This window comes from Homo sapiens, chromosome 7 (genome assembly GCF_000001405.40).
Source record: "Homo sapiens chromosome 7, GRCh38.p14 Primary Assembly".
Lineage (NCBI taxonomy): Eukaryota > Metazoa > Chordata > Mammalia > Primates > Hominidae > Homo > Homo sapiens.
Genome location: NC_000007.14, coordinates 3,093,738 through 3,233,061, shown reverse-complemented (window position 1 = coordinate 3,233,061; position 139,324 = coordinate 3,093,738). Strand labels below are relative to the sequence as shown.

At 45.8% G+C, this 139,324-nt stretch overlaps 4 long non-coding RNA genes across 4 annotated transcripts, besides 3 other annotated features; all 4 read left to right on the top strand.

Moving 5' to 3' along the window:
* The first annotated feature begins 29,088 nt into the window (after window positions 1-29,088).
* On the top strand, window positions 29,089-30,193 carry LOC124901575 (uncharacterized). The gene is made up of 2 exons (XR_007060193.1): window positions 29,089-29,119; window positions 29,907-30,193. It is a non-coding gene; the product is annotated as an uncharacterized LOC124901575 (long non-coding RNA).
* Window positions 30,194-34,757: 4,564 nt separating this feature from the next.
* Window positions 34,758-38,968, top strand: LOC124901574 (uncharacterized). The gene is made up of 2 exons (XR_007060192.1): window positions 34,758-35,147; window positions 36,132-38,968. It is a non-coding gene; the product is annotated as an uncharacterized LOC124901574 (long non-coding RNA).
* Window positions 37,580-38,260: an enhancer, noted in NCBI's record as "OCT4-NANOG-H3K27ac hESC enhancer chr7:3234434-3235114 (GRCh37/hg19 assembly coordinates)". NCBI's record gives its function as "activates a minimal SCP1, AML or CMV promoter by ChIP-STARR-seq in naive H9 embryonic stem cells {active_cell/tissue: H9 hESC(naive)}" and the evidence as "EXISTENCE:reporter gene assay evidence [ECO:0000049][PMID:30033119]".
* Window positions 56,881-57,380: an enhancer, noted in NCBI's record as "H3K27ac hESC enhancer chr7:3215315-3215814 (GRCh37/hg19 assembly coordinates)". NCBI's record gives its function as "activates a minimal SCP1, AML or CMV promoter by ChIP-STARR-seq in primed H9 embryonic stem cells {active_cell/tissue: H9 hESC(primed)}" and the evidence as "EXISTENCE:reporter gene assay evidence [ECO:0000049][PMID:30033119]".
* Window positions 64,107-64,902: an enhancer, noted in NCBI's record as "H3K4me1 hESC enhancer chr7:3207793-3208588 (GRCh37/hg19 assembly coordinates)". NCBI's record gives its function as "activates a minimal SCP1, AML or CMV promoter by ChIP-STARR-seq in primed H9 embryonic stem cells {active_cell/tissue: H9 hESC(primed)}" and the evidence as "EXISTENCE:reporter gene assay evidence [ECO:0000049][PMID:30033119]".
* On the top strand, window positions 74,489-92,145 carry LOC100129603 (uncharacterized). Its single transcript, NR_126024.1, has 4 exons — window positions 74,489-74,571; window positions 74,807-74,924; window positions 83,994-84,081; window positions 91,862-92,145. It is a non-coding gene; the product is annotated as an uncharacterized LOC100129603 (long non-coding RNA).
* A 22,882-nt stretch (window positions 92,146-115,027) lies between these two features.
* LOC105375130 (uncharacterized) lies at window positions 115,028-138,936 on the top strand. The gene is made up of 2 exons (XR_007060191.1): window positions 115,028-115,087; window positions 137,477-138,936. It is a non-coding gene; the product is annotated as an uncharacterized LOC105375130 (long non-coding RNA).
* Window positions 138,937-139,324: the final 388 nt, after the last annotated feature.

Below are 139,324 nucleotides of genomic sequence, written 5' to 3'. Positions count from 1 at the left end.
TTTGTGATTTTACAAAAATACTATAATTCTGCCTCAGAGCAGGAAGTTCAATGTTGTTCAAAGATTCTTTGTTGCCTCTTTACTTTTGTTACCTAATACATGCCCAAAATATGTAATTTTGCAATTTAAGGTTTTTGATTGAAAAATCTAAAGTTATCAGTAAATTACCTTCCAAATGGATTGCTATCATTATCCAGACTTAATATAGTTATTGAGCAAATGCCTGCATACAAGCTAATTAAGATAGTCACCAAAACACCAAAGCCATCCAGGCTCCCTGAAACTGAGCTTCACGTTCAAAGCGGTGGGTGGGAAGAGAAGGTTACTTCCCATAAAAATGGCATCATGAGTTCACACAAAACTTTCCTCATTCCATCTCCAAAATCATAGAAATAATGAATAAAATATAAAAACATATTATAAGACTTAACTGTTCTTTAAAAATATGCAGATTCTTTGAGAGTTAAATCCTGCAAGGTAGTGGGGGACAGAATTGTCTCCATATAATCCAGGATTGAGTCCAGTCTGGGGAAACTGTTTCCACCCATAAATAGAACATTGCAGCAGTGGCCCAGGGCAGTTTCCTAAGGCAGCAGGAATGAGCTGAGCTGGGGCCAAATCATACCCTACCCCTGTCCCTTGGGACAAAAAGCCTAAGCCTCCAATATAAGGCCTAGTTACTCAGGAATCCAGTGAGCTAGATGGAGACAACTGAAAAACTGCTGGTCAGAGAGGAGTGATCCTAGGAAGGGGACGCACATGCATGTACATGCACACACACACACACACACATGCACACACACACGTACACCCACACACATATGCATATAAACACACACGTACACACACACATGTACACATACACATATGCATATACAGACATATGTACACACACACATATGCATATACACACATACACACACACACACAACTTCTATTCAAGATAAGCTCTCAAACTAAAATCCAAAGCACACCTTGTAGAAGATGATCAACAAACTCATGGCTACCAAGGACATGCAAATGTTAGAGCAGCCATAAAAGGACTTTAAATAGGGCCAGGTGCAGTGGCTCACACCTGTAATCCCAACACTTTGGGAGGCTGAGGTGGGCGGATCACCTGAGGTCAGGAGTTCGAGACCAGCCTGGCTAACATGGCGAAAGCTCATCTCTACTACAAATACAAAAGTTAGCTAGGTGTAGTGGCGCATGCCTGTAATCTCAGCTACCCGGGTGGCTGAGGCAGGAGAATTGTTGGAACCCAGGAGGCGGAGGCTGCTGTGAGCTGAGATTGCGCCACTGCACTCCAGCGCGAGCAACAGAGCGAGACTCTGTCTCAAACACACACACACACACACACACACACACACACCAAAAAAAACGAAAGAAGGACTTTAAGTAGGTGTAAGTATAATCCTCAGAGATAAAGGAGAAAATAACACCCATAGAATGAGACCAAGATAATGAACAAAAGCTTGGCAGGTAAGAGTGAATTAAAAAGAAAGATTTTTTTTTTAAATTTAAAATCCTAGAAATAGGAACTTCCACGTATGGGAAGATGACATAGATGTACTTTCCCTAAAAGCCCTGGACGTTCTGTATAAAACAAACAGAAAGACACTGAGAGATGGAGAGAAGAAGGCAGACGTTCTAGGGACCTCAGAACCAAGAAATGACAAAGTAGTGAGTTCTTTAAGTTTTCCTTTTGTGTCTCATATCCCGGATTGGGTGTGGGAAAACATGGCAAGCTGGAAACACCAACAGGCAAAGACAAAGGTAAACCAAAGCGCCAAGGAAAATCCGCTTTTTCTTGCCGGAGGATCGGGAAAGAGGCAGCCTGGCAAGATGAAAGAATTTTAGACAGTAACCACTCCACACCAGAAAAGCACCACAGAAACAAGCATGGCCCCACTCACGCTCCCACCAGCAAAGGCTGAGTGCGAAGCCAGAACTTGCACTCCAGCCTAGTGGTAATAAAGCCCAACTCAGCAGTGTCATTGGAGACCATGTGGGGAGCTTGGACTTCCACTCATGCCTGGTAGGATGACGTGCCCGTCCACCCCACTGCTGCGCTGGTATCAGAAGAGACAAGTGGAAAAATCGAAATATTCACCACCATCCAGTGGTTCAAAGCCACCTTCATGCCATGAAAGTGGACATCGCATGAAAGGGAGTAAGGAAGTCCCCATGTGCCTGTCAGCCAGTTTGTTGTCAACAGAGGCCTGGTGGAGAAGCTGAGGCCACACCCTCAGCCAGCAGCAATGAAGAGCACCTGTCCCTCTGGTGTCCTTGGAGGCCACTTGGGAAAACCCCACCTGGAAGTAACAAGGGAGCATCCCCTTTGTTAGCTAAATAAGTGTCAGCAAAGGTCTACTTAAAACAGAAGACTTAAATAAAATCCAGAGTCTCATAATATCCCAAATGTCCATTTTCAATCAAATATAACTCATCGTTTCAAGAACCAGAAAAATAGCCACTTGAATGAGAAAAGAGCATTGACAGACACTAGAGTGGGTTAAATAGCATCCTCCCAAAATTCACGTCCGCTGGAACCTCAGCATGTTATTTTACTTGGAAACAAGGTATTGGCAGATATAATTAGTTAAGGATCTCAAGGTGAAATCACCCTGGATTTAGGGTGGATCCTAAATTCAATCAATAGTGTCTCTATAAGAAGAAGAGACAGAGAAGAAGGCCACGTGAAGATGGAAGCTGAGACTGGAGTGATGCATTTACAAGCCACAGATGCCAGCAGCCACCAGAAGTTAGGAAAGCTGGAAGGGACGGTTTCTTCCTCAGGGCCTCCAGAAGGAACCAACTCTGCCGACACCCTGATCATAGGCTCCTGGCCTCTAGAACACTGAGACAATAAATTTCTGTTGTTTTATGTCTACCAGTTTGTGGTAATTGTTACAGCAGCCCTAGCAAACGAAGACAGATGTCAGCATTGAGATGACACAGATGTTAGAATTATCTGACAACGATTTTAACACACACGTTATAAAATGCTTCAACAAGCAGTGATGAACACACTTGAAATGCAGGCAAATGCAGAAAGTCTCAGCACTGAAATAGAAGGCATAAGCAAAGAATCAAACGGAAATTTTAAAGCTGGAAAATTCAACCACTGATATGGTTTGGCTGTGTCCCCACCCAAATCTCATCTTGAATTGTAGTTCCCGTAATCCCCACACATTGTGGGAGGCACCCGGTGAGAGGTAATTTAATCATGGGGCAGATACCCTTATGCTGTTCTCGTAATAGTGAGTAAGCTCTCATGAGATCTGATAGTTTTATAAGTGGCTTCTCCCCCTTCCACTCTGCACTTCTTGCTGCTGCCATGTGAAGAAGGACATGATTGCTTCCCCTTCTGCCATGATTGTAAGTTTCCTGAGGCTTCCCCAGCCATGCTGAACTGTGAGTCAATTAAATCTCTTTCCTTTATAAATTACCTAGAGTATGTCTTTATTAGCAGTGTGAGAACAAACTAATACAACCACCAAAATTAAACCTGAATGGATGGGCTTAACAGCAGAATGGAGAAGACAGAGGAAAGAATTAGTAAATGTGAAGATACAACAATAGAAATTACCCAATCTGAGCAACAGAGAAAATACGCTGAAGAAAAGAGAAGAAAAAAAGGACAGAGCTTTAAAACTCTGTAGAACTACTACAAAAGATCTAACATTTATGTCATTGGAGTCCAAGAAGGAGAGGAGACAGTGGGTGGGGCTAAAAAATGTTCACAGGAATAATGGCTGAAAAATCCTCAAATTTGACAAAAGACATAAATTTGCAGATTTCAGAAGCTAAGTAAACCCCAAATAGGATAAACTGAAAGCAATCCATACCATAGTCAAGTTGATAAAAACTCTTTGGTTTAAAAAGAAAATAGTAAATATCTTGACAGCAGTAAGAGAGAAATTAGACCTTACCTACAAAAGAGAAACAATTCATCTAACAATGGATTTCTCATCAGAGGCCGGAAGGAAGTGGCACATTTTAAAGCACTGAAATAAAAAACAAACCTATCCATCTACAATTCTGTATCCAGCAAAAATATCTTTCAGAAATGAAGGGGAAATCAAGACATTTTTGAATGAAGAGAAGCTAAGAGAATTTGTCAGCAGTAGACCTATGCTAAAAAAATGGCCAGTGGAATTTCCCTAAATGATAAAATAAGAAATCTTGGAACATCAGGAAAGAAGAAAGAACACAATAGACTTCTTCTCTTCTTGAGTTTTCTAAATTATATTTGATGGTTGAAACAAAAATTATAACTCTGATGTGATTCTCAATGTATGTAGACACAATTATATCATAAAAGGAGGAGGATAAAGGGACAAAAAGAGAAGTAAGATTTCTTCTTCTTCTTCTTCTTTTTTTTTTTTTTTTTTTTTGAGACAGGGCCTTGCTCTGTCACCCAGGCTGGAGTGTAGTGGGGTGATCTTGGCTCGCTGCAACCTCCACCTCTCAGGTTCAAGTGATTCTTGTGCTTCAGCTTCCCAAGTAGCTGGGATTACAGGTGTGTGCCACCATGCCTGGCTAATTTTTGTATTTTTTAGTAGAAACAGGGTTTTGCCATGTTGGCCGGGCTGGTCTCAAAACACTGGCCTCAAGTGATCTGCCTGTCTTGTCCTCCCAAAGTGCTGGGATTACAGGCATGAACCACCATGCCCAGCTGAGAAGTAAGCTTTCTACATTTCACTTGATCTTCTAAAATATCGACACCAGTAGACTGAAATGTTATGTATGTACAATATAATACCTAGAACAATAACTAATAAATCTATAAAGATACATTGAAAAGCACTATAAATAAATCAAAATGAAATTTTTTAAATGACCAAGTAACCACAAGAAGGCAGGAATAAGAAAACAGAAATGAAAAACAGGAAACAGACTTTCAGTTTTAGCTCTGACACATAAAGAGCCTGGAAGTTTTCACCTCCATCCTTACAACAAGAAAAAAAGCTGAAAAAACTGAAAATCAACAACTCTTCTTAGATCTGTAATAGAATTAAGGTCACGCCTCAGAATGCTGCTTTGGCATTTGGAAACACAGGTGAATATGATAAATCACAGCCTATGGGGAGCAGAAGCTTCTGGAGCCAGTAACTGGTAGGAACGCTTAAAATGTAATTGAGTAATTGATGCACACTGAACATGGTATAACTGGGGAGTTACAAACTCCTGGGGTCCCAGTCTTAGGAACCCCTATACTTTTATGGGTTTTACATCCAGGAGACTCCCCAGGTTCTCCCAGCGAAGACAGGAGAAACATCTCTTTCTTCAGGCAGGAGGAAGCAAAAAGTAATTATTTAAAAATATACCCAGGCTAGGCATGGTGGCTCATGTCTGTAATCCCAGCACTTTATATATATACATACCCAGAGTATTCTATTCTCAGCAACAAAGTCCTACTCTCAAGGAAAACTTCCAGAATCTGTTCTGGAATCTAGGCAGGGGCAATTAGATACCTGCAGCCAACTCTAGCTCCCTGCCTACATAAGCAGAGAAAAAAAAAAAAAAAAGCCTGAGAGGCTCTTCTGAAGGTCACAGCACAGGGCCTCAGGCTCACTAAAAAAAAAAAAAAAAAAAAAAAAAAACAACTCTGATTTTTTTAATTATTATTTTTTTATTTCAATGTTTTTAGTTTTTGGGATACAGGTGGTTTTTTATTACATGGATGAGTTCTATAGTGGCAGCTTCTGATATTTTAGTGCACCTGTCACTCAAGCAGTGTACGCTGTACCCAATATGTAGTCTTTCATCATTCACCTCTCCTCCCAACCTCTCCCCCGACCAAGGTCTATTATGTGACTCTGTATGTCTTTGCATCCTCATAACTTAGCTCCCATTTATAAGTGAGAATATGAAATACGGTTTTCCATTTCTGGGTTGCTTCATTTAGAATAATGGCCTCTAGCTCTACCCAAATTGCTGCAAAAGACATTATTTCATTCCTCTTTATGGCTAATATTCCATGGTGTATATGTACCACATTTTCTTTATCCACTCATTGATCAGTGGGCACTTAGATTGGTTTCATATCTTTGCAATTGTGAATGTGCTGCTATAAACATGTGTGTGCTTGTGTCTTTTTCTTATAGTGACTTCTTCTCCTTTGAGTAGATACCCAGTGGGATTGCTGGATTGAATGGTAGATCTACATTTAGTTCTTTAAGGAATCTCCATACTGTTTTCCACAGTGGTTGTACTAATTTACATGACCACCTGCAGTGTAAAATTGTTCCCTTTTCACCACATTCATGACAACATCTATTGGTTTTTGACTTTTTAATTATGGCCATTCTTGTAAGAGTAAGGTGGTATCTCACTGTGGTTTTAATTTTCATTTTCCTGATGATTAGTGATGCTGAGCATTTTCTCATATGTTTGTTGGCTGTTTGCATATCTTCTTTTGAGAAATGTCTATTCATGACATTTACCCACTTTTTGATGGGATTATTTGTTTTTTCTTGCTGAATTGTTCAAGTACTTTGTAGATTCTAAATACTAGTCCTTTGTTAAATTCATGTTTGTGAATATTCTCTCTTACTCTGTGGGTTATCTGTTGTGCTGACTATAGCTTTTGCTGTGCAGAAGATTTTTTAGCTTCATTATGTTCCATTTATTTGTTTTTGTTTGTTTGTTTTAGTTGCATTTGCTTTTGGGGCTCAGTCATGAATTCTTTGCCTAGACCAATGTCCAAAAGACTTTTTCCAGTGTTATCTTCTAGAGTTGTTATGGTTTCAGGCCTTATATTTCAGTCTTTCATCCATTCTGAGTTGATTTTTGTGTAAGGTAATAGATGGGGATCCATTTTCATTCTTCTACATGTGGCTTGCCAATTTTCCCAGCAGCATTTATTGAATAGGTAGTGTCCTTTCCCCAATTTATGTTTTTGTATGCTTTGTTGAAGATCAGTTCCCTGTAAGCATTTGGCTTTATTTATGAATTCTCTAACCTGTTCCTTTTGTCTGAGTGCCTATTTTTATACCACTACCATGCTGTTTTGGTAACTATAGCCTTGTAGTATAATTTGAATCCTGGTAATGTGATGCCTCCGGATTTGTTCTTTTTGCTTAGAATTTATTTGGCTATGTGGTCTTGTTTTTTGTTCCATATGAATTTTGGGATTGTTTTTTCCAGTTCTGTGAAAAATGATGATGGTATTTTGATGGGAACCGCATTGATTCTGTAGATTGCTTTGGGTAGTATGGTCATTTTCACAATATTGATTCTTCCCATCCATGAGCATGGGATGTGTTTCCATTTGTTTGTGTTATCTATTATTTCTTTCAGCAGTGTTTTGCTTTAAAAAAAAAAAAACTCTAAGATTTAATCATAAGATTATAGACTGTCTTCCCTCCTCAGTATCTTACCACAACATCAACAGGGTTCCAGGATAATAATAATGGATTACAACTGATACAGCTTCAAGACACAGACTCTATTTAAAAATAATCTTTCTAGGGAAACACAAAGACAACAGGAGAGAAAAAAACAAGGAAGCCTCTGACACCTATAGCTACAGCTATAGCAAACATTAAACACAGCCTAACTCCCATCCAGATAAGCATAAAACCTCAAATTAAAGGCCTATTTACCTCAGTTCCTATTACCTAATACATCTTATTTGACTTTCAACAAAAAATTGCAGGCATGCTAAAAAGCACAATAAAACACAGTCTGAAGAGACAAAGCAAGCATCAGAACCAGACTCATAGACATTGAAATCGTCAAGCTGGGCATTTAATATAACTACAATTAGTATGCTAAAGGATTTAATGGAAAAAAGCGAACGACAGGCAACAACACATGGTAATTGGAAACAGAGATAGGAACATGCTAATATAGAATCTAAAAGAAATGCTAGAAATTAAAAACATTGTGTCAGAAAGAAATAATTTTTTAATGGGTTCATCAGTAAACTGGATTTGGCTATGAAAATAATCAGCAAGCTTGAAAAAATGTCAAGAGAAATTTCCCAAACTGGAATGTGAAGAGAAAACAGGAGAATGAAAAAAAAAAAGAGCAGAATGTTCAAGAATGATGGGTCAATTACAAAAGGTGTAAATACATGTAATGGGATTACCAGAAGGAGAGTAAACATAGAAAGGAATAGACAAAACATTTGAAATATGAATGCATGAGAGTTCTCCAAAATTAACGAGAGACACTAAACCACAGTTTCAGTAACTTCAGAGAATATCAGGGAGGACAAATAACTACAACAACAAAATAAACAAATAAAAAACCTTTAAGCATGTCATATTTAAACTAGAAAACAAAGAGAACAGCTTGAAAGAAGTCAGAGGAAGAAAACACCTTACCTGAAGGGAAACAAGGATAAGAATTATGTCAGACTTCCCTTTAGAAACTATACAAGCAAAATGAGAGTGGAGTAAAATAAGAAAAAACAATACACCAATCAGTAATTCTCTATCCAGCAAAATTAACCTTTAAAAGTGAAGAAGACCTTCTTTCTCAGAAAAACAAAAACTGATGGAATTTGTCATCAGTAGACCTACTTTATAAGAAATCTAAAAATAAGTTCTTCAGAGAGAAGGAAAGTAATACAGGTCAGAAATTCAGATCTACGTGAAGAAAGAATGAGCATTAGAAAACAAACAAATAAAGATAAAATAAAAAATCATTTATTTGTCTTATTCTTAATTGATCTAATATATAACTTTGTTAAAAACAACAGCAATATTGTATTGGATGATTATAACTTATGGATATAAATGAAATGTATGACAACAATATTACAAAGGTTGTGAACAAGAAATTGGGAGTACTCCGTTTTAAGGTACCTGCACTACCTATGAAACAGTATAATATTATTTGAAAGTGGTCTTGAATTAGTTGTAAATGTATGCTGCAAACACTAAAATAGTTCTTAAAAGAAATATAATTGAAATGCTGTAAGAGAAAATTGAATCATATAAAATGCTCACTTAAAACCAGAGAAGATATAAAAAGAAGGGAATGCCAAAAAGAAAAGAAAAGAAAAAGATAGAAAGAAATTAAGAAAAAAGAGCAGGGCTGTGAATAGAAAACAGTTATAAATATGGTAGATATTAACCCAACTATAAAAATTGTACTCAGAGGAGTCTCATTTCTATTCCTATCACTTCCACTCCAGTCCCTTAAACCTCATGGATAATTGTCTTCATTAATTTCTGCTTTATCTTTCCTGTGTTCCATTTCAGAAGAAAAATCAAATAAATATACACATACACACACACACACACACAGAGTCTAGCATATTATAATACTCTTTTACATTTTGCTTTCTTCACTTAACAATGGATCCTGGAAATCATTTCAGCAGAGTTCTTAGAGATTCCTCATTGTTTTTGCATAGTATTCTATTGTGTGTATTCATCATAATTTATTCAATCTTTCGCCTATGAATAGGCGTTTAGGTTGTTTCCAGTATTTTGCTATTAGAAATAAGGGTGTGACAGCTGGCTTATTCATATTTTGCTTCGTATTGTGGAGGTGTATCTTCAGGGTGAATTCCTAAAAGTGGGATTGATGAATCAAAGAGAAAAGGTTTTATAGTTGGTTGGCTATTGCCAGATTCCCTGCTATAGGGTTTATACATTTTGCACCCCCACCAGCAACGTGCACAAGGGCTTAAACAGCATTCCCCCCAACAAAATATCAAGGTTTTGAATTTTTGCCAAAATGAAAGGTAAGAAATTGTACTACAGTGTAAACTAGTTTTAATTTCTATTTCCCTTAAGAGTAAAGTTGACATCTTTTTAATGTCTAAAAGGATAATTGTATATTGATTTTTATAAACTAGATGTTTATGTCTTTTGCTCATTTTTTAATTGTCTGTGGCCTTTTATCCCTCCATTTTAAAAAGCTTTTTATGGCCAGGGCATAGTGGCTCACACATATAATCCTAGCAGTTTGGGAGGCTGAGGTGGGCAGATTGCTTGAGCCCAGGAGTTTGATACTAGCCTAGGCAAGATGGCTGTATTAGTCCATTCTCGCACTGCTATAAAGAAATACCTGAGACTGAGTAATTTATAAAGAAAATAGGTTTAATTGGTTCGTGGTTGACACTGTAACAGGAAGCATAGCTGGGGAGGCCTCAGGAAACTTACAATCGTGGCAGAAGGTTAGGTAGAAGTAGGCATTTCATACATGGCTGGAGCAGGAGGAAGAGAGAGATCGGGGAGGTACCACGCACTTTTAAACAACCAGATCTTGCAATAACTCACTCACTATTGCAAGAACAGCACCGAAGGGGAAATTTGCAACCACGATTTAATCACCTCCCCCCAGGCCCCATCTCCAACACCGGGAATTCCAATTTGACATGACATTTGGGCGGGGACACAGATCCAAACCATATCAATGCCAAAAGTCTGTCTACAAAAAATACAAAAAAATTAGCTGGGGATAGTGGTACACACCTGTAGTCCCAGCTACTTTGGAGGCTGAGGTGGGAGAATCACCTGAGCACAGGGAGGTCGAGGCTGCAGTGAGCCATGATTGCACCACTGCGCTTCAGCCTGGGTGAGAGAGTGAGATCCTGTCTTGATAAATAAATAAGTAAATAAATAAGTAATAAATAAATAAATGTTTTTTACGTATTAAGGTTTTCAGCTCCTTATCTGTAGTATAGGTTGTAATTATGTTCCACAGTTTCTCATTTCTTATTCCTTTGATTTTACTTTGCTCACATTAATGTTTTAAACCATGAACATGGTGTATTTTTCACGCAATAGAATTTATCAAGGTTTTAAATTATTGCATCTGGATTTTTCATCATAGTTAAAACAGATTTCTGCATATCCAGATTACAAATGAATTCATCCATAATTTAAAAAGCAGCCGTGTAGTTTTATTATTTACATTTAAACTTTTAATCTACTTTGAATTTACTCTAGTTTACAGTTGGAGCAATGAATTTGATTTTATCTTTTTTTCAAATCTGTATTACAAAATCATTTATTTAAAAAATCTATCTTTTCCCCAGTGATTTGAGATGTCACTTTTATCACATACTAAATTCTCATATGTCCTTGTGCCTATTTCTGGATTTTCTATTTTGTTCCATTGGTCTTTCTATTTATGTACTAGGACTACACTCTTAGTATAGAGGCTATGTAATATATTTTACTATCTGGAAGGCTAGTCAATCTTTATTGCCCTTTTTAAATGGTTTTCTATTTTTGCATGTTTATTTTTCCATTTGAACATTCAAACCAACTTGTCTAACTCCAGTAAAAAAAACTTGGTATTTTTATGGATTTTTTTTTTTTTTTTTTTGAGACAGAGTCTCGCTCTTGTTGCCCAGGCTGGAGGGCAATGGTGTGATCTCAGCTCACTGCAACCTCTGCCTCCTGGATTCAAGCAATTTTCCTGCCTCAGCCTCCTAAGTACCTGGAATTGTAGGCACCCACGACCATGCCTGGCTAATTTTTGTACTTTTAGTAGAGACGGGGTTTCACCATGTTGGCTAGGCCGGTCTCAAACTCCTGACCTCAAGTGATCCGCCTACCTCGGCCTCCCAAAGTGTTGGGATTACAGGCGTGAGCCACTGTGCCTGGCCTTTATGGATTATATTAAATGTACATAGTAACTTGAGGAGAATTGACATCTATATGGTATTGAGTCATCTTGTCCAAGAACAAGGGTTGTCTTTTTATCTGCTCAAGTTTATTTTTGTGAAAACATATGAAGTCCTTAGTTAGAAATTTTGCATCTTGTGCCAAGCAACATAAATACAAATAAACTCACACATAGACAATGTTAGTGAAACTACAGATTACTAGGGATAGACAGGAAGAGGTTCAGAGCTGCCAGGGAGAATATATTGATTACTTACAAAGCAAAGACAATTAGGCAGACAGCTCATCATTAGTTGCCAGAAAACACAAAACTGTGGAGAAATAACAACTGTCAATCTAGAATCCTATACCCAGATAAGTTATTGCTCCAGTGTGAGCACAAAATAAAAATATGAAGGAACTTCAAAAACTTTATGGGAAAAAGAAATTAAAAGATAAAAATAAGAAATGTAAACGTTATTTCTCAACACAAGCTCCATCCAGTTAAAGACGTGTTTGTAGGTGATGATATGTAGTCCATTCCTAAAGAACTGAGGATCCTGGGAATTTACCCATGTCAATGCAGTATATTTAATATTATTAACTGAAAAAAAAAATGGGTACCCTTTCAAGATTTTTAGATTAGGAAACAAAAAGAAGTCAGAATGAGCCAAATCAGGACTGTAAGGTGGATGCCTAGTAATTTTCCATCAAAACTCTCACAAGATTGCTCTTGTTTGATGAGAGGAATGAGCAGAAGCAATGTCGTGGTGGAGACGGACTTTCTGATAAAGCTTTCCTGAGAGCTTTTTTGCTAAAGTTTGGCTAACTTTGTCAAAACACCCTCACAATAAGCAGACGCTGTTGTAATCTAGCCCTGCAGAAAGTCAACAAGCAAAATGCCTTCAGCATCCCAAAAAGCTGGTGCCATGACCTTTGCTTATGAGTGGTTCACTCTTCCTTTTGCTTGGACAGGACCACTTCCCCCTCTTGGTAGCCATTGCTTTGACTGTGCTTTGTCTTCAGGATTTTACCGGTGAAGCCATGTTTCATCTTCTTTGAAGACATGCTTCAGGATCTTGATCCCACTTGCTCAAAATTTCCACTGAAACTCTGTCCTTGTCCGTAGCTTATCTGGGTGCAACAGTTTGGTATCCATGAAGTGGAAAGTTTGATCAACTTTGATTCCTCAGTCAGAATTGTGTAAGCGGAACCAAGTGAGATATCTAAGGTGTGGGCTATTGTTTCTGCTGTTACTCTTTGGTCCTTTTCAATGAGGGCATCAACAAGATTAATTTTTTTCTGGTAAACTGATGTAGGTGGTCTGCTGGTACAAGCTTTATCTTCAACATCATCTTATCCCTTCTTAAAACAACTTATTCATTTGTAAACTTCTGATTTCCTTGTGGCATTGTTGCCATAAACTTTTTATAAAGTATCAATGATTTCACCATTCTTTCACCCAAAGTTCATCATAAACTTGATGTTTGTTCCTGCTTCAATTTTAGCAGAATTCATGCTACTCTGATAGGGTCTCTTTTCAAACTGATGTCTTATCCTTCTTAGGGCCACAAACTACCCATTTTAAAAAAATGTACAGGTACTGATGAAAGAACAGAAAGATAAGCTGTCATTTCCAAAACAGTAGAAGAAAAAAATGAGAATAAAAAAATTTCATCAATTCATAGAAAAAAAAAGAGAGGGAGACAAACATAGCAATAGAAAAATACAAAATAAGATGATAGAATTAAATCCCAATATAACAGCAATTACAATAAATGCGATTCGGTCAAACTCACCTGTTAAATATCAAATTGGATTTAAAATATAATTCCATACTGCTTATAAGAGCAATTAACACCAAATGTCTTAGAAAGGGTAAGATTGTAAGGTAGCTTTCAAGTTAACTCTTCATATGCTGTAGGTTTCGGTTTTGGGCTTTTTTGTTTGTTTTGGCAAGAATTTATTAGGTTGGTACAAAAGTAATTGCAGTTTTTGCCATTGAAAGTAACGGAAAACAGCTATTTTCTAAAACATTTATTTTGGAAAACAGCTGGTTCAATAGGCCCATCATACTAGTCTTTGGAGTGGGTTGATCTAATTCTGTCACCCAGCAGTTACTGTTCCTTCAGCTTCCTGGCATTTCCCCCTTTGGTCAGCCTCAAATAGTTTCAGAAGGCTAAGGAAAGAGCCCTAAGGCATTCCGCTAGAGACCCTCAACTCCGTAATAGTCCGTATTTGAACAGTTTCATTCAACAAGCTGCAAATTCACCTGGCCAGTCTCTCTTTCATCCTGCTATGTTTCTTTCTTGTTCAAAAATGTTAACATGCCAGGACTTTGACCTCCATGACACAAAGAAAACTCTTGCTAATAACAGACTTACCCGATCACAAGTGGCTTTTCTGTAAAACCCCAAACAACCTAAACCCCTTTTCTGAGTGGGAGAATGAAAACATCAGCTGTTGCAGAATAGACGGCATTCCTGTTGCTTAATTGGCACATCACGTACCTCCTGTACTTCAGAATGCCTTTGATGTCTGTTCTTTTGTTTTCATTTTTTTTTCAGTTTGCAGTAATTGAGAAATAAAGGTTCCAAGTCAAGAAACAATATCAGAACAAAAGCCAAAGCTGCACTCCAGTTGTTTGGTGTGTTTGAAATGCAGACTTCTTAAGTTCACCCAGAAGTTCTGCCAAAGTACACCAATAATGCACCTGTCTCTTTCAGCTGCGACAAGAATAATTAATTACATGAAAATGACTTCCATCGGAGGTTAACTTATTTTGGCTGACAGTCACAAACGTACACAGACATGTCTTACGCTGCAGTTAGGCAGAGCTTTATTTAGAACATTTTATTTATATCTTGGGTGATTTCGTTCCTAAGAAATTGAGGAAGAGAAAGAGGAGATGGTGCAGGAATGCAAGAAAGGAACATTTCTCATCATTTTTTCTTTTAACAAAAGCGGGGAAAAAAGACCAACGTCATAGCTAAGAACTTGACTTTCTCCCCAGAGTACTGTAGAATTCAGCCACTTTAGAGAGGGGTCAAGTGTACTTTGGGGGATGGGAAAGGGTGCAGGGCAAAAGGAAGGTTGCGGGAATTGACAGGTTTTCTCTGGTGTAACTTTAGGGTCTTCATTTACTCACTTTCTTCTGAGAGGTTAGGAGTGGGACTTGATGTTTCTACCATACAGACAAGACAACACGAATGTAGTACCCCTGAATCAGCCCACCCACCCTTGACAAGTGTTACCTCAGCCTCCCTGGGAGCCAAGAGGGACTCACTTTTGCAAATAGCTAAATTTTATTGTGGGCTTTGTTAGGGGCCAGGCATTTGCAAGCATCTCATTTCCTCCTCACCCCAACTCTCTGACATAGGAACTACTATCATCCCCGTTTTATGGATGGGGGAACTGAGGCTTGGGAAGGTTAAGAAACTTGCCCAAAGTTGGCCGGGTGCAGTGGCTCATGGCTATAATCCCAGCACTTTGGGAGGCTGAGGCGGGTGGATCACCTGGGTCAGGAGTTTGAGACCAGCCTGGCCAACATGGTGAAACCCTGTCTCTACTAAAAATACAAAAATTAGCCAGGTGTGGTGGTGGGCGCCTATAATCCCAGCTTCTCTGGAGGCTGAGGCAGAAGAATCGCTTGAATCTGGGAGGCCGAGGTTGCACTAAGCCAAGATCACGCCACTGTACTCCAGCCTGGGCAACAGAGCAAGACTCCATCTCAATTAAAAAAAAAAAAAGAAAATTAAAAAAAAAAAAAAGAAACTTGCCCGAAGTTGCACAGCCAGTCAGTGGCAGAGCTGGATTCCCAGCCCAACCACTACGCCACACGGTCTCTCTGTCACTGTTATTTTTATCAATCAAGGGGTCTCACATCATCCCTGGAAGATCTTTTAAATTCCTGATGTGTTTCCCTGAGTATGTGTGCTGGGTTTTTTTTAAATTTCAGGCTGGGGTAGCAGCGCTGTCTGTAAATGGAGAAGAATTCTGAGGCTTCAGGTAAGGTTTAGCTTACCCTCTGCTTCACCTGCATATAAAGAGGGCAAAGCCAAGGTGAGGGGCCACTGCTTCTGATAATCACCTTGCAAGCCCTTCCTCCTCAGCAATCCCTTATCACAGTCAGCCTGACTCTTGCAGTTGCAGTAGGCTGTTAGTCACGATGGGGGTCAGCTCAGGTTCCTGGGCCTGCAGCCATTAGCCTATAATAATAGTCACTGTTACCATTGTTACTATCTCCTACTTATTTTTTTAAGATGCGGTCTCACTCTGTTGCCCAGGCTGGAATAACACAATCATAGCTCACTGCAGCCTGGAACTTCTGGGTTCAAGCAATCCTCTAGCCCCAGCCTCCTCAGTAGAGGGACTACAGGTGGACACCACCACACCTGGCTAACTTATTAAGTTTTTTGTAGAGATGGGGGTCTCGCTATATTGCCCAGGCTGGTCTCAAATTCCTGGGCTCAAGCGATCCTCCTGCCTTGGCCTCCCAAAGCGCTGGGATTACAGGTATGAGCCACTGTGCCTGGCCACTCCCACTGCTTAATTGTTTCCTCCATGCTAGAATTTAAATCTGGATCTGCAAATTCCATTTCCACCAGCTACTAGCCTTGCAGTTTGGAGGCAGGTCATTTCACCTCTCTGAACCTCGGTTTCCTCTTGTGCACAATGAGGATAAGGATGACTATTTTTAGAATAACATTTATGTAGTCATTGCTTTATAGGCATGCTTTATTTACGTGCATGATTTCATTTATTCTCACAACAGCCCTGTTAAGCTGATGCCGTTAGGATACCCACTTTTATATGAGGAAACTGAAGTCTACAGAGGGGACTGCAACCTACTATAGGTCACACAGCTATTAAGTGTAAACTGGGGATTTAGCCCAATTCTGGGCCACTCCAATGCACAAGTTTTTAATCATGATACACTCTGGGATTATCGTAAGAGTTAGCGACGAGGTATGTGAGGGGCTTAACCCAGTGCCCAGCACACAGTAGGACTCAATTATCGGCAGGCAGACCTCACTGTTGGGATAACTGACCCCACACTGACACTGTTTTATCTCCAGGGTGAACCCCCAAGTCACAACGCCTGCAGGCAGCAGCCACAGTAATGCCTCCGCCTAGCACATGTAGGAGCCTCTGAGACTGGTGATTTCTTTGCAGAGAGAGGGTAACCAAATTGATACTAATCTTATTTTAAAACAGGTAGTTCTTTAAAAACCCCAAAACACAAAACCTGTCCAGCCAGACAGGCCAGTTTTCTTACACAATAGCTATCTTAATGAAATCTCAAGTTCATTTACTCTGAAAACCTCTTATAAGGAAAAGCACCTATGTTCCCAATACTGGTCTAGACACAGTGCGTTGGAGGTAATCTGATGCTTCTTTCTGCAGCATTTTAGAGAACAGACATGCCCACTCACCTCCACGGCAAAAGCCATCACTAACGTCATGATGGAGATCCTGATTCCACACCACCTGCCGAGAAGTGGGAAATAATTATTTAGGGGAAGCAAGGTGGTGCTACGCTATGGCCTTGAGAATGGGGAGTGTGGGGTAAAGAATATCCCAGCCAAGGGGCAAGACTGCCTGGGTTGAAATCCCAGCTCTGTCACCTTGGGCCCATAACAACTTTTCTGGGCCTCAGTTCTCATATCTGTAAAATGGGTATAAGCCCTTCTACCTTCACGGGCTGTTGTTTAGATCCCATAAATCCATTCATATGGATAATGTGCTTTGAGCAGTGTCCGGCACACAGTCGAGCCTATGGAACTTTCAGTAGTTACAATGGGTACAAAAAGATGGATAATACATATTACTTTATTGTCACTTGGAAATAGGTTTGAGTTTTCTGCAACTGTGGCAACACAGTTCCCGGCACCAGGTCTACAGGCTGACTTGCACAATGGAAGCGATTTGGGGTTTTTCAAAAGAACCTGGTGTCTAGGGTCAGAGTCTGTTGTTGGTTGGTTGGGAGAGGTCAAGAAAAGGGGAGAGGCCATGGGTCCAGGGTATCACTGTGTTAAATTGAACTAAATATGGCCTGAGAAGGACTCCATAGACTTCAGCCAAATTCATTTTTTTTTTTTTTAAACAAAGTCTCTATCACCCAGGCTGGAGTACAGTGGCGTGATCTTGGCTCACTGCAACCTCTGCCTCCTGGGTTCAAGTGATTCTCCTGCCTCAGCCCCCTGAGTAGCTGGGATTATAGGTGCGCACCACCACACAGCTAATTTTTGTATTTTTAGTAGAGACGGGGTTTCACTATGTTGGCCAGGCTGGTCTCAAACTCCTGACCTCGAGTGATCCACCCACCTCGGTCTCCCAAAATGCGGGGATTACAGGCATGAGTCACCATGCCTGGCCCAGCTGAATTAAATTTAAAGGAGTTTAATTGAACAATGAGCGATTCGCGAATGGGCAGCCCCCAGAATCACAGCAGATTCACAGAGACTCCAGCACAGCCACGTGGTAGAAGAAGATTTATAGACGATAAAGGGAAATGATGTACAGAAATCAGAAGTGAGGTACAAAACAGCTAGATTGGTTACAGGTTGGCATTTGCCTTATTTGAACACAGTTTGAACACTCAGCAGTGTATGAGTGGTTGAACTATGGCTGCTGGGATTGGCCAAGACTCAGCTATTGTTGCAGGTGCAGACTCCTAAGTTAGGTTTTCAGTCTTGTCTGCCTATTAAGCTAGGTTGCAGTTTGTCCACAAGGACTCAGATATAGAAGTACAGAGTCATTCTTAGGCCATATTTAGTTCACTTTAACAATTGGAAGGCCTCTTTTTGTAGAGACAGAGTCTTGCTCTGTTGCCCAGGCTGAAGTGCAGTGGTGCGATCATAACTCACCACAGCCTTGACCTCCTGAGCTCAAGCAATCCTCCTGCCTCAGCCCCCTAAGTACCAGGACTGCAGGTGTGTACCACCATGCCTAGCTACTTTTTAAAATGTTGAGATCGGGTCTTACTATGTTGCCCAGGCTGGACTGCAGTAGTGCCATCATAGCTCACTGCAGCCTGAAACTCCTGGCCTCAAGCTATGTTCCCACCTCAGCCTCCCAAGTAGCTGGGACCACAGGCCTAAAGAATTCAACAGATGGCTTCTGGCAAATGTGCTAATTTTGTTTTTGTATAATATCCACAAGGCATGGAATATTTTAGCGACTCCTGGAGGTGACAGTCTTTTTTGCTTTTTTTTTTGAGACAGGGTCTTGCTCTGTAACCCAGGCTGGAGTGCAGTTGCGCGACCACAGCTCTTTACAGCTTTGACCTCCTGATCTCAAGTGATCCTTCTGCCTCAGCCTCTCAAGTAAGCTAGGACCGCAGGTGCTTGCCACCATGCCTGAGTAATTTTTAAATTTTTTATAGAGATGGGGGTCTCGCTTTGTTACCCAGGCTGGTCTTGAACTCTGGGCTCCAAGTGATCCTCCCCCATCAGCCTCCTAAAGTGCAGAGATTACAAGTGGGTCACCATGCCCATAGACAATGTTGAATTTTACCTGAGCCCCAGGCTCCTGGGAGGCAGCGTGGACAAGAACTCCCCGCCACCCATCCTTTTGTGTTCTGGAAAACGGCTCATGGCAAGGAACTCCCTTGTCTGCAGTGTTACTGGTGTGACATAGCTGAGTTACCGGTGGCGAATCCGTACAGATCTCAGCAACCTCAATTCTCACCTCCTTAGAAGAAAGAGCTCAAGGCCGGGCGAGGTAGCTCACTCCTGTAATCCCAGCACTTTGGGAGGCCGAGGCAGGTGGATCAGGAGGTCAGGAGTTTCAGACCAGCCTGGCCAAGATGGTGAAACCCTATCTCTACTAAAAATACAAATATTAACCAGGCATGATGGAAGGTGCCTGTAATCTCAGTTACTCAGGAGGCTGAGGCAGACGATTGCTTGAACCTGGCAGGCGGAGGTTGCAGTAAGCTGAGATCATGCCACTGCACTCCAGCCTGGGTGTCAGAGCAAGACTCTGTCTCAAAAAAAAAAAAAAAAAAAAAAAAAGAAGAAGAAGAAAGAATTCGACTGAGGGGCATAAGGTAGAAGGAGAGACCGAGGCAAGTTTCAGAGCAGGAGTGAAAATGTATTACAAAGCTTTAGAAGAGAAAGGAAAGGAAGGCAAGAAAAGAAGGAAAGTAAGACTCGGAAGAGGGTCCAGCAGGTGCCCTGAGAAACCAAGTATGCAGCTCGGCCTCTTAACTGGGGAATTTTTTTCTTTTTCTCTTTTTTTTTTTTTTTTTTTTTTTGAGATGGAGTCTTGCTCTGTCACCAGGCTGGAGTGCAATGGCACGATCTCGGCTCACTGCCACCTCCGCCTCCCGGGTTCAAGCGATTCCCCTGCCTCAGCCTCCTGAGTAGCTGGGACTAAGGCATGTGCTACTACGCCCGGCTATTTTTTTTTGTATTTTTAGTAGAGATGGGTTTTCACCATGTTGGCCAGGATGGTCTCAATCTCCTGACCTCATGATCCGCCCGCCTCGGCCTCCCAAAGTGCTGGGATTACAGGCGTGAGCCAGAGTGCCTGGCCTTGACTGGGGATTTTACATATTGGAACACTTCCAGAACCTTACGTTACTTCTCCCTGCTCCTGGGATCTTACTGGGAAGCTGCTGATCAGTTTCAGGTGTTTTCTATTAGGACCTTGCCTTCCCCGGCACCAGCTGTGACCAATTATTACTTTACAGCAACAGTTAACAACTACCTGGCCGGGCGTGGTGGCTCAGGCCTGTAATCCTAGCACTTTGGGAGGCCGAGGTGGGGGCGGATCATTTGAGGCCAGGTGTTTGAGACCAGCCTGGCCAACATAGTGAAACCCTGTTTCTACTAAAAATACAAGAATTAGCCTGATGCGGTGGTGGGTGCTTGTAATCCCAGCTACTGGGGAGGCTGAGGCAGGAGAATCCCTGGACTCAGGAGGCAGAGGTTGCAGTGAGCCGAGATCACAGCACTGCACTCCAGCCTGGGCGACAGAGTGAGACCCTGTCTCAAAAAAAAAAAAAAAAAATTAGCTGGGTGTGGTGGCACATGCCTGTAATCTCAGCTACTCTGGAGGCTGAGGCAGGAGAATTGCTTGAACCCAGGAAGTGGACATTGCAGTGAGCCGAGATCATGCCACTGCACTCCAGCCTGGGCGACAGAGCAAGGCTCCGTCTTGAAAGAACAAAACAAAAAAACTGCCTGATCATCACCTGATGGTCGCCCAACACTCCGTGTGTGTGTGTGTGTGTGTGTGTGTGTGTGTGTGTGTGTGTGCGCACCCTGGGGTGTGGGGAGCCCTCTAATCGCGCCGCTCATATCTAACTAGCCACCCACTATAACAGCAGGACTTAGATGCTTAAATGAGGCTCACAGGTGCCCCTTGTGTGCTTACAACCAGGCCAGACACAGACCCTCCAAATTCCCACTCCTTGCCTCACTAATGATCAGCTGAACTGCTTGTCTCCACTGATCACTGGGAACAACATGCTTGAGAACCAAACTTTGGTGAAACTTCCTCCTTCCTCAGGCCCGCCCTTGGGGTAAGCCCGCAGACCCTTAAGAATCGGCTGCCCTAGGATAAAACCGACCCTGACCTACCATGTGGACACATTCATGTCACTTCCTCACACTGGGTCTTTCTGGTCTTATTACTCCCCACAAAAGAAAAACCAAGCACAGTGGCTCATGCCGATAATCCCAGCACTTTGGGAGGCCAAGGTGGGAGGATCACTTGAGACCAGGAGTTCAAGACCAGCCTGGGAAACACAGTGAGACAACCCCTTATCTCTACAAAACATTTAAAAATTAGCCAGGCGTGGTGGTGTGTACCTGTAGTCCCAGCTACTTGGGAGGTTGAGGCTGCAGTGAGCTGTGAACACATCAATGCATTCCAGCCTGGGCAACAAAGCGAGACCCAGTCTCTAAAGAAAAAACAGGAAAAGTATTTTTGCAGATTTTATGTTCAGAACAGTCCCCCTATTGAAATAATCCCCCTCCCTCCATTGCAAGAGCCATCCCCCTCCCCCTTGTAATAACCCTTTCAGATAGTCTCTCCTTATGACATCCAAGTGTCTTTTTCACTTGACAAGGTTGGGGGACGACCTTGTGCAAGATCTCCCGAGATCTCCCAAGAACTGTGGTTCTCTGGAACGCCTGGGGTATGCCTGTTCCTGATGGCTTTCTCGATTCATAAGAAACAGAGGCCCTCCTGCACCACCCAGCCAGGCTCAAGGAAAGGGACTCCATGGAGGAGCATGTTAGAAATGGGCCTTTAGGGCCGGGCACGGTGGCTCACGCCTGTAATCCCAGCACTTTGGGAGGTCGAGGTGGGCAGATAACCTGAGGTCAGGAGGTTGAGATCAGCCTGACCAATATGATGAAACCCCATCTCTACTAAAAATATAAAAATTAGCCAGGCGTGGTAGCGGGCGCCTGTAATCCCAGCTACTCGGGAGGCTGAGACAGGAGACTCGCTTGAACCTGGGAGGCAGAGGATGCAGTGAGCCGAGATCACACTATTGCGCTTCAGCCTGGGCAACAAGAGCAAAACTCCGTCTCAAAAAAAAAAAAAAAAAAAAAAAGGGCCTTTAGGAGATCAGTGACTCTTTCCTTCCATCCTGGAGCTTCTCCCTGACTCTGTCTCCTCCTACTTTTTGCTGATCCATAACCTTGCCTTGAACTTGGCCCCCAGATGGCCCACACTCAGTGGCCTGGCAGACCTGGAGCCCACCTCCAACCAACTTCTTTCAGTTTTTCCCATTAGAGGGACTCTGCCTGGCCCCTCTCATCCAGTGACACTGCACTGCGGCCTGCTGGTCACCCCTGGATAGGCTGCCCACTGTCACGCCCTCACCTCTGGGGCTGGGCCTGGTGAGGCTGCACTGAAATCACCTTTGCAAAAATTCTAACAGTGAGAAAATTATAACAGTGAAAGAGATCTAATCTAACAAATCCCCAACTTGCCCTTAATCTCAAACTGCCCTTGGTCCTTCGTGGGCCTAGGGCCAAGCTAACTTTGGGGGAAATTTAGTTTATAGTTTAAATAATAGCCCTTCCCCAAAACTAAACTGCCTTTATAAAATGAATGAAAGGGCCAGACACGGTGGCTCACGCCTGTAATCCCAGCACTTTGGGAGGCCGAGGCGGGTGGATCACCTGAGGTCGGGAGTTCAAGACCAGCCTGACCAACATGGAGAAACCCCATATCTACTAAAAATACAAAACTAGCCAGGCATGGTGGTGCATGCCTGTAATCCCAGCTACCTGGGAGGCTGAGGCAGGAGAATCTCTTGAACCCGGGACGTGGAGGTTGCGGTGAGCCAAGACTGTGCCATTGCACTCTAGCCTGGACAACAAGAGCAAAACTCCATCTCAAAAAAAAAAAAAGAATGAAAGTCTACCAGGTTAGGAGGATGAGAGGAGCCTGAATTCTGCTAGAGTATAGGCTTAGTTATGCAAGCCACTATCCTTAGCAAGCTAATGCAGGAACAGAAAACCAAATACCACGTTTTCGCTTATAAATGGGAGCTAAATGATAAGAACTCATGAACACAAGGAAAGGAACAACAGACACTGGTGTCACCTTGAGGGTGGAGAGTGGGAGGAGGGAGAGGAGCAGAAAAAATAACTATTTTTCATCACCCAGCATTAATACCTGAGCAATGAAATAATCTGTACCACAAACCCCCATGACACGAGTTTATCTATGTAACAAACCTGCACAGGTACCCCCAAAACCTAAAATAAGAGTTAAAAGAAAACAAAACAATTGCCAGCCATGGTTCCAGAGGTCCCAAGATTTGCAACTTCCTCAATTCTCTATTGTAGAACCTAAGATTGGCTTTTTTTTGTTTTGTTTTGTTTTTTGTTTTTTTGAGACAGAGTTTTGCTCTTGTTGCCCCGGCTGGAGTGCAATGGCACGATCTTGGCTCACCACAACCTCCGCCTCCTGGGTTCAAGTGATTCTTCCACCTCAGCCTCCCGAGTAGCTGAGATTACAGGCATGTGCCACCACACCCAGCTAATTTTGTATTTTTAGTAGAGATGGGGTTTCTCCGTGTTGGACAGGCTGGTCTCGAACTCCCAACCTCAGGTGATCCGCCTGCCTCGGCCTCCCAAAGTGCGGGGATTACAGGCATGAGCCACCACGCCCGGCCCAAGATTGGCCTTTTGAGATGTCTTTTCAGGCTTTTGCGTTTCTGATGACCAGATGGTCCCACCTGGACCCTCGAGTCTTGGCTCAACCGGTCCTGTGGCCCCATCCAGAATTGGACTCAGTGCACGAGGACCATTTTCCACACCCCAGTGATTGCATCCCCAACTAATCTGTGGCACCTATTCTTCTAGCTCCCTGCCTGTCAAGCTATCTTTGAAAAACTCTAGCCTCTGAATTTTGGGGAAGATAGATTTGAGTAATAACTCTGTCTCCCATGTGGCATGGCTGACCCCATGTCGATTAAACTGTTTCTTATTGCAATGTCAAGGTCTCAGTGAATTGGTCGTCTGTACAGTGGGCAGGAAGAACTCATTGGGCAATTACAGCATGATAGAAACCATGGCTGCTTAGACAACAGGGGCAGCAGTGGGTTGTTTCTCTCCCAAGGGGGTAGAGCTGGAACGAAAAATGGCTATGACCGAGAAAATCCCTCTAGCAGGCTCAGGAAGGTGACAAGTCCATATCAACTAAACATGGGCTATTCGGAAGAAGTATGAAACCACCTCCGATGGTTTATTGTTGTTCATTTACTCCTTTTCCTTTTTTTTTTTTTTTGTTTTAAAGAGACAGGGTCTTACTCTGTTGCCCAAGCTGGGGTGCAGTGGCATGATCATGGCTCACTGCAGCCTCCATTTCCTGGGCTCAAGGGATCCTCCTTCCTCAGCCTTGCCAGTAGCTAGGACTACAGGCATGTGCCACCATGGCCAGCTAATTTTTTTTTTTTTTTTTTTGAGATGGAGTTTCACTCTTGTCACCCAGGCTAGAGTGCAATGGTGCAGTCTTGGCTCACTGCAGCCTCCGCTTCCCGGGTTCAAGCGATTCTCCTGCCTCAGCCTCTTGAGTAGCTTGAATTACAGGCATACACCACCACGCCCAGCTAATTTTGTATTTTTAGCAGAGACGGCGTTTCTCCATGTAGATCAGGCTGGTCTCGAACTCCCGACCTCAGGTGATCTGCCCACCTCAGCCTCCCAAAGTACTGGGATTACTGGAATGAGCCACCTCACCCGGCGCCCAGCTAATTTTTAAAATTATTTTTAGTAGAGCCAGGGTCCCACTATGTTGCCAGGCTGGTCTGAACTCCTGGGCTCAAGCGATCCTCCTAACACAGCCTCCAAAAATGTTGGGATTACAGGCATGAACCATCACACCCAGCCAGTATCATCTTTATCTGTGGTTTCACGGTGCATTGAGAGTAACTGAAAGTGTCTTTACACAGTACAGTCCCCATACAGGGTTATGAAACTTCACCAAGACCCCAAATAAGAGGAGATGTTTCATCTACCACCTTGCTGAGTCTGGCATCGTTCGTCGTTTTGTGCACAAAAACTTTTTTTTTCTGTTTTTTTTTTTTTGTTGTCGTTGTTGTTTCTTTTGTTTGTTTGTTTTTTGTTTTTTGTTTTTGCTGGTGCTGCAGCCTACAGAAGCCCATTTTTTCCTTTTTTAGTGTCAGCAACTCAGGAGGCTACACGGCGAGCACATTTTGAGGTGGTCGCTGTCGCTCTGATGGTGTTGGCTCTGTGCTGAATAATCTAGGGGTGGCTGCCACAGTAAAGTAATGAGGATATGTTCACGTGAATGAGGTGGCCCTGAGGAAACCAAATCAGGGATTCCCAATTAGGGGCTCACAAACAATGCGAAATGGCAGGTTCAGGATTGATGGCTGATAAGAATGTTCCAGCTAATTAAAATGTCAGGGTTTCCCGGTTTGCCAAGATTGATCATCAGTCTGGGAGGTAACACTTGTCTGCCGATCGGTTCCTGATGATAAGAAGTTCTACTTGACAGTTACTGAGGTCTTTGATAAATAAAATATGGGAAACAGATGAATTATTACTTAATAAATACAGCGTTGTCTGGGGGGTTTTCGGAGTGCAGAGGTTGTAAACTGCTGGTCTGAGGGCCAGAGGCGATGCTTGGATGTCTTCTACTTGGTTTGCACAGGATTTCTGGTTTTGTTTTATTGATTTGAGCCAACATAGAAAGAAAGGTGGTATTTCATACACATGCATGCACACACACACACACACACACACACACACACACACACACTCCCAAATCCAGGCTTGTGGCTTCTTTTAAAAACTGGCCACATTGGCTGTGTGTCTGGCAGCAGCAGGCAGCTGAAGTTGGGTGTGGCTACTGTTTGTTGTTGGAACACCTGGGGACCACCCTCACCTCCTGCCACCTGCTGACACGTCACTGTGCCAGTAGCCAGGCATCATGCACTTGCACGGTGTCTTGCCTCCATCAAAACTGGGAAGAAGAGAAGCCAGAACAAGGAAGCGCCTCGGTATTCTTTGCTCCTGGCCTGTTTTACCCATTGATTTTCCCTACTGGCCTCTCTAGGCGAGAGGTCAGCAAACTATGGCCCATGGGCCCAATCTGGCCCCACACTTGTGTTTGTTAATAAAGTTTTATTAGAACACAGTTACACTCATTTGTTTGTAGATGGTCCAAGGCTGCTTTTGTGCTTCATGAGCAGAGCTGAATAGCTGCACAGACACTGTCTGGCCTGCAAAGCACAACTGCTCTAGGCAGTTGTGTTTGCGACCCCTGCAGTACTGACTAACCCCAACTGTTGTTTTACCTCAGGCCAATGACCTAACCTCTCTTAGCTTCAAGTGCCTCCTCTCGAAAATGGGATAACATGAGATTGGGTTCCCTAGAACTGTTGAGAGGATTGAATGAGATGAAACGTAGGCCTGGCATACAACAGGGCCATTCAGCATGTGGTATCTGCTGATATTAGTTAAAGCATTGGCTCCATAAACAGAAAAATAACAAAAGACACTTCCAGTATTGATTTAATGTTAAGAGAAATCACACAGAAACTTCAAAACCCACCAGAGATACTTCCTCCCCGAAAACAAGGGCTCCAGGCACTTCTTGGCAGAGTCAGACGTGGAAGGCAGCACCAGCCATGGCTCAACTTAGTTCTGGAAATAAAACACGATGGAGAAACCTGCCCTGGGCACAAGGCCCAGCCAGAATGCACCCCTGGGTGCTGCCTGTCTGTGGCCCCATTCGTCTTGTTTGTGCAAAACTCTAGAGAAACCATTATGAGAACTGGCACCCTGCAGCCCTTACTCAGAGCCTTGGTCGGGGTCCTTTACTCTTTCTTCTGCACACAACATGGAAGTGAATGGGGACAGTGGAGGGGTGGGACTTGCACTTTTTTTTTTTGAGATGGAGTCTTGCTCTGTCGCCCAGCTGGAGTGCAGTGGCTCAATCTTGGCTCACTGCAAGCTCTGCCTCCCGGGTTCACGCCATTTTCCTGCCTCAGCCTCCCGAGTAGCTGGGACTACAGGCGCCCACCACCATGCCCGGCTAATTTTTTGTATTTTTACTAGAGATGGGTTTTCACCATGTTAGCCAGGATGGTCTCGATCTCCTGACCTCGTGATCCGCCCACCTCGGCCTCCCAAAGTGCTGGGATTACAGGCATGAGCCACCACGCCTGGCCTGGCCTGGGGCTGGCACTCTTGGTAGTGGGTCGTGACTGTGGAGGAACAAAAGTGATTGAGTAAAGGGTTCTTGTGTCTATTATTTAAGAAAAACTTAGGCCAGGGGTGGTGGCTCACACCTGTAATCCCAGCACTTTGGGAGGCCAAGGCAGGAGGATCACTTGAGGCCAGGAGTTCAAGACCAGCCTGGGTGACATAGTGAGACCCCATCTCTGAAAACAAAAAGAGAAACTTAGCCAAGCATGGTGGTTTACACCTGTAGTCCTAGCTACTCAGGAGACTGAGTGGGGAGGGTTGCTTGAGCTCAGGAGTCAGAGACTGCAGTGAACCATGATCGTGCCATTGTGATCCAGCCTGGGCAACAGAATAAGGTCTTGTCTCTAAAAAAGAAAACAAAAAAAGAGAAAAGAAGACAAATAGGGAAAGAAAAGAAAAGAAAGGAAAACAAAAGAAAAGAAAATTACATGCATTTGAGCTATAACCATCCCCCTTCCATCACTGCCTCCATCCCCAGTATCATGCCAGCTCTCTCCACCCTTAGCCTTGTGACATCACCACCACGATCATTCAACACTTGTTTTTTGGGCATGTGCTGTTGTAAAGTCACCAGAGTGGGAATGGGGGGCTCCCGTGGAGCCTGCATTCTAGGGAGGAAAGCTGACGACACATCAACTAGAAACTATCAGTAACATTATGCAGAGAACTGAGATGGGGAGCTACGTTTGCATGAGTAGTCAGGAAAAGATCTTTGTTTTTGAAGGGTGATGTCTGAACAGAGACCCCAATGTTGCATGGAAGCAGGTCATGTGAAGACCAGGGAGAACAGCGCCCCAGGTAAAGGTTGTGGCAAGTTCGAAGGTCACGTGGAGACCCTGATCTTGGCACATGGGAAGGAGGGCAGGGTGGCTAGAACCTGGCTGCTCAATGTGTGCTCCGTGACAAGCACCAGCGTCACCTGGGATCTTGTTAGAAATGCAGAATCTTTGTCCCCGCCATAGACCTGTTGGGCCAGAACCTGCATTGTCTCAAGACACCCAGGTGTTTCATATGAATAGTACAGCTTAGAAGCCCTGGGCCAGAGCACAAGTGAACACGGGCAAAGGCGCCTGGAGCAAGAATGGGGAGGCAGACAGCACCCAAAATGTGCAAGGCCAATGCTGCTAAAGCAAAAGGGGTGGGGTGGCCCCACATGTCCGTTGTAGCTTGTTTTCACTGGTTTCAGTCATTCAGAAGGTACTTATTGGTAACAGGGTTTGCATTTGTGGCCCTGCCCAAAGTTCATGTCAAATCGTAATCCCCAGTGTTGGAAGAGGAGCCTGGTTGGAGGCGATTGGATCATGGGGGTGGATTTCTTCCTTGCTGTTCTCATGATGTTCAGTGAGTTCTCACGAGATCTGGTTGTTTTTTTATTTTATTTTATTTTTTATTTTATGTTAGAGATGGAGTTCTGCTCGTCGCCCAGGCTGGAGTGCAGGGGCGCAGTCTTGGCTCACCACAACCTCTGCCTCCTGGTTCAAGCAATTCTCCCGCCTCAGCCTCCCGAGTAGCTGGGATTACAGGTGTGTACCACCATGGCCGGCTAATTTTGTATTTTTAGTAGAGACAGGGTTTCACCATGTTGGTCAGGCTGGTCTCGGACTCCCGAGCTCAGGTGATCCACCCGCCTCGGCCTCCCAAAGTGCTGGGATTACAGGCATGAGCTTCCGCGCCTGGCCCTCTGGTTGTCTGTAAGTGTGTAGCACCTCCTCCTCTCTCCTCCTCCTGCTCCAGCCACCCAAGACATGCCTGCTTCCCGTTCACCTTCCACTGTGATTGTGAGTTTCCTGAGGCCTCCCCAGCCGTACTTCCTGGACAGCCTGCAGAACCGTGAGCCAATTAAACCTCTTTTCTTTATAAATTATCCAGCCTCAGGTATTTCTTTATAGCAGTGAGAGAACAGACTCATACAACTGGGCATGTCTTCTAAGCAAGGTACTATTCTAATCACCAGACAATAGTGTGCTAGTAACTATTTAACAACCGGCTCTACGAGAGTAATCCTGCCATGATTACTCACCATGATTACGGTGGCTAATATTTTCATTTATGTTAACAAGTAAGATAAAGGTAAAACAACAAAAGTGCACGCTGGAACTTGACTCCTTTGTCGATGACATGAGAGACTTCCTTGCTGAATATGATAATAGACTTCCTTGCTGAATCTGATCTGATAATCCTTTTTTTTTTTTTTTTTAATTTTCTGAGACAGAGTCTGGCTCTGTCGCCCAGGCTGGAGAGCAGTGGCGTGATCTCTGCTCACTGCAACCTCCACCTCCTGGGTTCACACCATTCTCCTGCCTCAGCCTCTCGAGTAGCTGGGACTACAGGCACCCACCACAACGCCCGGCTAATTTTTTGTATTTTTTAGTAGAGACGGGGTTTCACCATGTTAGCCAGGATGGTCTAGATCTTCTGACCTTGTGATCCACCCGCCTCGGACTTCCAAAGTGCTTGGATTACAGGTGTGAGCCACCGTGCCAGGCCCTGATAATAGTTATGAAATACTGGAAAAACAGTTTTAAAATTCTCTGTGCTGTTTACACTTTAACAATGACATGCTTTTATGTTTAATCTACATCATTAATACTTTTCTCCATCCCTTCCTTAAATCTAGACAACAAACCAAACAATAGGGCAAGCTCTGGTTTGTAGTGTCTGCTGATTCCTGTGGTGTGAATACTCCCACCATGGCCAATATCAAGCTGCCAACATGGTGTCACTATATGCAGACTTGGGAAGAGATGCCTGCTAGCACATCATGGTACAGAATCTCCACTCTGCGGATATAATAGGTGCAAACCCCAAGAGCAGAGCAGAGCAAACAGCAAAATAATTAAGGAGTGATATGTTTTGAATATTCATTATCTTTGTTTTCAATAAAATTTATTTAATTGTAGGCTTTTACAGTCTAATTTGTATTTTCATTTATTTATGTGTATTTATTTATTTTTATTTTAAAAAGTAAAGATGAGGTCGCCCTATGTTGCCCAGGCTGGTTTTGAACTCCTGGACTCAGGCAACCCTCCTGCTTTGGCCTCCCAAAGTGCCGGGATTACAATCATGAGCCACTGCACCCAGCCAGTCTAATTTCTAATAATGGCTATGTTTAACAAGCAATTTGCAAAATTCCTGAAAATGTAAGAATTGACTCTTCTGAGCTGGCAGGAGCTGACTCCAGCACAGCACTCCAGTATGGGGGAAGGGGTGTGGGGTGGGACACCCTTGAACAGGACAGACACAGACCCTGTCTTCTGAGCTGGCAGTTTAGCGGGGCGTGTTGGGCTTTATTTAAAGTCAACTTCCTCAAGACAAGGAGAGTGGGGTGGGAGATGGAACTTCCTCTGTGGTTCACCCCAGGACCTCACTCTGGCCTAGGAATGCCCCTTCCTCAGGATCAGCCCCCAGGACCAGGCCTCCAGAGTCCCCACCCCCTACAGTGAGTTCAATGGAGACCCCTGGGACAAAGAAGAGAAAGAAGAACCAGAAGACTGCAATGAAGACGATTTAGAAAGGGAAATTAGGGCATGGTCACCTTGGCATGCCCCTCCCAACTATGGGCCAGAAAACACAGGAAATGACGGCAGAGCACGTAAGCTCTTAGAGAGGAACCTCCCACAGTCAGCGTCCAGCCTAGACAGAGGCCAAAATTTCTGGGGCTGTGATCAGGCAGGGAACTACTATATATATTGATTGCCAACCATGAACAGGTTGGGTGATCCACATTTGACCCTCAAACAACCAAGCAGAGTTGGCACCTTTACCAGTTTCATCTTGTAGAAGGAAAACCTGAGGCTCACAGGGGTTAAGGGGTCCCCCAAATCTTAATCCAGAGCCCTTTGCCTGCCTGGAATGAGGGCTGATATGGTTTGGTTCTGTGTCCCCACCCAAATCTCACCTTGAATTGTAATCACTAGTTGTCAAGGAAGGGACTTGTAATCCCCACGTGTTGAGGGAGGGAGGTGATTGGATCATGGGGGCAGTTTCCTCCATGCTGTTCTCATGATAGTGAGTTCTCATGAGATCTGATGGTTTTTATAAGTCACTTTTCCCTGCTCTTGCACGCTCTCTCTTGCCTGCTGCTATGTAAGACATGTCTGCTTCCCCTTCTGCCATGATTGTAAGTGTCCTGAGGCCTCCCCAGCCATGTGGAAATATGAGTCAATTAAACCTCTTTCCTTTATAAATTACCCAGTCTCAGGTATTTCTTCATAGCAGTGCAAAAGCGGACTAATACAGGGGCCAAAAGTGCACAAGATCTATGTCATCCTGATTGGTAATACTGAGGTCACTCCAATTGGTAGCCCTGTCCCATAACCTCTAAGTAAGGCAGAGTCATTGCTGACTATTCTGAGAGGCTGTTCCTTTCTCCTCTGGGTTCCCTTTCCAACTAGTTCCTTCCCTCCCAGCTCCAGTGTTATTTTTCTTTTGTGATTGTTTTTCTGAAAATGATGTTGTAGACACCTCCTTGTCCCAGCCACAATCCTTACTATATTCAATTATCCTGGTTTCTTAGGCTCTTTAAAGCTACTTTATTGCTCTCTCCTTGCTGTGACCCTAATCTTTGTTTTTCCTCTAGCTTTCTCCAGGGTTATTGCTTGTCAAGACAAAGGTCACCACAGACTCAAAAGAAACAGGGAAATAAACAATAGAAGGCTGGCTTCTGGCTGTCAAGTTTGTTTTCACCAACATTAAATTGATAGATGAATATGGAGGTGCCCCGCCACTTATCCTATCTCTTCTCAAGCTACATCTTGCCAGACCCTAGTCTCAGAAATAACAGTCTACTAACATAACATGATATAACATTTTCCCAGTGTACTTTCATACACATGAACTTCTTAATTAATTCTGAAAATTGTTCTGTAGTGTAGGTAGAGTAGGTAGTATTGTTCCCATTTTACAGGTAAAGAAACAGAGGAGATAGAAAGCTGAACTTCTAACTCTAGACAAGATAGAGTAGCCCCATTTCTCCTGAGTCCACCATCTTACAACTAAAAAAAAAAAAATCTCTGGACATGACACAACAAAGAAGCATAAGAGTTCCCTTCTCTCTTACCCTGTTACCAGCAGGGGCCAGTGGAGAGCTGAGCTTCTGCCCCACTCTGCCACAACAAAACAGTGGGAGCCAGTTCTCTGGTTCTCCCATCTCTGGGTCAGCAGAGCCTAGCAGGGTAGCTTGGATACAATAAGACAGTGCAAGCCGATGATGCATTTTCAATGGGAAGGTATCATCAAGGCAGAGATGGGAGTTCACTGCCAACCACCCATTTGCAATGAAGCAGGGTAAATCAGTGCTACACTTTTGTCACGATAGCACTGGTGGGGCCCAGTGGGAGGTTGAATATACAACTCATCCAACCTGATATGGTTTGGATTTGTGTCCCCACCCAAATCTCACGTTGAATTGTAATCTCCAGTGTTGGAGGTGGGGCCTGGTGAGAGGTGCTGGGATCATGGGGGTGGTTTGCCATGAATGGTTAACACCATCCCCCTTGGAGTTCTCGTTGCAATAGTGAGTTCTCGTGAAATTGGGTTGTTTGAAAATATGTGGCACCTCCACCCCTCTCATTGCCTCCTGCTCTGGCCATGTGAGACATCTCACTCCCTGTTTGCCTTCCACCATTACTGGAAGCTTCCTGAGTCCTCCCCATAAGCAGAAGCTGCTATGCTTCCTGTACAGCCTATAGAACTGTGAACCAATTAAACATCTTTTCTTTATAGATTACCCAGTCTCAGGTATTTTTTTTATAGCAGTGCAAGAACAGACTAATACACAACCGTTACGCTACATCTTAACAGGAAGACAGTCTGCCAAAAAAGAAAAGTTGAATAGGATCCAGACTCTCATAATATAATACCTAAAATGTCCAGGATAGAGCAGACAATCATTTATCATGTCAAGGAAAAGGAAAATTACAACTTGAATGAAAAAACAAACAGGCACCAAAATGCAAATGAATCAGAGGGATTATCACAAATTTAAAAGCAGTCATTACAAAAATGCTTCAAATGTAGTTATGAATTCTCTTGAAACAAACGAAAAATAGAAAATTTCAATAAAAATCAAGGTTATAAAAAAGAACCAAATGGAATTAAGGAACTGAAAAACACAATAACCAGGAAAAAGATAAATAAAACACGTCACTAGATGGGCTTGATAGTAGAGTAGAGATGACAGAGATTGAACCTGTGAAGTCAAGAACAGACCAATAGCATTCACTCAGTCAGAATAATAGAGAGAAAATAGGCCGGGCGCGGTGGCTCACGCCTGTAATCCCAGCACTTTCGGAGGCCGAGGCAGGCAGATCACGAGGTCAGGAGATTGAGACGATCCTGGCTAACACAGTGAAATCCCACCTCTACTAAAAATACAAAAAATTTAGCCGGGCGTGGTGGCGGGCGCCTGTAGTCCCAGCTACTCGGGAGGCTGAGGCAGGAGAATGGCATGAACCCGGAAGACGGAGCTTGCAGTGAGCCGAGATCACGCCGCTGCAGTCCAACCTGGGCGACAGAGCGAGACTCCGTCTCAAAAAAAAAAAAAAATAGACGGAAGAAATAACAGTCCCAGGGACCTGTGAGACAATAAGAAAAGAGCTAACAGCCATACCTTCTGAGTCCCAAAGGAGAAGAGAGTGAGACTAAAAGTATTCAAAGAAGTAGTGGTTAAAAACTTCTCAAATTTGGAGAAAGACATAAACCTACAGATTCAAGAAGTTTAGTGGATTCCAAGCAGGCTAGATGTAAAGAAATCCACATCATAATTAAATAGTTAAACTAAAGACAAAAACATATTGAAAGCAGTCAGAAAGAAATAACACATTTATGACATGGGAAAAATTAATTGCAATGATAGTGGATTTCCCATCTGAAATGATGGAGGCCAGAGGAAGTGGCTCAGCATCTTTCAAGTACTGAGAAAAAGAACTGTCAACTGTGAATACTGTATCTGGTGAAAACATCCTTCAGAAATGAAGGAGAAAGCAAAACATTCTTGGATGAAGAAAAACTAAGAGCATTTATTGTTGGCAAATGTATCTTTAAAGATTGGGTAAAGAATGTTATCTGAACAGAAGCTTTTATTTAAAAATTATACCTTCTATTTCTGGACTGAGATTTTTCCACTTTTCTCATTGGTTTCAAGAATGCTTGGAGCTCCAGAAAAGAAAAACAAACTATGGGAAGTACATAAATAGAAATAAATACAACAGACTATACTTCTCATGAGTATCTGAAATCATATTTGATGATTGAAGCAAAAATTGTAACAGCATCTTATGTGATGTTCAATATATGTAAAGAACACACTCAAGACACATATATTTTTAAGTGGGGAAGCTAAAGAGAACTAAATGGAAGTAAGGTTTCTACACTTACTCAAAGTGGCAGTGTCAACACCAGTAGCTTGTGGTAAGTTGTGTATGTATGTCATAATCTCTATAGTGACCAATAATTTTACATAATCTCTCCCAGAAAATAGGAGGGGAAGGAACACTTACCACCACATTTTATGAAGCTAATATTACCCTGATACTAAAACCAGAAAAAGACAGTGAAAAAAAAAAAAAAGAAAGAAAAGTAGATATCAATATCTTTTCAGCGACTTTTGACCCAAGATGCGTAGCCCTGGGGCTTTCTGTGCTCCTCGGCCCCTTGGTCTCCACGCAGAGGCTCCTGGGCTCACTCTCTCCTCCCATCTCCTCTTCTAGGAAGCATTGATGCGGCTGTCCAGCCTGTTGGATCAGCTGCAACCCACCCTGGTCTGTGAGTTAATGTTTCAGTGACCCAGCTTCTCATCTTGCGTCGTTGCAAACACTCCAGGTCCCCAGCCAGCTTTCAGTAGGGCAGGGGAAAAAGAGTGAGTCGAGATCACATGCTGGTGTGGGTTCCTGAAGGTTCAGGGGGGAGGGGAGAAGCGGGAGCGGAGGGGGGGAAAAGGGGAAGGTAAGGGAAGAAAAGGAAGGAAAAAGAAAAGAGAAGGAAGGAAAAAAGGGAAGGAAGGAAGGAAGGAAAAAGGATAGGAAATGAAAGGAGGAAGGAAGCAGAGAGAAGAAAAGTTTAAAAGAACAAATGAACTTACTGTCCTGGGTCCTATTGACTGCTCCTTTTATCGACAAACCTCTTGAAGGAACCATCTAGGCTGCTTGCCTTTCCCCCCACCTTCTGCAGTGCTGGCTGGCTCTCACTCCTGCCCCTTAGCTGAAACTGTCTTTCAGCAGCCACCAAGTTGCTGTCTCCCAGGCTCCTCTTGGGTTGCTCCATGGCTTCTGTTGAAGGTGCCAGCTCCGGATTTTTTCGAAGGCTCGCTGTCCTCTCCCAATTCCCCTCCTGCCCTCTGCCTGAGCCTCCTCTGACTCTTCCCCCACCTGGCTTCCTCTTTCCACCCCAATAATCCAATTCTACATCCCTTCTTTCTCTCTTGTTTCACTTTCCCTGGTCGTCTCACCTCTTTAGCGTTCCACTTTCCTTCCTCGGACACCAGGGTGATTTCTGTCCCTGCCCCCAGCCTCATGCCAGGTCTTTATTTGCCATCTCCCCTCATTCCTGAGCTCCCCAGGCAGGTTCCAGCAGCACGTCACAGTCCCTGAGCCCAGGACTGAGTGCTTCCTGCCTTACCTCCCTCCAAACTGCTCTCCTACTGCCCTTTCTGCAAATGCCCCCAGCATGCCCCCACCCCCGTCCCCAGGCACTCTGCAACCTCGGGCAGGGGACTCAAACCCCTCCCAGCATGTGCGCCTCCCACACGTCTATGCCATCCTGGATCAGGAAGTTGGGAAGAAGGATAGGAATGATGAATTATTCATCTCGCTGTGCTTAGTAAGTGTCACTCATTCATTCACAGGTATGGACTGAGGGGTCTCCCTGGGCTGGGCCGAGCAGGAGGAGGCTGAGCAGTGAAAACGGTGACCCCTGCCCTCACGGAGCTAACGAGAAGAGCAAATGGCTGGCAACGGTGCATGACACAGAATGAGCAACGGGCTGCACACATCGCGATTTACGTGGCTTTGGAAAAAACGCGTCTCACAAGTTGGGGCTGTCATACATTGGCTTCTTGGTAATCAATGCGTTTCAGCAATATATGGGGGTGAGTTTAGTTTCCAGTTGGCTTCCCTGAGGGTGTTGGATAAAATTGCAATTTAGATTCAATCAATACACATTTAGTGAGCACCTATTCTTTGCCTGAACGATTGTGGGCATTGTGGGGGATACAAAGGGAGACATCGTGGGTGGAGCTTACCATGGAAACAACTGTCTCTTGCTCCATGGTGTTTACCTTGCCTTGGAAAATAAACAACGTAAACATTTTTTTGTGACAACGGAGACAGGATTGAGAGACTTGCACAGACTTCCTTTCCCAAAACTTCTGCAGACTAAAATTCTACCATTAGCTATTAATTTCTTTGACTAAATTTTGTCCTCACTCTGCAGTTTCTTTTTTCTAAAGTAAAAATACTTCTAGAAAGAGAACACGACGTCCTTAACCTCTTAAAACAGAAATGACATATAAATCGACTTGCACACCAATTTGGGCCCTTGGATATTTGTTGCCTGAAGAGCTGTGTTGAAAAGGCCTCTGAGGCTCAATCTGGCCTCTGATGCAAAGAATGTCGATCGATTGCTGATGTCTGCCCTGAGTGCTGGAAGGGAGGATGGCATTTACTATCCCTGCCTTAAATTAGAGGAGCTTATGGGGTTCTTCCCCAACTATAACAAGAGGGGTTAAATGAACACTAATCATCTGATAGGACAGCCACTGAAGGAGGTGAGGGGAATTTAAGAAGGAAAGGCTGTGACTGCCAATCTCCTAATGTCACCTGCATGGCCGTCAGTCACCTGCAGCCCTTGTCAGTGCACCCAAAGCCTTTGCAGATGTCAACCCAGCTGGCTTTCCAGCCATGTCTCACCATACCCCAGTGCTCCTCTGCTCCAGCCCCACTGAACTCTGCCAGACCTGGACGTGCCCTTATACATGTGCTTCCTAGACATCCCAGAACATCTGTGCCCATTGTCTCTGCACAGGGAATTCTTATGTAACTCCATGAACACCTACCCTAAGTGTCACTTCCTGTGAGAAGTCCTCCCTGATTCACTCCCTCCTCTGTTTACCCACCCACTGGAGACCCAGCTCTGCATGGCAGTCTTCACACTCTATCATCTTTGTCCTTCCTTCTTTTTTTTTTGAGTCAAGCTTTCACTCTGTCGCTCAGGCTGGAGTGTAGATCACAGCTCGCTGCAGCCTCCAACTCAGCTAAAGCGATCCTTCCTCCTCAGCCTCCAGAGCAGCTGGGACTACAGGTGCATGCCACCATGCCCAGGTAATTTTTTTCTTTTTTGTAGAGACAGGGTCTTGCAATGTTGCCCAGGCTGGCCTCGAACTCCTGGCCTCAAGCACCTCCCACTTCGGCCTCCCAAAGTGCTGGGATTATAGGCATGAGCCACTGTGTCCAGCCCATCCTTGTCCTTTCACATGTGTCACCTTTCTCGTGAGACTAAGAGGTCTGTGGGAGCAGGGTTAGTGCCTGGTCTCTGTGATCCAGTCCCCAGCCCCAGGCCTGACACACAGCTGGTGCTCAACAACCACTGGCTGAATATTGGAATGAATAAATGAACGAACTTTGTCAGTGTGGCAGATGCTATGCCTATGCTGAGACTGCTGTTTTTTCACATGCCCCTGCTTCTCCTGTGTTCCTGCAGTAGCACACTGCCGGTGGTAAATGAATCCCCAAGTATGAATGCTTCACAGAACAAAGTTTAATTTCCCCTCCCACAAAGTCCAGTGCAGATTGTGCAGCCCTCCGGAACACTTGTCTTGGTATTAACCACATCTTTTATTTCCTGCATTCCAATGCTCTGACATCTGGGGCCTCGCTGACCCCCTAGAGTTAGCCAATTTCTAGAGATACAAGTTGCCATGACAGCACTTTTCAGATGCAAACAACCCACCCAAACCAAACAAAGCCTTCTTTTCCCTCCACCTCCTAACTGACCTTGGTGCTTCCCCGTGTGGCTCTGTGTGGCGTGGCAGGCGGTGTCCCCTCCTCCTGGGAACTGTGAGTAACAAACTACTTTTTCAATAGCAATCATCTCCTGATCTGTTGGCTTCACTATACCTCAAAATTTCTACTGATACACTGTGTTTTGAAACAGGCTTCCACTGAGTGACTCAGCGATCCAGTCTGCTTTCATAGGTGGCTCTAATGAGGCAGAAATTTAAAAATAAATATGCATTCATTCACTCCAAGAAAAGTAACAGGCAAGGGTTCACAAGAAAAAAAGAAGTTTTCCTCTGCCTAGCAAGCACACTTCAAGGACAGTTATAAGATAATGCTGTACGAGCAGCCAAGGCCAAAGGAATGGGCTTCAGACACCCCTCTCCCCCAGAGCAATGTTGAAGGAAAAAAAAAGAGAAAAAGATAAATTACTTTACTGTTACTCCTTTCCCAGGCTTCTTAAACGTGATTATGTTTTACAAATGTCTGTATTTAGCCAGTTCTTGTTTTTCTTTTGACGCAGCTACAAGGCCACAAATTATACACTATATGATTAACTGCTTTTGTTTTACTTTTGTAAGTCTGCTTATAAAAACCCCACTCAGTCGTTGTTCAATGCTCAGCTTTTTGGATGCGAATCCACTGAGCCAGTGCGTACCTAAAATAAACAATCCTCCCGTTCTCCGTATCGGTCTCTCTGGTTCTCAGTTTCTCGCAATGCTAACACCTCAACCTGTGGCCCCCACAATTGTCGTGGCAGGGAACACAGACCAGGGACATCTTGCACCAGCTCTAAAATACTTCCACCCAGAGGTGGCACCTACCACGTCTGCTACCTACTCAGTGGCCATGTCAGAGGCTTTCCAACCAGAGTGACTCCATCTTGAATAAATGAGACAAGAATAGGCAGGACTGGTTTTGCAAGGTACAACTCACAAAGACCCCCCTGATAAAACAGAATGTGGTCAAGAAGCCAGCCAAAACCCACCAAAACGAAGATGGTGAGGAAAGCGACCTCTGGTCATCCTCACTGCTCATTATACACTAATTATAATGCATTAGCTTGGGAAAAAACACTCCCACCAGCACCATGTCAGCTTATAAACACCATGGCAACATTCAGAAATTATGTTATACGGTCTAGAAAGGGGAGGAACCTTCAGTTTGGGAAACTTCCCACCCCTTTCCCAAAAAACTCATGAATAATCCACCCCTTGTTTAGCATATGAGCAACAAAGAACTGACAGTATACTCAGTCAAGCAGCCCATGCCACTGCTTTGCCTATGGAGCAACCACCCTTTTATTCCTTTGCTTTCTTAATAAATTTGCTTTCACTTTACTCTGTCAGCTCACTCTTAAATTCCTTCCTGCATGAAGCCAAGAACCCATGTGGCATCTCAGGGTGAACCCAAGTTTTGGGGTTCACCACGTGATAGCCAGAAGTGGTCACATGATGCCACTTGGGGGTACCTAAGCGGTGCGGCTGGGAAATTGGGGGTAGGGGATTGAACTATCTCCACTTCGGGTCTTGTTCTTCCCATCTGAATTAAGAACAGATAACCAACCCGAGATCAGTATATCTTTAGCTTAATATCAATACAGCACGATATGATTTCAGAGGATGCTTTGCCATACATATGACCTCGTGTGTCACCAGGAAATATGAGAGCTGAATGTTAACAAAGTAGAGATTCAAAGGAAAAAAGGCCCAAGGACTGATTGGCTCACAAATGTGCTCCAGCATTAGGGTCCTGAGTGAGATGAATGGGCCCAGGCCTAGCGAGCTAACCTCCTCTCACCTCAGTGGGCCAGACGCAGATGGGAACCGTGTGGCCATGGCTGCCCTAAGCCAGGATGAGGCTGAAGAGGCAACCTGTGTCTGTTACCATCTGCTCTTGCAAATATCTTCCTTGGGTGTGGTGTTTCTGGAGCCTGTAAGATATTTTCCCCAATGTTTTCTTGTAGTGGTTGCATTAGGCCATTTGAGCATGGCCAGAGTTTTAATTATTCATGACCAGGGAGGAGTCAGTAGACAAAGAAGCATCGGGAATATTGGGAAGCACAGACCTGGATGTGCTGATAATCTCAGCTTTCTTCCTCCCCAAATATCAACTGTGGCTGCTCCAAGGTTGTAAAGTTAAAGAAAGTTTCACCACTTCCTTCTCCTGCCCTGTTGCAAATAGAAATAGCAGTGATATTGACCAGAGGGTGGGTGCAGTGGGAAGGAAGAAAAAATCCCAAAGATACAGAAACAATGCACAGGCTGGAGGATCAGACCGAAAAGAGGAGAGAGGTTTTGCTGGAGACAGCAGAGGAAGCAGGCAGGTGGAGAGATGGAGCCCCGGGCAGGGGCCTCTAAGCACATAACTTCATTTACTCCCCACCCCTGCTCTGGAAGGAGGTATTGTGTTTGTTTACATTTTTATAAATGAGAATGCTCAGAGAGGGTAGTAAACTAGCCCAAAGTCACACAGGATGTCGATGGGTGGTTTTGACCTTTCTCCTGCTGTTACCCAACACAGGCGCAGCCTGGAATCCTGTGATCTCTAGATTAAGAGTCTCGTTTCTTGCCCATTTTGGAAACTATCATTAACCTAGAACAATGCTTCTTAGCCTCTCAGAGGATGCCTTTGAAAGGCTGATGAAAGCCGTGGATTATTTTTGCAGAAAAAATGCACATACCTGCATGTGTTCACTCACACCTCGGTTCTGCCTACAACTTCAAGATATTTGCAGATGCCCCAAATGGAGGAAAAGCTGTCAGGGACAGGTGAAGCACTTTCTTCCCAGCCTGGTACCTTGTGAACAAATTTTAAGGTAATATGTTGACACATCCATGGCTAAAGTGCTGGTAGACAGATGTGTATTAGTGCATTCTCACACTGCTATGGAGAAATACCCAAGACTGGATAACTTATAAAGGAAAGAGGTTTAATTGACTCACAGTTCTGCATAGCTGGGGAGGCCTCAGGAAACTTAAAATTGTGGCGGAAGAGAAAGGAGAAGCAGGCACCTTCTTCGTGGAGTGAGTGCCAGCAGGGGAAATGCCAGATGCTTATAAAACCATCAGATCTCATGACAGTGAGACTCACTCACTATCACAAGAAGACCATGGGGGAACCACCCCTATAATCCGGTTACCTTCACCTGGTCCCGCCCTTGACACATGGGGATTATAGGGATTGTAATTCAAGATGAGATTTTGAGTGGGCACACAGCAAAACCATATCAAGATGTGAGAGGAAGTAGCGAGACCCCTGGGCAAGAAATCAAAGGGTCATATCTTTGTTTAATATGCCTGTCGTTCTCCAACCAAAGACACGACCCCAGCTCTAGTCTGGCCTCCCCACCCCCACGTTAGAACCTGTCTGCATCCCTGCCTCGTACCATCTCAGTTCATTCATGATGCTATAGCAAAATATCCTAGACTGCATAATTGATAAATTAGAGAAATTTCTTTCTCACAGTTCTACAGGCTGGGAAGCCCAAGATGAAGGTGCTGGCAGATGTGGTGTCTGGGAAAGGTCTTCTCTCTGTTTCCAAGACAGTGCCTTGTTGTTGTGTCCTTGAGAGGGGACAAATGTTGTGTCCTCATGCGGTGGAAGGAATGGAAAGGCTGGGTTGCTCTCTGAAGCATCTTTTATTACAAGGGCATTAATCCATTCATGAGGGTGGGGTCCTCACGACTGAACTACTTCCCAAAAGGACCATCTCTTTTTTTTTTTTTAATTTTAAGACAGGGCCTCACTCTGTCACTCAGGCTGTAGAGTGCAGTGGTGCAATCACAGCTCACTGCAGCCTCGACCTCCTGGACTCCAGCGATCCTCCCACCTCAGCCTCCCGAGTAACTGGGACTATAGGAGCATAGCACCATGCTCAGCTAACTTTTTAATTTCTTACTGGGATGAGGTCTCCCTGTGTTGCCCAGGCTGGTCTTGGATTCTTGGGCTCAAGCGATCCTCCCAACTCAGCTTCCCAAAGTGTTGGGATTACAGGCATGAGCCACGGCACCCGGCCAGGTCCACTTCTTAATACCTTCACATTGGGTATTAGGTTCCAATGTATGCATTTTGGAGGGACATTTATAGTTAAACCATAGCAACATCCATGGAGGGGGTCCCGTGTGTCACCTGCAGCCTCTGGAGTGGACCCTCCTCCTCCGCAGTGTACCACCCCTTTCTTCTCTTTCTGCAGACGCTTTTTCGTGATCTTCTCCTTCTAAGATTTGGCCGATACAGTCCTCACTTCAGAAAACTGGTACTCCAGACTGAAATCAGAAAAGTATTCCCCAGCTGCAGAGAAACCGGGACTCTGGAGACCATCCTTGCGTTTTGGCAAAAAGACTCTGCTGGCCGGGTGCAGTGGCTGATGTCTGTAATCCCAGTACTTTTGGAGGCCAAGGTGGGTGGATCACTTGAGGTCAGGAGGTCGAGACCAGCCTGGGCAACATGATGAAACCCCATCTCTACTAAAAATACAAAAACAATTAGCCGGGCATGGTGGCACATGCCTGTTACCCCAGCTACTGGGGAGGCTGAGGCAGGAGAATCACTTGAACCCAGGAGGCAGAGGTTGCAGTGAGCCGAGATTGTGCCATGGCACTCCAGCCTGGGCAACAGAGTGAGACATCATCTCAAAAAAATTTAAAAAGGCTTCCACAAATAGGAGGAGAGACCAGGGATTAGAGAGAAAGCAGCAGCATTGCTTGGTGATTTTTTGGCCTCCTCCTACCTCAGTTTTCCCAACTACAAAATGGGGGCAATGGTGTTTCTAGCCTCATAGAGTTGTTACACCTGCACAGCACGGTACCTGGAGCAGCAAGACCAGCACATACATGGGAGCTGTGGTTATTGACTCCAGGCCAGCTGCCAGAAGGGAGACCTCTGTATCCAGAGACATCAAGGCATTGGCAAGGGGGATTTGGGGTTACAGATGAAACCCCATTAAATAAATAATGCCCCTCTTGGGCTGGGCATGATGGCTCACACCTGTAATCCCAACATTTGGGGAGGATCGCTTATCAGAAGGCTTAGGAGGGAGGATCACTTGAGCCCAGGAGTTCACGACCTACCTGGGCAACACAGCAAGACCTCATCTCCACTAAATAAATAAATAAATAATAATGTCCCTCCTGCTCGCCTGAGCTCTGTACCAGTTGAATGAGACCAATGAGGGATCCAAGCATCCCCTCCGTTCCACTACGCAACTGTCAGCTAAGTCCCTCTACCTCCCAGAGCCATACAAAGAGGGCAGGAGCCTAAGGAAGGTGATGGGCTGTTTCCTCAGCCCCCGCCAGGGAGGGCATCCTCTGCAAAGGCAGATCTTGTGCCCATCATGCCAATCTCAGCCTGTGTGGCTCCCGGAAGCCCCTGTGGCTTGAGATGTGTCTTCGTGTTTGCGATCACCACCTGGGAGTCAGCCTTGTCATCTAACGAACCCGTCTCTGGAGCCTTCTTCGTGAACCCAGGTGGAAACCATCTCAGCGGGACTTTAAGTTCTAACAACACCGTTTCTTTTCCTGCGTGGGCCCCTCCTCATGGGGCTGCAGTGGCTTGGACCCTTTAATAGTCTCCCTGCTGCAGGTTCCAGCAGCACTGCGCTCCCTGCAGCCTCCCTGGATGATCTTCTCCGCAGCTGCCTCTACCTACAGATGCTCTCTGCCTCAAAGCCTGCAAACCGATAACGATGACCTCACCCACCCTCTGCCACCTCCAGTTTTGTTTTTCAGTGAGAGAAGCAGCTGTTATTATTCATGAAGTCAAGATTTGGGGAGGAAAAAAAGTATCCTTCCAGTTAAGGCTTGGCCTTAAATAAATACAATTCACTCAAAGCAAAGCAATAGGCCAGGAAAAATATTGTTAGCACTTACCAAAGAAAAATGTATATGATTCAACATATGTATTTTGAAAGGAATATATATTTCCTTTCAAATATATATAAACAGCTCCTACAAATCAAAAAGAAAAAGACAAACAATGCCACAGAAAAATGCCACAGCCGTGGTAGCGAGCAGGTTTGTTACTGATGGCAGTGGCCGTTCCTCCCTCCCCACCCCAGGGGAGCCCCGGTTTCTCAGGTCCTCAGTGCGCTACAGATGCTTGCTTCAAGGGAGTGCCCAGATGCTATGCTGGGGAGTCTGGGTTCACCGTGGCCACCACAGTGCGATAGGTTGGGTCATAGACAGTGATGTTGTCTTGTCCATCTGCTGGGGGTATAGGGGGTGGCAAGGAAAGCCTGTCCTCATTCTTAAAAAGAGACACTGATGCTGGGTGCAGTGGCTCACACCTATAATCCCAGTACTTTGGGAGGCCGAGGCAGGAGGATCACTTGAGGTCCAGAGTTCAAGACCAGCCTGGTCAACATGATGAAACCCTGTCTCTATCTAAAGATACAAAAATTAGCCGGGCATGGTGGCGCACGCTTGTACTCCCAGCTACTCAGGAGACTGAGGCAGGAGAATCGCTCAAACCCAGGAGGCAGAAGCTGCAGTGAGCCGAGATCACACCACTGCACTCCAACCTGGGCAACAGAGCGAGACCCCATCTCCAAAAAAATGAAGACACTGAGGCTGGGCGTGGTGACTTACACCTGTAATCCCAGCACTTTGGGAAGCCGAGGTGTAGGGATTGCTTGAACCCTGGACTTCCAGACCAGCCTGGGTAACATAGTGAGACCCCATCTCTACAAAAACTAATAAAATTAGCCAGGCTTGGTGGTGCACACCTGTAGTCTCAGGTACTTGGGAGGCTGAGGCAGGAGAATCACTTGAGCCCAGGGGGTCAAGGCTGCAGTGAGCTATGATCGTGGCACTGCACTGCAGCCCGAGTAACAGAGTGAGACCTCGTGTCTAACAAAAAAAAAAAAAAAAGGAGACACATTTCTTATTGTCCAAGCCAGCTGAGTCATGGTTTTTTTGTTCCCTGCTCTCCAAAGCACTTTAATTAATACAGGCACGAAGAGGTGCTGTCATCGATGAGATATGAGTGGTCAATAAACACAAGAAATTATGCTCAGCCTAAGCAGTTAAATAGGGAACTGCAAACAGCAATAACAGGGACGTAACTGGGGCCCGTTAGACTCGGAAAGAGTGAAGACGTTGAGAACATGTGAGGCTGGGCAGTGTGGAGTGCGAGGCGCTCTCCTACGGAACGGGAGGAGGTGTTCATCAGCACGGCATCTGGAGAGGACAACTTATGGTTATATAAAAATGTAAATGCACACACCCTTAGCCTCGCGACGCCAATTCGGCCTCTTTTGTAGAAACATTTGCATGATGTAGCTATAAAAAAAGAATGAGTTCATGTCCTTTGCAGGGACATGGATGAAGCTAGAAGCCATCATTCTCAGCAAACTAACACAGGAACAGAAAACCAAACACCGCACGTTCTCACTCATTAGTAGCAGTTGAGCGATGAGAGCACATGGACACAGGGAGGGGAGCATCACACACTGGGGCCTGTCGGTGGGTGGGGCGCAAGGGAAGGGAGAGCATTAGGACAAATACCTAATGCATGCGGGGCTTAAAATCTAGATGACGGGTTGATAGGTGCAACAAACCACCATGGCATGTGTATACCTATGTAACAAACCTGCATGTTCTGCACAAGTATCCCAGAACATAAAGTAAAATTAAAAAAAAAAGAAAAGAAACATTTGCATGAATATGCAAAGGAGTAAGTAGAAACATGTCGATTTGGAGCAATGGTAATAGCAAAACACTAAAAACCATCCAATCCGTTTCCAAGGAAGATTTGGTTAAATCAATCACAATGCAATCATGTTATGGAAAACTACACAGCTATAAAGAGAATGAGCTTTTTTTTTTTTTTTTTTTTTTTTGAGATGGAGTCTTGCTCTGTTGCCCAGGCTGGAGTGCAGTGGCGCGATCTCGGCTCACTGCAAGCTCCGCCTCCTGGGTTCACGCCATTCTCCTGCCTCAGCCTCCCGAGTAGCTGGGACTACAGGCGCCCGCCACCACGCCCAGCTATTTTTTTGTATTTTTAGTAGAGACGGAGTTTCACTGTTATCCAGGATGGTCTCGATCTCCTGAACTCGTGATCCGCCCGCCTCGGCCTCCCAAAGTGCTGGGATTACAGGCGTGAGCCACCGCGCCCGGCTGAGAATGAGATTTGTAGCTGTCCGTGAAAACAAAGAAAAGCCTCCAAGACAACAAATAAAAGTTCAGTGAAAAAAAAAGTTATGAGAATGCAAATAGTATAATTGGACTTACATAAAACCCTTTATCTGAATGTACACATATGTGTGCATATACCTATGCAAAATCGTAGAAAAAAGACTATACGGTGCAGATTAAAGTATTACCAGTGATTGTCTCTATAAAGTGAAAGTGGGAATACGGGAGGAATTTAAGCCTTTTTGTTTTGTTTTGTTTTGTTTGTTTTGTTTTGTTTTTGAGATAGAGTCTCACTCCGTCACCCAGGCTGGAGCGCAGTGGTGTGATCTCAGCTCACTGCAAGCTCCGCCTTCCGGGTTCACGCCATTCTCCTGCCTCAGCCTCCCAAGTAGCTGGGACTACAGGCGCCCGCCACCATGCCCGGCTAATTTTTTGTATTTTTTAGTAGCGGGGTTTCACTGTGTTAGCCAGGATGGTCTCGATCTCCTGACTTCGTGATCCGCCCGCCTCGGCCTCCCAAAGTGCTGGGATTACAGGCGTGAGCCACCATGCCTGGCCGGAATTTAAGCTTTTTATTCTTTTTGTTGTTGTTATTAGAAGACAGGGTCTTGCTCTGTCACCAAGGCTGGATTGCAGTGGTGTAATTATAGCTCACTGCAGCCTCCACCTCCTGGGCTCAAGCAATCCTCCTGCCTCAGCCTCCCGAGTAACTGGGACTACAGGCGTGTGCTGCCATGCCTGGTTAATTTTCTATTTTTTTGTAGAGATGGGGTCTTGTTTGGTTGCCTAGGCTGGCCTTGAACTCCTGGCTTCAAGCAGTCCTCCCACCTCTGCCTCCCAAAGTGTTGAAATTACAGGTGTGAGCCAATGGGCCTGGCCTTAACTTTTTATTTTGTACTCTGTTTGCAATTTTTTCTTACAGTGTATTGCTGTATTGTGTGACTTTATAAAAAACATGCAAGCCACTTAAGACATTGAAAGTCAATATACACAAGAGATACGTTAGGCCGGGCATGGTGGCTCACGCCTGTCATCCCAGCACTTTGAGAGGCCGAGGTGGGTGGATCACATGAGGTCAGGAGTTCAAGACCAGCCTGGGCAACATGGTGAAACCCCGTCTCTACTAAAAATACAAAAACTAGCCAGGCGTGGTGGCAGGCACCTGTATTCCCAGCTACTCGGGAGGCTGAGGCACAAGAATTGCTTGAACCCGGGAGGTGAAGGTTGCAGTGAGCAGAGACAGCACCATCGCACTCCAGTATGGGTGACAGAGCAAGACTCCATCTCAAAACGAAACAGAACAAACAAACAAAACAAAAGGGATGTGTTAAGGAAAAAAAGGGTTTCATTGTCCAAGGGACCGTTCTGCCTGAGGCTCCACCTTACGGCTCCCAAGCCTAGTCCACAGATACATGCATTTCCCAGCCAGGAAGGATCCTGTAGTAGCTCAGAGACTGAAGTTGCCAGCCAAGGCCAGGGTTCTAATTTCTCAGCCTGACACCCAGAGGAGCCTGAAAATGGGGCAGTGTCTCTCAGGGACCCGCAAGGCCTTGACAGCCCAGCAGCCCCAGGCTTTGCACCTGACCAAAGTCACCACGTTCCCCTCCCCAATTTGTTCCTAACTCTGTAACAAACCTGCATGTTCTGAACATGTATCCCAGAACTTAAAGTAAAATTTAAAAAAAAAGAAAAGAAACATTTGCATGAATATGCAAAGGAGTAAGTAGAAAGATGTTGATTTGGAGCAATGGTAATAGCAAAACACTAGAAACCATCCAATCCGTTTCCAAGGACGATTTGGTTAAATCAGTCACAATGCAATCACGTTATGGAAAACTATAGAGCTATAAAGAGAATGAGCTTTGTAGCTGTCCGTGAAAACAAAGAAAAGCCTCCAAGACAATAAGGGTTTCATTTCATACTCTCATGGTACCCTGGCCTTGCCTGGAGCCAGCTGTCCCGAGAGACCAGAAGGTCCCAGCCCTTCAGCCACGTGTGGGAGCCACGTCCCCGGCTTGCTGCTGTGTGGCTGGAAACCCACCTTCTGGCTGTGTTGATCGTTTGTGGAGGGCTTTGACGCGGCACATGCATTTCTCCTTCTCCTCACTGGCATGGGGCGGCTCTGGAGCAGGAGGAGATCTAACCTCATGGGAGGGGTGCTACATTCAGGAGGGGCTGTAGGCTTCATGCTTTTCTGTCAGGAGTCTTCACCAGGAGCTCTACAGGTACCAGTGGGAAGGGCCAGGACTCGGGCACTGGAGGATTTCACGCATCTCACTTTCTGCATCACAGCAGCTGTGAGACCAGCCCTGCCCCTCAGCCCCTGTGGACCTTGGGAACGCCCCCAGCCTGAGCTTCCATTCCCTTGTCTGTAAAGTGGGATAGTAACAGCCACTCACAGAGTGACGTGGGGACTCAGTGAGACAGTGCACAGTGAAAAGGGCTCTGAGCTGGTCACCTGGTTGAGGGGATTAGGGAGGCTACAGAAAAGGGGTATTTTGGCTGGGCATGGTGGCTCACACCTATAATCCCAGCACTTTGGGAGGCCAAGGCAAGAGGATTGCTCGAGGCCAAGAGTTCAAGACCAGCCTGGGCAACACAGAGAGTCCTCATATCTACAAAAAATTTAAAAATTAGCCAAGTGTGGTGGTGTGTGTCTGTAGTTCCAGCTCCTCGGGAGGCTAAGGCAGGAGGATTGCTTGGGCTCAGGAGTTGGAGGCTGCAGTGAGCTATGATTGTATCACTGCACTCCAGCCTGGGTGACAGCAAGATCGTATCTCAAAAAATAAAAATTAAAAAAAAAGTTAATTAAGAAAATGAAAAAAGGAATATTTTGACATAGTCTAGGCATCAGGAAGGACTTCTTGAAGGAGGGAGCAGTGAGTTTTGAAGGCTGTCCTGTTCACTGTTGCTGCGTCATTTTTAAAACTCTGAACTTAGTGTCACAAAAGAACCATGTTATTGTGTTTATGGACCCATGAGCCAGGAATTTGCACAAAGCACAGCAGACTGGCTTGTCTCTGCCCTACAATATTTAGGGCCTCAGTTGGGTAGACTTGAAGGGTGAGTCCAACTCCATGGCTGGGGCAGGAAGGAGCCAGAAGCCTCTTTACCTGCCTGTCTGGCAGTTGGTGCTATCTGTCAGCTGGGACACCACGGGTGGCCTCTCCCTATGGTCTCTCCACACAGGCTAGTTGGGCTTCCTTGAAACATGGCAGCTGGGTTCCAAGAGTGAGCCCCCCAGAGAACCAAGGGCAAGCTTTACACTGTTTATAACCCAGCCTCAGGAGTCACAACACATCACTTCTGCCGTAGTCACGTACCCTTTCCAGATTCAAGGGCATGGAATGTAGACCCTATCTCCACAGGAAAGGAGTGTCCTTGTAAAGTCGTACGAAATGGGAGATGCTGTTGCTGTCATTTCTTGGAGAAAATAATTTGCTGCAAAGGTCTGTAGCAAGTAGGAAATGTCTCTTCTAAACTCAGAGGAAGTTAATATGTTCCCTGGCGTGCCTTGGACTGTTGTCCAAGTTGTGCACTGCACAAAGGCATCCAGCTAAGAAGGCGAGTAGGAGCTGAAATCCGGCCTGTCCTCCATTCACTGAGCTCTTTGTTCCTGCATGAAGCTGCATCTTCCAAGAGGAAGGAGAGACTTTTCCTTTGCAGAAAGCATTGACCACTTGCTGGGCTAAGCATCCACAGAGCTGTGTCCAACCAGAAGAGTGCCTTTTTCTAATTCCCACAACATATCCACATGGACAAACTGTGGTCCTGGCTGATCCCATCCTGGGGAAGATGAGTGGTGAATTAGAGGCTGGAACAGGAGGTGGGGAGAGGGGAGGAGGGGGGCTAAGCCTTGAGACTCAGGCTGAGCCCTAAGGGTCCTGCCCCTCTGTCAGTCCCGCACTCCTCTAAACACACACACACACACACACACACACACACACACACAGAGTCATTTTCCATCTCATTTTGGCACCCTCAGGCCAGGACTCTAGTTTGTTCTGGTCCTAAAGCTGGTGTCTTCCAGGTTTATAGAGGAGGCCCCAATGTGATTCATGGGGCCAGTATAAATATGGAGCAGACTTACAGCAGCAGAAGAAGAGGTAGGACTCATCTGAGAAGCCCAGACTCCAGGTTTCAGTGGGGACAGAGCCTCTCCCAGACAACAGAATGAAAGAACCACAATGAAATTTTGCTCCTTAGATCTGGCCATTTGGGAGGCCAGGGTGGGAGGACTGCTTGAGCCCAGGAGTTAGAAACCAGCCTGGGCAACATAGTGGGACCCCCATCTCTACAAAAATTCAAAAATGTAGCCAGGCATGGTGGCATGCACCTGTGGTCCCAGTTACTTGGAAGGCTGAGGCAGGAGGATTGCTTGACCCCAGGAGGTTGAGGCCACAGTCGAGGCCACAGTCAGCTGTGATTGCACCACCGCACTCCAGCCTGGGCAACAAAGCAAGACCCTGTCTCAAAAAAAAAAAAAAAAGATTCCAAAGAGCATCCTTCAGGGTTCAGGGACCGAGATGCCCACTATTGAAACAAGAGGAGAGAACACCCAGTTAGACTTAGCAAATGTCCCTCGGCTTAGCATATCATCATTTCCCCCAGTTTCCCTTTATGGAGATGGGCTGTTTTGAAGAATGTTCAATACTATAAAATAAAGCTGAAATCAGGTTATCTAGGCTTCCGTGGAGCCTGCTGTAGGAAAGTGCAGCACAGACGCTATTTATACAGGGAGGGAGCATCTCGGCAAGAAACTTACAACGGACGTTTAGAATTAATTTAGCACCCTGTCTGCTCCGAGGACATATGCTCTGTGTCTAGAATTACAGCACCTTCAACACCATATGTGAGTGCTGGGTGTGGCCGGGAAAGATCTCGGAGCCTCCTGGCACACAGACACGGAAGCTCCAGTGTCAGCGACGATCACACCTCCCTATGCGTGCGAATGCCAGCAATGTGTGTAGAATCCCTGAGTCTTCACAAGTAAGCGAGCATATGGCACATATCTCGTTTTCTGGCACAGGGCACAGAAAATAAACGGTGACGTGCAATCTGGAGTCAGGCAGGATGTGTGACCTGCGCTGTCTTTGCAATCTCGACTTTGCACGTCGTGGCGGGTTCCCGGCTCAGAGCCAGCAGGGCCTCTCCTCCAGGAACTGCGTCTGAACATACCAGAGCCTGCAGTGGAGACCTTGGAATCGGACCCGGGAAGGGGCACTCACCAGGACGATAACTGGCAGCCCTCGGAAGTTTTAACCTTTGAACCGCTTCAAAGGGAACTTGTTACAGGCCAGGCGCAGCGGCTCATGCCTGCAATACCAGCACTTTGGGAGGCCGAGGTAGGTGGATCACTTCAGATCAGGAGTTCGAGACCAGCCTGGCCAACATGGCAAAACCCCATCTCTACTAAAAATACAAAAATTAGCCAGTCATGGTGGCACGTGCATGTAGTCCCAGCTACTTGGGAGGCTGAGGCAGGAGAATCGTTTGAACCAGGGAGGTGGAGGTTGCAGTGAGCCGAGATCGTACCATTGTACTGCAGCCCGGGCCACAAGAGAGAGACTCTGTCTCAAAAAATAAAAGCAAAAAACAAAAAACAAAAAAAAGGTAACTAGTTACATCTGGTAACACAGCTACAAACTCGCAGCTGGTCTCAGAAACTCAGAGACTGATATTTTCTCTTCTGTCCAAGGGTGGAAGCAGGGGGACAAATCGCCACATCAAATGTGGGGTCACAGGCCAGACCCACTAACGTTGTTCAGGGAAGGAAGAGGGGAAAGGAGCAACTGTCACCAACCTGCTATTGACTCTGTCCCCATGGTGCTCAGGCACACTCAGAAACTGCAAGATGCTTCTGCGCGTGTCCCAGGAGAGCCAGACCCAAATTGACAAATACGTGTTGAGCACTCTTGTCTGAGTTACTTATACAAAAGCGAACAAAAGTCATACAAACGCCTGTGTCCATGGAGCTGACACTCTGATCCCACTGATGGAAGAGAAAGACAAATGAAATAATAAGTCTGTGGTATTGAATTCTAGAAGGACACTGCCAGGAAGCAGATGAGGAGTGCAGGGTGGTTTTGCAGAGGTAATGAGCCTGATTGGGAGGGCCTTGCTGACAGGTAACATTTGTTTTTTGAAATTTTCATTTTTTAAATTATTTATTTATGGATTACTCAGTTGATTGATTGACATGGCCTCACTCTGTTGCTCAGGCTGGTCTCGAACTCCTGACCTCAAGAGATCCTCCTGACTCAGCCTCCCAGGTTGCTAGGATTATAGGCATGAGCAAGCATGCCTGGCTTAAGAAAATTAGTTTTCTTAGGCTGTCCTCTCTTCTAAAAAATTACTTCCAAAGGCTTGCGGCTACCAATTCAGTATACTATTTGTTTTTGTTTGTTTGTTTGTTGTTTGTTTTTGTGTTTTGCTTTTTGACTTAGCTGGACTAAATGCACTGAGATTTGTGTATGGAGTTTGCATTCTGGAAACTTAGTACAAATGTCTTTTTTTTATTAAAAATTTTTTTATAGAGACAGGGTCTTGTTATGTTTCCCAAGCTGATCTCAAACTCCTGGGTTCAAGTCAGCCTCCCTGCTCAGCCTCCTAAAGAGCTGGGATTACAGGTGTGGCCCACTGCACTTAAATATTAACATGCAGAACACACAGAAAACAATTGCTCAGTTCACTGAAACATTGTAAAGAGAATGACCTTATAATGACAACCCGGCGAAGACTTGGAAGAAGCCTTCACAGAGAGGTGACATTTGGAGAGAGAGCCCCGCAGCCCTGCAGCCATGCAGACTGCAGCCCACAGCCACGCAGCCATGCAGGGATCTGGGGACGGAGCTCCAGTGACCAGGAACTGAAAGTGCAGACTGAGGCCTGTTAAGGAGCAGCAAGAAGACCAGGTTTCTGGGGAGTGATGGGGCAGTAAAGTTAAGAGAGGACAGACGAGGTCAGACCACATAGCAGGGACAGGCTATGGGGACACTAAAGCACGCGGCAAGGACTTTGGCCTTGACTCTGGGTGAGACAGGAACCGTGGAGGGGTTCAGAGCAGAGCAGTGCACGATCCAATTTACATTTTACAAGGCCCACTCTGCTGCTTGCCGGATGATATTCTGCAGCAGAGGAAAGCTTAAGACAACCTTAAAAAGAATTCCAACTCAATGAGTTCTTGCCTTAATCTCTGGTTTGCCAGTGCCATTTAGGACCCTGTAGAGACAGTACGAAGTCATAGCCAGGAGACCCGGGTGGAAGACCTCACACTGACACCAATAGCCTGTCCAAACCCCACTGCCTCGGTTTCCCTGTCAAATGGGGACAGTCACGGCAGTCCTCTCTCCCTCCCTCACTTGTGTTGAGCATGAGATAAGATGACGGAAATGCAAGACTTTGAAAGTAAAGATGCTTTTAGGCTCTTAGGTCCCGGGGATGAAGTCAACACTTCTCATCCAGGATCCCCTAGTGCAAGCTGGGGAAGGGTATGGTCCACAGGCCTGCAGCCAGCAGGAGACAGCTAACAATTCCAGATGAGACAGCACCCAGGGTCACCCAACACAAGACACCATCTGGAACGTGTGTGGAGCTACAAGTTATCAGGCTGAACAGGGACAGTGTCACGAGACGGATGACTTGAGTACTATTCTCACCAAGGAATGTCCCCCCGATCCACCCGGAACTCCCCACCCCCTGCAGCTAGCGACTTGCAAGAAATCAGTTTTTTTCTTTTTCATTTAACAATCACCAGAGTCATCTTCAAACTGTGCAAGCTGAAAATCAGCTCATAAAGTGAGAATATGACCAACTGTAAAATGCAAGAACTTTTTTAAAAAATTTAGGTTTTGTTTGTTTTGTTTTGTTTTGAGATGAAGTTTCACTCTTACCACCCAGGCTGGAGCGCAATGGCACGATCTTGGCTCACTGCAACTTCCACTTCCCGGCTTCAAGCGATTCTCCTGCCTCAGCCTCCTGAGTAGCTGGAATTACAGGCACCCGCCACCACACTCAGCTAATTTTTGTATTTTTAGTAGAGACGGTTTTACCATGGTGTCCAGGCCGGTCTTGAACTCCTGGCCTCAGGTGATCCTCCTGCCTTGGCCAAAGTGCTGGTATTGCAGGCATGAGCCACCTCGCCCAGCCTAAAACATTTAGGTTTTAAAAAGTTAGGTATTGCTTTCACAGAGTAAAAATTTCAAGCAGTACAAAAGGGGCAATAGAGTAAGAGGTAAGTCACCCTCCTTCTCCCGTTCCCTTTTCCTTCTGCCCAAGGAAACAGAGACTGTTACCAATGTGTGTGTCCTTTCAGAAGAGCTATCTATACCTGTAGCTATGCCTTCATGTCCTGCTTATACACATGGGCACATACAGTCTGTCTTTCATATTTGTGGATTTTGTACTTGGGAATTCACCTACTCGCTAACACTTATTTGTAACCCCGAAATTAATGCTCTTAGGGTTTTCCAGGTCAATTGCAAACATGCACAAAGAAACGAAAGATTTGAGTCTTCCTCCATACACAGTCCCATCTGAGGCTGAGCAAGGTGACACCCTGCCTTCTTGTTCAATGTCCTTTTCGAGGACTGTTTAATGCCACATTTTTCTTATTTTCATGCTTTCTGTCAGCGATTTTGCTGTGTAAATGCCCCTCGAACATAGCACTGAAGTGCTGTCTAGGGTCCTACGCACAGAAGGCTGTGATGTGTCCCACGGAGAAATTATTTTTGTTAGAGAAGCTTTGTGCAGGCGTGAGTTATAGTGTTGCTGGCCATGAGTTCAGTGTGAATGAACCAACAATATCTATGAAATAAGGTGTCATTAAAGAGAAACACACATAAAGCGGGGCTAGGTATTGTTGGGTTGATAAAAATGTGACCAGAGGCTTGAAAGAACATAATCCTGTATTTCCCCAAAGAGCAATGGTTCAGGATTTGCTAATTCAGTGTTCCTAGTGACTTTATAGAACATAGCTACTAGAAACAACACAAATCTATTGTGTATAATTATTTTAGTTTCAAAATAATGGTTAACATACTGTTCTCTGGTACCTTGTTTTTTGTTTTATGTGGGGTTTTTTTTTTATTACTTAACAATATGTCTTGGATATTGTTCCATATTGGCACAGAAATAACTTTCTTATTCTTTTTCATGACTGCATAATATTCCACAGAGTGAACATATTATCGTTATTTAGGCACATTCCTATGGACTTGGGGTCGTTTTGCTAATTTCTACACTGCTGGAAAGATGATGCTGTGAAATGCTTCTGAGTATCTCTGTGAATCCATCTGTAGGATAAATTCCTGGTAGAGGAACCACAGGGTCAGAAGGTAGGAGAACATGACATCTGGACAGGTACCCCCAGATCACCTTCCAAATATTCTCTGAGTCTATTTGCCCCCAATGCTTGGGGGCCGGAATTCCTCAGAGGAAGGTTGTATCAGTTTCTGGGGCTGCTGAAACAATTTACCAGGGGCTGTGGCTTAACAGAAACTTCTTCTGTCATAGTTCTGGAGGCCAGAAGCCCAAAATCAAGGTGCTGGCAGGGTCGGTTCCTCCTGCAAGCTCTGAGGGAGGAGCTGTTTCATGGCTCTCTCCTGGCTTCCAGTAATTGCTGTCACGTGAGTTCCTTGGCTTGTACACACATCACTCCAATCTCTGCCTCCTTCTCTACCTGGAATTCTCCCTGTGTCCAAATTTTCTTCTTCTCATAAGAACACCAGTCATTGGATTTAGGGCCTGCCTCATTGTGGTGTGAACTCATCTTATCCCGATGACATCTGCAAGACCCTGTTTCCAAATAAAATCACATGCACACGTACTGGAGGTTAGGACTTCAACTTCCCCTTTGAGGGGACACCATTTAACCCACGACACAGGTGTTATCGAACGTTTTGAAGGCTTTTGCATAGCAGAGTTGTCAGGCTGATGGTGGAAATCCCAGTAAGTTGGCAGCTCCCACCAGACCCCCCACCTGCCTCATCCCCTGTTGCTGACACCTGGAGTTTGTCAGCCCTGATCAGAGGCCTCCAAAGCACACTCGCTGGTGGGGGTGGGGGATTAGGGAGTAGGGGATAGGTTGGGGATATCATAAGCTATTCTCCCACATTTCCCAAACCAGGGCACTGCTTGAGGCGACTTTGCTGCTAACTAATAATCAGTACAGTAAAGTCACACTTTTCTGTCTCTATTTTTTTTTTTTTTTTTTTTGAGACAGGGTCTTGCTCTGTCACCCAGGCTGGAGTGCAGTGGTGCAATCATAGCTCACTGCAGCCTCAAACTCCTGGGCTTCAGCATTCCTCTCATTTCAGCCACCCAGGTAGCTGGAATTACAAGCATGTGCCTCCACACCTGGCTAATTTATCTGTGTGTGGGTTTTGCTTTTGTTTTTGCTTTTTTGTAGAGATCGCATTTCGCTATGTTACTCAGGCTGTTCTCCAACTCCTGGGCTCAAGCAATCCTCCTGCTTCGGCCTTCCAAAGTGCTAGGATTATAGGTGTGAACCACCACACCCAGCCAAAATTTCACTGGAGTTCAGATTCTAAAAACTAAAGTTCTGCACAGTAAAAATCACGTACAGTCAATATGATGCTTGGAAAGGACCTTAAGAAGTTCAAAAGCCAATGATCAATTCCTTTTGTTTGTCTTTGCATTTGGGCGAGCTTTCTCAGGGGCGGCGGAGGTCAAGGTCTAGCTTGGGGTCTCTGTGTCAGCCCCTGTGTTGTGTGGCCGGGCTTTGGGATACATTTCCCCTGCACTTGGGGAAGGACCCTCTCGTCCAAGAGAAGCCCTGAGAACCTGAACTCTACCTCACAAGAGGCAGCACAATCTCTCTAGCCCCATTTCTGTAGCCCCAGCCTTCCCTCTTCCCTGCAGCAGAGCCTGCAAGCGAACAGATCTGAAATTGTACAATTCCCTGGGCGTGTGGGCTCAGCCTACATAGACACCCTAGCTGGGGTCTGTCAGCAAGATGAATGGTGCAGAGGCGACCAGTGACCCCCAGGGACACAGTGGATGCCTCCAATTATCTGGGCAGCCTCTAAAGCCCCCTTTTTATTTTCTATCAGTGGGGGCAAAGAATTTTTCTGTGGGCCAGTAGCTCCTGTAATGAGGCCTGTGTCCTCAGCCTTCGGGAGGAGGAAAATGAGGAACAGGGCTGTCAGCCTGCTTGCTAATCCAGAAAGATGATGACCGTGACTTGGGGAAGTCTAAAAGCAGGAAAAAGGAGCCCCTCCCAGGGTTCTGGCAGAGAGGCAGAGAACCCCTGGGTCCGATCGATAAAATATGTAATGGACTGAGGAGGTTTGCTTTGGGAAATTTCCCCATCTGCTCCGTCCAATTATCCTTTCTCATGATGAGGATCCTAAGTGTTTCGCCCCATGTGAGTGACATTTAAAGACCCACCCTTGTGTGAGAGGAGGCAGGGGCCCCGGGAGGTGGACTCCCCAGTAAATATCGGTTTAAGTGGAGTAAACACAAATGTTGTGCACCATCCCTGATTTATTGACTCGCTTCTCCCAGTCAATTTCCCGCCAGGGAGCCACATGGGGCTGCAAAGCGAGAGGTGGACAGATTGGAAGCCATGTGAAAATGTTTCCGAATGATGCTCAGAAAACAGGGTGTCATCCCTGGAATACATTACCTGCTCCTTGCAACACTCAGATACAAATCCCGGAGCTGAATTTACTGCGGGGTGTTTACGGTGAATCCAAAACACCAAACACACTCAGGGCTCCCAACCAGCCCTTGATCAATGTACCAAGGCGAGGAATTTTATTAGCCAGAAGTTTCCCTGGAGGATTTCAAGGGGGCAGGGTGGGGAGGGTGGAGTGGGTCAGAGTGATGGGAGAACAACCCTTCCCAGGAGGACTCTCGGGGATGAGGGAGGAGAGGAGCAGGGAGCATCGAGTGAGTCCTCCAGCCTTCCTAGAGCTACCCAGCAGGCCAGAGGGAAGGTGGGGAAGCAGCCACCATTGCTGATGGGCGGAAGAACTCCTGATGGCTGAGAGCCCAGGCAAGTCTGGGAAAGGAAGGTGAGCGGACAGGTAGGAAAATAGGAGACTTCTTTTCACACAGGGAAGCAAAAATGAAGGTTTTTGTTATTGATTTTTTTTTAAAGTCCTCTTATTAGTTACAATTTTTTCTCCTTTAATATTTTAAGATAAAATAATCCAACGTTGGCATTATTTTTCACTGTCATGTAATGGATGGTTTCTGATAACGTGATTCTACACTGATTGGACCCCTGTGGGGAATGGGGAGTTACTTGGATTGCATTTGGGGGGCTGCAGCCGGGTTGGGGGGCTGCAGCCGGGTCCTGGTGCAAATGTGTTGTACCCAGCGTGGACCTGGGCAGAGAGCGTTTTTATACCGTGACCTCCTGGCTCTGGGCTTGTGAAGTCCAGGGTTTGAGCCTTATCTGACTTGAGCTATTCTGGGTCTCAGAATACAAATGCAAGTCAGAGAGATATCGTAGAGAAAGCACAAAAACTGGAACTATGTTTTCTGGGAATATGCACAGTAGGGGGACAGGATATTTTAGATGGAAGGTCTCAGAGCAATTGGTAAATCGAGGAAGCCATATTAACCTCCCCTGGAAAAGTCTGAAGGTTTAAATTTGAAAGTAGATTGATTTCCCCACCTCCCAATTTCCACAAACACCAAGTTTTTGGGTTGTATTTGTTTTTGTTTTTAGAAATTAGAGGCCGTTGCCTTCTATGTCACAGGGTATGAAAAAAAGAAAGAGATAAGTAAATAAATAAATTAGAGGCGTTTCAGATACTGAGAGTTTGGGGGTTCTTTTGTTTTGTTTTGTTTTGTTTTGTTTTTGAGACAGAGTCTCGTTCTTTCACCAAAGCTGGAGTGCAGTGACGCGATCTCCACTCACTGCAACCTCCGTCTCCAAGGTTCAAGCGATTCTCCTGCCCAGCCTCCCAAGTATCTGGGATTACAGGCTCGCACCACCACCCCCGGCTAATTTTTGTAGTTTTAGTGGAGATGGGGCTTCACCATCTTGGCCAGGCTGATCACCAACTCCTGAACTCAAGTCATTCACCTGCCTTGGCCTCCCAAAGGGCCGGGATTATAGGCAAGAGCCACCGATCCCGGCCCTGAGAGTGTTTAAAAGAATTTAAAACTTAGGACCCCATCTTTCCTTCCTTTGGTCATCCACACACTTAGGGAATACTAAATAATTGAACCAATAAAGGAATGAGGAATTGTCCTCCTGTTCCACAGAACCTAGCACCAAGAAGGTCCACAGTAAATATCTGTGGACTGCCTGAACAGCTGCCCATTGGGGTGCCAAGACTGGCCATAAGGAGGATGTCATCAAGTCCTGCTCTGCGAATTTATAGCCCAGTAACCAGAAAAAGAAAGAGCCAGAAAGAAGGGAGCAGAGAACCAGAGCTAACCAGGCAAATCCACGCTTGCAAATGAGCCCCCAGCTGTCATCTTCCTGCCTGCCTCTCTCCCCTTGGCCCACCGTTACAGACTGCATCTCTGCCCTCCCCGTATCCATGCCCTTTGCTGTTGACTTTGCAGTTCTTCCATGAAAGGAATGGGATCTGTTTCTCCATACCCTGGCTTTGTGTTTACCCATGGGACTTACTTTGCCCAGTGGAATGAAGTGGGTGTGATGGTGCACCTAGGCTTCAAGAGCACCCACGCCTTTGTACTTGTTCTCTGATCCTTCTGCCATCATCATGAGCAGAGCATGCCTGGCCAGCCCACGGTCTCAGGAGGAAGACAAGAGATGCGTGGATCAGAGCCTCTCTGGCCAAGCCCAGGTTCGCACATCCAAGCCTCTGCTGGCCCTCTGACCAATGAGAGTAAATAACTACTGGTGTTTTTTTTTTTTTTTTTGAGACAGAGTCTCGCTCTGTCACCCAGGCTGCAGTGCAGTGGTGCGATCTCAGCTCACTGCAAGCTCTGTCTCCCGGGTTCACACCATTCTCCTGCCTCAGCCTCCATCCAGAGTAGCTGGGACTACAGGTGCCCACAACCATGCCCGGCTAATTCTTTGTATTTTTAGTAGTGACAGGGTTTCACCATGTTAGCCAGGATGGTCTTGATCTCCTGACCTCGTGATCCGCCCGCCTCGGCCTCCCAAAGTGCTGGGATTACAGGCGTGAGCCACCACACCCGGCCTATATAACTATTGTTTTAAGCCACTGAGTTTTGGGGTCGTTTGTTACGCAGCAGTTTTATAGAGGTGGCTAACCAATACACCCTATTCCTGTGGATGGTTCAGTCTTCCCTGGTCGACATGTCTGGCTCATCTGCACCTCCCACAACACCTCCACCCATTGTTTCTCTGCATGTGATTCTAATATTGATTCTTAAGACCCTTGAGCACCACCATTGATTTTTCAATACCTATTTCCTTTGTATGACGTTTTCATCTCCTTTGAATTTTTCTTCAGTACACGTTATCTCTTGCATCTGGATCTGGCTTGTCCTGCCCTCATCCCCTCTCCCCTGTGCTTGGCGTTCATATCCACTCTTGCTCCCTCCTCTCCCCACTTCTCCCTGCCTCCGGGCATGGGCTAGTGCCTACCTCCCACTGCGCTGCTCCTGTAATCTCTGCTGCCACCCTTGAAGGAAGGAATTTAGAAATGCTCCGTGAAGGCATTATTCATACATGAGACATTGTCACTGTTGACAGGGTAGGTAGGTCCCACTGTGGGCCCTGGTGACCTCCAATGCCAAGATCTCCTGGTGGAGGGAGCCGGGCTTGTGTGGAATAGACACAGCCTTGTGTGGCAGCGCGCAGCCTCTGCCAACAGCAAATTCGGTCGACCGCGACTGTTACTTGACAGCATTTGTTAACATATTAATGACAGAAAAAGGGTTTTTGGCAGAAATATCTTATCCTTGAGTCCTCCTCTCTGGAAAAAAGGAATGGGGTTCTTTGAGGAGTTAAAGCAGACATAAAAGAGCCAAGACCCCCTGGAGAGGATCCCCCGTTCTCATGCTGTCTTGGAATGTGGGCTCTCTGGGGATGACACTCATCTGTTGAGCCCCAAAGCCATGCCTTTGATTGCAAGAAACAGAGACCCACACAGGCTTGCCCAAGCAAAAGGTCCCCACCAGGATCTATCAGGAAAGATGGTAAATTTGGATTAAGATAGTCCAAGAAGGGCTGAAGAAAGAGATTAGAGTCCTTTCTCGGTACCCATGGCAGATTGGTTTCAGCATCCCCCACAGATACCAAAATCTGCAGATGCTCAAATTCCTGATATGAAAGGGCATATTATATACTTGTAACCCACAAACATCTTCCTGTATACTTTAAAGCATCTCTAGGTTACTTATAATACCGGATACAATGTGAATGCTTTGTAAATAGTTGTTTTACTGCATTGTTTTAGCAATTTGTATTATTTTTATTGTTGTATTTTCTTCTTTTAAATATTTTTGATCTAGGGTTGGCAGGCCCCATGGTTGGTGAGCCCGTGGTTGGTGGAGCCCGTGGTTGGTGGAGCCCGTGGTTGGTGGGGCCCATGGTTGGTGGGGCCCATGGTTGGTAGGCCCAAGGCGACCCCATGAGGAAAGAGCTGGACATCAACACCCTGGCCTTGCTCCTTCTGTCCCTCTGAATTGCTTCTGGGCATCCCCATTGGGTGAGCCCAGTGGGAAGCCAAAACCAGGGTAGGCCATTGATACTGTCCGTGCAGATCAGCCTCGTGGGCTGAGAGTCAAAAGGAGCAGATGGATCACAGGGTTGGATATCTGTAGCTCTTAAGCACACCCAACACAGCTCTCAGGGCCGGCCTCCACACAGTCTGATCTGAGAAGGGGTCTTGGTAACAGCACCACCACGGACATGACTCAGCCTCTCTCCATGGTTTTGGTCTCACCACCAAGTGTCAAATCAAGTCCTTGTTTCTTTGTTTGAATTCCAAAGAAAGAGAGAATCTGATTGACCGAATTTCAGATTTGGGAACCAAAATACATGATACAAGAGGACGCTGGAGAGCCTCTGGGCTGCTCCGGCCAGGCAGGTGGCACGCTTCCTTCCATGGGGGATGAGGAGATACGTGTCTGGGAATGATGTATTCTCATTCTTTCATTCTGCCTGATTTTGAAATTTCCCAGGAGCAGATCCTGCGATGTTGATGCCAATGCAGGTGGTTTATTTGGGAGGTGGCCCAGGGAAGCATAGATAGGAGAGTAGAGAAGTGAGGCGGGAGGGGAGGAGCCTCTAATAGAGAGTGTGTTACCGAGCCGACCGCCACCATGGCACCTGGGCTTCATCCTGCTGGGTTCGGAATTAGTGACTCAGTGTAGACCATGTCCTCAGAGTGATTCCAACTCTGGCGTGGTGTGTGGAATATGTGGATATGTATAGTTATATTTATATTGGTATTTTTTTGTTTTGTTTTATTGTGAGACAGAGTCTTGCTCTGTCGCCCAGGCTGGAGTGCAGTGGCGCAATCTCAGCTCACTGCCACCTCCACCTCCCATGTTCAAGCGATTCTCCTGCCTCAGCTTCCAGAGTAGCTGGGATTACGGCGCCTGACACCATGCCTAGCTTATTTTTGTATTTTTAGTAGAGACAAGGTTTCACCATGTTGGCCAAGCTGATCTCAAACTCAGGTAATCCACCTCAGATAATCCACCCTCAGGTAATCCTGACCTCAGGTAATCCACCCACCTTGGCCTCCCAAAGTGCTGGGATTATTGCTTGCCCAGCCTTACATTGTATTTTGATACATGTTATATTTATATTATATATATATATATGTATATATCAGTTATATTGCACATACATATATTTATATATGTCAGTCATTGGCTCAGTGTTACTGAATGCAGAAGGCCATCCATTCTCAGGCTCTTTTGGACCCTAGGGGCCAGAGAGGGCCCCCAGGCAGCTGGAAGTCAGGGCAGTGCACTACGATGATGGTTTTTTGTTGTTTTGTTTTGACAAAAGGTCTTACTCTGTCACCCAGGCTGGAGTGCAGTGGTGTGCAATCTCGGCTCACTGCAGCTTCCACCTCCTGGGCTCAGGCAATCCTCCCACCTCAGCCTCCTGAGTACCTAGAACAGGAGCGTGCCACCATGCCCAGCTAATTTTTAAACGTTTTATAGAAACAGGGTCTCACTATGTTGCCTAGGCTGGTCTTGAACTCCTGGCCTCAAGCAGTCCGCCCCACCTTGGCCTCCCAAAGCACTGGGACTACAGGTGTGAGCCACCATGCCTGGCCGGTGTTTTAAGGCTTCTTAGGATTTGTCTTAATTCAGGTATGGTAAGACACACAGACACAGAAATGATGGTCATGATAAAAGGCTTTTTATACTCACAGATTCCAGGACGTGTCACACGGGGCCACACAAAGCAGCCCCGGGGTCAGTCCGGAGACAGAGGGGCGGGAGGAAGCGTGTGAGAGCCTTTGTGGTGGTTTCCGAGGGAAAGCACAGGTGAGGCAGGGCGAGCAGGCTTCAGGTTGGCTGTTTGGATCATTTCAGCGGGCTCCGGGGCACAGGAGCTGCCCCTTGTTATCCAGTACCTGGCCCTGGGGTGGTCAGGGCAGGTTGGATGGGTGACCAGAGTGTAAGAGCCCTACAGAGGAAGTGGTCAGAGATGGGTTGGTTGGTTTGCAGATGAAAGCTATACTCACAAGTGAGTCATTTACTATCTCTGGGGATCCGCTAGCCCTGGGAGGCGCAGTCCCTCCAGGGTCAGCAAGACCCAAGACATCAAAGCGTCAGAACACAGCAAAGGAAAGTCGTGGTGAGTACAAATAGTCAGGACAGAGGGGACAAAGAGGTAGCTCGAGGGGCGAGCACTGATGGCATCTGCTGCACATTTATTCAACTACTTATTAGCAACCTGTTTAGAAAGTCCTGTCCCACATGCAGGGGAAATAGGGTAAACACTCGTTGCTGCCTGCATGGTGTGTGGCACATGGACATGGGGTCTCACCTCAGGGCAGGTGGAGCAGGAGCCCCAGTGCGTGCCAGCGTCATCCGCGCCCCAGAGGACGAAAAGTACGTGTTTCTGGTCCCGCATTCCAGTCTGGGCACCAGGGGCTCTGCTTCCAGAGCCAGTTCTCCAAGCAGCTTGGCACACACATTGCAGCTCCCTGTGCCAGAGCTTGGCCAGGGTGATGCCGTCCACTGGCTTCTCGGGACATGATATTTTCTGCTGAACCAACATGGCACACCCTGCGTCTTCCAAGGCCATTTAGGGAACTTGTGGATCTGCACAGGAGGCCACTTGGCAGTGAACAGAACAGGGTGCATAGAGGATCCCGATGGTGGAAGTCAAGGTGCTCAGGGAAGGCTAGCGCCTCTCGGAGAAGGATCGTTCCACATGGGGTCACTCAATGTCAACCACTTTGCATTAAAAACAAAAACAAACAAACAAACAAACAAAAAACCACTTTGAATGGTGGGAGCCTCCCGAGGCTCCAAACACCAAAAGTCTTCAAACAAGGCAATTAATTTTTCCATTTAAATCCCATCCTCCCTGAAGCCATGAGAGTTTTCTCTTAGTAAACTCTGAACATTCACGTGGCTGGAAGTAAATCAGTTACCCATGTTGAAACGAAGAGAGCCACACACTAAAAGGAAAATGAAAAAAAGTCATGAGGACGTGTGAAAAATGGACCAATTTCGAGAGTCTACTTTGGAAAACAGCATCCGTTTTCAAGCATTTCCACTTCATTTCTGAGTTAATGGGTCCCTCGTTTCCAGGGTGCCATTTCCCCCTCAAAAGATGAGAGCCAGTCTGGCTAGAGACACCCTCCCTCTCTGGGGAGCAAGTTGGGGGTGTCTCTGTTTCCAGGCAGTGTGGCAAAGCACACTGCAGGCCCAGCCTCCTCCAACTCCAGTGCAGCATTACGCAGAAATGTGTAAAGCCTAGGACAGTTGCAAACGCCTTTCTTCATTATGAATTTTTTTTCCTAGAGCTTGCTAATTAAATCATTAAAATTTTATCTTCACTTAACCATGGATAAGAAGCATTTGAAACATTTAATTAGTATTGCTGCAAGAGGCGCATAGAAGCCAGGAATCTTTGCAAGTTGGATCTGTTAGGAAGGGGAGGTGGATGAGGTCGGGGAGGGAAGAGATACCAGAAAGGAGACAGCAAAAGACGACAGGGTGGCTTATTTGCAAAGGAATCTGTAACTGCTTTGCTGCCTGTGATCAGAGCCACCTACCTGGTCCTGTTCCGCGCCTCTCTCATGAGCTTTGGCTGGCAGCCACAGCCAGGTTCCTACCCAGAATGGCAACCCCTGTGTGTGGGGATGGGGATGGGGATGGGTGTGGGGCGGAGTGCTTTTCGCGTTTCGGGGCTCTCGGCTCCACATGCTAAATTGCGTTTCAAATTTTACATACATTTACTTGCAGGGTCTCTGAGTTCCCTGCCCTTCTCTCACTCCCAGTCAGCAAAATAAAATATCATGAAATAAAATGGAAGTAGTGCAGCTCCAAGGTCAAGCTAATATTCAGCAGGTTGCGAAAAGGGCCCCTGGTCCCTGGGGAATAGACGCTGTCAGTTCCAGAGCCTGTCTCTAGTGCCCAGCAGCATGCTAAGTGCGTCCTGTGATCTCACATCATTCCACAACCACCCTGGGGTTTGTATTATCATCTCCTTAGCACTACCCACCTGTGTCTGTATTCATTTCCTAGGGATCCCATCACCATGTACTATAAACGTGGTGGCTTAGAAGAACAGACACTAGCCGGCTGCAGTGGCTCACACCCGTAATCCCAGCACTTTGGGAGGCCAAGGCAGGTGGATCACTTGAGGTCAGGATTTTGAGACCAGCCTGGACAACAGGGTGAAACACTGTCTCTACTAAAAATACAAAAGTTAGCCAGGCATGGTGGCGTGCATTTGTAATCCCAGCTACTCGGGAGGCTGAGGCAGGAGAATTGCTTGAACCCAGGAGACGGAGGTTGCAGTGAGATTGCGCCACTGCACTCCAGCCTGGGTGACAGAGCAAGACTCTGTCTCAAGAAACAACAACAACAAAAAAAAAAACCACAAAGAAACAAAAAAATACAAAAATTAGCTGGGCATGGTGGCAGGTGCCTGTAATCCCTGTTACTCAGGAGGCTGAGGCAGGAGAATCGCTTGAACTCGGGAGGCGGAGATTGCAGTGAGCAGAGATCATGCCACTGCACTGCAGCCTGGGTGACAGAGCAAAGACTCTGTCTCAAAAAAAAAAAAAAAAAAAAAACCCAGATGCTTATTTTCTCATGGTTCTGCAGGCCAGAAGTCCAAAGTCAAGTGCCATGCTCCCTCTGAAGCCTGCGGGGAAAGACTCTCCCTTGCTTGTTCCAGCTGCTGGGAGCCGCAGACCTTCCTTAGTTTGCAGCCACATCACTGTGATCTCCACGTGGCGCTCTTCCTGTGTCTCCACGCCCTCTTCTTCCCTAAGCCTGCCCGTCTCTGTCCAAATTTCTCCTTTGCGTGAGAGTACGGTTATGTTGGATTAATGTCCATCCGTCCTGATGACCTCATCTTTTTGTTGTTGCTGTTGTTTTGAGACAGGTTCTCGCTCTGTGAGCCAGGCTGGAGTGCAGTGGCATGATCACAGCTCACTACAGCCCAAACTCCTGGGTTCAAGCAAACCTCCTGCCTCAGCCTCCCAAGTAAGTGGAACTGTAGGTGCGTGCCATGTGTGCCACCGTGCCCAGGTAATTTTTTTAAAAAATTGTGTAGAGATGAGGTCTCGCTATGTTGCTAAGGCTGATCTCAAACTCCTGGGCTCAGTCGATCCTCCCTCCTCGGCTTCCCAGAGTGCTGGGATTCTAGGCACGAGGCACCACGCCTGGCCAAATGACCTCATCTGAATTACCTCTGTAAAGACCCTATCTCCGAGTAAGGTCTTAGAGTTAAGACTCCAACTTATCTTGTTGGGCAAAGCAATGCCACCCATAAGAAGAGCAAGGAGAGATTTGGAAGGTAGTTCAAGGTCACACAGCTGGTAAAAATGGGAGCTGCATTTCCCACCCAGGTCTGACCTCAGCACAGGCTCCTGCTGCCTTGCTGTCAGAGGTGTGCCCTCTAGGCCTCAGGCTCAGGGGCTTCTGCCACCCCCAGGAGGGTCCCAGTCCTGGAGCCAGCCAAGACCAGTCAGCAGGAGGACATCAGGCAGGCCCAGAGCCACCCAGACCAAGCATGACAGGCACTGGCCAGACCTGGTTGACACCCAGGAGCCTGACGCTCCAGCCTTCTCTCATGGACAGAGGTGCTACCATCTTTGTCATCGCTGTTTTGTGGGATTTCAGGGCAAGTGCAAATAAATCTCCACGTGCAAGAATTTCATGGGGTTCTGTCGAGGGGGCTGCCTAGCCCCTGCCTCCAGGTCTACTGGCTGCCTTGCTCACACCTGTCCTCACAACCACGTTGTCCTATCCAAGAACAAAGTGGTCCTGAGATGGACAGCCAAAATTCACACAGAATTCACAAAATTCACACAGAATTCACAAAATTCACACAGGACACAGGTCCTTGTGTCCTAAGCCCTGGCAGCACCTGCCCAGGGGCCCTGGCATCACTCAGGGGTTGATGGGAAGGGAGGGGCCTGACAAGCCTTGTGGGTCCCCCACAGTCAGTCCCTGCCTTCTGGGGCTGTCTCTGTCACCCCCACCCCCATCCTGCTTGGAAGGAAGCTCCAGGGTGCAAGCAGGAGAGAGGAGGCTGGAGGAGCCATGGGAAGGGGTGGTCCAGGACAGCTGGGCATCCAACCTTGCTCCTTGCCAGCTCAGGACAAGCAGACAGTCTTTTGGGACGCTCCACTTTCGTTCCTGCTATAAATAAATGCCCCCCGGGCACACTGGCACACTGGCCAGCTTTTCTACTGGAGGGGATTAGAGAGGGGAAGGAGTTCCCATTAAACACAGCAATTATTTAAAAATCCTTCGAGGCAACGTGCAGGAGACAGTATGCAAAACACTTTAGGAGACTCCAGCACCCAACCACGATGACACTGTCAAGTTGCAGATATGGTGGGAGAAAGAACGCCCCATGTCAGCACTCACAAAACACAACACACGTGGTTTAGAGCGGCAGCGACAGCTATTAACCTGGTATGTTTGTTATGAGATAATGAGAGCATGCAGTTCTTTGATTTCCACTAACTACCTTGGGAGCTTAACCCTTCCTCTGGAAAGGTCTCCGGGCTGGAATGTGTTATCTGATTATAGGCCTTCCTGGCAGGCTCCCCGGTGTGCTACAATTTCGGATGTTTGTGTGATAGACTCTGATCTCAGTGAATTACTGAGATTTCTTCAAAGAGTTGGGGGAGCAGGTGAGCTGAAGGGAAAGGAAGTGTCACCACTGGTAGATGGAGTATGGGAACAAACCCTCTGTCCGTTGTAATCACCTGCCACAGTGAACCTGCAGTTTTGTCTTGGTCAGAGAAGGAGGTTGGGCAGGGAAAGGCAGGTCTGTAGGGCCCCACGCAGTCCTTGGTGTAAAAACACAGGCTCTGGTGCCCCTCCTCTATCCCACAGCAGATAAGAATTCATCTCACTCCTCCCAGGAGCAAGGCGTATGTGAACCCAAGGAAGTCCTGATTAGGCCAATCATAGCTCGCCACAGCCCCAACTCAGGGTTACAGGCTCACACCTGTAATCCCAGCACTTTGGGAGTCCGAGGCAGGAGAATCACTTGAGCCCAGGAGTTCAAGACCAGCCTGGGCAACATAGTGAGACCCCTATCTCTACCAAAAAAATAAATAAATAAAATACAAAAGTTGGCCAGGTGAGGTAGCACACATCTGTAGTCCCAGCTACTTGGGAGGCTGAGGCAGGAGAATCACTCGAACCTGGGAGGTAGAGGCTGCAGTGAGCTGTGCTTATGCCACTGTACTCCAGCCTGGGCGACAGAGCAAGACCCTATCTCAAAAAAGAAAGAAAGAAAGAAAAAGTTCTGGTTAGACTTGGGCTGAGCAGAGAGAGAAGGCAAAAGTCACTTCTGTTTCCTTGTTAGAAGGGAACATTTCAAAGAACAGAAAGCAGACAGGCCTTTGTGAGGTGTCCTGAACTTTCTATTGCCCGGAGTGCTCCCTGGGGCCTTACTGATGCCCTAGGCAGTTCACGTTGCATGGGATCTGAGGAGTGCCCGTAATTGGTCCTGCATGCTTCTGAGCCAGTCCACTCCATCATCCCTGGTTACCGGCTCCTCTCTCACCATAAAACTAGAGCATATGGCTCTCGTAGCCAGAGGGGTTTCTCCGCTGACTGGGAGCTGTGACAAGCCTGCCAATGTTCCCCATCAGACCCGGTGGGTAGCGTCTGGGGTCAGAACCCACTCTTGTGTCTTCCCCACACACGAGGTTCTGTGGGGTCTTGGCCAGTGATACTCTGAAGGTCTTAGACTTGCAGCTGGAGGAGTGGTTGTCCATGCACCAGCAAGCATTCCCTGGAACTTAGTTTAAAACCTGCACCTCCAGAGTCAGAATCCGCATATGCCCTTGGGACTTTCAGCTGATGTGCATGCTGCTCATGACTTGAGAAGAGCTTCTCTGGGTGTGCTGTTCCATTGTCACACTGCTATTAAAGACATGCATGAGACTGGGTAATTTATACAGGAAAGAGGTTTAATGGACTCACAGTTCCACGTGGCTGGAGGCCTCACAAACATGGTGGAAGGCAAGGAGGAGCAAGTCACATCTTACATGGATGGCAGCAGGCAAAGAGAGGGCTTCTGCAGGCAAACTCCCCCTTATAAAACCATCAGATCTTATGAGACTTATTCACTATCATGAGAACAGCATGGGAAGGACCCGCCCCCATGATTCAATTACCTCCCACTGGGACCCTCCCATAACGCGTGGGATTTCAAGATGAGATTTGGGTGGGGACACAGCCAAACCATATCACTGGGGTTCATGTACCCAAGCTAAACAGCACTCCCTCCTAAGGAGGGCAGAAGGGGAGGAATGTCCAGGTCTGCCCAATCTAAAGGAAAATTCCCGAAAGGGGAGGCCCCTTGCTCATGGGAAAGAAATGGCTGCCTTTTGAGCTGGGCTACTTACAGGGTAAAGTGAGGCATGTACTCCACAGCGTGGGTAAGAGAGGATACCCTCCAGGAGAGAAAGCAAGTGTGTTGAGAACACAAGACAAAAAAAAGAGAAGCTCCTTAATCCTGCATCATCCTCCCACCCATGCAGGATGTGCTCAAGCTGCTACCCTCTACCCTCTACTGGGCTCCATGGGAAATACAACTGGTTGGGTGGGTGGGTGGAGAAGAAAAGAAATCATCACTAGGTCTGATGTGACCACACGGAATTTCTTTTCTTTTCTTTTTTCTTTTCTTTTTTTTTTTGAGTTAGAGTCTCATTGTGTCACCCAGGCTGGAGTACAATGGTGCAATCTCTGCTCACTGCAACCTCCGGCTCCTGGGTTCAAGCAATTCTCCTGCCTCCGCCTCCCAAGCAGCAGGGATTACAGGCGCCTGCCACCACACCCAGCTAATTTTTGTATTTTTAGCAGAGACATGGTTTCACCATGTTGGCCAGGCTGGTCTCGAACTCCTGACCTCAGGTGATCCGTCTGCCTCGGCCTCCCAAATTGCTGGGATTACAGGTGTGAGCCACTGCACCTGGCCAGCATGTCTTTTCTTTTCTTTTAGATTTAACTTGTTTTTTTTGTTGTTTTTTTTTCGAGAGATGGGGTCTCCCAATCTTGCCCAGGCTGGTCTCAAACTCCTGGGCTCAAGCAATCCTCCCGCCTCAGCTTCACCAAAGTGCTGGGATTACAGGTGTGAGCCACCATGCCCAGTCACAGTGATAATTTCAATAATAATACAGACTATGATTAACCATCATAGCCAACATTTACTGAGGACACTTATGTTCCAGGCACTCTATTCTGGAGTCTTTATTTTTTTGGATTTTAAAAAACTTTTAATTTTTTTATAGAGACAAGATCTCACTATGTTGCCCAGGCTGGTCTCAAATTCCTGGCCTCAAGCCATCCTCTCACCTCCCAAAGTTCTGGGTTTACAAGTGTGAGTCAACAAGGCAGGCGGCAAAGAACGTTTTGACTCCATTTTGTGGCCGCTGCCAGGAGGAGAAAAGGGATTGAGCAAAACTGTTTCAAGGAGAGTGGTCCAGTGGCCAGGTGCAGTGGCACACACCTGTAATCCCAGCACTTTGGGAGGCCGAGGCACCTGGATCACCTGAGGTCAGGAGTTCAAGCCCACATGGTGAAACCTCACCTCTACTAAAAATACAAAAATTAGCCGCATGTGGTGGCAGGTGCCTGTAATCCCAGCTACTCAGGAGGCTGAGGCGGGAGAATCGCTTGAACCCAGCAGGTGGAGGTTACAGTGAGCTGAGATCATGGCACTGTACTCCAGCCTGGGCAACAGAGCAAGACTCCATTTCAAAAAAATAAAGGAGAGTGGTCCAAAGAGCCCCTGTGTGAATTTTGGCTGTCCAGCTCATGAGCCATGAAAAATTTCCTTTTAAAAAATACAGTGTTAAAAAAGATAATTTCTCCCTCAGACTTAAAGAATATATTAATAGGCATGGAAAGACTGATTTTTCAATGAAGAGCTCACCAAGTCAGCCAGGGAAAATAAAACACAGCAACAACAAACACACAAGGGCACACACACACGCACACACACACACTAGCCTCACAAAAGCTTAAACACACAGCATCTTAATAAGGCACCAAAATGCCTGTTAGTTATGTTTCTTCTCTTAATTGTGCTAAAATATACAGAACATAAAATTTACCATTTTAATAATTTCTTTGTTATTATTATTATTTTCATTTTCTAAAAGACAGGGTCCAGCTCTGTCACCCAGGCTGGAGTGCAGTGATGCTCACTGCAGCCTCCAACTCCTGGGTTCCAGCAATCCTCCTGCCTCGGCCTCCTGAGTAGCTGGGACTACAGGCATAAGCCGCTGTGCCTGGCCCATTGTAACCATTTCTAAGTGCACATTTGAGTGGCATTAAGTGCATTCACAGTGTTGGGCAACCGTCACCACCATCCACCTCCAGAATGTTTTCATCTTTCCAAACTGAAACTCTGTCCCCATTCAACAACTTCTCATCTCCCCCTCTGTATTAGTCAGGGTTCTCTAGAGGGACAGAGCTAATGGAATATATATATATATAAAGGGGAGTTTATTAAGTGTTAACTCACACAATTACAAGGTCCCACAATAGGCTGTCTGCAGGCTGAGGAGCAAGAAGAGTCAGTCCGAGTTCCAAAACTGAAGAACTTGGCGGGTAGGAAGCATCCAGCCCAGGAGAAAGATGGAGGCTGGGAGGCTAGGCCAGTCTCTCTTTTCGCATTTTTCTGCCTGCCTTTATTCTAGCCATGCTGGCAGCTGATTAGATGGTGACCACGCAGATTAAGGGTGGGTCTGCCTTTCCCAGCCCACTGACTCAAATGTTAATCTCTTTTGGCAGCACCCTCACAGACACACCCAGGATTGATACTTTGTATCCTTCAATCCAATCAAGTTGACACTCAGTATTAACCATCGCACCCTCCTCCCAGCTCCTGGTAACCTATTTTCTACTCTATTTAGGTAATAGGTAACCTATTCACACTCTGTGAATGTGGTAACTCTATATGCCTCAGATATCTGAGTTACGTGTCTTTTAATTAGCCAAATTAAACTCAACTTAGTTTTACTAAGAAGAAAAAGGCATGGTGAGGCACACGTTGCAATCTCTAATAATAAAAAATAATAAAATTTGCAGGATGACGAATGTGGCCCACACACATATTATTTTTTTTTCCGGAAATTGTCTGCAAACAAATTTAAAATATAAAATGTTTTAACAAGAAAAGAAGGGAAGCAGCAAATTGCAACAGCCCAGCAGTTGTTTAAGGAAAGTTCCAGAAAGTGGTGGTGGTAGGGGGGTATGGGGACAGGGTGGGTGGGGAAGCCAGTCCTTTCCTGCCTAAGCTGGGAAGCCCTGTGTCTATCCACCGCTTCTCCCCCCGCTGGCTACCGGATACCTGCTCACAGGTGTTTATAAGCTCAGTGGCTCTCCTGTCCCAGCTGTCACAGTCCCATTGGCTGGGCAGCCAGAGGCAACAGGTTTGGGTTCTGAGCCAGGAAGTTAAGAAGCCAGGCAGCACAACCCTACCACCCAGATGTCAGAGGCATTTGAACCAGAGCAACTCTATCTTGAAGAGGAGCTGGGTAAAATGAGGCTGAGACCTACTAGGTGCATTCCCAGATGGTTAAGGCATTCCAAGTCACAGGATGAGATAGGAGGTCAGCACTAGATACAGGTCCTAAACACCTTGCTGATAAAACAGGTTGCAGTGAAGAATCTGGCAAAACCCCACAAAAACCAAGATGGACACCAGAGTGACCTCTGGTCATCCTCACGGCTACGCTCCCACCAGCATCATGACAGTTTACAAATGCCATGGCAACGTCAGGAAGTTCCCTATATGGTCTAAAAGGGAGAGGCATGAATAATCCACCCCTCCTTTAGCATATCATCAAGAAATAACCACAAAAATGGGCAACCAGCAGCCCTTGGGGCTGCTGTGTCTGTGGAGTAGCCCTTCTTTTATTCCTTTCCTTTCCTAATAAACTTGATTTCTCTTTACTCTATGGACTCGCCCTGAATTCTTTCTTGCATAAGATCCAAGAACCCTCTCTTGGGGTCCAGATCGGGTCCTGTAACACAGGCTCACCTGCTCCTGTTTAAGGGATACCCACTAGGGTATCCAGCTCCAAATCTGGGCTGGACCCTTCCCCTCTGTGATCCTGGCTTCCTATTCCCAAGGGAAGAACCGTCCAGAAAGGCCCTGACCCAGAGCCCCCTAAACCCTTGAAGGAGGCTCCCTGATCCCTCCAACATCATGCTGTAGTTTTCGCCGTACAAACGACCCCATCGACTTCCTTTTTCTCCAGGGAGAGATCAGGGACCTCTCCATGATGAGTTAAACATCAAATCCTCTATAAAAGCTGCTCTGGATTCTGCCTAGGTTCTCAGCATCTGGCAAAAACATTTGCGGACCAAGGTCTGTGAGCACATCTCGCTGGTTTTTGTTTTTTTTTTTTTTTTTTTTTTTTTTGAGAGCTCTCGTGATTTCTAAATTACATCACGGGGCAGAGCGGAATGGAGGGATTTAAAACGCCCATCCTTTTAAAAAACATGAACCGTTTCAAGTACAGAGTTTGACAGAGGGTAGACGGTACGAACTTGCTCCCACAGGCCTAGTTACTTGCCTCGTGCAAGGCCCCTCTCTCCCCTTCCCACTTGGAATCATCCTTGGAATCATCTTTGTCTAGGAAGAGGATTTCACTCCGGGTCTTTGAGAACACCTCTCAGGCCTGACCCTGGCCTTGGGAAGAAGACTCCCAGCCTGAGGGTCTTGTTGAGAGTTTTAATGTCCCCTTTAGGGACATCTTTGCTTTTCTTTCTTTCAGAAGAGGAATCAATTCTGGACCAGAGGATGTCTCCCTGCCTTTGCCCTGCCTGCCTCCCCCCACATCCTTCTCTGGCAAGGGGAATGAGGCTGAGAATGACCTCCATCCGCAGGACGAGGTAGGCACTGATTTAATGAAGGACTTCACTCTCAGTCGGGCTCAGCCGCAGGGATGGCAGATGGGGCCAGGCAGGAGGCTGTGGTGGGGTCTGTGCTGGGGAGATGGGAGCAGGAGCATCTGCAGAGTGGAGGCAGGAGGGTCGGAGAGCTCGGGGCCCAGACAGTCCCCAAGCGACTCTTGGGAGGCTGGCTTTGATGCCGTCCCAGAATATGGTTCAGAGTCAAAGCAAAGGGATGAATTTGTTAGCTGGAACACGGCCCTGAATTCTCCCCAGGAAATTCACTGAAACAGAGATTTAACCCGCGAGAGTTCCAGCCGAGCGATGAATCACCCGACTTCCCTCCTGTCTTTCATAGCCCACGTTTCACTTTCCTACCTTGGATTAGATAAATTAATGCAGAACATCCGGAAACTCCCGGGGCGCTTTGAAGTTTTCAAAGGGCCTCTGCCTACATTGTCTCCTGTGATCCCCCTGGTGGCCCCCACAGGTGAATGGACGAGGAGGTTGGGGTGTGGTCCTCGTACACATGGAGACACAGCAGAACACTAAAGGTGAATGGCTTTCCCCAGGTCCCAGCCTGAGGATCAGAGCCCAGGTCACCTGCCTCATTGCTTAGTGGTTCTGGAGTTCAGGCAACTTCATACCGTGGCGCAGGGAGAAGCATGAACCCAAAGGTTGGAGCCACGTCTTAGACAAATCAGTTCTTCTCCCTGGGCTGCATCTCCTCTTCCTCTTTTTGTTTTTTTTGAGACAGGGTGTCACTGTGTTGCCCAGGCTCACTGGGCAGTGGCACAGACTTGGCTCACTGCAACCTCCGTCTCTCAGGCTCAAGTGATCCTCCCATCTCACCCTCCAGAGTAGCTAGGACTACAGGTGCATGCTACCACGCATGGCTAATTTTTGTACTTTTTGTAGAGACAGGGTCTCACTGTGTTGCCCAGGCTCCTCTGGAACTCCTGGGCTCAATCAGTCCTCCCACCTCAGCTTCCTGAGTAGCTGGGACTACAGGCTCACACCACTACACTTCTCCAATTTTTAAATTTTTTTTATAGAGTCGGTGTCTCGCTGTGTTGCCCAAGCTGGTCTAAAACTCCTGTCCTCAAGCAATCCTGCTGCCTCAGCCTCTCAAAGTGCTGAGATTACAAGCGTGAGCCACCGCACCCAGCCTCTCCTCCTTTTTAGTTGCTGGGCTGGGCTCTCTAGAACTGTGCTGTCTAACGTGGTAGCAACTAACTCCATGTGACTTTTTAAAGTTAAACTAATTTAAGCTAAATAAAAATTAAAAACTAGTTCCTCAGTCCGACTAGCCCCATCCAAAGTGCTCAGTAACTGCGTGTGACTAATGGCTCCTATACTGGATGGCACAGAAATAACATTTCCGTCATCACAGAAAGTTCTTCTGTCCAGCAACAGGACAGGGCTGGTCAAACTGCCACCTCAGGGCAAATGCGGTCTGCTGCCTGTTTTTGTAAATAAAGTTTTGTCGGAACAGGGACACACCCATTTCTTCATATATTGTCTTTGGCCCCTGTCGTGCAACCAGCATGAGTAGTTGTGACCGAGATGATATGGCCCAAAAGACCTAAAATATTCACGGTCCAGTCCTTTACAGAAAGCATGCCGACTTCTGCCCTGGAAGATGGAAAATCTGCGGATTTCCACCCAGACCGCTCAGTGTCATTCAGAGGCCCAGAATCATCCCACACTGCAGACATCCCGCCTCTCCTTGTCCCAGTTATTGGGATTCATGGAACACATCTGCCTGTGTGTGTGTTTCTAGAAAGGAAATGTAGTGCTTTATTTTTTTAATTTTTGAGACAGGGTCTCACTTTTTCCCCTGGCTGGAGTGCAGTGGTATGATCAGGGCTCACTGCAGCCTCGACCTCCTAGACTTCCATAGTCAAATGATCTTCTTGCCTCAGCCCCACCAGTAGCTGAGACTACAGGCACGAGCCGTCACACCTGGTTAATTTTTTTTAAATTATTTTTAGTACAGGCAGGGTCTCACTGTGTTGCCCAGGCTGGTCTGGAACTCCTGGGCTCAGGTGATCCTCTGGTCTTGACCTCCCAAACTGCTGGGATTACAAGCATGAGCCACCACGCGCAGCCCTAATAATTTTCAATTCAGGGCCAATCTCATTTCATCTGTTCCTCTACCCACTTTAGATGAGCCCTGGAATCTTTTGAAGCAGATTTCAGTCATTCTGTCACTTAACATGTAAATATTTCAGTAGGCATCTCTCAAAAACATAAATACGATACCAGTATCACTTAACATGTAAATATTTCAGTAGGCATCTCTCAAAAACATAAATACGATACCAGTATCACAGCTAAAGATATTCACAATAATTCCTTAATCAAATGTGCAGTGTTCAAAGTTCCCTAATTTGTCTCATAGATATTTTTTCTTGTATTATTCTAACATCTGCCTGGGGATCTAAATCAGATCCGTATGTTGCGATGGGCTGTTGGGTCTCTGCCTTCTTTAACCTATTACCCTTTCCCTCTTTTCCTTACAATTCACTTAATGAAAAAATTGGATTATTTGTCCTATAGAGCTAGCCACAGCTTGCACAATCTTGAATTATTATTATTATTATTATTATTATTATTATTATTATTATTGAGACAGGGTCTTGCCCTGTGCCCCAGGCTGGAGTGCAGTAGCACAATCACGGCTCAGTGCAGCCTCAACCTCCTGGGCTCAAGTTATCCTCCCACCTCAGCCTCCAGAATAGTTGGGACTGCAGGCATATGCCAACACACCTGGATAATTTTTATATTTTTTGTACAGACGGAATTTTGCCATGTTGCCCAGGCTGGTCTCCAACTCCTGGCCTCAAGCGATCCACCCACCTCGGCTTCCCAAAGAGCTGGGATTACAGGCCACAGTCTGGATTTTGATGATGACATCTCCATGGTGTCATTTGACAGGTTCTTCTGTCCTCTTCATTTTCTATAGATCAGTAGTTGGATCTAGGGTTGATCACATTCAGTTTTGGGGATTTGACAAGAATATTTCATGGTGTAGTGTCCTGTCCTTCCACTGGGGGGCACAGAGTGCTTGGTTTGTGTCTTTTTTAGAGGTTGTTCACGGTTTGTAATGGTGATTGCTTAGATCCATTAGTTCATTATGAGATGTAAAATGCTGATATTCAAAGTCTACATTCCTCTTCCTTAATTAGCTAGAATACTTCTATAACAAGGACCTTCCCCTTATCAACCACTTGGTCACGCTGATGTATCGTTGCCATAAGAAAGGTCGATAAATGCTTAAATTTTTTCCCTTTTACTGACCAGTTTTCAAAATAATGAGGGGATATCCTGCTGACCTCCAAAGGTGACCAATGAGAGCTTTTTTCTTCTTTTTTTACGAATCATGAATTCACCAACTTTAACCCATTCACTTTGTTTCAAACCATTCAACTAGTTAACCTCAAGGATGCCATGGTATGGAAGAGAATCTGTTGAGTCAACTCTTCCTACATCACTGACCAGCCAACTTCTGACCACAAAAGCTGTCAGGCTGGCTGGGGCCAGAGTCCCCTCACCTTGTCACAGGCCATAGGAGAGTCTCCTCCTACACCCCACCCTGGTCAACCCAAGACTTGCTCGTGTGCAGATGCGTGCTTCAGAGACAGAGCAGCAGGACGCTCTAGAACCGAGCCAGGGGGTGGGAGGGGCCAGCACCTCTCTTGCTCAAGAGTGAGACACCAGGCAGGATGCAGGGGCTCATATCTGTAATCCCAGCCCTTTAGGAGGCTGAGGCAGGAGGATCACTTGAGGCCAGGAGTTTGAGGCTGCAATGAGCCACGATCGCACCACTGCACTCCAGCCTGGGCAACACAGGCAAGACCTCATCTCTATAAAAAATGTAAAAAGTCAGCAGGGCATGGTGGTGTGCCCCTATAGTCCCAGCTACTTGGGAGGCTGAGGTGGGAGAATCACTTGAGCCCAGGAAGTTGATGCTGCAGAGAGCTACGATTGATTGCACCACTGCACTCCAGCCTGGGAAACAGAGTGAGACCCTGTCTCTAAAAAAAAAAAGGAGACAATGAGACACTTGCATTCAATTTTTCATGGTGGGGACGTCTCCTGTTGGGCTATGGTTAATGCAATCACTGATCCTAAGCCTTAAAATGCACACACACAAACATACACATCACACACATACACACACAAATGTGCACACAACTGCTGTTCATGAGGAAAAATAATTTCCAAGCTTCTGTTCCCACCTGCTCCACACACAGATGCTCTCGTATCTCATAATTGGCCAACTTAACTAGTTTGATAAGGAAATAGATTTTGCTTTAGAAGACACAGCTACATCTACCTCTGTGTAAGTTTCCTTTTTACTCCACCCACCTCAGAACTCAGGCTGTTCCCAAGCAGTGAACTAACAGGAGAATGTCTAGTTTAAGGGGGATTTTTAATTCCATTTCCAAACCCTGCAGGTATTCACCAGTATGCTGTTTATTTTACTTGCTTAGTCCCTGCTCAGGACAGGATATTGGAGGTGAATTATTTATATTCCAAGAAACCAAAAGAAAGAGAGAGGAAAAAAACCAAGAGCAAGGAAACAGTAATTTCTGTATGGCTGTTTTTCAGGTTTCTACCGATCTTACTAAAAATATTTTATTCTTACTCCATTTTTGTACAGAAAATTTCATGTGTGTACTGCCACTGAAAAGCAACATTACTGATTTATTTAAAATATTTATACTGAATTACAGCATTAAGATAGACACATGCATTAGCAGGAGTGATTCAGAACAATGTGCCCACGAAGTTTATTTTTGAATCAAAGTTGAGAAGGCTGTGTGTCTACAAACATCAAATGACTCATTTTTCGCTAATTACTGACACCTGCAGCCGATTCGCTCTCTGCTAAAACTCAGCATTTCAGTTAATTTCTGCCCTAATTAGCGTGGTAACAAATGCATCTCCTACTTGATATAGAAATGCAGAAGGGTGCACAATGACTCTGGGGGCTTCCAACTTTCTTCCTAAAATTCTAGCAGAGGAATCTAGAAATGCCAATGGTTGGGCTTCACGGCCTGACCCAGGTGTTCAGAGGTTCCTCCACCAAAGGGCAGGGCTGCTTAGAAGCCAGGCAATCTCTTAAGATGGGGTAGTGGAGCATGCAGGGGCTGGGGGTCAGACAATCCTGGGTTCGCATTTCTGACCTGCCGTTCACGTGCTGTGCAACCTTGGGCAAATCGCTTAGCCCCTCTGAGCCATAAGATGGAGAGAAATGATCGGTCCCATATCACTGGCATGTTGTCCAGGCAAAGTGCTGGGAACATGGGAGGTGGTCCATCCTCACTATTCCCATGGTTACGACTCAAGATCAGACCCACTTTCCTTCCTTCCCTCCCTTCCCTCTTTCCCTCTTTCCTTCCTTCCTCCCTCTCTCTCTCTCTCTCTCTCTTTCTTATCCTTCTTTCTTTCGATGGAGTCTCGCTCTATCACCCAGGCTAGAGTGCAGTGGCGCGATCTTGGCTCACTGCAGCCTCCACCTCCCGGATTCAAGCAATTCTCCTGCCTCAGCCTCCCGAGTAGCTGGGACTACAGGCACATGCCACCACACCCAGCTAATTTTTGTATTTTTTATTTTTTAGTAGAGATGGGGTTTCGCCATGTTGGCCAGGCTGGTCTTGAACTGGTAAGCTCAAGCTACCTGCCTGCCTCGGCCTCCCAAAGTGCTGGGATTACAGGCATGAGCCACTATGTCCAGCCCAGACCCCTTTTCTCAACCCCCAAAACCACTCATGTCAAAGTGACTCCCCCTTTGAGTTCCCCAGCCTTAGCTCCTGACAATTTCCCCTGCCACTGTGTGGTCCTGTCTGGCTCCTGCCTCCAGCCAGCCCAACATGTGGTCTTTCTCTTAAGTGGGCCTTTTTCTTTCCCAAGCCCAACCCTCTGTATGGAGAACACCAAAATAATAATAATAATAATAATAATAATAATAATAATAATAATGATAATAAAAAGGAAGGAGGGAAGGAGAAAAAAGATAAAAGATTTGATAGCCACCATGTGTCTGGCACCCAGCGTGTAATGAAAATGATAATGTTTTCTCTGTTGCAAGCTGCTTCGCAAAGCTCCTTATGGCCACTGATTCATTAAATCTTCATGACTCCCGCGAGATACGTACTCTCATTTCCCCATTTTATGGATGAGAAAACCGAGACTTTAGAGAAAAATAGTTCAAGAAGATATAAACAGACAGTTCACAGAAGGGGGCATCAAAATTGCCTATCGGGCTTAGAAACAGTTGCTCAACCTCACATTCAAGGTGCAAATAAAATTAATTATGGGATACTATTTTTCATCTCTTAGTCTAGAAAATGAACAGTAACTTCCAATGCCTCAACAATACACGAAGCTGGGTACTCAAATTCCTTGTTCATGAGTGTGAATTGCTTTCAACTTTACACAAATTAACCATACAATGTCTATTAAAATTTAAAATGCATGCTCTTTAGCAAGAAACCTCACTTTTGGGAATCTGTCCTACACTAGTAAAACCAACGACACATGAAAAACATAGAGGAGGATGTTTATTGCAGCACTGTTTGGGACAAGGAAAACGAATGATTTTTTTTTTTTTTTTTTTTTTTTTTTTTTTTTTGTGTGAGACAGAGTCTTGCTCTGTCACCCAGGCTGGAGTGCAGTGGCAAGATCTCAGCTCACTGCAACCTCTGCCTCCTAGATTCAAGAGATTCTCCTACCTCAACCTTCCAAGTAGCTGAGATTATAGGCAGGAGCCACTACACCTGGCTAATTTTTGTATTTTTAATAGAGTATTTTTAATGTTAGTGAGGCTGGTCTTGAACTCCTGACCTCAGGTGATCCTCCCACCTCAGCCTCCGAAAGTGCTGGGATTATAGGTGTAAGCCACCAAGCCTGGCCGGAAAATGAATGATTTTTACTGCGTGGTTTATACTGGAGGAAAAAACAACAACCCAAGGATGGTATAGTATTGTCTGGAGTGGGGGAAAATAGAAACAAAGTAAATTTTCATCTATAGAGTAGCTGGATGCATTTAGGTATATCCATATTATAGAATACTATGTAGCAGTTTAAAATAATGAATTGAAACTCTATTGCTGATTGCTGAGTGAAAAATCAACCTAACCCACTCCTTGAAAGGAGTCACAAGTAGGGCAACGCTTTTGAATGAGATACCATGTTTCATTGTATTGGGGTGGGGGGTGGGAATCCACCAAGCATTTTTGCGTAACATTGAGCATTTAAAACACCAATACCGAGGCCGGCAAATTGCTTGAGCTCAGGAGTTTGAGACCAGAAGACTGGGCAACATGGAGAAACTCTGTCTCTACAAATAATAATAATAATAATAATTAGCTGAGTGTGGTGGTGCACACCTGTAGTCCCAGCTACTTGGGAGGCTGAGGTGGGAGAATTGCTTGAGATCAGGGAGGTCGAGGCTGCAGTGAGCTGTGATTGTGCCACTGCACTGCAGCCTGGGTGACAGAGTGAGACCCTGTCTCTAAAAAAAAACCAAAGACAAAAACAGAGACTCCCAATAACCTAATTATTTAACCCGGAATGAACACAATAGAGGGCACGTGTGTCTGCACTCATTGGGAATGTTTTCTTTCTCGCCTGTAGTTAGCGAACCCTGTGACATAAGCAAATGGGGAAATGTTATGTGAAAGATACACGATGCATGCAAGTAAGGCTTAGCAAAATGAAATAAGCAAGGGGACTTTTAATAACAGTGGTTTCCTGATTGGAGAGCTGTCTGAATAAGGGGACAGCCGCACTAGTCCCCTATCTCTCTAACTCATGACCCACCCAGGTGCTTCCGCCTGCAGCCCTGCGGGGGCTGCCTCCGGTTTTCAGGGGTCAGTGAGTGTAAACTCCTTTTTTCCTGGCAGGGATGCCCATGTCTGCATGTCTCAGCATCGCAGATTAAAGTAACTCCCAGGTGTGTGAAAACATCAGGCCTGTTTGTGGGGCAGAGTCTTGGCTGGGGAGAGAGACAGGAGATGTGTGTCATCTTTCCTGGCACTCACAGGGCCGTGGGAACAACAGGTTTGGAAAGGAGGAAGTGGAGCGTGGTGAGGTGCGGACTGCAACAGGGGAGGGGCAGCTGCAGGAGCTCTGGGGGCCTAGAGGAGCCACAGCCCCCCTGCTGCAAGCCAGAGAGAGACCGGAGGGCTTCTCAGAGGAGGGAGGTTGCAAGTACATGGTGGGAAAGGTGCAGACGTCTGTTAAGGGCACCCACAAAGGTGATGCAGGAGGAAGTGCTGTGGCTGGGAGACCAGGGCCGGTCCAGAGACTGGCCAGTGAGAATAGGAAAGCCTGCTGATATCCACAGGGCCTGGTCGTGGCAACCCTGATGAAACGTGCTAGGCTGTCTGGAACCTGCCCGTTAGGCAAAAGGAGCCACTCAAGAGGATCCCACCCAGCTGATGCCAGTTTCAGCTGAATCTGGTCTGTGGCTGGGGGCAGATTGGGAGAAGTCAATGCCTCACTGTTTTTGTTGTCGGGATCAATGGACGGCTGCCATTTGCAGGTGTTGCATCTGGGATAAAGTGAAGGGACAAGTTTGGAGCCAGGGCTTGGTGGCCGAAATGTGTGTTGGGAGAGCAATGGGCCAGGCAGCTCCCCTGGTGCTGGCTTGGAAGGTGGGTGGGTGTTGGAGCATTTCATGGAGCAGGGCCACAAGGTCAGCACTGGGTTTGGGAGTAGACACTCCTTGTGAGAAGAAGCCATCCTGGCCCGGTGCAGCTGCTCACGCCTGTAATTCCAACACTTTGGGAGGCCAAGGCACGAGGATTGCTTGAGCCCAGGGGTTCAACACCAGCCTGGGTGATATGGTTTGCATCTGTGTTCCCAGCCAAATCTCGTGTTGAATTGTTAGCCCCAGTGCTGCAGGTGGGGCCTGATGGGAGGTGATTGGATCATGGGGGAGGAATTCTCCCTTGCTGTTCTCATGATATTGAGTGAGTTCTCACGAGATCTGGTTGATTAAAAGTATGTAGCATCTCCCCGTTCTTTCTCTTCCTTCTCCTCTGTCCATGTAAGACGTGTCTGCTTCGCCGTTGCCTTCCACCGTGATTGTGAGTTTCCTGAGGCCTTCCCTAGCCATGCTTCCTGTATAGTCTGTGGAACGGTGAGTCAATTAAACCTCTTTTATTTATAAATTACCTGATTTCAGGTAGTTCTTTACAGCACTGCAAGAACAGACTAATACACTAGGAAACATAGCAAGACGTCTACATCTCTACAAAATAACAACAACAAAAAATTAGCTGGGCATGGTGGTGCATGCCTGTAGTTCCAGCTACTCAGGAGGGTGAGGCAGGAGGATTGCTTGAGCCCAGGAGGTTAAGGCTGCAGTGAGCTATGATTGAGCCACTGCACTCCAGCCTGTGTGACAGTGAGACCCTGTCTCAAAACAAATAACAAAAAGGCCGGGTGCAGTGGCTCACGCCTGGAATCCCAGCACTTTGGGAGGTCAAGGTGGGTGGATCACCTGAGATCAGGAGTTCAAGACCAGCCTGGCCGACATAGTGAAACCTTGTCTCTAGTAATAATACAAAAATCAGCTGGGCATGGTGGCAGGGAACTGTAATCCCAGCCACTTGGGAGGCTGAGGAAGGAGAATCACTTGAACCCGGGTGGCAGAGGTTGCAGTGAGCCAAGGTTGTGCCACTGCACTCCAGTCTGGGCAACAAAGAGAGACTCCATTTCAAAAAAAAAAAAAAGCCGGGCATGGTGGCTCACACCTGTAATCTCAGCACTTTGGGAGGCCGAGGTGGGCAGATTACCTGAGGTCAGGAGTTCGAGACCAGCCTGGCCAACACAGTGAAACCACGTTTCTATTAAAAATACAAAAATTAGCTGGATGTGGTGGCGGGCACCTGTAATCCCCAGGTACTCGGGAGGCTGAGGTAGAAGAATTGCTTGAACCTGGGAGGTGGAGGTTGCAGTGAGCCGAGATCACGCCACTGCACTCCAGCCTGGTCGACAAGAGCAAAACTCCATCTCAAAAAACAAAGAAAAGCATCCTGAATTTAGTGAAGGGGAAGCTTGAAAGCACCTGTGCTGTATTCTCACCAACATAGGCCAACCTCATCAAACAACTCCCTTCCTCTGTGTCTCCATTTCTGTCTCCCTGTCTTTTTTCTGCTCCCTAAAATCTGTTTTGAGCATCGAGTATTGGGCAGCCTACACATGACATTAAGGAAAACCTGGCAATAATTGTAGGTGACATAAAATTTATTGAGATCCTTGTTTTTAACTTTACTACTCAGAATGTGAATCTATTTCTTCAAAACTAGGGTGGAATCCTGAATAGAGGCACATGTGAGAGATAAAGCTCGAGACTGGGTGCAGTGGCTCACACCTGTAATCCCAGCACTTTGGGAGGCCAGGTGGGAGGATCACTTAAGCCCAGGAGTTTGAGACCAGCCTGGGCAAGATGGCCAAACCCAGTCTCTACCAAAAAAAAAAAAAAAAAAAAAGCAAAAATTAGCCAGGTGTGGTCACGTGCACCTGTAGTCTCAGCTACTTTGGAGGCTGAGGCAGGAGAATTGTTTGAGCCCAGGAGGCAGAGGTTGTAGTGAGCCGAGATCGTGCCACTGCATTCCAGCCTGGGCGACAGAGCAGGACCCTGTCTCCAAAAAATAAAAATAAAAAAAAAAAGTCTGCCCCTATGAGTTGAGCAACCTCATGAAGATATCCTTTCTTAGCTTGTTTTCCCAGCTCTAAAATACAATGCAAACTATCCCACGGGGTGTATTAGGGCCCAGTGAAATTTCTCTGCTAGGGCTATAATTGTCTGTCTTCTTATAGCCGTTCTTATTTTTGACTTTGGAGGTATTAAATATTCAGCCCATGCCAGAGTGAGGATCTCCTTTTCACCTTCTGTCTGAATTGTGCCTTGAATCTGTTTCGCGATGGGTGCGAACTGGGTGAGACACTTGTCTTAGAACCGCAGCCCTGGCAACTCCACGCCGCCTGACCTCGAGCCGGTTTCCATAGCCTGAATCCTTCCTCTCATTTGCAAACAACTTTCTTAGTAAATGATGACAAAGCAGAATGCAATCCCTTCTATAAGAGATATGACTCAGAACAAATTGTAGCCGCGTTTTCCTCACTTTTCTCCTGCGTGGTGCGTGCTTCATCATCTTAAAGATCTCTTTGTTTGATAGTCAAGTGCATTAGTGTAGACAAGTGTGATATTTCTTCTCTTGTAATAATTATTTCCTGTTATAATTTCGGAGTTGTATCATAGCTTCTAACGTCGTCCCCCAGCCCTTGAGCATAAAGATTTCCCCTGGACTCCTAGCAATGTTACATGCAAAACAAATGACATCAGCAGAATAGAACAGACTTGTAGAAAGATCTTCTAGGAAGAAAGCAAATAGGAAGATCAGCTACAAACCGAGACGGGTGGATCACGAGGTCAGGAGATGGGGACCATCTTGGCCAACATGGCAAAACCCCATCTCTCTCAAATACAAAAAATCAGCTGGGTGTGGTCACACACCTGTAGTCCCAGCTACTCAGGAGGCTGAGGCAGGAGAATCGCTGGAACCCGGGAGGTGGAGGTTGCAGTGAGCTGAGATAGCGCCACTGCACTCCATTCTGGGGACAGAGCAAGACTCCGTCTCAAACCAGCTAAGCAGGAAGAACATTGCTTTGCAAGAAAAATACCTATGTATTCATTTAACAACAGCTCCAAACAAAGGCAGTGGGTTCATCAAGGGTTCGGGCAGCTTGTATCATCTTTAATTATAATAATTTTTAATGGTGGTGACCTGATTATTACATTTACAATGTTTGTTTATCAAAAGGTCTGAGGGGCGACCAAGGAATTCTTTCAGCAGTACTCTGTACACTAATGAAGTTGCAAAGCTCTCAAATGCAGAGAGCACATAAAAGCCATGGCAATAAAAGAGCTTAAACTCCCCAAGCCTGAAGTGCTTGCCTACTGCATCACCGGCCGTCAATAGGTACTTTGCTCTGAGGACATCAGGTGGTGTTAGCAACCTGTCGATTAGATGGAGGTGAGCCCAGAGGCCAGAAAGTCACTGATGGGCCAGGGCTAGAGTCACAGGTGATGGTGAGACCCAGGCTACTCAAAGTGTCCCCAGACCAGCTGCCTGGCGTCACTGGGAGCTTGTGAGAGGTGCAGAATAAGGCCACCCAGACCTGTAGTATCAGAAACTGCTAAGGGTGCCGGGTGCGGTGGCTCACATTTGTAATCCCAGCACTTTGGGAGGCCCGGGTGGGCAGATCACTTGAGGTCAGCGGTTCGAGACCAGCCTGGCTAACATGGTGAAACCCCATCTCTACTAAAAAATACAAAAAGTAGCCAGGTGTGGTGGCACACACTTGTAGTTCTAGCTACTTAGGAGGCTGAAACAGGACAATCACTTGAACCTGGGAGGCAGAGTTTGCAGTGAGCCAAGATGGCACTACTGCACTCCAGCCTTGGTGCCAGAGTAAGATTCCATCTCAAAAAAAAAAAAAATGCTGAGGAACAAGATGCACAGGTGACCCGTGTGCTCGTTAATGTTTGAGAAGCAGAGGTTTAGGAAACAGCTTTTGAAGAAATCAAACCAAGAGAGGGGTAGGAATTGTCAGGCAAGAGGTGGCCCTGGAATGTGAGGCTGTGAGCAGCATGACCTTGTCTTATCTCATTGCACCTGCAATTAAACCTTTTGTCCAAACAAGATCTTACTCTGAGGTTCCAAGTAGATGTGAATTTGGGAGAAGACAGCATTTAACCCAGTGCAGAGGAGAAGATTAGCAAGAACCTTAGGGCATCAGGACTCCTGAGTTCTGCTCCTGGCTGGGGCTACTCCAGGGGGTTCTGTTTCCATGTGCATTTTAAAAAAAAAAAATTGTCATTGAAATCTTTTTTTTTTTTTTTTTTTTTTTTTTTTTTTTTTTTTTTTTTTGAGATGGAGTCTCGCTCTGTGACCCAGGCTGAAGTGCGGTGGCGCGATCTCGGCTTACTGCAATCTCTGCCTCCCAGGTTCAAGCAATTCTCCTGCCTCAGCCTCCAGAGTAGCTGAAATTACAGGTGTATTCCATGTCTGGCTAATTTTTATATATTTAGTAGAGACAGTGTTTCACCATGTTGGTCAGGCTGGTCTCGAACTCCTGACCTTGTGATCTGCCTGCCTCGGCCTCCCAACGTGATGGGATTACAGGTGTGAGCCACCGTGCCTGCCTGGTCATTGAAATCTTACATGCTAAAGTGGCAGAGAACACATTGAGGACAGATGAAAAGGCAGCTGATGAGAAGGGACTGAGATTCCGCTCTCCTTGAGCATGCAGACTTCTCTGACCTGGTCCCCGGGAGAGGCCCCAAGCCTCTCCACTCCCATCTCCTTGTATTTAAAACTGAGCTAATAACTTGGAACTCCCTCACAGGAATAGTGGGAAGAACTGGTGTTTAAAATAAAATGATTCTCAACCGTGTTGCAAATGCAAGTTGCCTCAGGAATATTAACTAGGAGGGAAACTATCAAGGTTCCCTCAGATTCTAAATCTGGCAAGAGAAAGAGAGGGGTGGGGGGGGGAGAATGAGCTATTTTTAATTCCTGGCCAAGAAATGATTTTTTTTAAATCCACAGTAATATCATGAGCTCAGCCTGTTCGAACAATGAATTCTGTTTCCATAATTGTCTTGTCCACAGTAGCCACCATAAAAAGAACAATAATCATGGTGATTCCTAATGTAAATCTGCCTGGTTTCTCGGAGGCAGAGGAGGGTGGGCTGCTTTCAGAGCTCTGGGAGAGCCCCGAGGGAGGGGGGACAGTGGCCCCTCCTGGGGTCAAGCCATATGATTTGTAATTAATATTTAACACTGGTTTTAAAAACAAGTGACATGCCCCTTAATCAGCACACATTATCTAAGGTCAGGAACAGAAGAAATGCATTTATTGATTGATTTGCTCCCCCCACCCCATGCCTCTATGTATATGTTAATCAATATTGCCTACAATGTCCAGATTTTTTTTAAAAGGTCTCCCAGATGAAGCTGCAAACACAGCCAGCTCTCTGCTTTCCCTCTGTGCTACAGCTGAGGAAAGCGTGTTGGCAGGAAATTAACTTGTTTAAGGAGCTGGCTTCAGCCTCCTTCTGCCACCCGACCCACTCCAAAACACATTCACTATTCACGGAAGAAGAGGACCATAGAAATTCAGTATGTAGTTTCACATGGGTTATTTTATTTTATTATTATTTTTAGAAATGTTCAAAACACAGAAAAGTGCAGAGAATAACAGAACATGTTCCCAGGTTCTCACCACCCAAAATTGACAAATGCCAACGTTTTCTGTCTTTGGGTTTTTGTTTTTGTTTTTGAGATAGAGTCTTGCTCTGTCACTCAGGCTGGAGTGCAGTGATGCGATCACAGCTCACTGCAACATGAGTCTCATGGGCTCAAGCAATCCTCCCAAGTAGCTGGGACCACAGGTGCATGCCACCATGCCTGGCTAAGTTTTGTTTGTGGTGGTGGTGGTGGTGGTGGTGGTTGTTTTTTTGTTGTTTGTTTTTTTGTTGTTGTTTTTTGTTTTGGTTTTTTGTTTGTGTTTTTGTAGAGATAGGGTCTTCTTTGTTGCTTAGGCTGGTCTTAAACTCCAGGGCTCAAGTGATCCTCCTGCCTCAGCCTCCTAAAGTGCTGGGATTACAGGCAGGAGCCACCACACCCAGCATTTCATGTTTTTATATTTATAAAAATATAAAGTGGGCCAGACACGGTGGCTCACATCTGTAATCCCAACACTTTGGGAGGCCAAGGCAGGTGGATCAAGAGGTCAAGAGATCAAGACTATCCTGGCTAACATGGTGAAACCCCATCTCTACTAAAAATAAAAAATTAGCTGGGCGTGGTGGCATGTGCCTGTAGTTCCAGCTACTCGGGAGGCTGAGGCAGGAGAATCGCTTGAACCCAGGAGGTGGAGGTTGCTGTGAGCCGAGATTGTATCACTGCACTGTAGCCTGGCAACAGAGCAAGACTCCATCTCAAAATAAAATAAATAGAAAATAAAAAATATATGTATTGAACAAAACATCACAGATCAAGTGAAGTCCCTTTCAGCCCCACCTGCAAGGTCAGTCCCTCTCCCCTCTCTCTCAAATCGGGGATGTGCCTCTACCCTCTTATAGGTGTACCCATGAACAATCTATAATATTATAATAAAGTTTGGGCTGCTTTGAGGTTCCTAGAACTTGTTTTGTGTCACTCGACATTGAATTTTTTTATAATTACCTGTGTTATCAATGCACATCTAGTCTCTCCATTTCAATTGCCTGTAGAAGTCTATCTTATGGATGCACCACGTCTGGTCCACCTTCCCCCATTGGTGGACATGGTGTTGTCTCCCACTGTTTCCCATTTATAAACCATGAGTCTGCCATGCATGTCTCCTGGTCTACATGTACCCTTGGAATTTCTGGGTCATGGGGGCGCACAGGTTCAACTTCACTGGGTACTGCCCAGTTGCTCCAAGGCCGGATCAATCTGCATTCACATCAGCAGGGCATGAGCACTCCCTCTGCTCCACATACTCCAACATTTACTCTGGCCCAGCTTTGCTTCCTGATTGGAAACCATCTGATGGGTGATGGAGAGGAACGGGTCCACACGGCTTTTTTCACATCGCCATTCGTTGGCTTTCTCTGCTGGGGCTGCTTAAATTCAGCAAAGGAAAAAAAACAAAAACAAAAAAACAGAACAGACACTGGACGTGAGAAATCTGAAACTGGAGCATCTATGTTGTTCCAAAGGGTGGATCTCCAGAGATCTCCCCACCAAGACCGCAGTCCCCACCACCCATCTGTCATGTCAGTCGAGCAGACTGACACTAAGTAAGTACGTTGAAAATGAGCTATGGATCTGGGAGGACCTGGGTCCTTGTGTTGGTTCAAGACTTTCTTTAGACAATTCACTTCACTCTGGTAACCTCAGTTTCCTCAACAGTCAAACAAGGACAATGATCTCAATCATATAAGAGTAAAGACATAGTATCTACGCAGGGCCCGGCATATCACTTGGTATAGAGTGCTGAGAAAGACTATTTTTGAGACGGGCCCTTCCTCTGTTGCCCAGGCTGTAGTGCAGTGGCACAATCATGACTTACTGCAGCCTCAACCTCCTGGGCTCAGGTGATCCTCCCACCTCAGCCTCCTGAGGCTGGGACCACAGGCCTGCGATCCTTGGTTAAGTTTTTTATTTTTTGTAGCAATGGGATTTCACTACATTGCCCAGGCTGGACTCGAGCTCCTGAACTCAAGTGATCGTCCTGTGTCGGCCTCTCAAAGTGCCGCAATTACAGGCAGGAGCCACCACACCTAGTTCTATTATTAATAATAATAAATAACACAGTGAAGTGATTAAGAGTCTGGGTTCTGGAATCGGACTGTTTGGGTTACTTTCCTGGCTTTGGCCTCTTGCTTGTTGTGTGTGTATCTTGGTTATGTCATCTGCAAAATGGGGATGCAATGAATACCAACTTTGGTGAAGATCAAGTGCAATTGTGCATACAAAGGTCTTAGAACAGGGCATTATCCAGGGCTGGGTGCAGTGGCTCAGGCCTGTAAATCCCAGCACTTCGGGAGACCGAGGCAGGTGGATCACTTGAAGTGAGGAGTTCGAGACCAGCCTGGGCGACATGGTGAAACCCTGTCTCTACTAAAAATGCAAAAATTGTCCAGGTGTGGTGGCGGGCGCCTGTAATCCCAGCTACTCAGGAGACTGAGGCAGGAGAATTTCCTGAGTCCAGGAGGCAGAGGTTGTAGTGAGCGGAGATCGTGCCACTGTACTCCAGCCTGGGTGACAGAGCGAGACTCCCTCTCAAAAAAAAAAAAAAAAAAAAAAAAAAAGGCGTGATCCATAGTAAGTGCTCAATAATTGCTGTATTCCTAACAGAGCAGATTATGGACGGCAGAGCTGTACCTTGTGATTGAACAGAATCTGATCAGGAACCTTGGCCTGAAAGCTCGGCAGACTGAACGCTTCAGTGGGATGCAGCTCATTTGAAGTCATCCAGACCTCAAGAGCTCCTTTCTCCTGACCTTTGACGTTGGCTGGTGCCTGGTGTGCATCGTGGGGAGTTCCCCAAGGACCCAGATGCCTGCCACTGTGCCATCAGGGAGGTCTGGCCTCCAAAGGCCTGGGCAGATCCTGGGAGAGAGGGAAAAAAAAAAAAAAAAGACACGAAACAAGTGAGGGGAGTGCCTCATGCAAAAGCTGCCCCATGCATGGGCACAGGAAGAAAGCAAATTGGACCAGCTCTGTAGTAGAAATGCCGGCAGGAAGCAACATCAATTCTCTCCTTTTCTGAGATTTCCCCTGCCAGCATTCTGAGTGATGATAAATCACTCATTTCTGACACGGTTTATTTTTCAAAGCATTTTTATAAGAAGCATCCAGCCATCACATTTCAAACATAATTCAAATGGGGGGAAAAAATCCTGCAATGTTTATTATTAATTAAACAGGATTACTGGACCGACTTGGTAGAAACGGGCAGAGGAAATGCAGGCATCGTCCCAAATTCCTTACACCCAGCCTGCCAGACCTTCCTGGGAGGGGTTTCCAGATGAGACTCGTTTTGCTATAAATCCAAATATCTATTCGTGCTTATCTGCATTTTGATGCTGGAATTAGATGCTGCATGTGTGCAGATGTCGGAATATTTATTGATAGTTAAAATTTCATGTGCCCTGGATTGATGTTTGTGCATCAGGACAAATGATTAGTGTCTTGCCGATAGTTTGAACAGGTGTACGTTAAAGATTATTTAACACCAAGTTCTGTTTTCTGTCTTCAGATTCTCTAGGAAACAAGAAATCAAATCTCCGGGGACTATCCAGGTGGGAAATGGAAATAAATGATAAACATACGAATACATCGATTCTGTTTCCTATTGGTTGGGAGTGGGCTTTTTTATGATCTTGTTAGTATTCCAGATTTATGAATTCTAAAAAATTGAGAGACTATTTGAAATATTTAAATGCATTTTAAAGCCTGTGCGTGGGAAATGGAGCTGTCACCTCACAAGATCCAAAGTGTCTTTAACAACCCCTGCTCTGCTCCGGGAGGGCTCTGCCGTTCGGGACCCAGGCTCCGTCAGAGCAGCAGGAGCTGCAGAACTACAGCTGGATCGGGGGATGGACCTACCCCACCCTGGGCTGTCACTGGGGGGCCCAGTGTTATCCCAGAGGAACTGCTGCCTGGACCACTGTCCTTGAGTATGTCTGCAAGCATGCCACAGAAATCACTAGATGGCGGATGCTAGCCCTGTTCCATTAAAAGCAAGTGCCCACCCCGTCTCTACTAAAAATAAAAAATTAGCCAGGCATGGTGTTGGATGCCTGTGGTCCCAGCTGTTCAGGAGGCTGAGGCAGGAGAATGGCGTGAACCCGGGAGGCGGAGCTTGCAGTAAGCCAAGATCGCGCCACTGCACTCCGGCCTGGGTGACAGAGCGAGACTCCATCTCAAAAAAAAGCAGGTGCCCAGCACGGTGTCTTGCTCATAGCTCACAAATGGATCCATCTTTCCCTGCTCTTCCAGAAGTGGCATACAAAGAGTAGGAGCCCGTCCACCTTGGGGGTCGGAGAGGGTGTGATCGGGAGTGCGTGGCCTGTAGAGAATTTTAAAACAAAACCAACTCAAAATCAATCTGCTTTTCATTCTCACCACATGTGATTCTACACAGTGCCACGGATAACATATGCCTCCCCCTCAATCTCTTTGTTGGTCTAATTTCTGGACAATTGCCACAGTTACTGTTGAGTTTTAATAATATCGCTATGGATTAGCACATTGAATGACTTGTCCTCTAAAATAGTCTTCGATGCGGAGGTTAATTTGGAGACGTCCCTGTTGTGTAATCGACCCCAACACTCAGGGACCCAGAAGCACGTGTTCATGTGAAGAGGAAGTCTGCCAAGATTCTGAATCACTAGGGCTCAGTTGGTGTGGAGTTCAGGTCCCCATCCCCTGTGGCATTGCATATTACATATCAACTGTGTTTAGTAGATTCAAAATAAACAATAGCACAGTCATTATGAAGACAAAGAGAATTTGAATTACTTTAATTCTGCCTTTCCTTGTGACCACTTGGAGTTTTTATTTTACAATTAAAACAGCAAAACAAAAGAACAGAGAAGTGTCATGTTTTGTTCCATATGTGCAAATGTTAGTGTATACGAGAGAGATTTTACTGCATTCAAACAGTATCTGTTGCATCATGGTGATAGAAAATGATTTTGTCTATAGAGGAGAGGCATATTAGAAACAATGGGCTTCAGGTGTCTGTTTTGCCTGGCATACCACTGTCTCCCAGCATGAAGTTCAGTTCTATAAGCATTTACCAGGTCAGGACCCTGAGGGTACAGCAGGGACTGCAACAGACATTTCCAAACCATGCATTCCACAGTTAATTATTTGAATATAAATGTCATAAAGGCTGTAAGAATGATCTAAGAAGTTGCTATATTGTCTAATTCTGTATAACAAATTGCTAGAAAACTTAATGGCTTAAAAAAATACACGTTTATTATGTCAGTTTCTTTGGGCCAGGAATTTGCAAGTGATTTAGCTGAGTGGTTCTGGCTCGGGGACTCTCATGAGGATACAATCAAGATGCTGGCCAGGGCTGCATCATCCAAAGGCTCAACTGAGACTAGAGGATCCACTTCCAAACTCACTCGCATGGCTGTTGGTAGGAGGCCACAGCTCCTCACCATGGGGGCTTCCTCAGAGGGCTGCTTGAGTGTTCTCACAACATGGCGGCCGGCTCTTCCCAGAGCCGGTGATCCAAGAGAGAACACAAAGAGGAATTCACACAATGCCTTTTATAATTTAGCTTCAGAAGTCACACCTTGCCACTTCTATTTATTAGAAGTACTCTATTAGAAGTTACTAAGTCCATCCCCATTTAATGGGAGGCGAATTGGGCTCCATTTTGGAGAGAGGAATGTCAACAAGTTCATGTAATAATTTTAAATTTATTGCCTATCTGTAGATTTGAGACAAGGTCTGGCTCTGTCACCCAGGCTGGAGTGTATGGTGCAATATTGGCTCACTGTAACCTCCACCTCCTGGACTCAAGTCATTATCCCACATCAGCCTCCCAAGTAGCTGGGACTACAGGCATGTTCCACCACACCTGGCTAATTTCTGTATATTTTGTAGAGATGAGGTTTTGCCATGTTGTCTAGGCTGGTCTCAAACTCCTGGGCTCAAATGGTCTGCCCACCTCAGCCTCCCAAAGTGCTGAGATTACAGGCATGAGCCACCAAGCCTGGCCAACACTGAAATTTTTTTTTTTTTTTTTTTAAAGAGATGGGGTCTTGCTCTGTCACCTAGGCTGGAATGCAGTGGCGCTATCACAACTCAAAGCAGCCTCCAACTCTCAGGCTCAAGGGATCCTCCTGCCTCAGCCTCCAGAGTAGCTGGGACCACAGGCCTGTGTCACCACACCCAGTGAATTTGTTGTTTTGTTTGTTTGTTTGTTTGTTTGTTTGTTTTTGTAGGGACAGGGCTCTCACTGTGTTGCCCAGGCTGATGAACTCCTGGTTTCAAGCCATCCTCTCACCTAAGTTTCCTAGGGGATTCTAGCTCTGAAGTGTGAAGGGGAGCTAGGCAGGTAAAGCAGGAGGAAAGAACATTTGGGCAGGGGAAACCGTATGCTTCGAGGTCATGGAGTGGACAGGAGCAGAGCTGCTGCTGTGCGGACGGCAGAGAGGAAAGTGGCCACTGGCGTAAGACAGGCAGGGCTGGGATCACGTCATGGTGAGGAGTTGGAGTTTTATCCTAATGGTGAGAGGAGAGCATGCAGTAGGGGCTTGCCAGGATCTAATTTGCATTTTTCTGGACATTTATGGCAATCCTATGGAGAACAAATCAGAGGGAGGCAGGAATAGATGGGAAAGGAACTCGTTGGAACATGGTTACCCTAGTCCACACTGCAGGGATGATGGCCTGGACTAGGGAGTGGCAGGGGGACTAGAAATAGCCACCTGGGCTGGGCGCGTTGGCTCATATAATCCCAGCACTTTGGGAGGCTCAGATGGGTGGATCACTTGAGGTCAGGAGTTCAAGACCAGCCTGGCCAACATGGTGAGACCCTGTCTCTACGAAAAATACAGAAATTAGCAGGGGTGTGGTGGTGTGCTCCAGTAATCTCAGCTACTTGGTAGGCTGAGGCATGAGAATTGCTTGAGCCTGAGAGGCGGAGGTTGCAGTGAGCTGGGATCACAGCACTGCACTCCAGCCTGGGCAACAGAGTGAGACCCTGTCTCAAAAAAATAAAAATTAAGATAAAATATAAAAATTGTGGTAAGAAAGAGGCACCTGGACCCCAGTCGTATTTACTCATTGGCTGTGTGGGGATGAGGGAGGGAGGGGTCAGAGGTGATGCTCAGGTTTCTGGCTTATGCAGCTGCCCAAGGAGGTGGCAAGTGGAGCCATCTACTCTGACAGGAAAACACTGGAGGAGGGGGAGCAGGTTACAAGAGCAAGATCCTAAACAGCTTCAACACACTCAGCTTGACAGCCCTACCAGATATCCAAATAGCCATAGCACGTACAGAGCCGGATACAGCAGGCTCGAGTTCAAGTTTGGAGATATCCATGTGGCCATGGGTTTAGCTTCTGGGGAGAGAATAAAGGCAGTTGATTAGATAAAAGAGGAGATAAGATGGAAGATGGCATTTGCATCCCCTATTAAGTGAAAGACTTTTCTACTTTTGTGATTTGATGAGATAGATCAAAAATGACCAGTTTAGTGTCCGGGTGCAGTGGCTCACGCCTGTAATCCCAGCACTTTGGGAGGCTGAGGTGGGTGGATCACAAGGTCAGGAGATCGAGAACATCTTGGCCAACATGGTGAAACCCCGTCTGTACTAAAAATACAAAAATTAGCTGGGCATGGTGGTACACGCCTGTAGTACCAGCTACTCTGGAAACTGAGACAGGAGAATCGCTTGAACCCAGGAGGCGGAGGTTGCAGTGAATTGAGATGGCTCCACTGCACTCCAGCCTGGGCAACAAGAGCGAAACTCTCAAAAAAAAAAAAAAAAAAAAAAAAGTTACCAGTTTTGCATAAGCTACTCAGGGTTGGGTTGAGTGTCTGTCACTTGCATCCAAAAAGTTCTGACAAATATACAAGGCAACCCGTGGAGAGTTTGCTCCCTCTGAGAACGATAAAGCAGCTCTTTCTCCCCCTTGGAAAGTAGATGAGAAAGTAATTTGTATGCAAATGGAGATGGATGTGACCTCCTGCTTTATCAATAGCAACTTGTCCCCTTTTCAGAAAACAGAAACTTACGTTCCACTTTGTACAAACGGTACAGTTCAGAATGGCAGCTGGAGGCAAATCTTTCTCTCTCTTTCTCCCCCAATTGCTAAGCAAGATCTCCCTTGCTGTGTAAATGCTTTCCTACCCTTTGACACAATTGCTTCAGGTCTTTTCTCCTGGGTGAAACGTTCCGCAGAAGGGGCCGGGCAGGGAACTTTAATTAGAAAGCAGATCACCCACCCACATGAGATCAAAATTCAGAGTGTACCCGTCCCTCCTGGCTGGCATTCTAGAAAAAGCAACTGAAGGAAGTAGAATGTGGGTGGTCTGACATGTCCACATCAAGTGCCTGGTCAGCATGTCGGTCCTGGGAGGGCAGGACCCTGGGGGTCCTTTCTTAGAAGAACACAAATTATCAAAGACCTGATGTGTTGGGATAGAAAGAAGGATGCCGGCTAAGATGACATCGAGTGTAAGCTTGAAGGCTATAACAAACCTTCCAGTAACAATAATGTGTTTATGCCGTATTTATCACCTACGAAGTGTTTTCACATACAATGCTCACCAACCTCTTCTTAGAGCAATGCCCCATCCTCATGGGATCTAACTTCTGAAAGAGCCTCCAGGTCCAGAAATCCTTGTTCCTTCAGACCCATCTTTGTCATTTTTAGAGCTTAACAAATTCTGAGAGAAGGTGGCAATGTCTTTTGTATTGTCAAACGCTGCATAACAAATCACTCCAACACACAGTGGCTTAGAACAATAGTCGTTTATTACCTTGTGGTTCCCGGGGGTCAGGAATTCAGGAGCAGTTTAACTGGGTGGTTCTGGCTGGATTTGTATCATGGGTTTGCAGTCAGATGTTGGCTGGGGCTACAGTCAGAAGACTTGAGGATTCTCTTCCAAAGTGACTCAGTCACAGAGGCTTCACTTGGTGGAACTTCCCATGGAGCTCCTTGAGTGATGTCACAACATGGCGGCTGGTTTCTCTCAGAGTGAATCATGAGGTAGAAACCACAACGCCTCCTATCACCTAGTCTCAGAAACCATACGCCATCATTTCTGCCATATTCTGTTCCCTAGAAGCAATTCACTGAGTCTAGTTCACACTCAGAAGGAGGAGAATTAGGCTCCATTTTGGAAGGAAGGAGTATCAAATTACTAGTGGAGATATATATAGATATATAGATATGTTTTTTTTGGAGACGCCCAGGCTGGAGTGCAGTGGCACAATATCGGCTCACTACAACTTCCGCCTCCCGGATTCAAGGGGTTCTCCTGCGTCAGCCACCCGAGTAGCTGGGATTACAGGCATGCGCTGCCAGGCCCAGATAATTTTTTGTATTTTAGTAGAGACAGGGTTTCACTGTGTTGTCCAGGCTGGTCTCGAACTCTTGAGCTCAGGCAGTCCACCCACCTCGGCCTCCCAAAGTGCTAGGATTACAGGCGTTAGCCACAGTGCCCGGCCTAGTGGATATATTTTAAAACCAAATCTCTTGAAGCTAAAAAGCTGAGAGAATGGGCATCAAGTCAGTGCAATAATTCATTGAGTAGGGACTAGGGAATCCACCTTCATCACATAAATTTTCACTTTGCAGCGAGCATTTTTTATTTTTTAGGGTCCTGGCAGGAAACAGATGGCACGTTCAGATAGTGAATTAGTAGACACAAAAAAAGCAATCGACAAAATCCAACACCCATTCATGACAAAAACCATCCACAAACTAGGAATAAGAGGGAACTTCCTCAACTTGATGAAGTGCACCACAGAAAACCCACAGCTAACGTTATACTTAATGGTGAAAGACTGAATGCTTTTCCCAAAGCTTGGAAATGAAGCAAAGACATTCATTCTCACCACTTCCATTCGGGAATTTACTGAAGATTCGAGCCAGTAAAATAAAGCTAAAAATATATAAAATAAAGACATCCAGATTGGAAAGAAAGAAGTAAAACTTTTTTAGTCACAGATGGCATCATCCTATATGTAGAAAATCTTAAGGAATCCACCAAAAAAAAAAATCCTCCTACAACTAGTAAATTTAGCAACTTTGCAGGATACAAGATCAATATATAGAAATTAATGGAATTTTCTATACTAGTCATGAACAATTTGAGAATGAATTTTTTAAAGTTCATTCACAATAGCATCAAAAATAAACAGTTTGGAATAAATTTAACAAGAAAAATGAAAAATTGGTACACTGAGCATTATAAAGGATTGCTTAGAGAAATGAGAGAAAATATAAATGGAGAGATATTCCATGTTAATGGATTGGAAGATTAAATATTATTAAGATGTCAATCCATAGATCAAATTGATCTATAGATGCAATGTAATCCCTGTTAAAGTCCCAGCAGGATTTTTTGAAGAAAGTGACAAGCTGGTTCTAAAATGAATGCAGAAATGCAAAAGACATACAATTGCTGAAACAATTTGGGGAAAGAAAAACAAAGCTGGAGGACTTATCCTACCCAATTTCAAAGCTTACTCTAAAGCTACAGTAATCAAGACCGTGTGGCATTGGAGTAAGGATAGGCATATATTGATAATGGTACAGAAGTGAAAGCCAAGAAATAAGCGCTTATGTATATGGCCAACGGATTTTTGACAATGATGTCAAAACAATTGATAATGATGTCAAGACAATGGAATGGGGTGGGATACTCTTTTCAAACATGGCATTGTAACAGTTGGATATCATATACTAAACACACACACACAAAAGAATGTTAGGCCCTTAACTCACACCAAAAATAAAAATTATCTCAAAATGTATCACAGACCTAAATGTAAGAGCTACAATTAAAAAATTTCTAGGAGAAACCAACAAGAGAAAATCTTCATGGCTTTGGGTTAAGCAAAGAGTTCTTAGACATTACACCAAAAGTATGAGCCAATTATAAAGTGGATGTCATTTTAATTTCAAATTAAAAGCTTTAAAAGACACCTTGAAGAAAATGAAAGAACAAGCTACAGACTGGGAGAAAATATGTACCAGTCATGTATCTGATGAAGAACTTGTACCCAGAATATATAAAGAACTCTTGCAACTGATAATAAGACAAACAACCCAAATAAAAAATAAGCAAAAGACTTGAACAAACATTTCACTAAAGTTTCTCCTAGAAGTTTTATAACTGTAGCTCTTACATTTAGGTCTGTGATTCACTTTGAGATAATTTTTATTTTTGGTGTGAGTTAAGGGCCTAACTTTTTCGTGTGTGTATATGATATCCAATCTATACAAATGACTAAAAAGCACCAGCCTGCCCAACATGGCAAAACTCCATCTCTACAAAAAAATACAAAAATTAGCCAGGCAGGGGGGTGGGCACCTGTAATCCCAGCTACGCAGGAGGCTGAGGCAGGAGAATCACTTGAACCTGGGAGGCGGAAGTTGCAGTGTGCCGAGATCACACCATTGTACTCCAGCCTGGGGATAGAGCAAAGTTCTGTCCCAGGAAAAAAAAAAAAAAAAAAAAAAAAAAAAAAAAAAAAAAAAAAAAAAAACCTCACCGTTATTAGTCATTAGGGAAATGCAAATTAAAGCCACAGTGAGATATTATTATGTACCTAGTAAGTGGCTATAATTTTTGAAAATCAGATGATAACTAAATATAGGTAAGGATGTGCAGGAATCAGAACTCTTGTCCATTGTTGGTGAAAATGTAAAATGGTTCCGTAGGTTTGGAAAACAGTTTGGCAGGTTCTTAAAACTATTTTCCAAACCTACTGTACCATTTTGCATTTTCACCAGCAATGGACGAGTTGAAACATAAACTTACCATATGATCGAGCAATTCCACTCCTAGGAAGCTGAGAGAATTCAAAACACATGTCCACACAAAGACTTGTAAACAAATGTTCATAACAGTTTTACTCATAATAGCCCCAAACTGCAAACAACCCAAATGTCCATCAGCTGGTGAATGGATAAACAAAGTGTGGTCCATCCATACAATGGAATATAATGCAGCAATGAAAAGGAATGAAATACTGACACATGTTCCAGTAGGGACAAACGTCAAAAATATTACGTTGAGTGAAAGAAGCCACACACTATATAGAGTACTGTATGGTATGTGATTCCAGGTTTATGAAATGTCCAGAAAAGGCAAATTCTGCACATTGCCAGGAGCTACTGCAAGCAGGCTGAAGTGAATTTTGGGGGTTGATAGAAGTGTTCTGAAACTGGACTGTGGTGATGGTTGCAGCACGTTATAAAATTACTTAAAATTGTTGAATTGCAAACTTGTAACGGATGGACTGTAAGGTATGTATATTATACCTTAAAGCTAAGGAAATAATAGTGTATTAGTCTGTTCTCATGCTACTAATAAAGACATACCTGAGACTGGGTAATTTATTTTAAAAAAAAGATTTAATGGACTCCCAATTCCACATGGCTGGGGAGGCCTCACAATCATGGCAGAGGATAAAGGAAGAGCAAAGGGATGTCTTACATGGCGGCAGACAAGAGACCTTGTGCAGGGGAACTCCCATTTATAAAACCATCAGATCTTGTGAGACTTGTTCACTACCATGAGAACAGTACAGGGGAAACCACCCCCATGATTCAATTATTTCCACCTAGCCGTGCCCTTCATACGAAGGAATTATTGCAATTCAAGGTGAGATTTGGGTGGGGACACAGCCAAACCATATCAAACAGACATATGTTAGCCATAGAAATCACTCTTGGGGCAGAGAGGAGGGAGGAGACAGGTGGAGAGTAGATCTGGAGGGGAAAGCAAAGAATGTCCAGTTTAAGGATTCCTGTCTGGCCTGCATTCTTTCCCCCTTTTTGGTAACAGTACTGCAATTGTCCTTGGGGGAACTGCCCCTCCAACTCTCTCACGGCATCATCACCTCCTGCCTTCAGAAATGGATGACCAGGGCCTGGCCAACCACTGTCAATATGAAGGATTTTAGGAGAGTTTAGGGAGTTACTGCTCTAGGTTTCTAAGCTGACAACGCTTATGATATGGTTTGGCTCTGTGTCCCCACCCAAATCTCATCTTCAGTTGTAGTTCCATAATCCCCACATGTCAAGGACAGGACCAAGTGGAGGTAAAGGAATCATGGGGGCAGTTTCCCTCATGCTGTTCTCGTGATAATGAGTGAGTCTCACGAGATCTGATGGCTTTATAAGTGTCTGGCATTTCCCCTTCTTCCACTCATGCTCTGTCCTGCCATCCTGTGAAGAGGTGCCTTCCACCATAATCATAAGTTGCCTGAGGCCTCCCCAGCCACGTGGAACTGTGAGTCCATTAAACCTTCTTTCTTTATAAATTACCCAGTCTCAGGTATTTCTTCATAGCTGCATGAGAATGGACTAATACAGCATAGGACTGATACTGATAGGGAATATCTTTGCCACTACGAGAAAAAGCCTGTCGGGAGATAGTCATCACAGAGAAAAGGAGAACTGAAAGATGAAGAAAAGACAGGAAGAAACTGAAGTCCACCTGCCCATGGACATGTTCAATGAGCCAATACCTCTTTGTGATTGCATTAGGGAATGTTAGGTTTCCATCACTTGCAACCACAAGTCCTAACTCAGTGGCATGATCTCAGCTCACTGCAACCTCCGCTTCCCAGGCTCAAGTGATTCTTGTGCCTTAGCCTCCCAAGTGGCTGGGATTACAGGAATGCACCACCATGCCCGGCTAATTTTTGTTTTTTTTTTTTTTTTTTTTTTTTTAGTAGGGATGGGGTTTCACCACATGGGCCAGGCTGGTCTCGAACTCCTGGCTTTATGTGATTCACTCTCCTCGGCCTCCCAAAGTGCCGGGATTACAGGCATTAGCCACTGCACCTGGCCCTCTCTCACTGTTTCTAATTAATCTGAGCGCACTTCTCCTCCCTCCCTCCTTCCCCTCACTTCCTCTGCTATTTTCCCTTCTCTCCTTCCTTATCACCCTACCGTTAGCCTTCTAAGAACGATGAGGTGAAGAAAAGGAAACCAGCCACTTACCACCCGCTACTTTCCAGCTGCGTAAACTTGTTGGACAAGTGACTTCATTCTCTGAGTCTCTGCTACCTCATCTGTAAGTTGAGGACAGTATTATTGACACGTTTACCAGAAGAATTAAATGAAGCACTCTATGCTACGTGCCTGGCACATAGTAGGTGTGATGGTTAGTAACTTGATTGGATCAAAGGAGTCAAAGTATTGTTCCTGGGTGTGTCTGTGAGGGTATTGCCAAAAAAGATTAACATTTGAGTCAGTGAACTGGGAAAGGCGTACCCACCCTCAATCTGGGTGGGCACCGTCTAATCAGCTGCCAGCATGGCCAGAATAAAAGCAGGCAGAAGAATGGGAAAAGACTAGACTGCCTGAGTCTTCTGGCCTCTATCTTTCTCCTGTGCTGGATGCTTCCTGCCCTTGACCATCAGACCCCAAGGTCTTCAGCTTTAGGACTCTTGGACCTTCGACCACAGATTGAAGGCTGTACTGTCGGCTTCCCTATTTTTGAGGTTTGGGTATTCAGACTGGCTTCCTTGCTCTTCGGCTCGCAGATGGCCTATTATGGGACCTCACCTTGTGATCTTATGAGTCACCCCTCCATCAACTCCCTTTTATGTATACATCTATCCTATTAGTTCTGTCCCTCTCGAGAACCCTGTCTAATACAGTAGGTCATCAATAAATGCAACGATTATTACTAATCATTATCATCTTGTCATTAGCTAGCCTGATGGGCAGCGTTTGGTACTAGAATGGTTGTAAAGCTCTGCAATCAACCCTTTTGTGTCACGTGATGGTGAAGAAGTCAGAGTTGACTTTTAGGCACCACGTCACCCCTGGGATGGACAATATCACTGGTCTATATCTCCCTAAATGTGGGAGGAGTCGGAAAGCAACTCACAGGAGTGGAGGGTGAGAAGACTTGGAACTGTCAGCAGTCATGAAGATTCCTTCCAACGGGGACTTAACCCAGTGCTTCCAAGCTCTAAGGTGCACATAGCTCTACTGAAAACCTTGCTGACATGCAGATTCTGATCCAGGTGATCTGGATGACCCAGGAGCCCTGGAGCAGGACCTAAGATTCTGTTTTCCCGGCCAGCTCCCAGGTAATACTTGCACTGCTGCTCCACAGAACACAAGTGGAATGACACAGATTGCAAAACACTGGTGCTCACATTGGACTGCTTATTGGAATCCCCTGAGGCACTTTAAAAAAAACGCATGCCTAGGTTCCATCCCCAGAGGTTGTCCTTTAATTGATTGTGGGTTTGGCTTGGACATCAGCATTTGTCAAAGTTCTTCAGGGACTCTAAGGGACAGATAGTGAGGATCGAGAATCACTGTCCTAAATAAGCCTGGGTCTCTTTCTCTACCTGTCCCCATACTGGAGAGATTTGCTTTAAACACCAGGGAGAGAAACTGTCTTTGTTTAGCCTTCCATACAAAATTCCCTCGCCTGCTAAGAAGGAAATAAGTGACTCACAGCTTGAACCCTCACACACAGCAACACAGAGGACAACCTCAAGTCCAGAAAGAAAGATATGTAGACCCTTTCACCTAATTAAGATGCTCAGTGATACTGGGTCAGAGGAGATGTGAGCTGCAAACTTCGCTCAGGAAGCTGAACACTGACATTTTCACTTAGGGGAAGGGAGAGAATCTCCCCAGTCAGGACCTCGGTAGCACTGTGAGTATTTTCAGCGAGTCTTGAATGTTAATATATATACTTTGGAAATAGTTCATTCCCGGAGAAATGTTAGACCTAGTCCTCCCAGTCTGGGGCTGCTACTTATCTTCATTTCTGAGTTTATGACTTGGACCCTGTAACTGTTAACTCCTGAGACTCTAGAAATTCAGCATTTATCTCAACTGCCATGAGTAGAAGCCATACCTGTCCCAAGTCCTTGCCATGGGCAGAGAGGTTCATGCCCCAATAGCAGAAGCCACTTCAACTGCACTCATTCAGCCACCCTGAGTGTTGACTGGATCCAAGAGAGCCTAGGATGAGAGGACAGGGATAGAAACAAGAGTTTCAAACCCTTGGCAAGACAGAACAAAACACACTTTTTCTGAGGCATTAATGAAGGAAGAATTGATTTTTTTGTTAATTTCACAAATGACATGTTTTATTTCCATACAAACAGACTTTTTTTAATTTTATTATTATTATACTTTAAGTTTTAGGGTACAGGTGCACAATGTGCAGGTTAGTTACATATGTATACATGTGCCATGCTGGTGTGCTGCACCCATTAACTCGTCATTTAGCATTAGGTATATCTCCTAAAGCTATCCCTCCCCCCTCCCCCCACCCCACAACAGTCCCCAGAGTGTGATGTTCCCCTTCCTGTGTCCATGTGTTCTCATTCTTCAATTCCCACCTATGAGTGAGAATATGTGGTGTTTGGTTTTTTGTTCTTGCGATAGTTTACTGAGAATGATGATTTCCAATTTCATCCATGTCCCTACAAAGGACATGAACTCATCATTTTTTATGGCTGCATAGTATTCCATGGTGTATATGTGCCACATTTTCTTAATCCAGTCTATCATTGTTGGACATTTGGGTTGGTTCCAAGTCTTTGCTATTGTGAATAGTGCCGCAATAAACACACGTATGCATGTGTCTTTATAGCAGCATGATTTATAATCCTTTGGGTATATACCCAGTAATGGGATGACTAGGTCAAATGGTATTTCTAGTTCTAGATCCCTGAGGAATCACCACACTGACTTCCACAGTGGTTGAACTAGTTTACAGTCCCACCAACAGTGTAAAAGTGTTCCTATTTCTCCACATCCTCTCCAGCACCTGTTGTTTCCTGACTTTTTAATGATTGCCATTCTAACTGGTGTGAGATGGTATCTCATTGTGGTTTTGATTTGCATTTCTCTGATAGCCAGTGATGGTGAGCATTTTTTCATGTGTTTTTTGGCTGCATAAATGTCTTCTTTTGAGAAGTGTCTGTTCATGTCCTTTGCCCACTTTTTGATGGGGTTGTTTTTTTTTTCTTGTAAATTTGTTTGAGTTCATTGTAGATTCTGGATATTAGCCCTTTGTCAGATGAGTAGGTTGCAAAAATTTTCTCCCATTGTGTAGGTTGCCTGTTCACTCTGATGGTAGTTTCTTTTGCTGTGCAGAAGCTCTTTAGTTTAATTAGATCCCCTTTGTCAATTTTGGCTTTTGTTGCCATTGCTTTTGGTGTTTTAGACACGAAGTTCTTGCCCATGCCTATGTCCTGAATGGTAATGCCTAGGTTTTCTTTTAGGGTTTTTATGGTTTTAGGTCTAACATTTAAGTCTTTAATCCATCTTGAATTAATTTTTGTATAAGGTGTAAGGAAGGGATCCAGTTTCAGCTTTCTACATATGGCTAGCCAGTTTTTCCAGCACCATTTGTTAAATAGGGAATCCTTTCCCCATTGCTTGTTTTTCTCAGGTTTGTCAAAGATCAGATAGTTGCAGATATGCAGCATTATTTCTGAGGGCTCTGTTCTGTTCCATTGATCTATATCTCTGTTTTGGTACCAGTACCATGCTGTTTTGGTTACTGTAGCCTTGTAGTATAGTTTGAAGTCAGGTAGCACAATGCCTCCAGCTTTGTTCTTTTGGCTTAGGATTGACTTGGCGATGAGGGCTCTTTTTTGGTGCCATGTGAACTTTAAAGTAGTTTTTTCCAATTCTGTGAAGAAAGTCATTGGTAGCTTGATGGGGATGGCATTGAATCTATAAATTACCTTGGGCAGTATGGCCATTTTCACGATATTGATTCTTCCTACCCATGAGCATGGAATGTTCTTCCATTTGTTTGTATCCTCTTTTATTTCATTGAGCAGTGGTTTGTAGTTCTCCTTGAAGAGGTCCTTCATGTCCCTTGTAAGTTGGATTCCTAGGTATTTTATTGTCTTTGAAGCAATTGTGAATGGGAGTTGACTCATGATTTGGCTCTCTGTTTGTCTGTTATTGGTGTATAAGAATGCTTGTGATTTTTGTACATTGATTTTGTATCCTGAGACTTTGCTGAAGTTGCTTATCAGCTTAAGGAGATTTTGGGCTGAGACAATGAGGTTTTCTAGATATACAATCATGTCATCTGCAAACAGAGACGATTTGACTTCCTCTTTTCCTAATTGAATACCCTTTATTTCCTTCTCCTGCCTAATTGCCCTGGCCAGAACTTCCAACACTATGTAGAATAGGAGTGGTGTGAGAGGGCATCCCTGTCTTGTGCCAGTTTTCAAAGGGAATGCTTCCAGTTTTTGCCCGTTCAGTATGATATTGGCTGTGGGTTTGTCATGGATAGCTCTTATTATTTTGAGATACGTCCCATCAATACCTAATTTATTGAGAATTTTTAGCATGAAAGGTTGTTGAATTTTGTCAAAGGCCTTTTCTGCATCTATTGAGATAATCATGTGGTTTTTGTCTTTGGTTCTGTTTATATGCTGGATTACATTCATTGATTTGTGTATATTGAACCAGCCTTGCATCCCAGGGATGAAGCCCACTTGATCATGGTGGATAAGCTTTTTGATGTGCTGCTGGATTCGGTTTGCCAGTATTTTATTGAGGATTTTTGCATCAATGTTCATCAAGGATATTGGTCTAAAATTCTCCTTTTTGGTTGTGTCTCTGCTCAGCTTTGGTATCAGGATGATGCTGGCCTCATAAAATGAGTTAGGGAGGATTCCCTTTTTTTCTATTGATTGGAATAGTTTCAGAAGGATTGGTACCAGTTCCTCCTTGTACCTCTGGTAGAATTTGGCTGTGAATCCATCTGCTCCTGGACTCTTTTTGGTTGGTAAGCTATTGATTATTGCCACAATTTCAGAGCCTGTTATTGGTCTATTCAGAGATTCAACTTCTTCCTGGTTTAGTCTTGGGAGAGTGTATGTGTCGAGGAATTTATCCATTTCTTCTAGATTTTCTAGTTTATTTGCATAGAGGTGTTTGTAGTATTCTCTGATGGTAGTTTGTATTTCTGTGGGATTGGTGGTGATATCCCCTTTATCATTTTTTATTGCGTCTATTTGATTCTTCTCTCTTTTCTTTTTTATTAGTCTTGCCAGTGGTCTATCAATTTTGTTGATCCTTTCAAAAAACCAGCTCCTGGATTCATTAATTTTTTGAAGGGTTTTTTGTGTCTCTATTTCCTTCAGTTCTGCTCTGATTTTAGTTATTTCTTGACTTCTGCTAGCTTCTGAAAGTGTTTGCTCTTGCTTTTCTAGTTCTTTTAATTGTGATATTAGGGTGTCAATTTTGGATATTTCCTGATTTCTCTTGTGGGCATTTAGTGCTATAAATTTCCCTCTACACACTGCTTTGAATGTGTCCCAGAGATTCTGGTATGTTGTGTCTTTGTTCTCGTTGGTTTCAAAGAACATCTTTATTTCTGCCTTCATTTCATTATGTACCCAGTAGTCATTCAGGAGCAGGTTGTTCAGTTTCCATGTAGTTGAGCAGTTTTCAGTGAGTTTCTTAATCCTGAGTTCTAGTTTGATTGCACTGTGGTCTGAGAGACAGTTTGTTATAATGTCTGATCTTTTACATTTGCTGAGGAGAGCTTTACTTCCAACTATGTGGTCAATTTTGGAATAGGTATGGTGTGGTGCTGAAAAAAACGTATATTCTGTTGATTTGGGGTGGAGAGTTCTGTAGATGTCTATTAGGTCTGCTTGGTGCAGAGCTGAGTTCAATTCCTGGGTATCCTTGTTAACTTTTCTGTCTCATTGATCTGTCTAATGTTGACAGTAGGGTGTAAAAGTCTCCCATTATTATTGTGTCGGAGTCTTAGTCTCTTTGTAGGTCACTCAGGACTTGCTTTATGAATCTTGGTGCTCCTGTATTGGGTGCATATATATTTAGGATAGTTAGCTCTTCTTGTTGAATTGATCCCTTTACCATTACATAATGGCCTTCTTTGTCTCTTTTGATCTTTGTTGGTTTAAAGTCTGTTTTATCAGAGACTAGGATTGCAACCCCTGCCTTTTTTTGTTTTCCATTTGCTTGGTAGTTCTTCCTCCATCCTTTTATTTTGAGTCTATGTGTGTCTCTGCACGTGAGATGGGTTTCCTGAATACAGCACACTGATGGGTCTTGACTCTTTATCCAATTTGCCAGTCTGTGTCTTTTAATTGGAGCATTTAGTCCATTTACATTTAAAGTTAATATTGTTATGTGTGGATTTGATCCTGTCATTATGATGTTAGCTGGTTATTTTGCTTGTTAGTTGATGCAGTTTCTTCCTAGCCTCGATGGTCTTTACGATTTGGCATGATTTTGCAGTGGCTGGTACCGGTTGTTCCTTTCCATGTTTAGTCCTTCCTTCAGGAGCTCTTTTAGGGCTGGGCTGGTGGTGACAAAATCTCTCAGCATTTGCTTGTCTGTAAAGTATTTTATTTCTCCTTCACTTATGAAGCTTAGTTTGGCTGGATATGAAATTCTGGGTTGAAAATTCTTTTCTTTAAGAATGTTGAATATTGGCCCCCACTCTCTTCTGGCTTGTAGAGTTTCTGCCAAGAGATCAGCTGTTAGTCTGATGGGCTTCCCTTTGTGGGTAACCCGACCTTTCTCTCTGGCTGCCCTTAATATTTTTTCCTTCATTTCAACTTTGGTGAATCTGACAATTATGTGTCTTGGAGTTGCTCTTCTCAAGGAGTATCTTTGTGGTATTCTCTGTATTTCCTGAATCTGAATGTTGGCCTGCCTTGCTAGATTGGGGAAGTTCTCCTTGATAATATCCTGCAGAGTGTTTTCCAACTTGGTTCCATTCTTCCTGTCACTTTCAGGTACACCAATCAGATGTATATTTGGTCTTTTCACATAGTCCCATATTTCTTGGAGGCTTTGTTCATTTCTTTTTATTCTTTTTTCTCTAAACTTCCCTTCTCGCTTCATTTCATTCATTTCATCTTCCATCACTGATACTCTTTCTTCCAGTTGATCGCATCAGCTCCTGAGGCTTCTGCATTCTTCACGTAGTTCTTGAGCTTGGCTTTCAGCTCCATCAGCTCCTTTAAGCACTTCTCTGTATTGGTTATTCTAGTTATACATTCATCTAAATTTTTTTCAAAGTTTTCAACTTCTTTGCCTTTGGTTTGAATTTCCTCCTTTAGCTCAGAGTAGTTTGATCGTCTGAAGCCTTCTTCTCTCAACTCGTCAAAGTCATTCTCCATCCAGCTTTGTTCCATTGCTGGTGAGGAGCTGCGTTCCTTTGGAGGAGGAGAGGTGCTCTGCTTTTTAGAGTTTCCAGTTTTTCTGCTCTGTTTTTTCCCCATCTTTGTAGTCTTTTGGTCTTTGATGATGGTGATGTACAGATGGGTTTTTGGTGTGGATGTCCTTTCTGTTTGTTTTCCTTCTAACAGACAGGACCCTCAGCTGCAGGTCTGTTGGAGTTTGCTAGAGGTCCACTCTAGACCCTGTTTGCCTGGGTACCAGCAGCGGTGGCTGCAGAACAGCGGATATTGGTGAACCGCGAATGCTGGTGCCTGATCGTTCCTCTAGAAGTTTTGTCTCAGAGGAGTACCCAGCCATGTGAGGTGTCAGTCTGCCCCTCCTGGGTGGTGCCTCCCAGTTAGGCTGCTCGGGGGTTAGGGGTCAGGGACCCACTTGAGGAGGCAGTCTGCCTGTTCTCAGATCTCCAGCTGTGTGCTGGGAGAACCACTACTCTCTTCAAAGCTGTCAGACAGGGACATTTAAGTCTGCAGAGGTTACTGCTGTCTTTTTGTTTGTCTGTGCCCTGCCCCCAGAGGTGGAGCCTACAGAGGCAGGCAAGCCTCCTTGAGCTGTGGTGGGCTCCACCCAGTTTGAGCTTCCCTCCTGCTTTGTTTACCTAAGCAAGCCTGGGCAATGGTGGGCGCCCCTCCCCCAGCCTCGCTGCCACCTTGCAGTTTGATCTCAGACTGCTTTGCTAGCAATCAGCCAGACTCCGTGGGTGTAGGACCCTCCGAGCCAGGTGCGGGATATAATCTCCTGGTGCGCCATTTTTTAAGCCCGTTAGAAAAGCGCAGTGTTGGGGTGGGAGTGACCCGATTTTCCAGGTGCCGTTTGTCACCACTTTCTTTGACTAGGAAAGGGAACTCCGTGACCCCTTGCACTTCCCAAGTGAGGCAATTCCTCACCCTGCTTCGGCTTGCGCACGGTGCACTGCACCCACTGTCCTGCGCCCACTGTCTGGCACTCCCTAGTGAGATGAATCTAGTACCTCAGATGGAAATGCAGAAATCACCCGTCTTCTGCGTCGCTCACGCTGGGAGCTGTAGACCGGAGCTGTTCCTATTGGGCCATCTTGGCTCCGCCCCTTGTTTTGTTTTTAGTAAAGTTTTCCCACATCATATGTTTTTATTGCAATAAAATACGTATAACAAAAACCTTACAATCTTAGCCATTTCTAAGGGCACAGTTCAGAGGCACTAAGCACATTCACAGTGTTCTGCAACCATCACTACCATCCATCTCCAGAACTTTCTCATATTCTCAAACTGAAATTCTGCACCCATTAGCCACTCACTCCTGCTCTCCCTCCACCCGCTCCTGGTAACCACCATTCCACTTTCTGTCTCTATGAATATGACAACTCCAAGTCCCTCACGTAAGTGGAATCATACGTTATATGTCCTTTCTGACTGGCTTGTTTCACTTTGCACCATCTCAAGATGGATGTTCTCAAGATCCATCCATTTGGCAGCCTGTGTCAGAATTTCCCTGCTTTTTAAGGTGGGAGCATTGGTTTGGGAGCCTGAATTTCATACTTGGAGTAAATGCTTTCCCTCTCTGTGCATTGGTTTCTTCATCTATGACAGGGCTCATTTTGTCCAGCAATCTCCTTTTAGAAGCTGTATTCACTTGTCTGCAGCAGAAACCCAACTTCAGTGACTTCAGCAAAGAGGGTGCCTTTCTTCCCCTCAACACATAATGAGGTGCTGGAGGATGCATCCCAGGGCTGGTGAATTGGTCCATGGTAGCCTCAATGTCCCAAACTTCCCCTTTTTGTCCTTCTTAGTGGGTGTCTTTCTCCTTCATGATCATGAGAGAGTTTCTCTTCCACAGCTTTGAGGGCCTGTGTTGCGAGCAGGAAGAAAAGGAAAGTAGCACTGAGGAACGGATGGTGCCTGCAGCAGAGAGGTGAGGTTTTCTCAGAAGTCTCTGGCAGACTTCTCTTATCTCATTGGCTAGATTATGTCACATGACCACACATAACTGCAAAGGAAGCTGGTACCGTATGGGTTTTTTTTTCTTTGTCTATTCATTGCATAGGACATTTTACATCTATTTCTAACTGTTTCACAATTTTGCATCATCATGCCCAACTGGATGAGTAGGTTTTGTTTGTTTTTATTAGTGTAGGTTTTAGATCTTTGGTATCATGCCACATTAAGCGAAATCTCAGGATTTTATATCGTAAGGAACAAGGGGGAGAATGCACTGGGGGTAGGCAACTAGTGATATCCTGTTTCACAAGTTGTCCCAAGGATTAGATATAGGTTTGCAATGTGTCTGAAATGGTGCCAGCAGCACACAGTAGGCACTTGGCCAACGATGGTGCCAGTGAAGATGACGATGATAATGATGATCATGATGGTGAGGATGATGATGAACATGATGATGAAGAGGGAATGGTGATGAAGATGATGGTGATGATGGTGGTGATCATGACGGTGAAGATGATGATGAAGAAGATGGTGAGGATGATGATAATGATGGGGATCATGATGGTGAGGATGATGGAGGCATATGGACATAAACATTTTCAGTAGAATAAGACTCTTGATTAACCAGATTTCACCAGGATGACAATAATGGCCAGTAATTAGCTCACACTTATGGAGTGCTCCCTGTGTGTCTAGTGCTTTGCAGTGTTATCTTCCTAAATCTTTGTGAGTCTCCCAACCTTCATTCAGGCACATTCTTTGGAGCTAACTCCACCTCTGGCTCTAGAGAAGGGGTAGATAGCTCAGGCCTAATCTGACCAATGTAGTCTCATCCCCTAGACTGTGATGGATTCAGAGATGACCACATGAGCTTTGCAAAATAGACCAATGAGCCCTGAGGAGGGTTTTAATGGAAGCTTCTAGGAAAGGAGGTTTTTTTTAGCTTCTGTGTGGGTTTCCAGAAGTGACACATGCTTGCCTTCTCACTTCAGTTCTGGTTGACAACCACATTATAATTTGATGTCAGCCAGGCACGGTGGCTCACGGTTGTAATCCCAGCACTTGGGGAGGCCAAGGCGGGCAGATCATGAGGTCAGGAGTCTCAGACCCGCCTGGCCAATACAGTAAAACCCTGTCTGTACTAAAAAAAACAAAAATTAGCTGGGCGTGGTGGCGGGCGCCTGTAATCCAAGCTACTCGGGAGGTTGAGGCAGGAGAATTGCTTGAACCCAGGAGGTGGAGGTTGCAGTGAGCTGAGATCACGCCACTGCACTCCAGCCTGGGTGACAGAGCAAGACTCTGTCTCAAATAATAATAATAATTTGATGTGATGATGAAGCCACTACTGCCTAGAAATGGAAATATACAAGGTGCTGTCTCCGTTTGCGTCAGTGTTTATGTTCTTTGCATCCGCATGCACCCCAGCTGGTTCAAGTTGCAGTATTATCAGCCTCATTTTACAGAGGGGAAAACTGAGGTTCAGGGAGGTCATGGGTACATAACTAATAAGGGGCAAGCGTGAGATTTGCACCCAGTAAGTTGGATGTTAAACCTTAGAACTTAATCACTCAGTTGTACCAAAATAGTGTGCTTACTGGTGGAGGTTTCAAGTCCTCAACTGCAAAATAACTCTGGCTTTTAAGCCTTTCTTCTGGAGTTCTGTCTTCCAGAGTCACTAACATCTTCTATCCCAAGCTGGGCTCCACCCCAGCATCCATACAGACAGCAATGGGACTTTTAGTCTTACCTCTGTATTTCCAAAAGTCTAATGGAAGCCCCTGTGTTTTTACAGAGCTTGATGCCACTCAGCCTAATTAGAATACAGAGCCTAATTAGATTCCTTCAACTGGAATCAGATCCACTTCATGGAAAACACTGCTTAGCTCTGGCTAGTGGAAGAGCCGATTGCCTGATGTACATATTTGATTAATAAGAATAATTTTGGTTGGGTGCAGTAGCCCATGCCTGTAATACCATCACTTTGGGGGTGCTGAGGCAGGTGGATCGCTTGAGCCCAGGAATTTGAGACCAGCCTTGGCAACATAGCAAGACCCTATCTCTACCAAAAAAAAAAAAAAATTAATTAGCTAGGCATGGTGGTGTATATACCTGTGGTCTCACCTACTCAGGAGGCTGAGACAGGAGGATTGCTTGAGCCCAGGAGGTCAAGGCTACAGTGAACCATGATTGCACCACTGTACTCCAGCCTGGGCAATGGAGCAATACCCTGTCTCAAAAATAATAATAATATTCTTCAAAACAAGCATTATTTCTTAATAAATGCAACTTAGTAAACAAAATCTTTGGAAGAACCAGATTCATGAGAACACAATGAAGGGGGCATTTGCCTCACCCCTCCTGAGTGTGGATGTCACCCCTAGCATCCCTCAGTTCTCAGATCCAGGCTTATTTGACGACTCCCCAAGGTCTGGAGATATCCCTCCATGCCAGGTCACCCAAGAACAAGAGCTGAGCAGAAAACAGCTCCTGTTCAGCACAAGATGAATGTTGGTGGACCCCTTCCCCAAAATGAAAAAGGGAGAAGTTAATAGGCTGATAAAACCAAAATCTTGCTCAGAGATTGTTTAGAAACCACTGGGTGGGAGGCGATGGTGGCTGAACGCAGAATGGAAGCTCTGCAGGGTTTCTGTCGGAGGCTGGTGGAGAAAGCTGCTGGCAGCCAGCCCGTGTGCAAGGGGAGCAGAGAGAAGGCTCATTCCAGGTAAATTCCAGTGCTGTCTCCAAAAGGGACAAATGCAGGAGGGTGGGAGAGAAGGTGGCAGAGAAGCTTCATGAAAGGAGACAGGCTGTTCTAACAGGGCTCTGCGCTCGGAGGAGAGAAGTGCTAGGAAGCCTCTCCTCTCTCAATCTCTCTTTTAACCTCTCCCTTTCCCTTCCTCCCTGCTTTCCTCTCTCTCCCTCCCTCTTTCTCTCTCCTCTCCCCCTCCGTCTTTCTGCACCGCCCCTTTCTTCCCTCTCTTCTCCCCCTCCTTCTTCCCTCTCTTCTCCCCCTCCTTCTTCCCTCTCCCTCTCTCTCTCTCCCTCCCTCTTTATCTCTCAACATCCCCCTCTCTTTATCTCTCAACATCCCCCTCTCTCCCTCCCTCCCTCTCCTCTTTCTCTCCCTCCCTCCTCTCTCTCCTTTCTCTTTCCTCTCTCCCCTCCCCTTTCTCATCTCTCCTCTCCCCTCTCCCCCTCCTTCCATGAAAGTGGTAAATTCTAACCTAATCTTTTCTTCTGATAAATGAAGGGTCCAGGTATGGTTGCCAGAAACAGTCAATACAAATATTTATACTAAGAAAAGGTATTTGTTGTTTATTTGATTTAATCCAGTGAACCTCAGCCCAGGGAGCTACAGCCTGCCACAGACACCCCACCTCCCATTCTGTGGTCACTCCCCAGTCTCTGTGGGCTGGATGTGTGTTCCTGCTTAGGACACAGCAGGACACGAAATGGAACAGACAGGAACTCAGCCCCGTGAACTGTCAGCATGACACAGATTCTATTCATTCTGTGCCTCTGTAAAAATCACATTTAAAAAACAATCAAGATAGGCTCCAAAGAGTAAAGATAGGGCTTGAACACCATCTCCTGAGGAGACTTGCCATTGCTAGTTCAGGTTCTCATTACGGTGATTGTGGACGACCAGTCCTCCCCAACTCCATCCCTGTGGTTCCCCACTCTCCTCTTATCCTCCCCTGCCCCACTCCCCTCCTCACCACCAACTCTCTACCACCCACCAGCACCACAGGCTTTTTCCACCTTGCGCCTGGCTTAAAATTGCAGCCCTTCACTGCAACCTTAGTTGACGTCCTGCTAAGGACCCTACGCTTCTAACATCATCGAGACTGCACTCTCACAACTGACTTGGCCTGCCCTCCCCAGCAAGACTTGGAAGGAAGATAGAGATGGTCCCAGACCTGCAGGCCAGTGCCCCAGGTGAGGCTGCAGGCCACTGCAGAATGGGGCTTACATGGAAGACAGGTCTTCGTATCCCATCTTTTTCACGCAGCAGTCACCAAGTGGTCTTTGCGAACTCGATCATTAATTGTTTACTAGGGCGAGTCCATTTCTTTACCCATCCCTGTTGTTGAGCATTCAGATTATTTCCACTTTTACAGGATTTTGATCTTAAATTTTCAAAGGGAGAGAAGAATGGAGTCATCATCATTTAGAATTTATGAGTTACGTGCCCAAGTTTTACCCTTCATGTATTATCATGGCTTGGCATGTTTGGTGATGAGCTGTATGATTTTAATCAAAAGATACATTTTAATAGGCCATCAGTAGAAAGTCCATAGTTCTAATATGAAGCATAAAGGAAAATTGGGGGTGGAGGGGAGACCTCAAGCCATCTGATTAGAAACCATTGGCAATGCACAGAGCGGGATGTGGGGGAAAATTATTTTCTTAAATGTTACCTTCACACGTGTAAAGTTATCGAGGGACAGCGGTACACAGAGAACATCCAAGAGAAAGAGATGCCAGCTTGGGCCACAGGTTGCTCTAATCTGTTCTGACTTGACTCTAGATGTCTCTCTCCAGGTCCCATATCTCTCTATTAAGGTCCTATTTGTGGGGAAAGGCAAGGGAAAGGCAAGATGACTCTTCTTGGGGTAGGGGCAGACACTGAGGGCAGAGGAAATGTGCTGTGGCTTAGTTGAACCAAGAGGGAAGTTGAACTAAGTCAATAATAGCTCAAGATAAAAACTGGAATCCTATCAAAGCATCAAGTCCGAAGGGCAAGATGAGGCTAGACACAGAAAAATAATCAATGTATGATCAGTGAGCTCAGAGGCTGGGAGGGTTCAAGCCAAGATGGCAGGCAGAGTGAGGCGTGGAAGAAGCCTGTGGTTCAGAATGAGCCATGGACAGGGGGTGGATCTCAGAGTGGAGGAGGTGGAGGAGGTCCTGAGTGGAGGAGGTGCTGTCCAGGTTGCAGGGATGGATGTGATGGCTAAAAGGGATCTCTCAAGGCTGGCCACTTTTCACATGGCACTGAGACTCTGTTTCATCCACTGGTGGTCTTTCTTTGTCCATCCCTTCATACATGCTTAAGATTCTTAAGAGAGCTGTCAGTGACGACCTTGCCCACCTTCCTAACACCACCAGCTTTAGTCTCACTCAACTCTCTAGTACAGAACTAGAGAATCATTTCCTTAGATTCAGAAAGGAGTACCTTCCAGAGAAAGGGTCTTCTCCCCCCTTCTCTCCACCTATTCTGAATAATAAATCGAGAAGATAAAAACTAAAGACATTAAAATAAAGTCACTTTGCTGACAAGCTATGAATTGGGAGAGCTAACTGTTTGTGAACAGAAGGGCACAGGGAAATCCATTTGGGGAAATGATTTTCAAAGTTTACTATTTATGGCCTTAAAGTTTTTATTTTCCCAAATTCTAGGAAAAGATTGATCATGGTGAGACAAAAATTTCTTTTGGGAAAGTTGTGAAAAATGTCTTTGTTCCAAAACAAAGCAACAGAGTGTTGTCTAATTTTCCTGGTGGGCAGGTGGAAGACGATGGGTCAAGGATAAGGAGTGATGGTGATGGTGGTTTATGCTGCTGACACGTAGTCTTAAAGATTATAATCAGCTCACTTGGGAGCCCTCGATGGAAGAAAGAGCCAAAGGTAGAGTGAACACATATGATCTATAAATAGGACACATGCTAGAGAAGCAGTGATCTTATCTGGAGGCAGCCTTGCCTCTGTTATTTCATCGATTCTCCCCACGTTAATGGTGTTGCTGGAGCTTACTATTAATCTAATGACTGTGCTTTGGAATAATAATGCTTCACTCCTGCCCTATCTCTCCTATTTGACAGACAGCTTTGATTCATCAGGTAAAGGCCCAAGAGCTGCATCAGTCATTATTAAATAGAAATCAATAAGGTACGTTACATAAAGGAAGCTGCAAGTGTGTGATATGAGGCAGCGTGTTACCTCTGAATTCAGAAATCCATTCCTATTTCTAAGCACCAAAGTTCTAGGGGGCTCTGACCTCTGGAAATGTATGCATATGCTTTGGGCATTAATGCCACTAAGAGGGTGCCTTAATCAAATTTGTGCTGCTTCTCCAGAATACCTGAGACTTGAAAATTTATAAAGAGCAGAAATCTATTGGCTCATGGTTCTAGAGGCTGGGAAGTCCAAGATCAAAGGTCTGCATCTGATGAGGACTTTCTTGCTGCACCATAACATGGCAGAAGGCATCACATGGCAAAAAAGGATGAGAGAGGGGGGAGAGGGAGGTGAAATTGCTTTCATAAAAACCCCACTCCATGATAATAACATTAATTTATGAAGGCAGAGCCCTCATGACATAATCACCTCTTAGAGGTCCTACCTCTCAGCATTGTTGCATTGAGGAATAAGTTTCCAACACATGGACTTTGGGGGACATATTCAATCCAAAGCACAGTTTTTGTGGGTCAGGAATTCATGGGTGGCTTAGCTGGGTGATTCTGGCTTATGTCTCTCATGAGGTGGCAGTCAAGATGCCAGCTGGGCTGCGTCACCTCAAGACTCAACTGAGACAGGGGGATCTGCTTCCAAGAAGGCTCCCTCATAAGGCCAGCAAGTTGGAGTGGTTGTTGGCAAGAGGCCTCAGTTCCTCACCACATCAGCCTCTCCACAGACTACTTGAGCATCCTCACAACATGGTGGCTGGCTTCGTCCAGAGTGAGTGAACCAAGAGAGCAAGGGAGACACTGCAGTCTTTTGTGATCTAGCCTTGGAAGCCACACTCCATCTGTTTCACAATCGCTGTTGTTAAACAGGTCCATCGTATTCAAAGTGGGAGCAGGGATATGCAAAGGCAGAAATACCATGAGGGGAGCATCCTTGGGTGCCATCTTGGGGTGGCTACTATGGTTCTCTGTGAGACTTTGCTTGATATTGTGCCCTCCCTTGGCCACCTTCTCTTCCTGGTCCTGCTTCCCTACTTTCCAATTAGTTTTTCCTAAGAGCAGTTTCTACCAGGGGATTTTCACTTTCACATGAATTCTTCCCCAAAGATCTGCTTCTAGAGAACACAGCCTAAGACATAAAATATAGATGAGCAGCCCACCCATTTTCTGATTAGCCCTCTGGCTTTCTGCTGGAATGGGAGCACTGCTGTGAGCCTCACCCTCCTTGGCTGTGGCCCTGACCCACTCCATGGGGGCTTCATTCTCTCCTTTGTCTCAAAAGTCATTGGCTAGGGCCCCATTAGAATACAGCCACCACCCAGAACCAATGATACCCTTTACCAAACACTCAGCTGACATCACCCCATTTAACATAACTTCCAACTCATCCTTTATAGCAGCTACTATTGTCTTTATTCTACAGGAGAGGAAACTGAGATTTAGGCAAATTAAGTAACATGTACAAGTTTGCATTGCTAGCACCAGAGCCATGACTTGAACCCACATCTGGAAGGTCCAAAGCTCATGACCTTCACTTTCATTGTGTTTGCTTTTTGGTCATTCTCTGCACCTGCTGCCAAGCTGTGTCTGCACGTCTGACTCCCCACCCCCCCCCAACAAAGGATAGAATCAGATGGGGATGGAGCTGATGTTGACCACAATTCTTCGCACAACCATCCATCCAACCCTGTTTTCAGGGTCCTCTCCCACTCCTCACCCACTACTCCTGACTTCCTGCCCCTCCATACCCACAGTGGAAACTCTTAGCATGCATCTGTGCTTCCTGCCTGAACCAGCCCAAAGCTGTGGTCACCCTGGTCAGGGCAGATAGATGGAGTGGTTAACCCCACCCTTTGCCACGTTGCCACCTGGGTTCAGGAAGTCAACATCCCTCATGCCACCAGGCTCCTGGCCTGCCTGTAGCAGATGGAAAGGTATCTTCTTGGTCAAAAGATTTTGCTCCCCTGAAAATGCACTTGAGCCTAAGCAGGTTGGCACTGGGGTTTTTCTTTGAGGACAAGGTCTGAGGGACGGGGAGACAGTGTAGTGTGTGAGCTGCTTCAGGGGAGGAGTCAGTCGAGCCCTCTCCAGTAGGGCAAGTCCAGGCCCTCAGGGGGAGATTAGGGCTTAGAGAAACCAGTCCTGGGGCTATGGAACCTTCTCACTTGTAAAACACAATGGCTCCCAGGGCAGCACACTAATTAGCCAGCTGTTCTGCCTAAATTTGCCTCTTAAATTCAACAGACTCCCACTCCTTGAACGTATCATAAAGCTAGGTTCAATTTTAGAGTTAAACTCCTGGAAAGGAATAGAACATTGCAGCACCTTTCATTCTCCCTCACAGTCATTGCACTTCTGCCTCCCAATTTCTATTACCGTGTCTGAGTCAAGCAGGGGTCATGTGTGTGTCATTTTCTAATTGAACTATAATTAACACACTACAAAATGCGCGGATTTTAGGCATTCCGTTCAGCGAGTTTTGATAATTACATACTCCCAGGTAGCCACTACCCAAACAAAACACAGACCAACTCTGTCTGATAGCAATGGAGCAAGAGCCATACATGTAATTTTAAAGTTTCTAGGAGCCACATTTGGAAAAGTAAAACAAACAAGTGAAAATTACTTTAATATTATATTTTTAACCCAGTGTATTTAAAACATGATTTTAATACAAAATGATAAGAAATTGTTCTCTTTTTTCAGTAACAAGTCTTTGAAACTTTGTGCTTGTTTTATACTTACAGCACATCTCAATTTGGAGGTTAATTTTTAACAGTTAGTGCTGTGGCTAGTGCCTGTAATCCTAGCACTTTGGGAGGCTGAGGTAGGAGGGTTGATTGAGGCTGGGAGTTCAAGACCAGCCTGAACACCACAGTGAGACCTCTTCTCTACGAAAAAATTTAAAATGAGCTGGGCATGGTGATGCACACCTATAGTCCCAGCTTCTCCAGAGGCTGAGGCAGGAGGATTGCTTGAGCCCAGGAGTTCGAGGCTGCAGTGAGCTGTGATCATGCCACTGCACTGCAGCCTGTATGACAGAACAAGACCCTGCCTCTAAGGAAAAATTAAATAAAATTAAAAATTTAGTCTCTCAGTCATACCAGCCACAATTCAAGTCACATTTTATGAGGTTAGTGGCCACCATATCAGATAGCAAAGATTAGATGCCACCATCAGCCCAGAAAGTTCTTTCTCCCCTTTTTCAGTCAATTTCCTCCCTCTCCCCAGGTGACCACTTTCTATCATTACAGATTGCTTTGTTTGTTCTGGGCTTCATATAAATGGGTTTATGCAGCCTATACTCTTGTCTCCTGCTTTGTTTGTTCAGTATAGTTTTTTGTTTGGTTGCTTTGAGACAAGGTCTTGCTTTGTCACCCAGGCTGGAGTGCAGTGGTGCAATCACAGCTCACTGCAGCCTCAACTTCCTGGGCTCAAGAGATCCTCCTGCCTCAGCCTCCCAAGTAGCTGGGATTACAGGCATGCACCACAATGCCTGGTTAATTTTTGTATTTTTTTTGTAGAGATGAGGTTTTACTATGTTGCCCAGGCTGGTCTTGAAGTCCTAGGTTCATGTGATCTGCTCCCTCAGCCTCCCGAAGTGCTGGGATTACAGGCATGAGCCATCGTGCCCAGTCTCAGTATAGTTTTTAAGAACCATCCACATCATTACTCATATCAGTAGTTTTATTGCTGCATAGTATTCCACTGCATAAACATACCACGATGGACCCAGATGCATGGTATCCATCTGGGCTCTTTTCACTCTGGGGTTCTTCTGAACAAGGCTGCTATCCATATCCTAGTGCATGTCATTTTATGAACGTACGTTTTCATTTCTCTTGTCTAAACACCAAAGGGGAATTGCCGAGTCATAGGGTAGGTACGTGTTGCTCTTTGTAATCAGCAGCACTCCAGAGAGACGGTGCCATTCCATGTTCCAAACAGCAGCATGGAGCCGTCCATGTTCCCCACATCTTTGTCAGCATTTGGGACTGTCGATCTTTTAAAATTTAGCCACTGTGTCTACCATGGTGATCACGTTCATTTCCTTGATGACTCAAGACATTGGGAATCTTTCTTTTTTTTTTTTTTTTTTTTTTTGAGACAGAGTCTAGCTCTTTCACCAGGCTGGAGTGCAATGGCATGATCTTGGCTCACTTTAAGCTCTGCCTCCCAGGTTCAAGCGATTCTCCTGCCTCAGCCTCCCGAGTAGCTGGGATTACAGGCACCCACCACCACGCCTGGCTAATTTTTGTATTTTTAGTAGAGATGAGGTTTCACCGTGTTAGGATGGTCTCACTCTCCTGACCTCATGATCCACCCACCTTGGCCTCCCAAAGTGCTGGGACTACAGGTGTGAGCCACCATGCCCGGCTGGGAATCTTTTATGTATTCATTGGCCATTCTTAGATCTTCTGTGAGGGGGCCTGATCAAATCTTCTGTTCATTTTTTAGGAGTTGTTCTCTTCAGGGTTAATTTGTAGGAGTTCTCTACATATTCTGCACAAGTCCTTTGTCAGATACATGTGCTGCCAATATTCTTTCCATTCTGTGGCTTATTTTAATTTTTTTGAAACAGGTTCTCACTCTGTCCCCTAGGCTGGAGTGTAGTGGTGTGATCACAGCTCACTGTAGCTGCAACCACCTGAGCTCAAGCGATCCTCCCACCGCAACCTTTGGAGTAGCTGGGACTACAGGCATGTGCCACCACACGCAGCTAATTTTTGTATTTTTTGTAGAGATGGGGTCTCACTCTGTTGCACAGGCTGGTCTCAAACTCCTGAGCTCAAGCGATCGTCTACCTCAGCCTTCAAAGTAGCTGGGACTACAGGCATGTGCCACCATCCCCAGATAATTTTTTTATTTTTTGTAGAGATGGGGTTTCACTATGTTGCCCGGGCTGGTCTTGAACTCCTGAGCACAGGCCATCCTCCAGCCTTGGCCTCCCAAAGTTCTGGGATGACAGCCTCTGTGGCTTATCTTCATGATGTCTTTTGAGAAGCATTTTCAAATGCCTGAGTAACAGAGCAAGATCTTATCTCTTTAAAAAATTGCAATTCTCTATTCCCAACGGCCCACTGTTCATCTCTGGTGCCAACATTCCCCTGCAGACAGGGATGGAAGCCAGCACTCCTATTGCAAGTCCTCTCATCCAACGGAATGGGCTCAACAGCAGTGTGGGTTGTGGTGTATTTTTCAGTCAATTCAGTACCGTAGCTACCAGCTTCAACCTTTACAACCTGTTGTCTCACGAAGTGATCTCCTGCCACTCTCTAACCTCATGAAAATGAAATGGGAGCCCCGCAAAAGCAAATAGTTTGAATCTGTTTATAGCTGGTCAAACATGTTTTACTCAAAGACTGGAGTTCAAAAAGTCATTTCTCCTAACAACCAAACAGAAATATTTGCCCATCATTTAAACGTTCTGTAGCTCTCGGGGGTCCGCCTTACCTTAAATTGCTTGTTATGCAAAGTGTTCCAAGATGAAATTTGGCTTCAGTGTTTGGGGACGGGCTTTCGATGGATTTATTAACTGACTCTTTGTGTCTCACCTCCCTGGTATTTCAGGCTCTATCTTCTCCTTGTTATCTTTTATGCGGGGCCAGGACTGGTGGTGATTTTCCCTTTGTGAATCTTGTTTTCAATAGAAACCTCACAGACACACAGAAAACTCCTCAGGTATGTGTGTAGGCAGTGGTATCCCGCCAGCCTCCTGCCTCCCGGCTCTGCAGAGATTGTAATCGTGGAATTACAATAACACTCTGCATCCTCATCACACATTTCATCTGAGATTGCCAAAGGTTTCACTAACTAGTATATGATCTCTTTCATTTTACAAGTGGAGAAATCAAGGCTGGAAGACACTGTTGAGATGTCATGTCAGGGAACGCCTCCTGCCTCCCTGGGCTGGCTCCAGACACAGCCGTCTCTCTGCTCAGATGGATGCAAAGACACCCAGAATTTGTTGTTTTCATATAACGCGTGTCAGGTGTTGCTCTCAGCGCCTTTCACGCATTAACAAAGTTCATCCTTGGCCAGGCGCAGTGGCTTTTGCCTGTAATCCCAGCACTTTGGGAGGCCGAGACGGGCGGATCACCTGAGATCAGGAGTTCAAGACCAGTCTGGCCAACATGGTGAAACCCGGACTCTACTAAAAATACAAAAATAAGCCAGGCATGGTGGCACATGCCTGTAATCCCAGCTATTCAGGAGGTTGAGGCAGGAGAATCGCTTGAACCTGGGAGACGGAGGTTGCAGTGAGCAGAGATCACACCACTGCCCTCCAGCCCTGGTGACAGAGCAAGACTCTGCCTCAAAGAAAAAAAAAATTCATCCTCAATTCAGTTACATCCCTGTGTACAGTGGATAAAATGAGTCACAGGAAGGCTAAGAACATAGCCCAAGGACACAAAGCTATAAGTGCCCAACAGATTCTCCTTGCCTGCTGCCTAGACAGAGCCAACTTATCCAGACAGGGGAATTGCAATAGAGAAAGAGTAATTCACACAGAGCCAGCTGTGTGGGAGACCAGAGTTTTATTATTAAATCAGTCTCCCCAAGAATTCAGGGATCGGAGTTTCTAAGGATAATTTGGTGGGTAGGGGGCCGGTGAATAAGGAGTTCTGACTGGTCAGGAAGGAGATTAAATCATAGGGAGTTGAAGCTGTCTTCCTGCACTGAGTCAGTTCCTGGGTGGGGCCCACAAGACCAGATGAGCCAGTCTATCGATCTGGGTGGTGCCAGCTGATCCATCAAGTGCAGGGTTTGCAAAGTATCTCAAGCGCTGGTCTTGGGTTTTACAATAGTGACGTTATCCCCAAAAACAATTTGGGGAGGCTTAGAATCTTGCAGCCTCCGCCTGTGTGACTCCTAAACCCTTATTTCTAATCTTGTGGCTAATTTGTTAGTCCTACAAAGGCCCTCTCATCCCCAGGCAGGAAGGGGGTTTGTTTTGGGAAAGGGCTGTTATCATCTTTGTTTCAAACTATAAACTAAGTTCCTCCCAAAGGTAGTCCGACCTATGCCCAAGAATGCACACAGACAACTTGGAGGCCACCAGGCAAAGGAAAGTAAATGAGTAGCTTTTTACTGACTATGACAAAGTCACAAGTACACCAAGCCCTAAAAGCCCTCAAGATCACAGAGTGATGGCTGCAGCCCCAGTCACTGGGTTCTCATTCTAAGCAGAAAAGGGAGGGACAGAGGGTGCAAGCCACACTGTTCCCTCTTCACAGGAAAGAGTGTGAGTGTTAGACCAGCTATGTGACTGGTCATTTGTAACCAAAGGACGTCAGAATGAAATGCAGTGGGGGAAGATGGCCATAAAAGCCGGCTGCGTGTTTATTCCATTTTAAAATAAGTACGCGATTTCACACGTGCGACCTAAATCTGTATGCAGAGCAGAATCAACCCCACAAGCAAAAGAGAAAAAAAAAATTGTCTGGACTTCCTCTTGTCTTAGAATGCATCCTCTAAGGATTTTTCTGTAAGGCCAAGTAAAATTACAAGGTTGGTTTTTTTTTTGCAGTGAAGTCACAGAATTACGGTAGCCTAAAGGGCACACGAAAGGCCAGTGATCATTGCCTCCAATTAACATTTGTTAATACCAGGGGAAGAAATGCCGCAGAGGAAGCTTCCAACGGCAGGCGATTTCTCCACCTCAACCCAGTCCAAGTGCACAGAGAAGTAAGGATTCCAGGGACCCTGGCGACCTTGGGAACAGGTGCCAGAATGAGACTGAGAAACCCTGACCCAACCCTTCCTCCTGGAGATTCCTCATCCATGAAATTGTCAGGCTGGAAATGTCTCTGAGACTCTGTGTCTAACCACCTAGAAAACCTTCAGTGTCCTTTGATAGCATTTGATAGAATTTGATAGCATTCAACAAATACGTGAAAACCTCCAATGTACCAGCCTCAGGGTGAGGGCATGTGATGGTGAACACAACAGACCCTGTCCCTAATCTCACAGAGCTTGTGGTCTGGTGGGGAGATGGCTTCTGAGAATACAAGTGTAGCATACATGAGAAACGTGGAACTGATCAACAAGAATCCTGGCTACAGAGGCTCAAACCAAAAGGGGGTTATTTTTCTCACCTAACCAGAAAGGTCGAGTCATAGCTCCCTGTGTTGAATCAGCCACTTGGTAACTTTGAAACCCACATTTCCCTCAAGATCACAGAGTGATGGCTGCAGCTCCAGCCACTGTGCCACTGTGTTCTCATTCTAAGCAGAAAAGGGAGGGACAGAGGGTACAAGCTGCACTGTTCCCTCTTCACAGGAAAGAAAGCATTTTCTCAGAGACTTCCACTGTGTCCCAGGGCCACCCCAGCTGCAAGACAGGTTGGGAGAGCCAGTATTTAGCTAGGCACATGGCCACCTCAAACAAAACCTTTTAGCAAGGGAGAGGGAATGTGGGGAATGGGTATTTCATAGCCAGCTGTTACAGTTATCTACTGGTATGTAAGAAACCACCCCCAAACATAAGGATATAAAATAATTGTATATGCTCAGAGACTGTGTGGGCCAGAAATTTGGACAGAGCACAGCAGGGATGGCTTGTCTCTCTCCCTGAAGTATGGGGGTTCAGCTGGGGAGGTGATTTGAGGTGGCTTAAATGCCTAGGGTTGGAATCATTGAGAGGTTTCTCTCCTCATGTCTGGCCCCTGGGCTGGAAAGTCTTGAAGACTGACCCCTCCATGTGGCTTGGGCTTCCTCACAATATGGTGGCTGAGAGCCCAGCAGGGGTACTGAGATGGGTGTCCTGAGAGTGTGCATTCCAAGAAATCAGGTGGGCACTGCATGGCCTCTGTTGATCTAGGCTTGGAGTCACATGGCATCACTTCCATCATATTCTATTGCTTACAAGTCCTTAAGACCCAGCCAAGTTAAAAGGGAAAAGAATTAGACTCTACATCTTGATGGGGGAGTGGTCAAGTGAGTGTTATTTTCGGGAGGCTGAGCATGAGAATCACTTGAGCCTAGGAATCGTAGTTTGCAGTGAGCCAAGATCCTGCCACTGCACTCCAGCCTGAGTGACAGAGTAAGACTCCATTTCAAAAGAGAAACAAAAAGTGGCTGGGTGTGGTGGCTCACACCTGTAATCCTAGTACTTTGGGAGGCTGAGTTGGGCAGATTGCTTGAGCTCAGGAGTTTGAGACCAGTCTGGGCAACATGGCAAAACCCTGTCTCTACTAAAAAAAAAAAAAAACCTGGACGTGGTGGCACACACCTGTAATCCCAGCTGCTCAGGAGGCTGAGACACGAGAATCGCTTGAACCTGGGATGCAGACGTTGCAGTGAGCTGAGATCATGCCACTGCACTCCAGCCTGGGCAACAGGGTGAGACTCTCTCAAAAAACAAAACAAACAGATGTGCCAGGTCAGGAGGGCAGGGAAGGGCATGGCCACTGGAGAAATGGAGGCTCCGGTGGCCAGAGTGGGAAGGTCGGGTGGAGTGGGCAGGAAAATGTGGCTTGGGGTGGGCAGAAGCCAGGCCACACAGACCCCTGGGGCCAGAGAAGGGGCTTGGGCTTCATCCCGGGAGCAGCAGGAGATCAGGGCGGGGCTTCCTGCAGGGGAGCAAAGGGATGGATGTTCATGTTAGGAGGCCCATGGGCTGCAGTGGGAGGAGCGGAGGGCGGACACATGAAGGCAGGTAGATAGGGAGGAGGCTGCCACAGGAATTGAAAAGGCATTGGTGTGGGGTGGGGAGAAGCAGACCAGGATGGGGATGAAATTTTAAGGTGAGGTCTCAGGACTTGCTAATTCCCTGAATTGCACTTGCAGAGGGAGAGGAGACAGGAAGGAAAGATGAACCCTGAGTTTGAGCCTGAGCACCTGGGGGCTGATGCATTGGACAGGCCCTTCACAAGAGGCTGGCATGGAGTGGCCTGTTAATAATGGAAGAGACATCTTTCTAAAGTCTTTGTAAAACGCAAATCCAACCAAGTCCTCCCCTGCTTTGAAGCCTCCGTGAGTCCCCTTTGCCCTGCTGAGAAAGGCTGCTCAATTTCCCTAGCCTGACCCATCAAAGCATCCTCCTGATTCCCTGGGATTCCTTCTTCCCACTCCTCCAACCCTATGGAATGACTCCAGAGCACCCAGCAATTCCTCTCTTTCTCAAATCTACATCTTTGCCGGGCCGCTACCCTGGTCTTCTCCTTGCCACTTTTCAGGACTCAGTAGAAAGGTCACTTCCTCTAGTGCCAGGGTCTCTGTTCCATCTCACCACTTCTTATGGGGCTTTTATCTTCGCTTGGACCTGTGAGTTCCCAGAGGCCAGCTTTGTGTCTCCTGCTCACTGCTGTACAGCTAAGTCCTGGGATGGGGTAGCCACTCCGCAAGGCTTTGAAACATCCAATCAACACAGTAAATCCTGGAGATGGGGAAGACACAGGGGTACTAGAGGAGAAGGGTGAGGGATTGGGGTCAGGGTGTGGAGACACCTAATGTAACAAAGTCGTTCGGCTTCTGCAGGAGGCCATTAGCTCTGCACAGCTCCTAGTCTGCTTTCAGTTCCAAAAACTCAAAAGTTGCAGGTTCTTCAGATGACGCTGGGTGATGTTAGGTTTCTGGATGCACCAATCTGACTGGGCTCGACTTGGAAGTTAAGAGTACATAATGTTCCCATTTCTATGAACAGCTCAGAAGGAATCCAAAAAGCAGAAGTCAAAAACAGGGATTGGGAAGTAAGCACCCATACTTGGTAGAAACAGAACTCAAGCTGTTCACTTTTACCATCCCTTTAAAAGCAACAAGAAAATCCTTAGGGAAAAAGATACACATGGTGCCTTCAGCGGCTTCTTCCAGCAATGGGACAGAAAGGCCATGTGGGCACACGGGCTTTGGAGTCAGACTTGCTGGCTATAATTTTCCACTTTAGGCCTCAACGTCCTCATCTGTCAAATGGGAGCAGTGTTGGCTCGGGATGAAATGAGGTGTGTGCTCAGAGCCTGGGGTGACGCACCTGCCTTGACGCGTTTGAATGCAACATGAGCTGCCCTTATTGTGTGGTTCTCACAGTCTCCAGTGACATCAGAGCAACCACAGTGACAACAGTTTCATTTTTCTGTGCACCCACCAGTACCCTGCCATGGGACAATAGTGCGTGAGTAAATGCAGCCAGTTTACAGGCATGCTGGCTCATGCCTGTAATCCCAGCACTTTGGGAGGCCGAGGTGGGAAGATCATTTCAACCCAGGAGTTCAAGACCTGCCAGAGCAACAGAGTGAGACCCCTGTCTCTACAAAAAAAAAAAAAAAAAAAAAAAAATCTCTGCATGTGATAATGCCTGCCTGTGGTCCCAGCTACTCGGGAGGCTGAGGCAGGAGAATCACTTGAGCCCAGGAGATGGAGGCTACAAGGAGATGAGTTCATGCCACTGCACTCCATCCTGGGCAAGAGAGCAAAACCTCATCTCAAAAAAAAAAAAAAAAAAAAAAAAAAAACTAAATTCGCAAAAATAAATAAATAAATGTAGCCAATCACTAAAAAGCTTCCACCTCACCTCTCCCAGCACCGCCCTGGGAGGCACACCTAATATAACAAGTGCCAGCACCGGACGCAGTGGTTCACACCTGTAATCCTAGCACTTTGGGAGGCCAAGGTGGGTGGGTCACCTGAGGTCACGAGTTCGAGACCAGCCTGGCCAACATGGTAAAACCCCGTCTCTACTAAAAATACAAAAATTAGCCAGACATGGTGGCAGGTGCCGGTAATCCCAACTACTTGGGAGGCTGAGGCAGGAGAATTGCTTGAACCTGGGAGGTGGAGGTTGCAGTGAGCTGAGATCATGCCATTGCACTCCAGCCTGGGCAACAACAGTGAAATTCCATCTCAAACAAACAAGTGCCAGGCCCTTACATGATGCTCAATAAACTCTCTGTGCTTTTTTTGTTAGTTTTGTTTTGTTTTGTTTTGAGACGGAGTCTCACTCTGTCGCCCAGGCTAGAGTGCAGTGGCACCATCTCGGCTCACTGCAAGCTCCGCCTCCCGGGTTCACGCCATTCTCCTGCCTCAGCCTCCTGAGTAGCTGGGACTACAGGCGCCCGCCACCATGCCCGGCTAATTTTTTGTATTTTTAGTAAAGACGGGGGTTTCACCGTGTTAGCCAGGATGGTCTCGATCTCCTGACCTTGTGATCCGCCTGCCTCAGCCTCCCAAAGTGCTGGGATTACAGGCGTGAGCCACCGCGCCCGGCCCCCTCTGTGCTTTTAACATTTCCCTTTTGTTGGGGGAAAGTGAGAGTCTCAGAGGCAGGATGGCAGGCTCAGGCAGGAAGATGAGGCCTCAGATAATGTCTTTTCATGTAAGTCTTGTAATGTTGTTTCCTCTCATTAGGGATTGTTTTTGTTCCTACTGGCGCACTTTCCAAGCTGTGTTAAATTTTAAGACCTAGTTAAACTTGTATTTCTTCAGGCTAAGTGGAAACTCTGTAGATTATTTTTTCCAAATTAAAATCATAATAAAACTGATTTGGAAAAAAATAAAACAAGCTCTAGGAAACCCAAACGTATCTGTTTGTCAGTTTTACCATTACAAATGGAATTAAGCCAAACATTTAAGTGGTTTTTCACAGGCCTTCCTTCTGTGGGTCCCCTCTGTGTGTGTATTCTCTGTGCAGAATGTTCTTGGGTATAATTTATCCTCCTCTAATTTATTGGATTATGTCTATATACTGCTGTACTTATTTTAACAAAGAGGTTTTTAAACAAATAGAAGTAAATGTAGATTTAATTTATTTCATCAGGCGAAGAATTCTCGAGAAAATCAATTTTCATTTGCACAGGTATTCTGGTAGTCAGGCACCCCTGTTATTACACGCCTGTTCCTCCTTTGCCGGCGTTTCCATGACAGATAGCTTCGTTTCTCTGCCACGATTCTATTACTTACAGAAAAATATGTTTAAGGAGTATTAAAGGTCTTACTTAAACTGACAAAAGTCACCAAAGCTTGTGTTAAGGTTGACACGGTCTTTAACTTACTCCGGCGAATGGGAACCACTGGGAAATTCACATGCCCGTGGCGGTGTGGCATGTCCATTTTTATTTGCAGCTCTTCCTGTTTTGTTAATTTATAGAAGACCTTTAATGCTATCTAAATGGAAGCATGGATCTCGGCCCAGCATGAGAAGGTCTGACGAGGGATTTTCTCTCTCTTTGCTCGGAAACTGGGCTCTTCAGAAGCCGGGTGTGTCTGGGGTGCCCACCACCAAAGTTCTAAAGTGGATAGAGTTTAGGTCTATGCCGAAATGCTCCAGGTCAGCCCATTGTTTTCCAGCCTCAGAGCTCGTTGACAGACATAAATTAGATCATTCCTTCTATCCTCTGCTTAAAACACTTCTAATGGCTTTCTATTTTCCTTTTTTTTTTTTTTTTTTTGAGACAGGGTCTTGCTCTGTCACCCAGGCTGGAGTGCTGTGGTGCAATCATAGCTCGCTGCAGCCCCGAACTCCTGGGCTCAAGTGAGCCTCTTTCTCTGGGCCACTCCCCTGGTCTTCTCCTTGCCACTTTTCAGGACTCAGTAGAAAGGTCACTTCCTCCAGTGCCAGCGTGTCTGTCCCATCTCACCACTTCCTATGGGGCTTTTATCTTCGCTTGGACCTGTGAGTTCCCAGAGGCCAGCTTTGTGTGTCCTGCTCACTGCTGTACCGCCAAGTCCTGGGGTAGCCACTCTGCAAGGCTTCGGAACGTCCAATCAATGCAGTAAATCCTGGAGAGGGGGAAGACACAGCGGTCCCCTTCCAAGGAGCTGGGACTACAGGTGAGCACCACCTTGCCTAGCTAATTTTTAAGATTTTTTATAGAGTCAGGGTCTTGCTGTGTTGCCCAGGCTGACCTTTCCATTTTCCTTTCTGAACTCCTCCTTCAGCATGTGCTGGAGTCGGCTTGTCCCACATGTTCTGGAGTCGGCTTGCCCCGGTCCTTCAGCGTGTGCTGGAGTCGGCTTGCCCCGGCCCTGCAGTGTTTGCTGGAGTCAGCTTGCCCTGGCTTGTAAGAGCTGAACGTGAACGTGCACATCTCTTCCCAGCTCTGTGTTCAGGGTTGACATTGGCAGCTTGAAGTCGGCTATGACGGGAGTATTTACACCATGGAAATTGACAAACATGACAAATCAGTGCTCCTTCTTTTTTTAGAGCTGGTTGTAACTATTTCCCAGCACACCACTGCCTTAACTCCTACCATTCTCCCCATCACTCTCCACGGTCTAGTCACACTGACCTTCTTTTTGTTCCTTGAACACATCAAACTCTTAATTAGGACTTCTTTTTTTTTTTTTTTTTCTTTTTTTGGAGACAGATTCTTGCTCTGTCGCCCAGGCTGGAGTGCTGTGGCACGATCTCAGCTCACTGCATCTTCCACCTCCCAAGTTCAAGCAATTCTATCTCAGCCACCCGAGTAGCTGGGACTACAGGCTTATGCCACCATGCCTGGCTAATTTTTGTATTTTTTAGTAGAGATGGGGTTTCACCATATTGGTCAGGCTGGTCTCGAACTCCTGACCTTAGGTGATCCATCTGCCTCAGACTCCCAAAGTGCTGGGATTACAGGCGTGAGCCACCATGCCTGGCCAATTAGGACTTTTGTGTCTTCGAATCCTTTAGCATGGAGTACTCCTGCCCCCTGTAATAGATGCTGCCCCCTTTCCATGACCTTCAGTGAACACAGGCTTCCAGAGTCCAACCGCTGGGACCACATTTATACCAGAGAACGTTCTCAGGCCACCATTTGCTACCAGAGTGACAGGGAATGGAGGCGCCCTCCAGCCCCAACCACACCCGTAATTCCTTAGCAAAGGCTTACAGGGACTGGTGGAGAAAAGCCCCAGAGAATGATGGGAGCTACAATTCAAGATGAGATTTGGGTGGGGACACAGCCAAAACATATCAGTCCCTGTTGCTGGAATGCTGGCCGAGAATCCTGGGTTCAAATCCCAGAACCACCGATGAGCTAGTTTCTCCCACAATAATCCTAGCCACTTCCTTGTCCAGATATTTTAAGATGAGAAAAAAGACTGACTCTCTCAGCAACCAAAATCCAAGATGCGTGTTTTACCCGGCACCCTTCAATGACTGCTCCTCTTCCCCCTCATTTCCCACTCCTCCGATGGTGTTTCTTGGGATCCTCTCCCAAATACACTTATTTACACTCCCACTTCCGGCTCAAAGTCTGCTTCTAGGGGAGCCTAAACCAATATACCCCAACCTTCCCTTGCCTGGTTCCTTCTTCTCCTTCGTATCTGAGCTTAACCCTCTGCTGGAAGAAGCTTATGCTGATAGCCAACTACCTCATTGTTCCCCACCCAAACTCCAGTACCTGTAAATGCCAGAGCCTGGTTTTGAACTCAGATCTCTCTGGCTCTCAGACCAAGGACTCTGGAAGCACTATCACTGGAGGCCTTTAAAAGTCAGATTCTTCTTCAATAGTTCTGCAGTGAGGCCCATGAATCCAAAATCCAATGGTCCCCAACCTTTTTGGCACCAGGGACTGGTTTCATGGAAAACAGTTTTTTCCACGGACTGGGGGTGGTTTTAGGGGGATGCTTTGGGGATGATTCAAATGCATTACATTTATCGTGCACTTTCTTTCTATTATTATTACACTGTAATATACAATGAAATAGTTATACTCAACACAATATAGAAACAGTAGGAGACCTGAGCTTATTTTCCTGCAACTAGACAGTCCAATCTGGGGGTGATGAGAGGCAGTGACAAATCATCAGACATTAGATTCTCATAAGGAGTGCACAACCTAGAACTCGCGTGCGCAGTTCACAGTAGGGTTTGAGCTCCTATGAGAATCTAATGCGGCTGCTGATCTGACAGGAGGCAGAGCTCAGGTGGTAATGTGAGGGATGGGGAACGGCTATAACTACAGATGACGTTTCGCTCACTCACCCGCTGGTCACCTCCTGCTGTACGGCCCGGTTCCTAACAGGCCATGGACCAGTTCCAGTCCATGGTCCAGGCACTGGGGATCCCTGCCATAACATACATCTGTATGTGTATGTATATATATATATATATTTTGAGACGGAGTTTTGCTCTTGTCGCCCAGGCTGGAGTGCAATGGTGCGATCTCGGCTCACTGCAACCTCCGCCTCCCGGGTTCAAATGATTCTCCTGCCTCAGCCTCCTGAGTAGCTGGGATTACAGGCTCACACCACCATGCCTGGCAAATTTTTTATATTTTTAGTAGAGATGAGGTTTCACCATGTTGGCCAGGCTGATCTTGAACTCCTGACCCCAGGTGATCCACCTGCCTTGGCCTCCCGAAGTGCTGGGATTACAGGTGTGAGCCACTGCGCCCGGCCCCGGTATATTTTTAATAAGGTTCGCCACGGAATTTTTATTTATGGTAAGTAGTCACAGAAGAAAGTGCTCAGGATGGTTTGATAGCAGAATGTATTCTCTTTGTAATACTACTTTACCATTTATTATATGTTTATTCATTCAGCAAATATTTGTCAAACTGAGGATTCAATGCTTAACAAGACAGGCATGGGGCTTCTGTACACACTTGTTATTTTTATGATTGGAAAATGAATTGATCCTGTTTTAACAGAAATAGAAACATCTGCTGATTGAGTGAGGGAATGACAGCTTTCTGGGCTGTCTGTAGATTGCTTCTATCTGGTGCCCTTCCCAGCAGCCTGGCCTCTCTAGGGCTGCCTTGGCTATCCCTGTAATTCAGGGGTCCGTTAGGTGGGTTTCTCCAGGCCTTCCTACCAGCTGCTCCCTTTGAATGTTACTGAGTATCCCAGGAGAGGAGGCTACACAATCAAGTGACTTCAGGGGCCACTGCACATTGCAGCCTTATCTTGGAGATGATACCATACACATCAGCATATTCAAGGTTCTGATAAGTCCTGCAGCAAGAATGACAAAAAGCCAGAGCAAACACCTGCTTTTCTTTTTTTTCCATCTGTGTCTTATCCAGTGGTGTTTTGTGAGCCCCCAAAAGGAAGGCTTTTTATCTAGTTCCTAATGTACTTGACCATGGAACCTTTTTTCCATGTAGAATCTCCTTCCTTCAATCCCAAAATATCATATATCTACTTTGTGGCAGGCACCATGATGGATCCTGGGAATGATGATAATGAACGCAATAGATACAGCCTCTATTCTTAGACATCTTGCATGTATCAGGGAAGACAGGCACCAAGGCATACTTACAACCAAAGCATTCCACGACCATGTGATCCAGGAGAATTCCAGGGTCAAGAGCCAGGGTATTGGAAGCCAACCTGTCTACAGGTGACCAACACTGAACTTACTTTGGGAAACACTGTTCTAGGGTAAGAGGTCTCATGTATTTTTGGTGGGGAGATCTTTTCATGACTGAAAGACTCAAAAGGCCATTTTTATCCTCTGCCGTTGCATATTCTTCTAGAAGAATGTTTCTGCTTCTGTGAGATGCAAAAAAGCAATGTTCAGATTTGTATTACCTTTATACGCAAATCATTTCACATCAGGAACGAATGCAGCACTTTCAAATTGGGAGTCACAAAAGCCTGCTGAAAGGTGTTTGTGGAGTGCAGGGTGGGAAGGTCCTTGTATTAGTTCATTTTCACACTGCTGATAAAGACATACCCAAGACTGAGTGATTCATAAAGACAAAGAGGTTTAACGGACTCAGTTCCACATGGCTGGGGAGGCCTCACAATCATGGCAGAAGGCAAAAGGCACGTCTTACATGGCAGCAAGCAAGAGAGAATGAGAACCAAGCAAAAGAGGTTCCCCCTTATAAAATCAGACCTCATGACACTGATTCACTACCATGAGAACAGTATGGGGGGAAACCGCCCCCACGATTCAATTATCTCCCGCCGGGTCCTCCCACAACACGTGAGAACGATGGGAGCTACAATTCAAGATGAGATTTGGGTGGGGACACAGCCAAAGCATATCAGTCCCTGTTGCTGGAATGCTGGCCGAGAATCCTGGGTTCATATCCCAGAACCACCAATGAGCTAGTTTCTCCCACAATAATCCTAGCCACTTCCTTGTCCAGATATTTTAAGATGAGAAAAAAAGAAGACTGATTCTTTCAGTGACCAAAATCCACCTGGGTGTACAGGCTACCATCTCTCTGGGGGGACTCGGAGGGGTTTTCTAGCTCTTTCCAGCCTCAGATCCCATCCCAGGAGTACACAGTAAAACCGGACATGGAGTAGGAGGAGGAACCCTGATGATATTCAGGAAAACCCCCTCCTGGTGAGCAGACCGTCTTCAATTCAGTAAACCGAAGACTGATCTTGTCACATTCAGATGTGTAATTAATGCCTGCTACATCGCGAAAAGCATCTATACCAGGTAGACAGTAATTTACTTTCCCATAAAACTTTAACACTTTTGCTAGAAACACTATTTTTTTTTTCACAACACATTGAAAGACTATTATCCAGGCAGCCTCTCTTTCGCAGGGACGTAGGGAGGGAAAATCTTTTAAGGGACTGGCATTCCATATTGGTACTTGAGCGTCTTGGCAGTGGGACGCATCGCCCTCTCACAGGGGTGACTGCCTGACTAATGAGGTCGCCCCCAGCAACATCCACATTTTAGACTGTATTGTGTGAGCTGCCCCAAATTGAGGTGATCTCCTGTCCAGACCAGGCTGTACTTTGGTTATTTACTTGCAATGAGATATCAAGAGACTGAAAGTGGTTTAAAAAAAAAACAAAAATCTCTTCCCTAATATATGGTGTATTATTATTATTATTATTATTATTATTATTATTATTTTGAGATGGAGTCTCACTCTGTTGCCGAGGCTGGAGTGCAATGGCACTATCTCGGCTCACTGCAACCTCAGCCTCCTGGGTTCAAGCGATTCTCCTGCTTCAGCCTCCTGAGTACCTGGGATTACAGGCATGCATAGCCACCCCTGGCTAATTTTGTATTTTTAGTAGAGACGGGGTTTCTCCATGTTGGTCAGGCTGGTCTTGAACTCCTGACATCAGGTGATCCGCCTGCCTCAGCCTCCCAAAGTGCTGGGATTACAGGCGTGAGCCAACACGCCAGGCGTTTCTGTTTGTTTGTTTGTTTTATTTTTAGTAGAGATGGGATTTCACCATGTTGGCCAGGCTTGTCTCAATCCTCTGACCTCAAGTGATCCACCTGCCTTGGCCTCCCAAAGTGCTGGAATTACAGGTGTGAGCCACTGTGCCTGGCCTCACATCTCCTCCTTTTAACAGGATAAACTAAACAGGCCTCAAGAATGTGACCTCCCACGCTCCTCCATGAACAGCTCTCTCCCTGCGTCCCAGCAACCAAAGACACTTGTTGATTTGGGAAAAACCCAGAGGAAGGATTCTGTCTGGATTTTCTGGTACCACTGACGCATTTTCACCCAGGCACATTCATCTGGTTCAAGACTGAATCTTTCCCTTTTTCATGAAACAGATTCTCCCCCTCTTTTAAGCCTCTGTGGGCTCCAGAATGAGTTGAACCGCTGTATCTTCTCATCACAGCGTTTCCCTCTTTGGACATGGGCTGAGACACACAGATTTCACGACTTCCTCTTTGGAGAAGGCATGAAAGGACCTGCAGCCACGGCCCCATACGTTTCAAGAGAGGCAAGGCTTTCACCCTCCGTGTCTTTCACAGCCATCCGCCCACAGCCTCTTAACTTCCTGACATTAAACAAAAACGAAACCGAGGTTTCCCTAATTGGGGATCATCATCAAGAATCTGTCATGGGGTCTCTTAGAAATTAATTCAACTCGATTGTTCTTCAGACCTCCGCTAAGGAGCCGGCGTGTTACTCTCGACACCAACTTGTCCCATCTTCATCCTATATTAGCTCCCTAACAGGGTTGCACGATCAGCTCCTAGGCTGCAAATTAGAAAAATGGGCGATGATTCCAGCAGCTACGCCTCGGCACTCTCACGCCGGATTACTGTGATGGTCTCCTTGCAAGGCTTCCGGATCTTTCTATGTGGGTTGAAATTGGTTCCAACTGTAACTTCCTGTTGATCTCCCACCCTGAATTCCCTCATTGATGCAACATTTTGTTAAAAAAGAACTTCACCGAATTACCCATTTCATGGAAATTGCAATAGGGTATTGACTTGTATAGTTAATGAAGCTTTCAAAAAAGCACTCCTGTAGCCATCATCTAAATGCCCCTCTGGCCACCAAAACTGTGCATGTAATTCACTGTAGTGAGGATTCCTGAGTCTCCCTAAGGGAGATCCAGTAGGATCAGTTCTGGGTGGGATCCGTCAGCAAACACAACCTATTGCCCGCCTCCTTCTGGTTTCCAGTCCCGGGGGGTAATTGATGTCTTAGTGCACACAGAGCCGGACCATGGAGCTAAGTAGATATGGGTTTCCAACTCATCCCGGCCACTTCCCAGGGGCATGTCCAGGGGCAAGTTAGTAACTCTCTTGAACCTCAGTTTCCTCATCTGCAGAGTGTGGATCATCACAAACCTACCTTCTGGGGTTGCTAGGGGATTAAAGGAGATAAGGAGCATAGCAGGGCTGGCCCTGTGCCTGCCTGGAGTGGGCACCAAGCTGACTTCGCTGGGGCTCTCCCGGCCCCACATACCTGCAATGGTTTTGCCTTTGGCTCGATGTCTGAAGCCTTTGCATTTCTGAAGGGAGTGATGTAAATCAAGCCATGCTTATGATTAAAAACATCCAACGTTCAGCTCAGTTGTTTGTCCTATTTTGGCAACATCCTATTCTTTTGTTGTTGCTGTTTTTGAGATAGGATCTTGCTCTGGGGCCCAGACTGGAGTGCAGTGGTACAATCATGGCTCACTGCAGCCTCAACCTCCTGGGCTCAAGTGATCCTCCTGCCTCAGCCTCCCGAGTAGCTGGGACTATAGGTGTTCACCACCATGCCTGGCTAGTTTTTTAATTTTAATAGAGATGAGGTCTCATTATGTTACCCAGACTGATTTCAAACACCCAGGCTCAAGTGATCCTCCCACCTCAGCCTTCCAAAGTGCTGCCATTACAGGTATGAGCCACCACACCTGGCCAACCTTCTCCTCTTATCTGTGGGAAACCTTGGGGCATTACTGAAGAAAAAA